At 45.1% G+C, this 125,746-nt stretch overlaps 1 protein-coding gene and 1 pseudogene across 3 annotated transcripts; both read left to right on the forward strand.

Annotated features, from left to right (window-relative positions):
• The first annotated feature begins 37,308 nt into the window (after positions 1-37,308).
• On the forward strand, positions 37,309-111,968 carry LOC148345713 (uncharacterized). Of its 3 annotated transcripts, none has more exons than XM_088325853.1 (7): positions 37,309-37,464; positions 93,324-93,484; positions 106,724-106,906; positions 108,097-108,244; positions 108,344-108,390; positions 108,549-108,670; positions 110,671-111,968. In XM_088325853.1, the coding sequence occupies exons 1-7, from the start codon at positions 37,341-37,343 to the stop codon at positions 110,783-110,785; spliced, it is 900 nt and encodes a 299-aa protein (XP_088181979.1). In that variant the 5' UTR covers positions 37,309-37,340; the 3' UTR covers positions 110,786-111,968. The 3 variants fall into 3 exon arrangements, with proteins under 3 accessions (XP_088181979.1, XP_088181978.1, XP_088181980.1); XM_088325852.1 differs by having other exon boundaries at positions 108,341-108,390; positions 110,671-111,963; XM_088325854.1 differs by lacking the exon at positions 110,671-111,968 and adding an exon at positions 108,774-109,403 and having other exon boundaries at positions 108,341-108,390.
• On the forward strand, positions 93,497-97,721 carry LOC148345714 (uncharacterized; annotated as a pseudogene).
• Positions 111,969-125,746: the final 13,778 nt, after the last annotated feature.

Consider the following 125,746-nt stretch of genomic DNA (forward strand, 5'->3'; position numbering starts at 1 on the left):
CGTAAAAACGCCACCGAGGGCACTCATTTAATCGGAGGCCATTCATTTCCAACGGCACGAAGTTTTTCAAATGGTGGTTGCATTGCCCCAAAAACGCCACCGGAGAGCACTAATTAAATCGACGGCCGTTCATTTCCAACGGCTCGATGTATTTCCAATAGTAGCTGCATTGCCGCAAAAACGCCACCGGAGCGCACTCATTAAATCGGCGGCCGTTCCTTTTGAATGGCTGGATGTATTTCCAATGGTAGCTGCATTGCCGCAAAATTGCCACCGGAGACACTCATTAAATCGGCTGCCGTTCGTTTCCAACGGCTGGATGTATTTCCAATGGTAGCTGCATTGCCGTAAAAACGCCACCGAGGGCACTCATTAAATTGGCGGCCATTCATTTGCAACTTCTCATTGTATTTCCAATGGTAGCTGCATTGCCACAAAAACGCCACCGGAGACATTCATTCAATCGGCTGCCGTTCATTTCCAACGGCTGGATGTATTTCCAATGGAAGCTGAATTGCAGCTACAACGCCACCGGAGGGCACTCATTTAATTGGAGGCCGTTCATTTCTAACGGCTCAATGTATTTTTAAAGGTAGCTGCATTGCCCCAAAAACGCAACCGGAGTGCACTCATTAAATCGGTGGGTGTTCATTTCGAACGGCTGGATGTATTTCCAATGGAAGCTGCATTGCCGCAAGAACACCACCGGAGGGCACTCATTAAATGGGCGGCCGTTCATTTCCAACAGCTAAATGTATTTTTAAAGGTAGCTGGATTGCCCCAAAAACGCAACCGGAGTGCACTCATTAAATCGGTGGGTGTTAATTTCGAACAGCTGCATGTATTTCCAATGGTACATGCATTGCCGCAAGAACGCCACCGGAGGGCACTCATTAAATTGGCGGCCGTTCATTTCCAATGGCTCCTCATTGTATTTCCAATAGTAGCTGCATTGCTGCAAAAACGCCACCAGAGACACTCATTTAATCGGCTGCCGTTCAATTCCAGCGGCTGGATGTATTTCCAATGGTAGCTGCATTGGGCACTCATCAAATCGGCGGCTGTTCATTTCGAACAGCTTGACGTATTTCCAATGGTAGCTTCATTGCCCCAAAAACGCTACCGGAGGGAACTCATTAAATCGGCGGTGGTTCATTTCGAACGGCTGGATGTATTTCCAATGGTAGCTGCATTTCCGCAAAAACGCCACCGGAGGGCATTTATTAAATCAGTGGCTGTTCATTTCCAACGGCACAAACTATTTCCAATGGTATTTGCATTGCCCCAAAAATGCCACCAGAGGGCACTTATTAAATCAGCAGCCGTTCATTTCCAACGGCTGGATGTATTTCCAATGGTAGCTGCATTGCCGCAAAAACGCCAGCGGACACACTCATTAAATTGGCTGCCGTTCATTTCCAACGGCTGGATGTATTTCCAATGGTAGCTGCATTGCCCTAAAAACGCCAGCGGAGGGCACTCATTAAATCGGCGGCCGTTCATTTCCAACGGCTTGATGTATTCCCAATGGTAGCTGCATTGCCGCAAAAAACCCACAGGAGGGTATTTATTAAATTGGTGGCTGTTCATTTCAAACGGCTCGATGTTTTTCCGATGGTAGCTGCATTGCCGCAAATATGCCACCCAGGGCTTTCATTTAATCGGCAGCCGTTCATTTCCAACGGCACGAAGTATTTCCAATGGTAGCTCAATTGCCGCAAAAACGCCACGGAGGGCACCCATTAAATCGGCGGCTGTTAATTTCAAACGGCGGGATATATTTCCAATGGTAGCTGCATTGCCGCAAAAACGCCACCGGTGACACTCATTTAATCGGCTGCCGTTCATTTCCAACGGCTCGATGTATTTCCAATGGTAGCTGCATTGCTCCAAAAACGCCACTGGAGGGAACTCATTAAATCTGCGGCCGCTCATTTCCAACGGCTTGATGTATTTCCAATGGTAGCTGCATTGCCGCAAAAACGCCACTGGAGGGCACTTATTATATCGATGGCTGTTCATTTCAAGCGGCTGGGTTTATTTCCAATGGTAGCTGCATTGCCGCAAATACGCCACCGTAGACACTCATTAAATCGGCTGCCATTCATTTCCAAACGGCTCATTTTATTTCCAATGGTAGCTGCATTGCTGCAAAAACGCCACCGGAGACACTCATTAAATCGGCAGCCGTTCATTTCTAACGGCTGGATGTATTTCCAATGGTAGCTGCATTGCCCCAAAAACGCCACCGGAGGGCACTCATTAAATTGGTGGCCATTCATTTCCAACGGCTCGATGTATTTCTAATGGTAGCTGCATTGCCGCACAAACGCCACCGGAGTGCACTCATTCAATCGGCAGCAGTTCATTTCGAACGGCTTGACATATTTCCAATGGTAGCTACATTGCCTCAAAAACGCGTCCGGAGAGCACTAATTAAAACGGCGGGCCTTCATTTTGAACGGCTGGATGTATAGCCAATGGTAGCTGTATTGCCGCAAAAATTGCCACGGGAGGGTAGTTATTAAATCGGCGGCCTTTCATTTCCAACGGCTCGATGTATTTCCAATGCTAGCTGCATTGGCCCAAAATTGCCACAGGAGGGCTCTCATTAAGTCGGCAGCCGTTTATTTCCAACGGCTGGATGTATTTCCAATGGTAACTGCATTGCTGCAAAAAACGCCACCGGAGGGCATTTATTAAATCAGCGACCGTTCATTTCGAATGGCTGGATATATTCCGAACAGTAGCTGCATTGCCGCAAAAATGCCACTGGAGGGCACACCTTTAGATCGGCGGCCGTTCATTTCCAACGGCTGGATGAATTTCCAATGGTAGTTGCATACCCACAAGAACGCCATCGGAGAGCACTCATTAAATCGGCGATTGTTCATTTCGAAGGGCGAGATGTATTTCCAATTGTAGCTGCATTGCCGTAAAAACGCCACCGGAGGACACTTATTAAATTGGCGGCCGTTCATTTAGAATGGTTGGATGTATTTCCAATGGTAGTTGCATTGCCGCAAAAACGCCACTGGAGCAAACACCTTTAAATCGGTCACCGTTCATTTCGAATGGCTGGATGAATTTCCAATGGTAGCAACATTGTTCTACATTACTCCCCAAGCCTGCCTGCAAATGAAATGAGTCACAACACCTGGTAATATTTCTTACCTGGCGTTAATGTTTTAACTCCGGGAAAACTAACATCAAATTCGACAAACAAAATGAAATTAGGTCCAAACAGGTTTCTCCCATTACATGTGGTCCGTTACTTCCCAAGCCTGCCTGAGAATGAAATGAGTCGCCACTCCTGGTAATCTTTCTTACCTGGCGTTAATGTCTTTTAACTCCGGCAATACTAACATCAAATTTGACAGAAACAAAATGAAAATAAGTCCAAACCAGTTTTTACCTTTACATGTATTACGTTACTCGCCAAGCCTGCCTGCAAATTAAATGAGTCACAACACCTGGTAAACTTTCTCACCTGGCGTTGATGTCTTTCAACTACGGCAAAACTAACATAAAATTTGACAGAAACAAAATGAAAATAAGTCCAAACAGGTATTTACCGTTACATCTATTACGTTACTCCCCAAACCTTCCTTGCAAATAAAATGAGTCACAACACCTGGTAATATTTCTCACCTTGCATTAATCAACTCCGGCAAAACTAACATAAAATTCGACAGAAACAAAATGAAAATAAGTCCAAACAGGTTTTTACCGTTACATGTAGTCCGTTACTCCCCAAGCCCTCCTGCAAATTAAATGAGTCACCACACCTGGTAATCTTTCTTTCCTGGCGTTAATGTCTTTTAACTCTGGCAAAACTAACATCAAATATGACAGAAACAAAATGAAAATGAGTCCAAACCGGGATTTGCCGTTACATGTATTACATTACTCCCCAAGCCTGCCTGGTAATAGAATGAGTCACAAGACCTTGTAATCTTTCTTACCTGGCGTTAATGTCTTTCAACTCCGGCAAAACTAACATAAAATTTGACAGAAACAAAATGAAAATGAGTCCAAACAGGTTTTTACCGTGACATGTATTACGTTACTCCCCAAGCCCTTCAGCAAATGGAATGAGTCACAACACCTGGTAATCTTTCTCATCTGGCGTTGATGTCTTTCAACTCCGGCAAAACTAACATAAAATTCAACAGAAACAAAATGAAAATAGGTCCAAACAGGTTTTTACCGTTACATGTATTACGTTACTCCCCAAGCCTGCCTGCAAATGAAATGAGTCACCACACCTGGTAATCTTTCTTACCTGGCGTTAACGTCTTTTAAATCCGGCAAAACTAACATCAAATTTGACAGGAACAAAATGAAAATAAGCCCAAACCAGTATTTTCTGTTACATGTATTACAGTACTCCCCAAGCCTGCCTGCGAATGAAATGAGTCACAACACATTGTAATCTTTCTTACCTGGCGTTAATGTCTTTCAACTCCGGCATAACTAACATAAAATTTGACAGAAACAAAATGAAAATGAGTCCAAACAGGTTTTTACCATGACATGTATTACGTTACTCCCCAAGCCCTTCAGCAAATGGAATGAGTCACAACACCTGGTAATCTTTCTCACCTGGCGTTGATGTCTTACAACTCCGGCAAAACTAACATAAAATTCAACAGAAACAAAATGAAAATAAGTCCAAACAGGTTTTTACCGTTACATGTATTACGTTACTCCCCAAGCCTGCCTGCAAATGAAATGAGCCACCACACCTGGTAATCTTTCTTACCTGGCGTTAACGTCTTTTGAATCCGGCAAAACTAACATCAAATTTGACAGGAACAAAATGAAAATAAGCCCAAACCAGTATTTTCCGTTACATGTATTACAGTACTCCCCAAGCCTGCCTGCGAATGAAATGAGTCACAACACCTTGTAATCTTTCTTACCTGGCGTTAATGTCTTTCAACTCCGGCAAAACTAACATAAAATTTGACAGAAACAAAATGAAAATGAGTCCAAACAGGTTTTTACTGTGACATGTATTACGTTACTCCCCAAGCCCTTCAGCAAATGGAATGAGTCACAACACCTGGTAATCTTTCTTACCTGGCATTAATGTCTTTTAACTCCGGCAAAACTAACATAAAATTTGACAGAAACAAAATGAAAATAAGTCCAAACCGGTATTTACCGTTACATGTATTTCGTTACTTCCCAAGCCTGCCTGCTAATGAAATGAGTCACAACACCTGGTAATCTTTCTCACCTGGCGTTGATGTCTTTCAACTCCGGCAAAACTAACATAAAATTTGACAGAAACAAAATGAAAATGAGTCCTAACAGGTTTTTACCGTTACATGTATTATGTTACTCCCCAAGCCTGCCTGCAAATGAAATGAGTCACAACACCTGGTAATCTTTCTCACCTGGCGTTGAGGTCTTTCAACTCCGGCAAAACTAACATAAAATTCGACAGAAACAAAATGAAAATAAGTCCAAACCAGTATTTTCCGTTACATGTATTACGTTACTCCCCAAGCCTGCCTGCAAATGAAATGAGTCACAACACCTGGTAATCTTTCTTACCTGGCGTTAATGTCTTTTAACTCCGGCAAAACTAACATCAAATTTGACAGAAACAAAATGAAAATAAGTCCAAACCGGTATTTACCGTTACATGTATTACGTTACACCCCAAGCCTGCCTGCAGATGAAATTAGTCACAACACCTGGTAATCTTTCTTACCTGGCATTAATGTCTTTTAACTCCAGCAAAACTAACATCACATTTTACAGAAACAAAATGAAAATATGTCCAAACCAGTATTTACCATTCCATGTATTACGTTACTCCCCAAGCCTGCCTGCAAATGAAATGAGTCACAACACCTGGTAATCTTTCTCACCTGGCGTTGAGGTCTTTCAACTCCGGAAAAACTAACATAAAATTCGACAGAAACAAAATGAAAATAAGTCCAAACAGGTATTTACCGTTACATGTATTACCTTACTTCCCAAGCCTTCCTTGCAAATGAAATGAGTCACAACACCTGGTAATATTTCTTACCTGGCGTTAATGTCTTTTGAATCTGGCAAAACTAACATCAAATTTTACAGGAACAAAATGAAAATAAGTCCAAACCAGTATTTTCCGTTACATGTATTACAGTACTCCCCAAGCCTGCCTGCGAATGAAATGAGTCACAACACCTTGTAATCTTTCTTACCTGGCGTTAATGTCTTTCAACTCCGGCAAAACTAACATAAAATTTGACAGAAACAAAATGAAAATGAGTCCTAACAGGGTTTTACCGTTACATGTATTATGTTACTCCCCAAGCCTGCCTGCAAATGAAATGAGTCATCACACCTGGTAATCTTTCTTACCTGGCGTTAATGTCTTTTAACTCCGGCAAAACTAACATCAAATTTGACAGAAACAAAATGAAAATAAGTCCAAACCGGTATTTACTGTTACATGTATTTCGTTACTTCCCAAGCCTGCCTGCTAATGAAATGAGTCACAACACCTGGTAATCTTTCTCACCTGGCGTTGATGTCTTTCAACTCTGGCAAAACTAACATAACATTTGACAGAAACAAAATTAAAATAATTTCAAACAGGTATTTATCGTTACATGTATTACGTTACTCCCCAAGCCTTCCTTGCAAATGAAATGAGTCACAACACCTGGTAATATTTCTCACATGGCGTTAATCAACTACTGCAAAACTAACATAAAATTTGACAGAAACAAAATGAAAATAAGTCCAAACAGGTATTTACCGTTACATGTAGTCCGTTACTCCCCAAGCCCTCCTGCAAATTAAATGAGTCACCACACCTGGTAATCTTTCTTTCCTCGCGTTAATGTCTTTTAACTCCGGCAAAACTAACATTAAATTTGACAGAAACAAAATGAAAATGAGTCCAAACCGGTATTTACCGTTACATGTATTACGTTACTCCCCAAGCCTGCCTGCAAACGAAATGAGTTACAACACCTTGTAATCTTTCTTACCTGGCGTTAATGTATTTCAACTCCGGCAAAACTATCATAAAATTTGACAGAAACAAAATGAAAATGAGTCTCAACAGGTTTTTACCGTTACATGTATTACGTTACTCCCCAAGCCTTCCTTGCAAATGAAATGAGTCACAACACCTGGTAATCTTTCTTACCTGGAGTTAATGTCTTTTAACTAACATCAAATTTGATAAAAACAAAATGAAAATAAGTCCAAACCGGTATTTACCGTTACAAGGAATTACGTTACTCCCCAAGCCTGCCTGCAAATGAAATGAGTCACAACACCTGGTAATCTTTCTCACATGGCGTTAATCAACTCCGGCAAAACTAACATAAAATTCGACAGAAACAAAATGAAAATAAGTCCAAACAGGTTTTTACCGTTACATGTAGTCCGGTACTCCCCAAGCCTGCCTGCAAATTAAATGAGTCACCACACCTGGTAATCTTTCTTACCTGGCGTTAATGTCTTTTAACTCTGGTAAAACTAACATCACATTTGACAGAAACAAAATGAAAATAAGTCCAAACCGGTATTTATCGTTACATGTATTACGTTACTCCCCAATCCTGCCTGCAAATGAAATGAGTCACAACACCTTGTAATCTTTCTTACCTGGCGTTAATGTCTTTTAACTCCGGCAAAACTAACATAAAATTTGACAGAAACAAAATGAAAATGAGTCCAAACCGGTTTTTACCGTTACATGTATTACGTTACTCCCCAAGCCTATCTGCAAATGAAATGAGTCACAACACCTGGTAATCTTTCTTACCTGGCGTTAATGTCTTTTAACTCCGGCAAAACTAACATAAAATTTGACAGAAATAAAATGAAAATAAGTCCCAACAGGTATTTACCGTTACATGTATTATGTTACTCCCCAAGCCTGTTTATATATATATATATATATATATATATATATATATATATATATATATATATATATATATATATATATATATATATATATATATATATATATAAATATACCGTAAATTCCTGACTATAGAGCGCACCTGATTATAAGTCGCACCCACCACATTTTAAGAGGAAAACCGATTTTGTACTTACACAAGCCGCACCTGTATACAAGCCGCATGCGAACCCAAACCCGACTTTAAGTCCCGCGATTGAGACTAAATGTCCTTCATTAAAGTACACAGTCCAAAAATCACAGCCAGCAAAATGAACGGAAAATGATACCCGTACTTAAGGTTTGATGCAGACCTGCAGAGTCCGGGTCCTGTCTAAAGTAATCCAAGGAAAAACATGTATATTTCCAAATTTAATTTAATCTTCCTCCTTAGAACTGAAGCCATCATGGGGCGGCAGTGGCTCAGGGGGTAGAGAGCTCACCTTGGGATCAAGAGATCGCAGTTCGAATCCCGGCTCCTCAGTGTTACATGTCGAAGTGTCCTTGGGTAAGACACTGAACCCCTAAAGCCCGCAATAAGCAGGTTAGCGCCTTATATGGCTGCACGGCCACTATTGGGAAAATGTGAAGCACACTGTAAAGTGCTTTTGACTTGAAAAGCGCTGTATAAATGCAGATCATTTCATCAAAGTCGTCTTCCTCGGTGTCGGAAAGAAACTTTGTCATTTAGACGTCGTCCCACGCTCCCTTATTCCAAAACACGCTAGCAACACGCTCGCAACACAGGAAACGGGTCTGGTAAAGTTTACGTGCAGTAGCTCTGTTTCCTTCTTTATCGGACTGCTCGATTGCTTTTAGCTTGAAAGCTGCGTCATGTGCCTTTCTTTTTGCATTTTGCATGATGAGGGTATGTTTACGCTAATTTAATTTGTGCAAAAGCCAAGAAGTTGCAGTCTTCCTCGGGGCATATATTATAACGGTCTAAATCTTACCTTTTGTACTCGAGCGTCGCTGGCAGCCGTTAGAAAAATTTCATAAATTGGCCGCATCACTGAATAAGCTGCAGGGTTGAAAGTTTGGGAAAAGAGTAGCAGCTTATATTCCGGAATTTACGGTATATATATATATATATATATATATATATATATATACATATATATATATATATATATATATATATATATATATATTTGGGGACTCCAGCAACTGTTGATATTAGGCTTCATTATTTAAAATAATTGAATAAATGTTATCAATACACAAAAGAGATGTAACACCAGAAGCATCTCTCAAAGAGAATAAAGCACCGCAGTGGATGCGCTTTATAACAGTCAACAGAGTTATGTGCATGACACAAGAACAGGAGCTTTACCAAGGGCGAAGGAGGTGCAAAGGCCGTGTCCCACCCACGGACTTGCTCTGACAACCCAAAAAAATATTTATGTAGTGGTGAGAGCAATTTGAAAAAAAGAAGAAAAAAAATCAATCAAAATAATAACAAAATTAAAAAGAAAGAAAAAGCTGGAAAAAAAACTAAGCAATAGAATAATTAAAAAAGAAGGCAAAAGAAAGGAGCTGAATAAAAACGTGAGAAGAATAGGAAAAAGCAAGAAAAGGTAAAATCTTGGGGAAAAAACATAAGACGGTCAGTTGGATGCTGACTCAATTAATTACTACGATGAGCACTTGAAAGCAGTGACCACCGACTATCCAGCGGAAGCTGTAAGCACTACATTTGGTCAGACCTGCCTTTACCTTGATTGGATTTTTTGATGTTGTCCTTTCTCCATTGGAGCACTTTATGTTCACCCCCCCATTAAAAAGAACTCAGGTTGTGTCAGCACCTGTGTCCTGTTGATGGCCACTCAGAGGTCGAGGGGCTACATAATACTCCTGGATATTTGAATGCATGGAGGGCGGGGTATGGTTGCAATGACTTTAAAGACACCCATCAATTCATGCTTCACAACAAGTTAGCTGGAGGGTCATTGTGTCGACCAGTCTGTTTACTCACCCTACAAGGGCATTGACTTTAATCCATGCAATTGTAAGTGCTACTTGTTGGGGTAATAGCACAGGCATGGAAGGTTATCAAGCTGAACAACATCAAACAGCACTACTCTCTTAATGCAACTGCATAACTTGGATAATGTTTTTAGCAAACTGTGATGTCCTCAAAAGTTGCACTGATGTTTTTTATTCTCATAAGTGCTTCATTTTGGGGTTGTCTCAGCTTTGCATGATCCTACGGGTGGGTTTTTTCGATTAAAGACAATCTTAAACCTTGTGTTGATGGCTTCTGCAGTTATTGCTATTGTTTATGTCATGTTGACGCACCAGTGCCTTGCCTAAGTGATGAAATCTCGGCTAAGCTTTCTTTTAATGAAGAATTACTCGCTATATGGAGCTGCATAACTTTTTTTTAGCAAACTTTGATGTTCTCAAAAGTTTCACTGATGTTTTGTAATCTCATAAGTGCTTCCTTTTGGGTTTCTCTCAGCTGCAAATGATCCAATGGGTGGGTTTCTCTGATTGACAACGATCAGAAAGAATCGTGTGGATGGCCACTCAATGTTTGAGGTGCTGCATAATACTCCTGGATATTTGTATGCATGGAGGGCGGGGCACGTTTCCCAGATTGATAATAATCTCACATGTTATTTTTGATGCCTTTTTATTTTTGAGGGACTTCAGATTACTCCTGGACATTTGTATACATGAAGGGCGGGGTAAGGTTGCAATGACTTTAAAGACAACCATCAGTTGCTACACAACAAGTTAGCTGGAGGGTCATTGTGTCGACCAGTCTGTTTACTCACCCTTCAAGGGCACTGACTTTAATCCATGCAAGTAACAAGTAAGTGCTACTTGTTGGGGTAATAGCACAGGCATGGAAGGTTATCGAGCCGAACAACATCAAACGGCACTACTGTCTAAATATAACTGCATCACTTGGATAATGTTTTTAGCAAACTGTGATGTCCTCAAAAGTTGCACTGATGTTTTTTTATTCTCATAAATGCTTCATTTTGGGGTTGTCTCAGCTTTGCATGATCCAACGGGTGGGTTTTTCCGATTAAAGACATTCTCAAACCTTGTGTTGATGGCCTCTGCAGTTATTTCTATTGTTTGTGTCATGTTGACGCACCAGTACCTTGCCTAAGTCATGAAATATCGGCTAAGCTGTATTTTAAGGAAGAATTACTCGCTAGATGGTGCTGCATAACTTGTTTTTAGCAAACTGATGTCCTCAAAAGTTGCACTGATGTTTGTAGTAACATAAGTGCAGTTGTCTCAGCTGTGCATGATCCAACGGGTGGTTTTTTTTTCAATTAATAACAATTTCAAAGCTTCGTGTTGATGGCCACTCAACGGTCGAGGGGCTGCATAATACTCCTGGATATTTGAATGCATGGAGGGCAACAGTGCCTTGTCTAAATCATTAAATCTCGGCTAAGCTTTCTTTTAACGACAAATTACTCGCTAGATGGAGCTGCATATCTTGTTTTTAGCAAATTCTGATGTTCTCAAAAGTTGCACTGATGTTTTGTATTCTCATAAGTGCTTTCTTTTGGGCATCAAACAGCAGTTGTAGAGGTTATTTAGCATGGAAATGCTTTAAATGTGTCCTTTTTGTTTTGTTTTATTTCAATTCCATTGGTTCATTTGTCACCAAAATTGCTCTGACAAAAGCACTTGTTTGTATTTTGAGAATAATAAGTGCTTCTTCTAGGGGTAGTTTTGTTGTCTTTGTACAAGGACTGGTCAGAAATGAAAATGTCTTCTTCTGTGACGGGTTTCAATTGACCACTAGTGAAGGTGTTCATCTCACAAGCTTTCCACACACTGCAGGGATTTCCTATGTGTAAGAGCTGATCTCATTTTTGATTACCACAACCCGACTGGAAACACTGACTTAAACTATTGCTGTGGTAATTGCTTTGGTTTAGGTCATATCTACGCACGAGTTCCTTCCGCCATTCATGAGAACTCGGGTAACCTGTCTTTTAAGGAAGAATTACTCGCTAGATGGAGCTGAATAACTTGTTTTTAGCAAACTCTGATGTTCTCAAAAACTGCATTGATGTTTTGTATTCTCATAAGTGCTTCCTTTTTGTTTTTTCTCAGCTGCAAATGATCCAAGGGGTGGGTTTCTCTGATTGACAACAATCACATTGCAATGACTTCAAAGACACCCATCAATTTATGCTACAAAACAAGTTAGCTGGAGGGTCATTGTGTCGACCAGTCTATTTACTCACCCTACAAGGGCACTGATTTTAATACATCAATTGTAAGTGCTACTTGTTGGGGTAATAACACAGGCTTGAGCTATGAACTGAACAACATCAAAAGGCAATACTTTCTAAATGCAACTGCATGACTTGGATAATGTTTTTAGCAAACTGTGATGTCATCAAAAGTTGCACTGATGTTTTGTTTTCTCAATAGTGCTTCTTTTTTAGGGTTATCTCAGCTGTGCATGATCCGACTGGCGGGTTTCTCAAATTGATAACAGTTTCACATTTTCGAGGGACTGCAGAATACTCTTGGACATTTTTGTGCATGGAAGGGGGGGGGGTAAGGTATCAATGCCTTTAAAGACACCCATCACTTCATGCTAAACAACGAGTAAGCTGGAGGAACATTGTGCAAACCAGTCTTTTTTTTCACCCAACATGAGCACTGAATTGAAATTATGCAATACTAAGTGCTACTTGTTGGGGCAATAGCACAGACATGAGCTATGAGCTGAACAGCATCAAACAGCACTTGTAGAGGTCATTTAGCATGGAAATGCCTTAAATGTGTGCTTTCGGTTTTGTTTTTTTTCAATACCATTGGTTTATTTGTAACCAAAATTGCTCTGACAAAAGCACTCGTTTGTATTTTGAGAATAATAAGTTCTTCTTGTTGGGGTAGTTTTGTTGTCTTTGTACAAGGACTGGTCGGAAATGAAAATGTCTTCTTCTGTGACAGGTTTCAATTGACCACAAGTGAAGGTGTTCATCTCACAAGCTTTCCACACACTGCAGGGATTTCCTATGTGTAAGAGCTGATCTCATTTTTGATTACCACAACCCGACTGGAAGCACTGACTTAAACTATTGCTGTGGTAAGTGCTTTGGTTTAAGTCACTTTTACACACGACTTCCTTCCCCCATTCATGAAAACTCTGCTTTACTGTCTTTTAAGGAAGAACTACTCGCTAGATGCAGTTGCATATTTTGGATGTTTTAAGCAAACTGTGATGTCCTCAAAATATGCACTGATGTTTTGTAGTCTCATAAGTGCTTCTTTTTGGGGCTGTCTCAGCTGTGCATGGTCCAATGGGTTGTTTTTTTTTCAATTAATAACAATCTCAAAGCTTTGTGTTGATGGCCACTCAATGGTCGAGGGGCTGCATAATACTCCTGGATATTTGATTGCATGGAGGGCGAGTAAGGTTGCAATGACTTTAAAGACACTCATCAATTCATGCTACACACTAAGTTAGCTGGAAGGTCATTGTGTCGACCAGTCTGTTTACTCACCCTACAAGGGCACTGACTTTAATCCGTGCAATTGTAAGTGCTACCTGTTGGGGTCATAGCACAGGCATGGAAGGTTATCGAGCCCAACAACATCAAACGGCACTACTCTCTAAATGCAACTGCATAACTTGGATAATGTTTTTAGCAAACTGTGATGTCCTGAAAAGTTGCACTGATGTTTTTTATTCTCATAAGTGCTTCATTTTGGGGTTGTCTCAGCTTTGAATGATCCAACGGGTGGCTGTTTCCGATTAAAGACAATCTCACACCTTGTGTTGATGGCCTCTGCAGTTATTGCTATTGTTTATGTCATGTTGACGCACCAGTGCCTTGTTTTGGGTTTGTCTCAGCTGCAAATGATCCAATGGGTGGGTTTCTCTGATTGACAACAATCAGAAAGAATCGTGTGGATGGCCACTCAATGTTTGAGGGGCTGCATAATACTCCTGGACATTTGTATGCATGGAGGGCGGGGCACGTTTCTCAGATTGATAATAATCTCACATGTTATTGTTGATGGCCTCTTTATTTTTGAGGGACTTCAGATTACTCCTGGACATTTGTATACATGGAGGGCGGGGTAAGGTTGCAATGACTTTAAAGACACCCATCAATTCATTATACACAAAAAGTTAGCTGGAGGGTCATTGTGTCGACCAGTCTGTTTACTCACCCTACAAGGGCACTGACTTTAATACATGCAATTGTAAGTGCTACTTGTTGGGGTAATAACACAGGCTTGAGCTATGAACTGAACAACATCAAACCGCACTACTTTCTAAATGCAACTGCACAACTTGCACAATGTTTTTAGCAAACTGTGATGTCCTCAAAAGTTGCACTGATGTTTTGTTTTCTCAATAGTGCTTCTTTTTAGGGTTGTCTCAGCTGTGCATGATCCGACTGGCAGTTTCTCAAATTGAAAACATTCTCACATGTTATTGTTGATGGCCTCTTTATTTTCGAGGGACTGCAGAATACTCCTGGACATTTGTATGCATGGAGGGCGGGGTAAGGTATCAATGCCTTTAAAGACACCCATCACTTTGTGCTAGTCAAGTCAAGTCAAATTTATTTAAATAGCCCTTAATGAAAAAAATGTCTCAAAGGACTGCACAGGATTACAGTTACAAAATTACACAATTACCTGATCTTAAACCAGCATGCGGGCAAGGAAAAACTCAAAAACCTCAGTGTGAGGAGAAAAGAGAAACCTTGAGAAAGGACCTCACATGTGGTAATCCCCCTTCCAGGATTGACCAGGGTGAATTACAATTAGTATTACTGTACACATAATAGTAAACATTAGGTAAGATGTTTAAAATGTCCGGAAAGTGCATGAAATCAACAACGCCCCCAGCCTGCAAACCAGTCCAGAAAGTCTATGACGGCCATGACGCTGCCTCCCGTCTCTGCCAGCTGGTAAATGCAGGGGTTGACATGCTGCATGTCAGACGCCGGTCCGCTGACCCATCCCCAATCATCCTTCTCCTTCGTATCAGCCAGGCAGGCGTCGGAAAAAGACAGGCCAATACAGAATATGAGGTGGGCATCAATCAAATGCTTTGGAATAGAAGTGTGTCTTAAGCCTCGATTTAAAAACTTCAGTTGAGGTTGCAGATCTTATCTCCAGAGGCAGGGCGTTCCATAACACCGGGGCCCGGATGGAGAACGCTCTCGAGCCCGCAGACTTCTTGGCTCTCGGAGTCACAATTAGACCGGCATTTTCCGAGCGCAGACTCCGTGCAGGAACATAGGGGGAAATCAAATCTGAGAGATAAGAGGGTGCAAGCCCATGCAAACATGTATATGTTAATAAGAGAACCTTAAAGTCACATCTTAAGTGGACTGGGAGCCAGTGAGAGTTGGCCAATACAGGAGTAATATGCTCAAACTTTTTGGTCTTAGTCAAAAGTCTACCTGCCGCATTCTGAACAACAAGTTAGGTGGAGGAACATTGTGCAAACCAGTCTGTTTATTCACCCAGCATAGTCACTGACATCTTTCCCAACACATTTCCAATGGTAGCTGCATTGCTGCAAAAACGCCACCGGAGACACTCAGTAAATCGGCTGCCGTTCATTTCCAACGGCTGGATGTATTTCCAATGGTAGCCGCATTGCCCCAAAAACGCCACCGGAGGGCACTCATTAAATCGGCGGCCGTTCATTTCCATCGGCTCGATGTATTTGCAATGGTAGCTGCATTGCCGCCAAAACGCCACCGGAGGGCACTCATTTAATTGGCGGCCGTTCATTTCTAACGGCTCAATGTATTTTTGAAGGTAGCTGCATTGCCCCAAAAACGCAACCGGAGTGCACTCATTAAATCGGTGGGCGTTCATTTCGAACGGCTGGATGTATTTCCAATGGTAGCTGCATTGCCCCAAAAACGCCACCGGAGAACACTCATTAAATTGGCGGCCGTTCATTTCCAACGGCTCGATGTATTTCCAATAGTAGCTGCATTGCCGCAAAAACGCCACCAGAGGGCACTCATTAAATCGGCGGACGTTTATTTCGAATGGCTGGATGTATTTCCAATGGTAGCTGCATTGCCGCGAAAAGCAACGGGAGGGCACTCAATAAATTGGTGGCATTTCATTTCCAACGGCTCGATGTATTTCCAATGGTAGCTGCATTGCCGCAAGAACGCCACCGAAGGGCACTCATTAAATTGGCAGCCGTTCATTTCCAACGGCTTATTGTATTTCCAATGGTAGCTGCATTGCTGCAAAAACGCCACCGGAGACACTCATTAAATCGGCTGCCATTCATTTCCAACGTCTCGATGTATTTCCAATGGTAGCTGCATTGCCGCAAAAAGCGACCGGAGGGCACTCATTAAATCGGCGGCTGTTAATTTCCAACGGCTCGATGTATTTCCAATCGTAGCTGCATTGCCGCAAAAACGCCACCGGAGGGCACTCATTAAATCGGCAGCCGTTCATTTCGAATGGTTGGATGTATGTCCAATGGTAGCTGCATTGCTGCAAAAACGCCACCGGAGACACTCATTAAATCGGCTCCCATTCATTTCCAACGTCTCGATGTATTTCCAATGGTAGCTGCATTGCCGCAAAAAGCGACCGGAGGGCACTCATTAAATCGGCGGCTGTTAATTTCCAACGGCTCGATGTATTTCCAATCGTAGCTGCATTGCCGCAAAAACGCCACCGGAGGGCACTCATTAAATCGGCGGCCGTTCATTTCGAATGGTTGGATGTATGTCCAATGGTAGCTGCATTGCCGCAAAAACGCCACCGAAGGGCACTCATTAAATTGGCGGCAGTTCATTTCTAACGGCTCAATGTATTTTTAAAGGTAGTTGAATTCCCCCAAAAATGCCACCGGTGTGCATCATTAAATTGGCAGGCGTTCATTTCGAACGGCTGGATGTATTTCCAATGGTAGCTGCATTGCCGTAAGAATGCCACCGGAGGGCACTCATCAAATCGGCTGCCGTTCATTTCCAACGGCTCATTGTATTTCCGATGGTAGCTGCATTGCCGCAAATACGCCACCCAGGGCACTCATTAAATCGGCTGCCGTTCATTTAAAACGGCTCGATGTATTTCCGATGCTAGCTGCATTTCCGCAAATACGCCACCCAGGGCACTCATTAAATCGGCTGCCGTTCATTTACAACGGCTCGATGTATTTCCAATGGTAGCTGCATTGCTGCAAAAACGCCATCGGAGGGCACTCATTAAATCAAATGCCGTTCATTTCCAACGGCTCGATGTATTTCCATTGGTAGCTGCATTGCCGCAATAATGCAACCGAAGTGCACTCATTAAATCGGTGGGCGTTAATTTCGAACGGCTGGATGTATTTCCAATGGAAGCTGCATTGCCGCAAGAACACCACTGGAGGGCACTCAGTAAATTGGCGGCCGTTCATTTCCAAAGGCTAAATGTATTTTTAAAGCTAGCTAGATTGCCCCAAAAACGCAACCGAAGTGCACTCATTAAATCGGTGGGCGTTAATTTCGAACGGCTGCATGTATTTCCAGTGGTAGATGCATTGCCGCAAGAACGCCACCGGAGGGCACTCATTAAATTGGCGGCCGTTCTTTTCCAACGGCTGGATGTATTTCCAATGGTAGCTGCATTGCCGCAAGAACGCCACCGGAGGGCACTCATTAAATCGGCGGCTGTTCTTTTCGAACAGCTTGACGAATTTCCAATGGTAGTTTCATTGCCCCAAAAACGCCACCGGAGGGCACTCATTAAATCGGCGGCGGTTAATTTCAAACGGCTCGATGTATTTCCAATGGTAGCTGCATTGCCGCAAGAACGCCACCGGAGGGCACTCATTAAATCGGCGGTCGTTCATTTCCAACGGCTCGATGTAATTCCAACAGTAGCTGCATTGCCGCAAAAACGCCACCGGAGGGCACTCATTAAGTCGGCGGCCGTTCATTTTGAATGGCTGGATGTATTTCAAATGGTAGCTGCATTGCCGCAAGAACGCCACCGGAGGGCACTCATTCAATTGGCGGCCATTCATTTCCAACGGCTTATTACATTTCCAATGGTAGCTGCATTGCTGCAAAAACGCCACCAGAGACACTCATTAAAATGGCTGCCATTCAATTTCAACGGCTCGATGTAGTTCCAATGGTAGCTGCATTGCCGCAAAAAGCGACCGGAGGGCAGTCATTAAATCGGCAGATGTTCATTTCCAACAGCTCGATGTATTTCCAATGGTAGCTGCATTGCCGCAAAAACGCCACCGGAGGGCACTCACTAAATCGGCGGGCGTTCATTTCGAATGGCTGGATGTATATCCAATTGTACCTGCATTGCCGCAAAAACGCCACCGGAGGGCACTCATTAAATCGGCGGCCGTTCATTTCCAACGGCTCGATGTATTTCCAATAGTAGCTGCATTGCCGCAAAAACGCCACCGGAGGGCACTCATTAAATCGGCGGCCGTTCATTTCCAACGGCTCGATGTAATTCCAATAGTAGCTGCATTGCCGCAAAAACGCCAGGGGAGGGCACTCATTAAATCGGCGGCCGTTAGTTTTGAATGGCTGGATGTATTTCAAATGGTAGCTGCATTGCCGCAAAAAACAACCGGAGGGAACTCATTAAATTGGCGGCCGTTCATTTCCAACGGCTCGATGTATTTCCAATGGTAGCTGCATTGCCGCAAGAACGCCACCGGAGGGCACTCATTAAATTGGCGGGCATATTTTTCGAACGGCTGGATGTATTTCCAATAGTCGCTGCATTGTCGCAAGAACGCCACCGAAGGGCACTCATTAAATTGGCAGCCATTCATTTCCAACGGCTTATTACATTTCCAATGGTAGCTGCATTGCTGCAAAAACGCCACGAGAGACATTCATTAAAACGGCTGCCATTCATTTCCAACGGCTCGATGTAGTTCCAATGGTAGCTGCATTGCCGCAAAAAGCCACCGGAGGGCAGTCATTAAATCGGCAGATGTTCATTTCCAACAGCTCGATGTATTTCCAATGGAAGCTGCATTGCCGCAAAAACGCCACCGGAGGGCACTCACTAAATCGGCGGGAGTTCATTTCGAATGGCTGGATGTATATCCAATTGTACCTGCATTGCCGCAAAAACGCCACCGGAGAGCACTCATTAAATCGGCGCCTGTCCATTTCGGATGACTGGATGTATTTCCAATGGTAGCTGCATAGCTGCAAAAACGCCACCGGAGGGCACTCATTAAATCGGCGGGCGTTCATTTCCAACTGCTCGATGTATTTCCAATGGTAGCTGCATTGCTAGAAAAACGCCACCGGAGGGCACTCATTTAATCGGCGGCTGTTCATTTCGAACGGCTGGATGTATTTCCAATGGTAGCTGCATTGCCGCAAAAACAAAACCGGAGGGCACTCATTAAATCGGCGGCCGTTCATTTCGAACGGCTGGATGTATTTCCAATGGTAGCTGCATTGCCGCAAAATACCACTATAGGGAACACATTGAATGGGCAGGTGTTCATTTCGAAAGGTTGGATGTATTTCCAATGGTAGCTGCATTGCCACAAAAACGCCACCGGAGGGCACTCATTAATTCGGCGGCCGTTCATTTCAAATGGCTAGATGTATTTCCAATGGTAGCTGCATATCCGCAAAAACGCCACCGCAGGGAGCTTATTAAATCGGCGGCCGTTCATTTCCAACGGCTCAATGTATTTTTAACGGTGGCTGCATTGCCCCAACAACGCCACCGGAAGGCAATCTTTTAGTCAGCAGCCATTCATTTCGAACGGCTGGATGTATTACCAATGGTAGCTGCATTGCCCCAAAAACGCCACCGGAGGGCACTCATTAAATCGGCAGACGTTCATTTCCAACAGCTCGATGTATTACCAATGGTAGTTGCATTGCCCCAAAAACGCCACCGGAGGGCACTCATTAAATCAGCAGCGATTCATTTCCAACTCCTCGATGTATTTCCAATGGTAGCTGCATTGCCGCAAAAACAAAACCGGAGGGCACTCATTAAATCGGCGGCCGTTCATTTCGAATGGCTGGATGTATTTCCAATGGTAGCTGCATTGCCGCAAAAACGCCACCGGAGGGAACTCACTAAATCGGTGGGCGTTGATTTCGAATGGCTGGATGTATTTCCAATGGTAGCTGCATTGCCGCAAAAACGCCACCGGATGGAACTCACTAAATCGGCGGGCGTTCATTTCCAACGTCTCAATGTATTTTCAATGGTAGCTGCATTGCAGGAAAAAGGCAACCGGGGGGCTCTCATTAAATTGGCGGCCGTTCATTTCCAACGGCTGGATGTATTTCCATTGGTAGCTGCATTGCCGCATAAACGCCACCCGAGGGCACTCATTTAATCGGCGGGCGTTCATTTCGAACGGCTGCATGTATTTCCAATGGTAGCTGCATTGCCGCAAAAACGCCACCGGATGGAACTCACTAAATCGGCGGGCGTTCATTTCCAACGTCTCAATGTATTTTCAATGGTAGCTGCATTGCAGGAAAAAGGCAACCGGGGGGCTCTCATTAAATTGGCGGCCGTTCATTTCCAACGGCTGGATGTATTTCCATTGGTAGCTGCATTGCCGCATAAACGCCACCCGAGGGCACTCATTTAATCGGCGGGCGTTCATTTCGAACGGCTGGATGTATTTCCGATGATAGCTGCATTGACGCAAAAACTCCACCGGGGGGCAGTCATTAAATCGGCGGCCGTTATTTTCCAACTGAGGGGACTCATTAAACTGATGGCTGTTCATTTTGAATTGCTGGATGTATTTCAAACGGTAGCTGCAATGACGCAAAAACGCCACCTGAGGGCACTCATTAAATCGGCTGGCATTCATTTCCAACGGCTGGATGTATATCCAATGGTAGCTGCATTGCCACAAAAACGCCACCGGAGGGCAGTCATTAAATTGGCGGCCATTAATTTCCAACGGCTGGATGAATTTCCAATAGTAGCTGCATTGCCGCAAGAACGCCACCGGGGGGCACTCATTAAATCGGCGGCCGTTCATTTTGAACGGCTTGATGTATTTCCATATGTAGCTGCAATGCCGCAAAAACGCCACCGGAAGGCACTCTTTAAATCGGCGGCTGTTCATTTCCGACGGCTGGATGTATTTCCAATGGTAGCTGTTTTTGGGCAAAAATGCCAACGGATGGCACTCATTAAATGGCGGCCGTTCATTTCCATCGGCTCAATGTATTTTTAATGGTAGTTGCATTGCCCCAACAAAGCCACCGGAGGGCACTCATTAAATCGGCGGCTGTTCATTTCCGACGGCTGGATGTTTTCCAGTGGTAGCTGATTTGGGGCAAAAATGCCAACGGAGGGCAAACATTAAATGGGCGGTTGTTCATTTCCAAAGGCTGGTTGTTATTCCAATGGTAGCTGCATTGCCGCAAAACGCCACCGGAGGACACTCATTGAATTGGCGGTTGTTCATTTCGAACGGCGGGATGTACTTCCAATGGTAACTGCATTGCTGCAAAAACGCCACCTGAGGGAACTCATTAAATGGGCAGGCGTTCATTTCGAAAGATTGGATGTATTTCCAATGGTAGCTGCATTTCCCTAACAATGCCACAGAGGGCACTCATTATATAGGCGGCCATTTATTTCGAATGGCTGGATGTATTTCCAATGGTAGCTGCATTGCCGCAAAAACACCACGAAAAGGTCACTCATTAAATCAGCGGCCGTTCATTTCGAATGGCTAAGTGTATTTCCAATGGTAGCTGCATTGCCGCAAAAACGCCACCGGAGGGAGCTCATTAAATCGGCGGCCGTTCATTTCCAACAGCTCAATGTATTTTCAATGGTAGCTGCATTGCCCCAACAACACCACCGGAAGGCACTCTTTTAGTCGGCAGCCATCCATTTCGAACGGCTGGATGTATTTCCAATGGTAGCTGCATTGCCACAAAAACGCCAACTGAGGGGACTCATTAAATCGGTGGCCGTTCATTTTGAATGGCTGGATGTATTTCCAATGGTAGCTGCATTGCTGCGAAAACGCCACCGGAGGGAGTTCATTAAATCGGCGGCCGTTCATTTCCAACGGCTCTATGTATTTTCAATGGTAGCTGCATTGCCCAAACAACGCCACCAGAGGGCACTCTTTAAGTCAGCTGCCATTCATTTCGAACGGCTGGATGTATTTGCAATGGTTGCTGCATTGCCGCAAAAACGCCACCGGAGGGCACTCATTAAATTGGCGGCCGTTCAATTCCAACGGCTGGATGTATTTCAAATGGTTGCTGCATTTCCGCAAAAACGCCACCGGAGGATCCTCATTAAATCGGCGGCCGTTCATTTCGAACGGCTGGATGTTATTTCAATGGTAGCTGCATTGCCGCAAAACGCCATCGGAGGACACTCATTGAATTGGTGGTTGTTCATTTCGAACGGCGGGATGTACTTCCAATGGTAACTGCATTGCCGCAAAAATGCCACCTGAGGGAACTCATTAAATTGGCAGGCATTCATTTCCAACGGCTGGATGTATTTCCAATGGTAGTTCTATTTGGGCAAAAATGCCAACGGATGGCACTCATTAAATCGGAGCCGTTCATTTCCAACGGCTCAATGTATTTCCAATGGTAGCTGCATTGCCACAACAACGCCAACTAAGGGGACCCATTAAATCGGTGGCCGTTCATTTTGAATGACTGGATGTATTTCCAATGGTAGCTGCATTGCCGCAAAAAAGCCACTGGAGGGAGCTCATTAAATGGCGGCCATTCATTTCCAACGGCTCAATGTATTTTTAATGGTAGCTCTATCGCCCCAACAACGCCACCGGAGGGCACTCATTAATTCGGCTGCTGTTCATTTCCGACGGCTGGATGTATTTCCAATGGTAGCTGCATTGCCCTAACAACGCCACAGAGGTCAATCATGATATAGGCGGCCATTCATTTCGAATGGCTGGATGTATTCCCAATGGTAGCCACATTGCCGCAGAAACGCAACCGGAGGGCACTTATTAAATAAGCAGCCGTTCATTTCCAACGGCTGGATGTATTTTCAATGGTAGCTGCATTGCCCCAAAATACCACTGGAGGGAACACATTAAAAGGGCAGGCGTTCATTTCGAAAGGCTGGATGTTTTTCCAATGGTAGCTGCATTGCCGCAAAAACGCCACCGGAGGGCACTCATTAATTCGGCGGCTGTTCATTTCGAATGGCTAGATGTATTTCTAATGTTAGCTGCATTGCCGCAAAAACGCCACCAGAGGGAGCTCATTAAATCGGTGGCCATTCATTTCCAACGGCTCAATGTATTTTTAATGGTGGCTGCATTGCCCCAACAACGCCACCAGAGGGCACTCTTTAAGTCAGCTGCCATTCATTTCGAACGGCACGATGTAATTGCAATGGTTGCTGCATTGCCGCAAAACGCCACCGGAGGACACTCATTGAATTGGCGGTTGTTCATTTCGAACGGCGGGATGTACTTCCAATGGTAACTGCATTGCTGCAAAAACGCCACCTGAGGGAACTCATTAAATGGGCAGGCGTTCATTTCGAAAGATTGGATGTATTTCCAATGGTAGCTGCATTTCCCTAACAATGCCACAGAGGGCACTCATTATATAGGCGGCCATTTATTTCGAATGGCTGGATGTATTTCCAATGGTAGCTGCATTGCCGCAAAAACACCACGAAAAGGTCACTCATTAAATCAGCGGCCGTTCATTTCGAATGGCTAAGTGTATTTCCAATGGTAGCTGCATTGCCGCAAAAACGCCACCGGAGGGAGCTCATTAAATCGGCGGCCGTTCATTTCCAACAGCTCAATGTATTTTCGATGGTAGCTGCATTGCCCCAACAACACCACCGGAAGGCACTCTTTTAGTCGGCAGCCATCCATTTCGAACGGCTGGATGTATTTCCAATGGTAGCTGCATTGCCACAAAAACGCCAACTGAGGGGACTCATTAAATCGGTGGCCGTTCATTTTGAATGGCTGGATGTATTTCCAATGGTAGCTGCATTGCTGCGAAAACGCCACCGGAGGGAGTTCATTAAATCGGCGGCCGTTCATTTCCAACGGCTCTATGTATTTTCAATGGTAGCTGCATTGCCCAAACAACGCCACCAGAGGGCACTCTTTAAGTCAGCTGCCATTCATTTCGAACGGCTGGATGTATTTGCAATGGTTGCTGCATTGCCGCAAAAACGCCACCGGAGGGCACTCATTAAATTGGCGGCCGTTCAATTCCAACGGCTGGATGTATTTCAAATGGTTGCTGCATTTCCGCAAAAACGCCACCGGAGGATCCTCATTAAATCGGCGGCCGTTCATTTCGAACGGCTGGATGTTATTTCAATGGTAGCTGCATTGCCGCAAAACGCCATCGGAGGACACTCATTGAATTGGTGGTTGTTCATTTCGAACGGCGGGATGTACTTCCAATGGTAACTGCATTGCCGCAAAAATGCCACCTGAGGGAACTCATTAAATTGGCAGGCATTCATTTCCAACGGCTGGATGTATTTCCAATGGTAGTTCTATTTGGGCAAAAATGCCAACGGATGGCACTCATTAAATCGGAGCCGTTCATTTCCAACGGCTCAATGTATTTCCAATGGTAGCTGCATTGCCACAACAACGCCAACTAAGGGGACCCATTAAATCGGTGGCCGTTCATCTTGAATGACTGGATGTATTTCCAATGGTAGCTGCATTGCCGCAAAAAAGCCACTGGAGGGAGCTCATTAAATGGCGGCCATTCATTTCCAACGGCTCAATGTATTTTTAATGGTAGCTGCATCGCCCCAACAACGCCACCGGAGGGCACTCATTAATTCGGCTGCTGTTCATTTCCGACGGCTGGATGTATTTCCAATGGTAGCTGCATTGCCCTAACAACGCCACAGAGGTCAATCATGATATAGGCGGCCATTCATTTCGAATGGCTGGATGTATTCCCAATGGTAGCCACATTGCCGCAGAAACGCAACCGGAGGGCACTTATTAAATAAGCAGCCGTTCATTTCCAACGGCTGGATGTATTTTCAGTGGTAGCTGCATTGCCCCAAAATACCACTGGAGGGAACACATTAAAAGGGCAGGCGTTCATTTCGAAAGGCTGGATGTTTTTCCAATGGTAGCTGCATTGCCGCAAAAACGCCACCGGAGGGCACTCATTAATTCGGCGGCTGTTCATTTCGAATGGCTAGATGTATTTCTAATGTTAGCTGCATTGCCGCAAAAACGCCACCGGAGGGAGCTCATTAAATCGGTGGCCATTCATTTCCAACGGCTCAATGTATTTTTAATGGTGGCTGCATTGCCCCAACAACGCCACCAGAGGGCACTCTTTAAGTCAGCTGCCATTCATTTCGAACGGCACGATGTAATTGCAATGGTTGCTGCATTGCCGCAAAAACGCCACCGGAGGGCACTCATTAAATTGGCGGCCGTTTAATTCCAACGGCTGGATGTATTTCAAATGGTTGCTGCATTTCCGCAAAAACGCCACCCGAGGGTACTCATTAAATTGGCGGCCGTTCATTTCGAACGGCTTGATATATTACCAATGGTAGCTGCATTGCCGAAAAACGCCACCGTAGGACACTCAAAAAATTGGCGGTGTTTCATTTCGAACGGCGGGATGTACTTCCAATGGACGCTGCATTGCTGCAAAAACGCCACCTGAGGGCGCTCATTAAATTGGCAGGCATTCATTTCCAACGGCTGGATGTATTTCCGATGATAGCTGCATTGCCGCAAAAACTCCACCGGAGGACAGTCATTAAATTGGCGGCCGTTAATTTCGAATGGCTAGATGTATTTCCAATGGTAGCTGCATTGCCGCAAAAACGCCACCGGAGGGAGCTCATTAAATCGGCGGCCGTTCATTTCCAATGGCTCATTGTATTTTCAATGGTAGCTGCATTGCCCCAACAACACCACCGGAAGGCACTCTTTTAGTCGGCAGCCATCCATTTCGAACGGCTGGATGTATTTCCAATGGTAGCTGCATTGCCACGAAAACGCCAACTGAGGGGACTCATTAAATCGGTGGCCGTTAATTTTGAATGGCTGGATATATTTCCAATGGTAGCTGCATTGCTGCGAAAACGCCACCGGAGGGAGCTCATTAAATCGACGGCCGTTCATTTCCAACGGCTCTATGTATTTTCAATGGTAGCTGCATTGCCCAAACAACACCTCCAGAGGGCACTCTAAGTCAGCTGCCATTCATTGTGAACGGCTGGATGTATTTGCAATGGTTGCTGCATTGCCGCAAAAACGCCACTGGAGGGCACTCATTGAATTGGCGGCCGTTCAATTCCAACGGCTGGATGTATTTCAAATGGTTGCTGCATTTCCACAGAAACGCCACCGGAGGGTACTCATTAAATTGGCGGCCGTTCATTTTGAACGGCTAAATGTATTACCAATGGTAACTGCATTGCCGCAAAACGCCACCGTAGGACACTCAAAAAATTGGCGGTTGTTCATTTCGAACGGCGGGATGTACTTCCAATGGACGCTGCATTGCCGCAAAAACACCACCTGAGGGCACTCATTAAATTGGCAGGCATTCATATCCAACGGTTGGATGTATTTCCGATGATAGCTGCATTGCCGCAAAAACTCCACCGGAGGACAGTCATTAAATCGGCGGCCGTTAATTTCCAAAGGCTGGATGAATTTCCATAGGTAGCTACATTGCCGCAAAAACGCCACCGGAGGGCACTCATTAAATCGTCGGCCGTTCATCTTGAACGGCTGGATGTTTTTCCAATGGTAGCTGCATTTCCTCAAACACGCCACCGAAGTGAACTCATTAAATCGGCAGCTGTTCATTTCCGACGGCTGGATGTATTTCCAATGGTACCTGTATTGGGGCAAATATGCCAACAGAGGGCACTCATTAAATCGATGGCCGTTAATTTCCAACGGCTCAATGTATTTCCAATGGTAGCTGCATTGCCACAAAAACGCCAACTGAGGGGACTCATTAAACTGGTGGCCGTTCATTTTGAATGGCTGGATGTATTTCCGATGGTAGCTGCATTGCTGCAAAAACGCCACCTGAGGGCACTCATTAAATTGGCGAGCATTCATTTCCAACGGCTGGATGTATATAATAATAATAATAATAATAATAATTTCCTTGTATTGTCAATCTGTGTAACAATGTACACAGAACGAAATGTCGATTGCACCTGACCCGTTGTAGCGAGCCGATGCAGCCGCAGCCAACAGAGGGCGCCGCCGACCACGTTATCCAATGGTAGCTGCATTGCCACAAAAACGCCACCGGAGGAGACTCTTTAAATCGGCGGCTGTTCATTTCCGACGGTTGGATGTATTTCCAATGGTAGCTGTATTGGGGCAAAAATGCCAACGGATGGCACTCAATAAATCGGAACCGTTGATTTTCAACGGCTCAATGTAATTCCAATTGTAGCTGCATTGCCACAAAAACGCCAACTGAGGGGACTCATTAAATCGGTGGCCGTTCAATTCGAATGGCTGGATGTATTTGCAATGGTTGCTGCATTGCCGCAAAAACGCCACCGGAGGGCACTCATAAAAATGGCGGCCGTTTAATTCCAACGGCGGGATTATTTCAAATGGTTGCTGCATTTCCGCAAAAACGCCACCGAAGGGTACTCATTAAATCGGCGGCCGTTCATTTCGAACGGTTTGATATATTACCAATTGTAGCTGCATTGCCGCAAAACGCCACCGTAGGACACTCAAAAAATTGGCGGTTGTTCATTTCGAACGGCGGGATGTACTTCCAATGGACGCTGCATTGCCGCAAAAACGCCACCTGAGGGCACTCATTAAATTCGCAGGCATTCATTTCCAACGGCTGGATGTATTTACGATGATAGCTGCATTGCCGCAAAAACTCCACCGGAGGACAGTCATTAAATCGGCGGCCGTTAATTTTCAAAGGCTGGATGAATTTCCAAAGGTAGCTACATTGCCGCAAAAACGCCACCAAAAGGTCACTAATTAAATCAGCGGCCGTTCATTTCGAATGGCTAGATGTATTTTCAATGGTAGCTGCATTGCCCCAACAACACCACCGGAAGCCACTCTTTTAGTCGGCAGCCATCCATTTCGAACGGCTGGATGTATTTCCAATGGTAGCTGTATTGGGGCAAAAATGCCAACGGATGGCACTCATTAAATCGGAACCGTTGATTTTCAACGGCTCAATGTAATTCCAATGGTAACTGCATTGCCGCAAAACGCCACCGTAGGACACTCAAAAAATTGGCGGTTGTTCATTTCGAACGGCGGGATGTACTTCCAATGGACGCTGCATTGCCGCAAAAACGCCACCTGAGGGCACTCATTAAATTGGCAGGCATTCATTTCCAACGGCTGGAAGTATTTCCGATGATAGCTGCATTGCCGCAAAAACTCCACCGGAGGACAGTCATTAATTTGGCGGCCGTTAATTTCCAAAGGCTGGATGAATTTCCAAAGGTAGCTACATTGCCGCAAAAACGCCACCGGAGGGCATTCATTAAATCGGCGGCCGTTCATTTTGAACGGCTGGATGTATTTCCAATTGTAGCTGCATTTCCGCAAACACGCCACCAAAGTGCACTCATTAAATCGGCAGCTGTTCATTTCCGACGGCTGGATGTAATTCCAATGGTACCTGTATTGGGGCAAAAATGCCAACAGAGGGCACTCATTAAATCGGTTGCCGTTAATTTCCAACGGCTCAATGTATTTCCAATGGTAGCTGCATTGCCACAAAAACGCAACCGAAGGGCACTCATTAAATCGGCGGCCGTTCATTTTGAACTAATTAAATAAGCAGCCGTTTATTTACAACGGCTGACTGTATTTCCAATGGTAGCTGCATTGCCCCAAAATACCACTGGAGGGAACACATTGAATGGGCAGGCGTTCATTTCCAACGGCTGGATGTATTTCCAATGGTAGCTGCATTGCTGCAAAAACTCCACCGGAGGGCACTCATTGAATTGGGCGCTGTTCATCTCCAAAGGATCGATTTATTTCCAATGCTAGCAGTGTGGCCGCAAAAACGCCACCAGAGGGCACTCATTAAATAGGCGGTTGTTCATTTCAAACGGCGGGATGTACTTCCAAGGGTAGCTGCACTGCCGCAAAAACGCCACCTGAGGGCACTCATTAAATTGGCGGGCGTTCATTTCCAACGGCTGGATGTATTTCCAATGGTAGCTGCATTGCCGCAAAAACGCCACCGGAGGGAGCTCATTAAATCGGCAGCCGTTCATTTCCAACGGTTCAATATATTTCCAATGGTAGCTGCATTGCCCCATCAACGCCAACAGAGGGAACTCTTTAAGTCAGCTGCCATTCATTTCGAAACGGCTGGATGTATTTGCAATGGTAGCTGCATTGCCACAAAAATGCCACCGGAGGGCACTCATTAAATTGGCGGTCGTTCAATTCCAACGGCTGGATGTTTTTCCAATGGTTGCTGCATTTCCGCAAAAACGCCATCAGAGGGCACACATTAAATGGGCGGGCGTTCATTTCGAAAGATTGGATGTATTTCCAATGGTAGCTGCATTGCCCCAACAACACCACAGAGGGCACTCATTATATGGGCGGCCATTCATTTCGAATGGCTGGATGTATTTCCAATGGTAGCTGCATTGCCCCAAAAACGTCACCGGAGGGCACTCATTAAATAAGCAGCCGTTCATTTCCAATGGATGGATGTATTTCCAATGGTAGCCTCATTGCCCCAAAATACCACTGGAGGGAACACATTAAATGGGTAGGCGTTCATTTCGAAAGGCTGGATGTATTTCCAATGGTAGCTGCATTGCCGCAAAAACGCCACCGAAAGGCACTCTTTTAGTCGGCAGCCATTCATTTCGAACGGCTGGATGTATTTCCAATGGTAGCTGCATTGCCACAAAAATGCCAACTGAGGGGACTCTTTAAATCGGCGGCTGTTCATTTCCGACGGTTGGATGTATTTCCAATGGTAGCTGTATTGGGGCAAAAATGCCAACGGATGGCACTCATTAAATCGGAACCGTTGATTTTCAACGGCTCAATGTAATTCCAAATGTAGCTGCATTGCCACAAAAACGCCAACTGAGGGGACTCATTAAATCGGTGGCCGTTCATTTCGAATGGCTGGATGTATTTGCAATGGTTGCTGCATTGCCGCAAAAACGCCACCGGAAGGCACTCATTAAAATGGCGGCCGATTAATTCCAACGGCTGGATGTATTTCAAATGGTTGCTGCATTTCCGCAAAAACGCCACCGGAGGGCACTCATTAAAATGGCGGCCGATTAATTCCAACGGCTGGATGTATTTCAAATGGTAGCTGCATTGCCGCAAAAACACCTCCGGAGGGCACACATTAAATGGGCGGGCGTTCATTTCCGAAGGCTGGATGTATTTCCAATGGTAGCTGCATTGCCGCAAAACGCCACCGTAGGACACTCAAAAAATTGGCGGTTGTTCATTTCGAACGGCGGGATGTACTTCCAATGGACGCTGCATTGCCGCAAAAATGCCACCTGAGGGCACTCATTAAATTCGCAGGCATTCATTTCCAACGGCTGGATGTATTTACGATGATAGCTGCATTGCCGCAAAAACTCCACCGGAGGACAGTCATTAAATCGGCGGCTGTTAATTTTCAAAGGCTGGATGAATTTCCAAAGGTAGCTACATTGCCGCAAAAACGCCACCAAAAGGTCACTCATTAAATCAGCGGCCGTTCATTTCGAATGGCTAGATGTATTTTCAATGGTAGCTGCATTGCCCCAACAACACCACCGGAAGGCACTCTTTTAGTCGGCAGCCATCCATTTCGAACGGCTGGATGTATTTCCAATGGTAGCTGTATTGGGGCAAAAATGCCAACGGATGGCACTCATTAAATCGGAACCGTTGATTTTCAACGGCTCAATGTAATTCCAATGGTAACTGCATTTCCGCAAAACGCCACCGTAGGACACTCAAAAAATTGGCGGTTGTTCATTTCGAACGGCGGGATGTACTTCCAATGGACGCTGCATTGCCGCAAAAACGCCACCTGAGGGCACTCATTAAATTGGCAGGCATTCATTTCCAACGGCTGGATGTATTTCCGATGATAGCTGCATTGCCGCAAAAACTCCACCGGAGGACAGTCATTAAATCGGCGGCCGTTAATTTCCAAAGGCTGGATGAATTTCCAAAGGTAGCTACATTGCCGCAAAAACGCCACCGGAGGGCATTCATTAAATCGGTGGCCGTTCATTTTGAACGGCTGGATGTATTTCCAATGGTAGCTGCATTTCCGCAAACACGCCGCCGAAGTGCACTCATTAAATCGGCAGCTGTTCATTTCCGACGGCTGGATATATTTCCAATGGTACCTGTATTGGGGCAAAAATGCCAACAGAGGGCACTCATTAAATCGGTTGCCGTTAATTTCAAACGGCTCAATGTATTTCCAATGGTAGCTGCATTGCCACAAAAACGCAACCGAAGGGCACTCATTAAATCGGCGGCCGTTCATTTTGAACGGCTTGATGTATTTCCAATGATAGCTGCATTGCCGCAAAAATGCCACTGGAGGAGACTCTTTAAATCGGCGGCTGTTCATTTCCGACGGCTGGATGTATTTCCAATGGTAGCTATATTGGGGCAAAAATGCCAACGGATGGCACTCATTAAATCGAAACCGTTGATTTTCAACGGCTCAATGTAATTCCAATTGTAGCTGCATTGCCACAAAAACGCCAACTGACTGGACTCATTAAATCGGTGGCCGTTCATTTCGAATGGCTGGATGTAATTCCAATGGTAGCTGCATTGCCGCAAACAGGCCACCGGAGGGAGCTCATTAAATGGCGGCCGTTCATTTCCATCGGCTCAATGTATTTTTAATGGTAGCTGCATTGCCCAAACAAAGCCACCGGAGGGCACTCATTTAATCGGCGGCTGTTCATTTCCGATGGCTGGATGTATTTCCAATGGTAGCTGTATTGGGGCAAAAATGCCAACGGAGGGCACTCATTAAATCGGTGGCCGTTACTTTCCAACGGCTCAATGTATTTCCAATGGTAGCTGCATTGCCACAAAAACGCCAACTGAGGGGATTCATTAAATCGGTGGCCGTTCATTTCGAATGGCTGGATGCATTTCCAATGGTAGCTGCATTGACCCAAAAACGCCACCGGGGGGGTATCATTCAATCGGCTGCCGTTCATTTCCAACGGCTGGATGTATTTCCAATGGTAGCTGCATTGCCCCAAAATACCACTGGAGGGAACACATTGAATGGGCAGGCGTTCATTTCCAACGGCTGGATGTATTTCCAATGGTAGCTGCATTGCCGCAAAAACTGCACCGGAGGGCACTCATTGAATTGGGCGCTGTTCATCTCCAAAGGCTCGATTTATTTCCAATGGTAGCAGTGTGGCCGCAAAAACGCCACCAGAGGGCACTCATTAAATAGGCGGTTGTTCATTTCAAACGGCGGGATGTACTTCCAAGGGTAGCTGCACTGCCGCAAAAACGCCACCTGAGGGCACTCATTAAATTGGCGGGCGTTCATTTCCAACGGCTGGATGTATTTCCAATGGTAGCTGCATTGCCGCAAAAACGCCACCGGAGGGAGCTCATTAAATCGGCGGCCGTTCATTTCGAATGGCTGGATGTATTTCCAATGGTAGCTGCATTGACCCAAAAACGCCACCTGAGAGCACTCATTAAATGGGCAGCTGTTCATTTCGAATGGCTGGATGTATTTCCAATGGTAGCTGCATTGCCGCAAAAACGCCACCGGGGGGGTATCATTCAATCGGCTGCCGTTCATTTCCAACGGCTGGATGTATTTCCAATGGTAGCTGCATTGCCCCAAAATACCACTGGAGGGAACACATTGAATGGGCAGGCGTTCATTTCCAACGGCTGGATGTATTTCCAATGGTAGCTGCATTGCCGCAAAAACTGCACCGGAGGGCACTCATTGAATTGGGCGCTGTTCATCTCCAAAGGCTCGATTTATTTCCAATGGTAGCAGTGTGGCCGCAAAAACGCCACCAGAGGGCACTCATTAAATAGGCGGTTGTTCATTTCAAACGGCGGGATGTACTTCCAAGGGTAGCTGCACTGCCGCAAAAACGCCACCTGAGGGCACTCATTAAATTGGCGGGCGTTCATTTCCAACGGCTGGATGTATTTCCAATGGTAGCTGCATTGCCGCAAAAACGCCACCGGAGGGAGCTCATTAAATCGGCGGCCGTTCATTTCCAACGGCTCAATATATTTCCAATGGTAGCTGCATTGCCCCATCAACGCCAACAGAGGGCACTCTTTAAGTCAGCTGCCATTCATTTCGAAACGGCTGGATGTATTTGCAATGGTAGCTGCATTGCCCCATCAACGCCAACAGAGGGCACTCTTTAAGTCAGCTGCCATTCATTTCGAAACGGCTGGATGTATTTGCAATGGTAGCTGCATTGCCGCAAAAACGCCACCGGAGGGCACTCATTAAATAAGCAGCCGTTCATTTCCAACGGATGGATGTATTTCCAATGGTAGCTGCATTGCCCCAAAATACCACTGGAGGGAACACATTAAATGGGCAGGCGTTCATTTCGAAAGGCTGGATGTATTTCCAATGGTAGCTGCATTGCCGCAAAAACGCCACCGAAAGGCACTCTTTTAGTCGGCAGCCATTCATTTCGAACGGCTGGATGTATTTCCAATGGTAGCTGCATTGCCACAAAAATGCCAACTGAGGGGACTCATTAAATCGGTGGCCGTTCATTTTGAATGGCTGGATGATTTACAATGGTAGCTGCATTGCTGCGAAAACGCCACCGAAGGGAGTTCATTAAATCGGCGGCCGTTCATTTCCACCGGCTCAATGTATTTTCAATGGTAGCTGCATTGCCCCAACAACGCCACCAGAGGGCACTCTTTAAGTAGCTGCCATTCATTTCGAACGGCTGGATGTATTTGCAATGGTTGCTGCATTGCCGCAAAAACGCCACCAGAGGGCACTCATTAAATTGGCAGCCATTCAATTCTAACGGCTGGATGTATTTAAAATGGTTTCTGCATTTCCGCGAAAACGCCACCGGTGGGTCCTCATTAAATCGGCGGCCGTTAATTTCGAACGGCTGGATGTATTACCAATGGTAGCTGCATTGCCGCAAAAACGCCTCCGGAGGACACACATTAAATGGGCGGGCGTGTATTTCCAATGGCTGGATGCATTTCCAATTGTAGCTGCATTGCCGCAAAATGCCACCGGAGGGCACTCATTAAATTGGGGGTTGTTCATTTCGAACGGCGGGATGTACTTCCAATGTTAGCTGCATTGCCGCAAAAACGCCACCTGAGGGCACTCATTAAATTGGCGCGCAATAATTTCCAACGGCTGGATGTATTTCCAATGGTAGCTGCATTGCTAAAAACGCCACCGGAGGGCAGTCATTAAATCGGCGGCCGTTAAATTCCAACGGCTGGATATATTTCCAATGGTAGCTACATTACCAGAAAATACGCCACCGGAGGGCACTCATTAAATCGGCGGCTGTTCATTTCCGACGGCTGGATGTATTTCCAATGAAGCTGTATTGGGGCAAAAATGCTAACGGAGGGCACTCATTAAATCGGTGGCTTATAATTTCCAACGGCTCAATGTATTTCCAATGGTAGCTGCATTGCCACAAAAACGCCAACTGAGGGCACTGATTAAATCGGTGGCCGTTCATTTCGAACGGCTGGATGTATGCTAATGGTAGCTGCATTGCCGCAAAAACGCCACCGGAGGGCACTCATTAAATCGGCGGCCGTTCATTTTGAATGGCTGGATGTCTTTCCAATGGTAGCTGCATTGCCGCAAAAACGCCACCGGAGGGAACTCATTGGTGGCCGTTGTTTGCCCAATTCCGACTCCCGTACAGAATCCCACCTCTCGCGTGAACGCACATTCTGCTCCGCTTCCAACAAAAGCGATCGTATTCTATATAAAACGCTTATTAAAACAATAAAGCGAGCTATTCATAACAATGGGGGTTGTCTAGATAACGCGTTTATTTAAACATTAAAGCGTGATCGTATTCTACAAAATGCGTTTGTTCATGCGGATGAAAAAGTCACCAACGTCAATGGACGCTTCCGACAAATGCAATCGTATTCTATATAATACGCTTTTTAAAAAAATAAAGCGAGCTAATTGTAATAATTGGGAGATCCTAGTCTATATAACGCGTGTATTCAAATAATAAAGTGCGATCGTATTCTACAAAATGCGATTGTTATCGTGGATGAAAAATTCACCAACGTCAATGTACGCTATGATTTCCGCAATCACAACTAATTGTACACAAATAGCATTTATTTGATGTACTATAATAGCCTTATGTAATGTCTTTTTTATTGTGAATGAAACCGTGGTTGCATTGGATCCCGCGGTGTAAACAAATGGTTGTTGTTTTTTTCATTTAAAATTGGACTTCCCTGCCTATTTGTTTGCAAAATAAGACACGCTTTAAACCTTATGTTTTGGGGTTTTGGGATCCAACTACAGAGGAATACCTCCACTTTGCGATGTGTTACTGAATAGGTGTTCGACAGATCTAGTTCGTTTTTATTACTACTATTAATAATAATAATAGTAGTATTATGAGAAACGTCTGAAAGTTTTCAAATTCACTGTGCTGACATATTGATGCCACAGAAGGTTACTCTACAAGTTACAAGTCTGTATCTCCAACAGAGTCTATTTTAGCAAGGTAGTCAGATTTTTGCCTGCCCAAATTCCCCCCGCTAACTCCTGAATAAAAACTCCAAATGACCACAAATTCACTGTGATGACTTATTGATGCCACAGGAGGTTGCTCTTGAAAGTACAAGTCTGTATCTCCAACAGAGTCTATTTTAGCAGGGGAGTCAGATTTTGGTGGGTATGATGCCTGCCCATCCCCCCCCCCTGCTAACTCCTGAATTAAAACTCCAAATGACCCCAAATTCACTGTGCTGACTTATTGATGCCACAGAAGGTTACTCTAGAAATTACAAGTCTGTATCTCCAACAGAGTCTATTTTAGCAGGGGAGTCAGATTTTGGTAGGTAAGATGCCTGCCCATCCCCCCCCCCTGCTAACTCCTGAATTAAAACTCAAAATGACCCCAAATTCACTGTGCTGACTTATTGATGCCACAGAAGGTTACTCTAGAACAGAGGTCGGGAACCTATGGCTGGCGAGCCATATATGGCTCTTTCTATGAGTATCTGTGGCTCAGAGACCAATTTGATTGCATGCAAAATTTCTCCATCTTGTTCAAAACCGGAGTTGTCTATCCTATTCAGGTACACGTAGACCAAATCAAAACTAAATCCGAAGGTAACACTTCACAGTATATATAGGGCACGTTTTTCACTACAATTTACAGTCAAAGTGTCACACAAAAAAAGGGGGGAAAAAAACTCGTTTTGGCTGTACAACGCTAAAGAATCCTTTATTTAAAAGTTCACAATACAATCTGTGTTCAGTGTTCAGATACTTTATGATGAATCCACAGAACTGTAAATACGCCAAAACACCGGAAGAGAACTTAGTCATTTGATTGGGTGAGTGGGAGGGATGGGTGGAGCTATGCAAAAGTACAAGCATTCCCTCCCATCTCTCGCCAAAGGTAAGCACATAAGGCTCCCTATTCTCAGAATGTTGTGACGTTTTTACAAAATAAATGCTTGCATCTGGTTTTGAAACCAATATGTATGAAAAAAAAAGGTCAAAAGGAGTTGAACCGATCTTGAGTAATTGCAAGAAAGAGACAAGTTTAAAGTGGTCTGTTTGTTGAATTTGGGACAGGGGCTCTGGCATTATTCTCTTTTCATAATTTTTATCAAATCATCAAAAATAAATGTGCTGAAGACTAAGCTTTTGTCTGGGGCGCCGGTTTAGCAATTTAGTAAATTTGTCTTATAATATATGGTGTGGCTCTTTCCCAAAATAAAATTAATATTTTTTGCTTTTATGGCTCTTTGAGTCAAAAAGGTTCCCGACCCCTGCTCTAGAAGTTACAAGTTTGTATCTCCAACAGAGTCTATTTTAGCAGGGGAGTCAGATTTTTTTGCCTGCCCAAATCCTACCACCAATGCTAACTCCTGACTAAAAACTCCAAATGACCCCAAATTCACTGTGCTTACTTATTTATGCCACAGAAGGTTACTCTTCAAGTCACAAGTCTGTATCTCAAACAGGATCTATTTTAGCAGGGGAGTCAGATTTTGGCAGGTAAAATGCCTGCCCAATTTCTCCCCCCCCATGCTAACTCCTGAATTAAACCTCGGAATGACCCCAAGTGTGGTGTCGTGTAATACACTTCCTTTCCTGCGGTGTCGCTGTATACTAATGTGCAGCCTTGTACTTGTGCTTGAGAACTACCGAGGAAGAAGTTAAGTAGACACTCTATGAATGTACCGTCCGTGCCTGTCCTGAATCTATTACTACAATCCTACTACATAAACAACATATCGGCGACGAAGATGACTTGGATCAGAATCTCACAACCACTTGCTTTGCTTGAAACCCCAGGTGAGCGTACAATGTTGTACATCACGTGGATTTAGATTTTCGAAAATTAGCTGCTAGCATTGACTGCAAACAACATACCGGACAAACGAAAACGTGAACTACTGCTGCACTGTTCAGGCACAGAAGGTCAGAGAATTTTTCTTTCCCTTCCCGACACTGGCACTTCTTACAAATCCGCCTGTGATGCGCCAGAAAACTTTCTTTGTACCGAAGATGAATGTCGTGGCTGAGAGTAGCAAGTTCCGTCAGCGTGCTCAGAGACCGGTGTTGTGCCCTTTTCCGACTCCTATGCAAATTCCTCCCCCCCTCCGATTTTAAATGAAATAAAACAACAACAATTTGTTTACACCACGGGATCCAATGCAACCAGGGTTTCATTCACAATAAAAAAGACAATACATACGGATATTATAGTAAATCAAATAAATATTATTTGTGTACAATTAGTTGTGATTGCAGAAATCATAGCGTACAGTGACGTTGGTGACTTTTCCATCCGCGTTAACAAACGCATTTTGTAAAATACGATCGCGCTTTATTGTTTAAATAAACGCGTTAGGATCTCCCAATTATTATAATTAGCTCTCTTTATTTTTTTAAAGCGTATTATATAGAATACGATCGCTTTTGTCGGAAGCGTACATTGACGTTGGTGACATTTTCATCCGCGTTAAAAAACGCAATTTGTAGAATAAGATCACGCTTTAATGTTTAAATAAACGCGTTATATAGACTAGGATCTCCCAATTATTATAATTAGCTCGCTTTATTGTTTTAATAAGCGTTTTATATAGAATACGATCAGGGGGGGAGGAATTTGCATAGGAGTCGGAAAAGGGCACAACACCGGGCGAGACGACTGGTCAGTTCATTGCTGCATTGAGGGAATTAATTACAAACTGTGACTTGGCACGTTTGCTGATGATATGATTAGGGATCAATTCATTGATCGAGGATCAGAGAACGCTTGCATTGCAGCAAAAACGCCACCGGAGGGCACTCATTAAATCGGCAGCCATTCATTTCCAACGGCTGGATCTATTTCCAATGGTAGCTGGCATGCCGCAAAAACGCCACCAGAAGGCACTCATCAAATTGGGCGCCGTTGATTTCCAGAGGCTCGATGTATTTCGAATGGTAGCTGCATTGCCGCAAAACGCCACCGAAGGGCACTCATTAAATCCGCGGTTGTTCATTTCGAACGGCGGGATGTACTTTCAATGGTAGCTGCATTGTAGCAAAAACGCCACCTGAGGGCACTCATTAAATCAGCGGTTGTTCATTTCCAGCGGCTGGATCTATTTCCAATGGTAGCTGGCATGCCGCAAAAACGCCACCAGAAGGCACTCATCAAATTGGGCGCCGTTGATTTCCAGAGGCTCGATGTATTTCGAATGGTAGCTGCATTGCCGCAAAACGCCACCGAAGGGCACTCATTAAATCCGCGGTTGTTCATTTCGAACGGCGGGATGTACTTTCAATGGTAGCTGCATTGTAGCAAAAACGCCACCTGAGGGCACTCATTAAATCAGCGGTTGTTCATTTCCAGCGGCTGGATGTAATTCCAATGGTAGCTGCATTGCCGCAAAAACGCCACCGGAGGGCACTCATTAAATCGGCGGTTGTTCATTTCGAACGGCGGGATGTACTTCCAATGGTAGCTGCATTGCCGCAAAAACGCCACCTGAGGGCACTCATTAAATTGGCGGGCATTTATTTCCAACGGCTGGATGTATTTCCAATGGTAGCTGCATTGCCGCAAAAACGCCACCGGAGGGCAGTCATTAAATCGGAGGCCGTTAATTTCCAACGGCTGGTTGAATTTCCAATTGTAGCTGCATTGCCGCAAAAACACCACCGGAGGGTACTCATTAAATTGGTGGCCATTCATTTCCAACGGCTGGATCTATTTCCAATGGTAGCTGCATAGCAGCATAAACGCCACCGGAGGGATCTCATTAAATCGGTGGCCATTCATTTCGAATGGCTGGATCTATTTCCAATGGCAGCTGCATTGCCGCAAAAACGTTACCGGAGGGCATTCATTAAATCGGCGGCCGTTCATTTCGAACGGCTGGATCTATTTCCAATGGTAGTTGCATTGCCGCAAAGACGCCACCGGAGGGCATACATTACATGGGCGGGCGTTCATTTCGAAAGATTGGATGTATTTCCAATGGTAGCTGCATTGCCCCAAAAATGCCACCGGAGGTACCTCATTATAGAGGCGGCCGTTCATTTCGAATCGCTGGATGTATTTCCAATGGTAGCTGTATTGCCAAAAAACGCCACCGGAGGGCACTCATTAAATAGGCGGCCGTTCATTTCGAAAGCCTGGATGTATTTCCAATGGTAGCTGCATTGCCTCAAAAACGTCACCGGAGGGCACTCATTAAATTGGTGGGTGTTCATTTCCAACAGCTCAATGTAGTTCCAAAGGTAGCTGCATTGCTGCAAAAACGCCACCGGGGGGTCTCATTCAATCGGTTGCTGTTAGTTTCCAACGGCTTGATGTATTTCCAATTGTAGCTGCATTGCAACAAAAACGCCACCGGAGGGAACTCATTAAAACGGCAGCTGTTCATTTCCAACGGCTGGATGTATTTCCAATGGTTGCACAGCATTGCCGCAAAAACTCCACCGGAGGGAACACATTAAATAGGCGGGCGTTCATTTCGAATCGCTGCATGCATTTCCAATGGTAGCTGCATTATCGCAAAAACGCCCCCGAAGGGCACTCATTAAATCGGCGGCCGTTCATTTCGAATGGCTGGATGTATTTCCAATGGTAGCTGCATTGCTGCAAAAATGCCACCGGAGGGCACTCATTAAATCGGCTGCCGTTCATTTCCAACGGATGGATGTATTTCCAATGGTAGCTGCATTGCCGCAAAAATGCCACCGGAGGAAACTGATTAAATTGACGGCCGTTCATTTCGAACGGCTGGATGTATTTCCAATGGTATCTGCATTGCTTCAAAAACGCCAACAGAGGGCACTCATAAAATCGACGGCTGTTTATTTCCAACGGCTGGATGTATTTCCAATGGTCGCTGTATTGCCACAAAACGCCACCGGAGGGCACTCATTAAATCGGCGGTTGTTCATTTCGAACGGCGGGATGTACTTCCAATGGTAGCTGCATTGCCGCAAAAACGCCACCTGAGGGCACTCATTAAATTGGCGGTTGTTCATTTCCAACGGCTGGATGTATTTCCAATGGTAGCTGCATTGCCGCAAAAACACCACCGGGGGCACTAATTAAATCGGCGGCAGTTCATTTTGAATGGCTGGATGTATTTCCAATGGTGGCTGAATTGACGCAAAAACGCCACCTGAGGGCACTCATTAAATCGACGGTTGTTCATTTCCAACGGCTCAATGTGTTTCCAATGGTAGCTGCATTGCCGCAAAAACGCCACCGGAGGGTTATCATTAAATCGGTGGGCATTCATTTCCAAATTCTGAATGTATTTCCAATGTTAACTGCATTGCCGCAAAAACGCCACTGAGGGCATTCATTAAATTGGCGGCCGTTCATTTCCAACGGCTCAATGTATTTCCAATGGTAGCTGCATTGGCGCAAAAATGCCACCGGAGGGGACTCATTAAATCGGCAGCCTTTCATTTCCAAAGGTTAGATATATTTTCAATGGTAGCCTCATTGCAACAAAAACGCCACCGGAGGCACTATTAAATCGGCAGCCGTTCATTTCGAACGGCTGGATGTATTTCCAATGGTAGCTGCATTGCCGCAACAACGCCACCGGGGGCACTCATTAAATCGGCGGCAGTTCATTTTGAATAGCTGGATGTATTTCCAATGGTGGCTAAATTGCCACGAAAACGTCACCGGAGGGCACTCGTTAAATCGGCAGCCGTTCATTTCGAACGGCTGAATGTATTTCCAATGGTAGCTGCATTGCCGCAAAAACACCACCAGAGAGCACTCATTAAATCGGTGGGCGTTCATTTCCAACGGCTCAATGAATTTCCAATGGTAACTGCATTGCCACAAAAATGCCACCAGGGGGCACTCATTCAATTGGCTGCCGTTCATTCCGAACGGCTGGAGGTATTTCAGTTGGTAGCTGCATTGCCGCATAATGCCACCGGAGGGCACTCATTAAATCGGCGGTTGTTCATTTCGAACGGCGGGATGTACTTCCAATAATAATAATAATAATAATAATTTCCTTGTATTGTCATTCTGTGTAACAATGTACACAGAACGAAATGTCGATTGCACCTGACCCGTTGTAGCGAGCCGATGCAGCCGCAGCCAACAGAGGGCGCCGCCGACCACTTTTTAAGTCTTAGGAATGACTTGGCCGGGGCGCGAACCACCGACCTCCCAGTCTCAAAGCGGGCGCCTTACCATCTAGGCTACTGAGCTGGTATAGCTGCATTGCCGCAAAAACGCCACGGGAGGGCACTCATTAAATCGGCGGGCGTTCATTTCAAGCGGCGGGATGTACTTCCAATGGTAGCTGCATTGCCGGAAAAACGCCACCGGAGGGCACTCAATAAATCGGTGGCCGTTAATTTCCAACGGCTCAATGTATTTCCAATGGTAGCTGCATTGCCGCAAAAACGCAAATTGAGGGCACTCATTAAATTGGTGGCCGTTCATTTCGAATGGCTGGATGTATTTCCATGGTAGCTGCATTGCCGCAAAGACACCACCGAGGGCACTCATTAAATAGGCAGGCGTTCATTTCCAACAATTCAATGTATTTCCAATGGTATCTGCATTGCCGCAAAAACGCCACCGGAGGGAACTCATTAAATCGGCGGCCGGTCATTTCCAACGACTCAATGTATTTCCAACGGTAGCTGCATTGCCGCAAAGACGCCACCTGAGGGCACTCATTAAATCGGTCGCCGTTCTTTTCGAACGGCTCAATGTGTTTCCAAACGTAGCTGCATTGCCGCAAAACGCCACCTAAGGGCACTCATTAAATCGGCGGTTGTTCATTTCCAACGGCAGGATGTATTTCCAATGGTAGCTGCATTGCCGCAAAAACGCCAATGGAGGGCAGTCATTAAATCGGCAGCCGTTCATTTCCAACGGCTCAATGTATTTCCAATGGTTGCTGCATTGCCCCAAAAACGCCAACTGAGGGAACTCATTAAATCGGCAGACGTTCATTTCGAATGGCTGGATGTATTTCAGATGGTAGCTACATTGCCGCAAAAACGCCACCTGAGGGAGCTCATAAGTCGGCAGATGTTCATTTTCTACGGCTCAATGTATTTTCAATGGTAGCTGCATTGCCTCAAAAACGCCATCGGAGGGCACTCATTAAATAGGCGGCTGTTCGGTTTCAAACGGCTGGATGTATTTCCAATGGTAGCTGCATTGCTGCAAAAATGCCACCGGAGAGCACTCATTAAATCAGTGGGCGTTCATTTCCAACAGTTCAATGTATTTCCAATGGTAGCTGCATTGCCACAAAAACTTCACCGGGGGGCACTCATTCAATTGGCTGCCGTTCATTTCGAACGGCTGGAGGTATATCAGTTGGTAGCTTCATTGCCGCAAAATGCCACCGGAGGGCACTCATTAAATCGGCGGTTGTTCATTTCGAACGGCGGGATGTACTTCCAATGGTAGCTGCATTGCCGCAAAAACGCCACCTGAGGGCACTCATTAAATTGTCGGTTGTTCATTTCCAGCGGCTGGATGTATTTCCAATGGTAGCTGCATTGCCGCAAAAACGCAACGGAGGGCATTTATTTAATTGGCTGTCATTGATTTCCAACGGCTCAATGTGTTTCCAATGATAGCTGCATTGCCGCAACAAGGCCACCGGGGGGCACTCATTAAATCGGCGGCCGTTCATTTCCAACGGCTCAATGTATTTCCAATGGTAGCTGCATTGCCACAAAAACGCCACCGGAGGGCACTTATTAAATCGGCCGCCCTTCATTTCCAAAGGCTCGATATATTTCCAATGGTAGCTGCATTGCAACAAAAACACCACCGGAGGCACTATTAAATCGGCAGCCGTTCATTTCAAACGGCTGGATGTATTTCCAATGGTAGCTGCATTGCCGCAAAAACGCCAATGGAGGGCAGTCATTAAATCGGCAGCCGTTCATTTCCAACGGCTCAATGTATTTCCAATGGTAGCTGCATTGCCCCAAAAACGCCAACTGAGGGAACTCATTAAATCGGCAGACGTTCATTTCGAATGGCTGGATGTATTTCAGATGGTAGCTACATTGCCGCAAAAACGCCACCTGAGGGAGCTCATAAGTCGGCAGACGTTCATTTCCTACGGGTCAATGTATTTTCAATGGTAGCTGCATTGCCTCAAAAACGCCATCGGAGGGCACTCATTAAATAGGCGGCTGTTCGGTTTCAAACGGCTAGATGTATTTCCAATGGTAGCTGCATTGCTGCAAAAATGCCACCGAGAGCACTCATTAAATCAGTGGGCGTTCATTTCCAACGGTTCAATGTATTTCCAACGGTAGCTGCATTGCCACAAAAACTTCACCGGGGGGCACTCATTCAATTGAGTGCCGTTCATTTCGAACGGCTGGAGGTATATCAGTTGGTAGCTGCATTGCCGCAAAATGCCCCCGGAGGGCATTTATTTAATTGGCTGTCATTGATTTCCAACGGCTCAATGTGTTTCCAATGATAGCTGCATTGCCGCAACAAGGCCACCGGGGGGCACTCATTAAATCGGCGGCCGTTCATTTCCAACGGCTCAATGTATTTCCAATGGTAGCTGCATTGCCACAAAAACGCCACCGGAGGGCACTTATTAAATCGGCCGCCTTTCATTTCCAAAGGCTCGATATATATCCAATGGTAGCTGCATTGCAACAAAAACACCACCGGAGGCACTATTAAATCGGCAGCCGTTCATTTCAAACGGCTGGATGTATTTCCAATGGTAGCTGCATTGCTGCAAAAACGCCACCGGGGGCTCTCATTAAATCGGCGGCAGTTCATTTTCAATGGCTGGATGTGTTTCCAATGGTAGCTGCATTGCCTCAAAAACGCCACCGGAGGGTTCTCATTAAATCGGTGGGCATTCATTTCCAAAAGCTGAATGTATTTCCGATGTTAGCTGCATTGCCGCAAAAACGCCACCGAGGGCATCTATTAAATTGGCGGCCGTTCATTTCCAACGGCTCAATGTATTTCCAATGGTAGCTGCATTGCCGCAAAAATGCCACCGGAGGGCACTGATTAAATCGGCCGCCTTTCATTTCCAAAGGTTAGATATATTTCCAATGGTAGCAGCATTGCCCCAACAACGCCACCGGAGGGCACTCTTTAGGTCAGCGGCTATTCATTTCGAGCGGCTGGATGTATTTCCAATGGTAGCTGCATTGCCGCAAAAACACCACCGGAGATTAATCATTAAATCGGCAGCCGTTCATTTCGAACGGCTGAATGTATTTCAAATGGTAGCTGCATTAGCGCAAAAACGCCACCAGAGAGCACTCATTAAATCGGTGGGCGTTCATTTCCAACGGCTCAATGTATTTCCAATGGTAGCTGCATTGCCACAAAAATGCCACCAGGGGGCTCTCATTCAATTGGCTGCCGTTCATTTCGAACGGCTGGAGGTATTTCAGTTGGTAGCTGCATTGCCGCTTAATGCCACCGGAGGGCACTCATTAAATCGGCGGTTGTTCATTTCGAACGGCGGGATGTACTTCCAATGGTAGCTGCATTGCCGCAAAAACGCCACCGGAGGGCACTCATTAAATCGGCGGGCGTTCATTTCAAGCGGCGGGATGTACTTCCAATGGTAGCTGCATTGCCGCAAAAACTTCACCGGAGGGCACTCATTAAATCGGTGGCCGTTAATTTCCAACGGCTCAATGTATTTCCAATGGTAGCTGCATTGCCGCAAAAACGCAAACTGAGGGCACTCATTAAATTGGCGGCCGTTCATTTCGAATGGCTGGATGTATTTCCAATGGTAGCTGCATTGCCGCAAAGACGCCACCTGAGGGCACTCATTAAATCGGTCGCCATTCTTTTCGAACGGCTCAATGTGTTTCCAATGGTAGCTGCATTGCCGCAACAACGCCACCGGGGGGCACTCATTAAATCGGCGGCCGTTTATTTTGAATGGCTGGATGTATTTCCAATGGTGGCTGAATTGCCGCAAAAACGCCACCAGGGGCACTCATTAAATAGGCAGGCGTTCATTTCCAACAATTCAATGTATTTCCAATGGTATCTGCATTGCCGCAAAAACGCCACCGGAGGGAACTCATTAAATCGGCGGCCGGTCATTTTGAATGGCTGGATGTATTTCAGATGGTAGCTACATTGCCGCAAAAACGCCACCTGAGGGAGCTAATAAGTCGGCAGACGTTCATTTCCTACGGCTCAATGTATTTTCAATGGTAGCTGCATCGCCGCAAAAACGCCATCGGAGGGCACTCATTAAATAGGCGGCTGTTCGGTTTCAAACGGCTGGATGTATTTCCAATGGTAGCTGCATTGCTGCAAAAATGCCACCGGAGAGCACTCATTAAATCAGTGGGCGTTCATTTCCAACGGTTCAATGTATTTCCAATGGTAGCTGCATTGCCACAAAAACTTCACCGGGGGGCACTCATTCAATTGGCTGCCGTTCATTTCGAACGGCTGGAGGTATATCAGTTGTTAGCTGCATTGCCGCAAAATGCCACCGGAGGGCACTCTTAAATCGGCGGTTGTTCATTTCGAACGGCGGGATGTACTTCCAATGGTAGCTGCATTGCCGCTAAAACGCCACCTGAGGGCACTCATTAAATTGGCGGTTGTTCATTTCCAACGGCTGGATGTATTTCCAATGGTAGCTGCATTGCCGCAAAAACGCCACCTGAGGGTACTCATTAAATCGACGGTTGTTCATTTCCGACGGCTGGATGTATTTCCAATGGTAGCTGAATTGCCGCAAAAACGCAACCGGAGGGCACTCATTAAATTGGCGGCCGTTCATTTCGAAAGGCTGGATGTATTTCCAATGGTAGCTGCATTGCAGCAAAAACGCAACGGAGGGCATTTATTTAATTGGCTGTCATTGATTTCCAACGGCTCAATGTGTTTCCAATGATAGCTGCATTGCCGCAACAAGGCCACCGGGGGGCACTCATTAAATCGGCGGCCGTTCATTTCCAACGGCTCAATGTATTTCCAATGGTAGCTGCATTGCCGCAAAAACGCCACCTGAGGGCACTCATTAAATTGGCGGTTGTTCATTTCCAACGGCTGGATGTATTTCCAATGGTAGCTGCATTGCCGCAAAAACGCCACCTGAGGGTACTCATTAAATCGACGGTTGTTCATTTCCGACGGCTGGATGTATTTCCAATGGTAGCTGAATTGCCGCAAAAACGCAACCGGAGGGCACTCATTAAATTGGCGGCCGTTCATTCCGAACGGCTGGAGGTATTTCAGTTGGTAGCTGCATTGCCGCATAATGCCACCGGAGGGCACTCATTAAATCGGCGGTTGTTCATTTCGAACGGCGGGATGTACTTCCAACAATAATAATAATAATAATAATTTCCTTGTATTGTCATTCTGTGTAACAATGTACACAGAACGAAATGTCGATTGCACCTGACCCGTTGTAGCGAGCCGATGCAGCCGCAGCCAACAGAGGGCGCCGCCGACCACTTTTTAAGTCTTAGGAATGACTCGGCCGGGGCGCGAACCACCGACCTCCCAGTCTCAAAGCGGGCGCCTTACCATCTAGGCTACTGAGCTGCTATAGCTGCATTGCCGCAAAAACGCCACGGGAGGGCACTCATTAAATCGGCGGGCGTTCATTTCAAGCGGCGGGATGTATTTCCAATGGTATCTGCATTGCCGCAAAAACGCCACCGGAGGGAACTCATTAAATCGGCGGCCGGTCATTTCCAACGACTCAATGTATTTCCAACGGTAGCTGCATTGCCGCAAAGACGCCACCTGAGGGCACTCATTAAATCGGTCGCCGTTCTTTTCGAACGGCTCAATGTGTTTCCAAACGTAGCTGCATTGCCGCAAAAACGCCACCTAAGGGCACTCATTAAATCGGCGGTTGTTCATTTCCAACGGCAGGATGTATTTCCAATGGTAGCTGCATTGCCGCAAAAACGCCAATGGAGGGCAGTCATTAAATCGGCAGCCGTTCATTTCCAACGGCTCAATGTATTTCCAATGGTTGCTGCATTGCCCCAAAAACGCCAACTGAGGGAACTCATTAAATCGGCAGACGTTCATTTCGAATGGCTGGATGTATTTCAGATGGTAGCTACATTGCCGCAAAAACGCCACCTGAGGGAGCTCATAAGTCGGCAGACGTTCATTTCCTACGGCTCAATGTATTTTCAATGGTAGCTGCATTGCCTCAAAAACGCCATCGGAGGGCACTCATTAAATAGGCGGCTGTTCGGTTTCAAACGGCTGGATGTATTTCCAATGGTAGCTGCATTGCTGCAAAAATGCCACCGGAGAGCACTCATTAAATCAGTGGGCGTTCATTTCCAACAGTTCAATGTATTTCCAATGGTAGCTGCATTGCCACAAAAACTTCACCGGGGGGCACTCATTCAATTGGCTGCCGTTCATTTCGAACGGCTGGAGGTATATCAGTTGGTAGCTTCATTGCCGCAAAATGCCACCGGAGGGCACTCATTAAATCGGCGGTTGTTCATTTCGAACGGCGGGATGTACTTCCAATGGTAGCTGCATTGCCGCAAAAACGCCACCTGAGGGCACTCATTAAATTGTCGGTTGTTCATTTCCAGCGGCTGGATGTATTTCCAATGGTAGCTGCATTGCCGCAAAAACGCAACGGAGGGCATTTATTTAATTGGCTGTCATTGATTTCCAACGGCTCAATGTGTTTCCAATGATAGCTGCATTGCCGCAACAAGGCCACCGGGGGGCACTCATTAAATCGGCGGTTGTTCATTTCGAACGGCGGGATGTACTTCCAACAATAATAATAATAATAATAATTTCCTTGTATTGTCATTCTGTGTAACAATGTACACAGAACGAAATGTCGATTGCACCTGACCCGTTGTAGCGAGCCGATGCAGCCGCAGCCAACAGAGGGCGCCGCCGACCACTTTTTAAGTCTTAGGAATGACTCGGCCGGGGCGCGAACCACCGACCTCCCAGTCTCAAAGCGGGCGCCTTACCATCTAGGCTACTGAGCTGGTATAGCTGCATTGCCGCAAAAACGCCACGGGAGGGCACTCATTAAATCGGCGGGCGTTCATTTCAAGCGGCGGGATGTACTTCCAATGGTAGCTGCATTGCAACAAAAACACCACCGGAGGCACTATTAAATCGGCAGCCGTTCATTTCAAACGGCTGGATGTATTTCCAATGGTAGCTGCATTGCCGCAAAAACGCCAATGGAGGGCAGTCATTAAATCGGCAGCCGTTCATTTCCAACGGCTCAATGTATTTCCAATGGTAGCTGCATTGCCCCAAAAACGCCAACTGAGGGAACTCATTAAATCGGCAGACGTTCATTTCGAATGGCTGGATGTATTTCAGATGGTAGCTACATTGCCGCAAAAACGCCACCTGAGGGAGCTCATAAGTCGGCAGACGTTCATTTCCTACGGGTCAATGTATTTTCAATGGTAGCTGCATTGCCTCAAAAACGCCATCGGAGGGCACTCATTAAATAGGCGGCTGTTCGGTTTCAAACGGCTAGATGTATTTCCAATGGTAGCTGCATTGCTGCAAAAATGCCACCGAGAGCACTCATTAAATCAGTGGGCGTTCATTTCCAACGGTTCAATGTATTTCCAACGGTAGCTGCATTGCCACAAAAACTTCACCGGGGGGCACTCATTCAATTGGCTGCCGTTCATTTCGAACGGCTGGAGGTATATCAGTTGGTAGCTGCATTGCCGCAAAATGCCACCGGAGGGCATTTATTTAATTGGCTGTCATTGATTTCCAACGGCTCAATGTGTTTCCAATGATAGCTGCATTGCCGCAACAAGGCCACCGGGGGGCACTCATTAAATCGGCGGCCGTTCATTTCCAACGGCTCAATGTATTTCCAATGGTAGCTGCATTGCCACAAAAACGCCACCGGAGGGCACTTATTAAATCGGCCGCCTTTCATTTCCAAAGGCTCGATATATATCCAATGGTAGCTGCATTGCAACAAAAACACCACCGGAGGCACTATTAAATCGGCAGCCGTTCATTTCAAACGGCTGGATGTATTTCCAATGGTAGCTGCATTGCTGCAAAAACGCCACCGGGGGCTCTCATTAAATCGGCGGCAGTTCATTTTCAATGGCTGGATGTGTTTCCAATGGTAGCTGCATTGCCTCAAAAACGCCACCGGAGGGTTCTCATTAAATCGGTGGGCATTCATTTCCAAAAGCTGAATGTATTTCCGATGTTAGCTGCATTGCCGCAAAAACGCCACCGAGGGCATCTGTTAAATTGGCGGCCGTTCATTTCCAACGGCTCAATGTATTTCCAATGGTAGCTGCATTGCCGCAAAAATGCCACCGGAGGGCACTGATTAAATCGGCCGCCTTTCATTTCCAAAGGTTAGATATATTTCCAATGGTAGCAGCATTGCCCCAACAACGCCACCGGAGGGCACTCTTTAGGTCAGCGGCTATTCATTTCGAGCGGCTGGATGTATTTCCAATGGTAGCTGCATTGCCGCAAAAACACCACCGGAGATTAATCATTAAATCGGCAGCCGTTCATTTCGAACGGCTGAATGTATTTCAAATGGTAGCTGCATTAGCGCAAAAACGCCACCAGAGAGCACTCATTAAATCGGTGGGCGTTCATTTCCAACGGCTCAATGTATTTCCAATGGTAGCTGCATTGCCACAAAAATGCCACCAGGGGGCTCTCATTCAATTGGCTGCCGTTCATTTCGAACGGCTGGAGGTATTTCAGTTGGTAGCTGCATTGCCGCTTAATGCCACCGGAGGGCACTCATTAAATCGGCGGTTGTTCATTTCGAACGGCGGGATGTACTTCCAATGGTAGCTGCATTGCCGCAAAAACGCCACCGGAGGGCACTCATTAAATCGGCGGGCGTTCATTTCAAGCGGCGGGATGTACTTCCAATGGTAGCTGCATTGCCGCAAAAACTTCACCGGAGGGCACTCATTAAATCGGTGGCCGTTAATTTCCAACGGCTCAATGTATTTCCAATGGTAGCTGCATTGCCGCAAAAACGCAAACTGAGGGCACTCATTAAATTGGCGGCCGTTCATTTCGAATGGCTGGATGTATTTCCAATGGTAGCTGCATTGCCGCAAAGACGCCACCTGAGGGCACTCATTAAATCGGTCGCCATTCTTTTCGAACGGCTCAATGTGTTTCCAATGGTAGCTGCATTGCCGCAACAACGCCACCGGGGGGCACTCATTAAATCGGCGGTTGTTCATTTCCAACGGCAGGATGTATTTCCAATGGTAGCTGCATTGCCGCAAAAACGCCAATGGAGGGCAGTCATTAAATCGGCAGCCGTTCATTTCCAACGGCTCAATGTATTTCCAATGGTTGCTGCATTGCCCCAAAAACGCCAACTGAGGGAACTCATTAAATCGGCAGACGTTCATTTCGAATGGCTGGATGTATTTCAGATGGTAGCTACATTGCCGCAAAAACGCCACCTGAGGGAGCTCATAAGTCGGCAGACGTTCATTTCCTACGGCTCAATGTATTTTCAATGGTAGCTGCATTGCCTCAAAAACGCCATCGGAGGGCACTCATTAAATAGGCGGCTGTTCGGTTTCAAACGGCTGGATGTATTTCCAATGGTAGCTGCATTGCTGCAAAAATGCCACCGGAGAGCACTCATTAAATCAGTGGGCGTTCATTTCCAACAGTTCAATGTATTTCCAATGGTAGCTGCATTGCCACAAAAACTTCACCGGGGGGCACTCATTCAATTGGCTGCCGTTCATTTCGAACGGCTGGAGGTATATCAGTTGGTAGCTTCATTGCCGCAAAATGCCACCGGAGGGCACTCATTAAATCGGCGGTTGTTCATTTCGAACGGCGGGATGTACTTCCAATGGTAGCTGCATTGCCGCAAAAACGCCACCTGAGGGCACTCATTAAATTGGCGGTTGTTCATTTCCAACGGCTGGATGTATTTCCAATGGTAGCTGCATTGCTGCAAAAACGCCACCTGAGGGTACTCATTAAATCGACGGTTGTTCATTTCCGACGGCTGGATGTATTTCCAATGGTAGCTGAATTGCCGCAAAAACGCAACCGGAGGGCACTCATTAAATTGGCGGCCGTTCATTCCGAACGGCTGGAGGTATTTCAGTTGGTAGCTGCATTGCCGCATAATGCCACCGGAGGGCACTCATTAAATCGGCGGTTGTTCATTTCGAACGGCGGGATGTACTTCCAACAATAATAATAATAATAATAATTTCCTTGTATTGTCATTCTGTGTAACAATGTACACAGAACGAAATGTCGATTGCACCTGACCCGTTGTAGCGAGCCGATGCAGCCGCAGCCAACAGAGGGCGCCGCCGACCACTTTTTAAGTCTTAGGAATGACTCGGCCGGGGCGCGAACCACCGACCTCCCAGTCTCAAAGCGGGCGCCTTACCATCTAGGCTACTGAGCTGCTATAGCTGCATTGCCGCAAAAACGCCACGGGAGGGCACTCATTAAATCGGCGGGCGTTCATTTCAAGCGGCGGGATGTACTTACAATGGTAGCTGCATTGCCGCAAAAACGCCACCGGAGGGCACTCATTAAATCGGTGGCCGTTAATTTCCAACGGCTCAATGTATTTCCAATGGTAGCTGCATTGCCGCAAAAACGCAAATTGAGGGCACTCATTAAATTGGTGGCCGTTCATTTCGAATGGCTGGATGTATTTCCATGGTAGCTGCATTGCCGCAAAGACACCACCGAGGGCACTCATTAAATAGGCAGGCGTTCATTTCCAACAATTCAATGTATTTCCAATGGTATCTGCATTGCCGCAAAAACGCCACCGGAGGGAACTCATTAAATCGGCGGCCGGTCATTTCCAACGACTCAATGTATTTCCAACGGTAGCTGCATTGCCGCAAAGACGCCACCTGAGGGCACTCATTAAATCGGTCGCCGTTCTTTTCGAACGGCTCAATGTGTTTCCAAACGTAGCTGCATTGCCGCAAAAACGCCACCTAAGGGCACTCATTAAATCGGCGGTTGTTCATTTCCAACGGCAGGATGTATTTCCAATGGTAGCTGCATTGCCGCAAAAACGCCAATGGAGGGCAGTCATTAAATCGGCAGCCGTTCATTTCCAACGGCTCAATGTATTTCCAATGGTTGCTGCATTGCCCCAAAAACGCCAACTGAGGGAACTCATTAAATCGGCAGACGTTCATTTCGAATGGCTGGATGTATTTCAGATGGTAGCTACATTGCCGCAAAAACGCCACCTGAGGGAGCTCATAAGTCGGCAGACGTTCATTTCCTACGGCTCAATGTATTTTCAATGGTAGCTGCATTGCCTCAAAAACGCCATCGGAGGGCACTCATTAAATAGGCGGCTGTTCGGTTTCAAACGGCTGGATGTATTTCCAATGGTAGCTGCATTGCTGCAAAAATGCCACCAGAGAGCACTCATTAAATCAGTGGGCGTTCATTTCCAACAGTTCAATGTATTTCCAATGGTAGCTGCATTGCCACAAAAACTTCACCGGGGGGCACTCATTCAATTGGCTGCCGTTCATTTCGAACGGCTGGAGGTATATCAGTTGGTAGCTTCATTGCCGCAAAATGCCACCGGAGGGCACTCATTAAATCGGCGGTTGTTCATTTCGAACGGCGGGATGTACTTCCAATGGTAGCTGCATTGCCGCAAAAACGCCACCTGAGGGCACTCATTAAATTGGCGGTTGTTCATTTCCAACGGCTGGATGTATTTCCAATGGTAGCTGCATTGCCGCAAAAACGCAACGGAGGGCATTTATTTAATTGGCTGTCATTGATTTCCAACGGCTCAATGTGTTTCCAATGATAGCTGCATTGCTGCAACAAGGCCACCGGGGGGCACTCATTAAATCGGCGGCCGTTCATTTCCAACGGCTCAATGTATTTCCAATGGTAGCTGCATTGCCACAAAAACGCCACCGGAGGGCACTTATTAAATCGGCCGCCCTTCATTTCCAAAGGCTCGATATATTTCCAATGGTAGCTGTATTGCAACAAAAACACCACCGGAGGCACTATTAAATCGGCAGCCGTTCATTTCAAACGGCTGGATGTATTTCCAATGGTAGCTGCATTGCCGCAAAAACGCCAATGGAGGGCAGTCATTAAATCGGCAGCCGTTCATTTCCAACGGCTCAATGTATTTCCAATGGTAGCTGCATTGCCCCAAAAACGCCAACTGAGGGAACTCATTAAATCGGCAGACGTTCATTTCGAATGGCTGGATGTATTTCAGATGGTAGCTACATTGCCGCAAAAACGCCACCTGAGGGAGCTCATAAGTCGGCAGACGTTCATTTCCTACGGGTCAATGTATTTTCAATGGTAGCTGCATTGCCTCAAAAACGCCATCGGAGGGCACTCATTAAATAGGCGGCTGTTCGGTTTCAAACGGCTAGATGTATTTCCAATGGTAGCTGCATTGCCACAAAAACTTCACCGGGGGGCACTCATTCAATTGGCTGCCGTTCATTTCGAACGGCTGGAGGTATATCAGTTGGTAGCTGCATTGCCGCAAAATGCCACCGGAGGGCATTTATTTAATTGGCTGTCATTGATTTCCAACGGCTCAATGTGTTTCCAATGATAGCTGCATTGCCGCAACACGGCCACCGGGGGGCACTCATTAATTCGGCGGCCGTTCATTTCCAACGGCTCAATGTATTTCCAATGGTAGCTGCATTGCCACAAAAACGCCACCGGAGGGCACTTATTAAATCGGCCGCCTTTCATTTCCAAAGGCTCGATATATATCCAATGGTAGCTGCATTGCAACAAAAACACCACCGGAGGCACTATTAAATCGGCAGCCGTACATTTCAAACGGCTGGATGTATTTCCAATGGTAGCTGCATTGCCGCAAAAACGCCACCGGGGGCTCTCATTAAATCGGCGGCAGTTCATTTTCAATGGCTGGATGTGTTTCCAATGGTAGCTGCATTGCCTCAAAAACGCCACCGGAGGGTTCTCATTAAATCGGTGGGCATTCATTTCCAAAAGCTGAATGTATTTCCGATGTTAGCTGCATTGCCGCAAAAACGCCACCGAGGGCATCTATTAAATTGGCGGCCGTTCATTTCCAACGGCTCAATGTATTTCCAATGGTAGCTGCATTGCCGCAAAAATGCCACCGGAGGGCACTGATTAAATCGGCCGCCTTTCATTTCCAAAGGTTAGATATATTTCCAATGGTAGCAGCATTGCCCCAACAACGCCACCGGAGGGCACTCTTTAGGTCAGCGGCTATTCATTTCGAGCGGCTGGATGTATTTCCAATGGTAGCTGCATTGCCGCAAAAACACCACCCGAGATTAATCATTAAATCGGCAGCCGTTCATTTCGAACGGCTGAATGTATTTCAAATGGTAGCTGCATTAGCGCAAAAACGCCACCAGAGAGCACTCATTAAATCGGTGGGCGTTCATTTCCAACGGCTCAATGTATTTCCAATGGTAGCTGCATTGCCACAAAAATGCCACCAGGGGGCTCTCATTCAATTGGCTGCCGTTCATTTCGAACGGCTGGAGGTATTTCAGTTGGTAGCTGCATTGCCGCTTAATGCCACCGGAGGGCATTCATTAAATCGGCGGTTGTTCATTTCGAACGGCGGGATGTACTTCCAATGGTAGCTGCATTGCCGCAAAAACGCCACCGGAGGGCACTCATTAAATCGGCGGGCGTTCATTTCAAGCGGCGGGATGTACTTCCAATGGTAGCTGCATTGCCGCAAAAACTTCACCGGAGGGCACTCATTAAATCGGTGGCCGTTAATTTCCAACGGCTCAATGTATTTCCAATGGTAGCTGCATTGCCGCAAAAACGCAAACTGAGGGCACTCATTAAATTGGCGGCCGTTCATTTCGAATGGCTGGATGTATTTCCAATGGTAGCTGCATTGCCGCAAAGACGCCACCTGAGGGCACTCATTAAATCGGTCGCCATTCTTTTCGAACGGCTCAATGTGTTTCCAATGGTAGCTGCATTGCCGCAACAACGCCACCGGGGGGCACTCATTAAATCGGCGGCCGTTTATTTTGAATGGCTGGATGTATTTCCAATGGTGGCTGAATTGCCGCAAAAACGCCACCAGGGGCACTCATTAAATAGGCAGGCGTTCATTTCCAACAATTCAATGTATTTCCAATGGTATCTGCATTGCCGCAAAAACGCCACCGGAGGGAACTCATTAAATCGGCGGCCGGTCATTTTGAATGGCTGGATGTATTTCAGATGGTAGCTACATTGCCGCAAAAACGCCACCTGAGGGAGCTAATAAGTCGGCAGACGTTCATTTCCTACGGCTCAATGTATTTTCAATGGTAGCTGCATCGCCGCAAAAACGCCATCGGAGGGCACTCATTAAATAGGCGGCTGTTCGGTTTCAAACGGCTGGATGTATTTCCAATGGTAGCTGCATTGCTGCAAAAATGCCACCGGAGAGAACTCATTAAATCAGTGGGCGTTCATTTCCAACGGTTCAATGTATTTCCAATGGTAGCTGCATTGCCACAAAAACTTCACCGGGGGGCACTCATTCAATTGGCTGCCGTTCATTTCGAACGGCTGGAGGTATATCAGTTGTTAGCTGCATTGCCGCAAAATGCCACCGGAGGGCACTCTTAAATCGGCGGTTGTTCATTTCGAACGGCGGGATGTACTTCCAATGGTAGCTGCATTGCCGCAAAAACGCCACCTGAGGGCACTCATTAAATTGGCGGTTGTTCATTTCCAACGGCTGGATGTATTTCCAATGGTAGCTGCATTGCCGCAAAAACGCCACCTGAGGGTACTCATTAAATCGACGGTTGTTCATTTCCGACGGCTGGATGTATTTCCAATGGTAGCTGAATTGCCGCAAAAACGCAACCGGAGGGCACTCATTAAATTGGCGGCCGTTCATTTCGAAAGGCTGGATGTATTTCCAATGGTAGCTGCATTGCAGCAAAAACGCAACGGAGGGCATTTATTTAATTGGCTGTCATTGATTTCCAACGGCTCAATGTGTTTCCAATGATAGCTGCATTGCCGCAACAAGGCCACCGGGGGGCACTCATTAAATCGGCGGCCGTTCATTTCCAACGGCTCAATGTATTTCCAATGGTAGCTGCATTGCCGCAAAAACGCCACCTGAGGGCACTCATTAAATTGGCGGTTGTTCATTTCCAACGGCTGGATGTATTTCCAATGGTAGCTGCATTGCCGCAAAAACGCCACCTGAGGGTACTCATTAAATCGACGGTTGTTCATTTCCGACGGCTGGATGTATTTCCAATGGTAGCTGAATTGCCGCAAAAACGCAACCGGAGGGCACTCATTAAATTGGCGGCCGTTCATTCCGAACGGCTGGAGGTATTTCAGTTGGTAGCTGCATTGCCGCATAATGCCACCGGAGGGCACTCATTAAATCGGCGGTTGTTCATTTCGAACGGCGGGATGTACTTCCAACAATAATAATAATAATAATAATTTCCTTGTATTGTCATTCTGTGTAACAATGTACACAGAACGAAATGTCGATTGCACCTGACCCGTTGTAGCGAGCCGATGCAGCCGCAGCCAACAGAGGGCGCCGCCGACCACTTTTTAAGTCTTAGGAATGACTCGGCCGGGGCGCGAACCACCGACCTCCCAGTCTCAAAGCGGGCGCCTTACCATCTAGGCTACTGAGCTGGTATAGCTGCATTGCCGCAAAAATGCCACGGGAGGGCACTCATTAAATCGGCGGGCGTTCATTTCAAGCGGCGGGATGTACTTCCAATGGTAGCTGCATTGCCGCAAAAACGCCACCGGAGGGCACTCATTAAATCGGTGGCCGTTAATTTCCAACGGCTCAATGTATTTCCAATGGTAGCTGCATTGCCGCAAAAACGCAAATTGAGGGCACTCATTAAATTGGTGGCCGTTCATTTCGAATGGCTGGATGTATTTCCATGGTAGCTGCATTGCCGCAAAGACACCACCGAGGGCACTCATTAAATAGGCAGGCGTTCATTTCCAACAATTCAATGTATTTCCAATGGTATCTGCATTGCCGCAAAAACGCCACCGGAGGGAACTCATTAAATCGGCGGCCGGTCATTTCCAACGACTCAATCTATTTCCAACGGTAGCTGCATTGCCGCAAAGACGCCACCTGAGGGCACTCATTAAATCGGTCGCCGTTCTTTTCGAACGGCTCATTGTGTTTCCAAACGTAGCTGCATTGCCGCAAAAACGCCACCTAAGGGCACTCATTAAATCGGCGGTTGTTCATTTCCAACGGCAGGATGTATTTCCAATGGTAGCTGCATTGCCGCAAAAACGCCAATGGAGGGCAGTCATTAAATCGGCAGCCGTTCATTTCCAACGGCTCAATGTATTTCCAATGGTTGCTGCATTGCCCCAAAAACGCCAACTGAGGGAACTCATTAAATCGGCAGACGTTCATTTCGAATGGCTGGATGTATTTCAGATGGTAGCTACATTGCCGCAAAAACGCCACCTGAGGGAGCTCATAAGTCGGCAGACGTTCATTTCCTACGGCTCAATGTATTTTCAATGGTAGCTGCATTGCCTCAAAAACGCCATCGGAGGGCACTCATTAAATAGGCGGCTGTTCGGTTTCAAACGGCTGGATGTATTTCCAATGGTAGCTGCATTGCTGCAAAAATGCCACCGGAGAGCACTCATTAAATCAGTGGGCGTTCATTTCCAACAGTTCAATGTATTTCCAATGGTAGCTGCATTGCCACAAAAACTTCACCGGGGGGCACTCATTCAATTGGCTGCCGTTCATTTCGAACGGCTGGAGGTATATCAGTTGGTAGCTTCATTGCCGCAAAATGCCACCGGAGGGCACTCATTAAATCGGCGGTTGTTCATTTCGAACGGCGGGATGTACTTCCAATGGTAGCTGCATTGCCGCAAAAACGCCACCTGAGGGCACTCATTAAATTGTCGGTTGTTCATTTCCAGCGGCTGGATGTATTTCCAATGGTAGCTGCATTGCCGCAAAAACGCAACGGAGGGCATTTATTTAATTGGCTGTCATTGATTTCCAACGGCTCAATGTGTTTCCAATGATAGCTGCATTGCCGCAACAAGGCCACCGGGGGGCACTCATTAAATCGGCGGCCGTTCATTTCCAACGGCTCAATGTATTTCCAATGGTAGCTGCATTGCCACAAAAACGCCACCGGAGGGCACTTATTAAATCGGCCGCCCTTCATTTCCAAAGGCTCGATATATTTCCAATGGTAGCTGCATTGCAACAAAAACACCACCGGAGGCACTATTAAATCGGCAGCCGTTCATTTCAAACGGCTGGATGTATTTCCAATGGTAGCTGCATTGCCGCAAAAACGCCAATGGAGGGCAGTCATTAAATCGGCAGCCGTTCATTTCCAACGGCTCAATGTATTTCCAATGGTAGCTGCATTGCCCCAAAAACGCCAACTGAGGGAACTCATTAAATCGGCAGACGTTCATTTCGAATGGCTGGATGTATTTCAGATGGTAGCTACATTGCCGCAAAAACGCCACCTGAGGGAGCTCATAAGTCGGCAGACGTTCATTTCCTACGGGTCAATGTATTTTCAATGGTAGCTGCATTGCCTCAAAAACGCCATCGGAGGGCACTCATTAAATAGGCGGCTGTTCGGTTTCAAACGGCTAGATGTATTTCCAATGGTAGCTGCATTGCTGCAAAAATGCCACCGAGAGCACTCATTAAATCAGTGGGCGTTCATTTCCAACGGTTCAATGTATTTCCAATGGTAGCTGCATTGCCACAAAAACTTCACCGGGGGGCACTCATTCAATTGGCTGCCGTTCATTTCGAACGGCTGGAGGTATATCAGTTGGTAGCTGCATTGCCGCAAAATGCCACCGGAGGGCATTTATTTAATTGGCTGTCATTGATTTCCAACGGCTCAATGTGTTTCCAATGATAGCTGCATTGCCGCAACAAGGCCACCGGGGGGCACTCATTAAATCGGCGGCCGTTCATTTCCAACGGCTCAATGTATTTCCAATGGTAGCTGCATTGCCACAAAAACGCCACCGGAGGGCACTTATTAAATCGGCCGCCTTTCATTTCCAAAGGCTCGATATATATCCAATGGTAGCTGCATTGCAACAAAAACACCACCGGAGGCACTATTAAATCGGCAGCCGTTCATTTCAAACGGCTGGATGTATTTCCAATGGTAGCTGCATTGCCGCAAAAACACCACCGGGGGCTCTCATTAAATCGGCGGCAGTTCATTTTCAATGGCTGGATGTGTTTCCAATGGTAGCTGCATTGCCTCAAAAATGCCACCGGAGGGCACTGATTAAATCGGCCGCCTTTCATTTCCAAAGGTTAGATATATTTCCAATGGTAGCAGCATTGCCCCAACAACGCCACCGGAGGGCACTCTTTAGGTCAGCGGCTATTCATTTCGAGCGGCTGGATGTATTTCCAATGGTAGCTGCATTGCCGCAAAAACACCACCCGAGATTAATCATTAAATCGGCAGCCGTTCATTTCGAACGGCTGAATGTATTTCAAATGGTAGCTGCATTAGCGCAAAAACGCCACCAGAGAGCACTCATTAAATCGGTGGGCGTTCATTTCCAACGGCTCAATGTATTTCCAATGGTAGCTGCATTGCCACAAAAATGCCACCAGGGGGCTCTCATTCAATTGGCTGCCGTTCATTTCGAACGGCTGGAGGTATTTCAGTTGGTAGCTGCATTGCCGCTTAATGCCACCGGAGGGCATTCATTAAATCGGCGGTTGTTCATTTCGAACGGCGGGATGTACTTCCAATGGTAGCTGCATTGCCGCAAAAACGCCACCGGAGGGCACTCATTAAATCGGCGGGCGTTCATTTCAAGCGGCGGGATGTACTTCCAATGGTAGCTGCATTGCCGCAAAAACTTCACCGGAGGGCACTCATTAAATCGGTGGCCGTTAATTTCCAACGGCTCAATGTATTTCCAATGGTAGCTGCATTGCCGCAAAAACGCAAACTGAGGGCACTCATTAAATTGGCGGCCGTTCATTTCGAATGGCTGGATGTATTTCCAATGGTAGCTGCATTGCCGCAAAGACGCCACCTGAGGGCACTCATTAAATCGGTCGCCATTCTTTTCGAACGGCTCAATGTGTTTCCAATGGTAGCTGCATTGCCGCAACAACGCCACCGGGGGGCACTCATTAAATCGGCGGCCGTTTATTTTGAATGGCTGGATGTATTTCCAATGGTGGCTGAATTGCCGCAAAAACGCCACCAGGGGCACTCATTAAATAGGCAGGCGTTCATTTCCAACAATTCAATGTATTTCCAATGGTATCTGCATTGCCGCAAAAACGCCACCGGAGGGAACTCATTAAATCGGCGGCCGGTCATTTTGAATGGCTGGATGTATTTCAGATGGTAGCTACATTGCCGCAAAAACGCCACCTGAGGGAGCTAATAAGTCGGCAGACGTTCATTTCCTACGGCTCAATGTATTTTCAATGGTAGCTGCATCGCCGCAAAAACGCCATCGGAGGGCACTCATTAAATAGGCGGCTGTTCGGTTTCAAACGGCTGGATGTATTTCCAATGGTAGCTGCATTGCTGCAAAAATGCCACCGGAGAGAACTCATTAAATCAGTGGGCGTTCATTTCCAACGGTTCAATGTATTTCCAATGGTAGCTGCATTGCCACAAAAACTTCACCGGGGGGCACTCATTCAATTGGCTGCCGTTCATTTCGAACGGCTGGAGGTATATCAGTTGTTAGCTGCATTGCCGCAAAATGCCACCGGAGGGCACTCTTAAATCGGCGGTTGTTCATTTCGAACGGCGGGATGTACTTCCAATGGTAGCTGCATTGCCGCAAAAACGCCACCTGAGGGCACTCATTAAATTGGCGGTTGTTCATTTCCAACGGCTGGATGTATTTCCAATGGTAGCTGCATTGCCGCAAAAACGCCACCTGAGGGTACTCATTAAATCGACGGTTGTTCATTTCCGACGGCTGGATGTATTTCCAATGGTAGCTGAATTGCCGCAAAAACGCAACCGGAGGGCACTCATTAAATTGGCGGCCGTTCATTTCGAAAGGCTGGATGTATTTCCAATGGTAGCTGCATTGCAGCAAAAACGCAACGGAGGGCATTTATTTAATTGGCTGTCATTGATTTCCAACGGCTCAATGTGTTTCCAATGATAGCTGCATTGCCGCAACAAGGCCACCGGGGGGCACTCATTAAATCGGCGGCCGTTCATTTCCAACGGCTCAATGTATTTCCAATGGTAGCTGCATTGCCGCAAAAACGCCACCTGAGGGCACTCATTAAATTGGCGGTTGTTCATTTCCAACGGCTGGATGTATTTCCAATGGTAGCTGCATTGCCGCAAAAACGCCACCTGAGGGTACTCATTAAATCGACGGTTGTTCATTTCCGACGGCTGGATGTATTTCCAATGGTAGCTGAATTGCCGCAAAAACGCAACCGGAGGGCACTCATTAAATTGGCGGCCGTTCATTCCGAACGGCTGGAGGTATTTCAGTTGGTAGCTGCATTGCCGCATAATGCCACCGGAGGGCACTCATTAAATCGGCGGTTGTTCATTTCGAACGGCGGGATGTACTTCCAACAATAATAATAATAATAATAATTTCCTTGTATTGTCATTCTGTGTAACAATGTACACAGAACGAAATGTCGATTGCACCTGACCCGTTGTAGCGAGCCGATGCAGCCGCAGCCAACAGAGGGCGCCGCCGACCACTTTTTAAGTCTTAGGAATGACTCGGCCGGGGCGCGAACCACCGACCTCCCAGTCTCAAAGCGGGCGCCTTACCATCTAGGCTACTGAGCTGGTATAGCTGCATTGCCGCAAAAATGCCACGGGAGGGCACTCATTAAATCGGCGGGCGTTCATTTCAAGCGGCGGGATGTACTTCCAATGGTAGCTGCATTGCCGCAAAAACGCCACCGGAGGGCACTCATTAAATCGGTGGCCGTTAATTTCCAACGGCTCAATGTATTTCCAATGGTAGCTGCATTGCCGCAAAAACGCAAATTGAGGGCACTCATTAAATTGGTGGCCGTTCATTTCGAATGGCTGGATGTATTTCCATGGTAGCTGCATTGCCGCAAAGACACCACCGAGGGCACTCATTAAATAGGCAGGCGTTCATTTTCAACAATTCAATGTATTTCCAATGGTATCTGCATTGCCGCAAAAACGCCACCGGAGGGAACTCATTAAATCGGCGGCCGGTCATTTCCAACGACTCAATCTATTTCCAACGGTAGCTGCATTGCCGCAAAGACGCCACCTGAGGGCACTCATTAAATCGGTCGCCGTTCTTTTCGAACGGCTCATTGTGTTTCCAAACGTAGCTGCATTGCCGCAAAAACGCCACCTAAGGGCACTCATTAAATCGGCGGTTGTTCATTTCCAACGGCAGGATGTATTTCCAATGGTAGCTGCATTGCCGCAAAAACGCCAATGGAGGGCAGTCATTAAATCGGCAGCCGTTCATTTCCAACGGCTCAATGTATTTCCAATGGTTGCTGCATTGCCCCAAAAACGCCAACTGAGGGAACTCATTAAATCGGCAGACGTTCATTTCGAATGGCTGGATGTATTTCAGATGGTAGCTACATTGCCGCAAAAACGCCACCTGAGGGAGCTCATAAGTCGGCAGACGTTCATTTCCTACGGCTCAATGTATTTTCAATGGTAGCTGCATTGCCTCAAAAACGCCATCGGAGGGCACTCATTAAATAGGCGGCTGTTCGGTTTCAAACGGCTGGATGTATTTCCAATGGTAGCTGCATTGCTGCAAAAATGCCACCGGAGAGCACTCATTAAATCAGTGGGCGTTCATTTCCAACAGTTCAATGTATTTCCAATGGTAGCTGCATTGCCACAAAAACTTCACCGGGGGGCACTCATTCAATTGGCTGCCGTTCATTTCGAACGGCTGGAGGTATATCAGTTGGTAGCTTCATTGCCGCAAAATGCCACCGGAGGGCACTCATTAAATCGGCGGTTGTTCATTTCGAACGGCGGGATGTACTTCCAATGGTAGCTGCATTGCCGCAAAAACGCCACCTGAGGGCACTCATTAAATTGTCGGTTGTTCATTTCCAGCGGCTGGATGTATTTCCAATGGTAGCTGCATTGCCGCAAAAACGCAACGGAGGGCATTTATTTAATTGGCTGTCATTGATTTCCAACGGCTCAATGTGTTTCCAATGATAGCTGCATTGCCGCAACAAGGCCACCGGGGGGCACTCATTAAATCGGCGGCCGTTCATTTCCAACGGCTCAATGTATTTCCAATGGTAGCTGCATTGCCACAAAAACGCCACCGGAGGGCACTTATTAAATCGGCCGCCCTTCATTTCCAAAGGCTCGATATATTTCCAATGGTAGCTGCATTGCAACAAAAACACCACCGGAGGCACTATTAAATCGGCAGCCGTTCATTTCAAACGGCTGGATGTATTTCCAATGGTAGCTGCATTGCCGCAAAAACGCCAATGGAGGGCAGTCATTAAATCGGCAGCCGTTCATTTCCAACGGCTCAATGTATTTCCAATGGTAGCTGCATTGCCCCAAAAACGCCAACTGAGGGAACTCATTAAATCGGCAGACGTTCATTTCGAATGGCTGGATGTATTTCAGATGGTAGCTACATTGCCGCAAAAACGCCACCTGAGGGAGCTCATAAGTCGGCAGACGTTCATTTCCTACGGGTCAATGTATTTTCAATGGTAGCTGCATTGCCTCAAAAACGCCATCGGAGGGCACTCATTAAATAGGCGGCTGTTCGGTTTCAAACGGCTAGATGTATTTCCAATGGTAGCTGCATTGCTGCAAAAATGCCACCGAGAGCACTCATTAAATCAGTGGGCGTTCATTTCCAACGGTTCAATGTATTTCCAATGGTAGCTGCATTGCCACAAAAACTTCACCGGGGGGCACTCATTCAATTGGCTGCCGTTCATTTCGAACGGCTGGAGGTATATCAGTTGGTAGCTGCATTGCCGCAAAATGCCACCGGAGGGCATTTATTTAATTGGCTGTCATTGATTTCCAACGGCTCAATGTGTTTCCAATGATAGCTGCATTGCCGCAACAAGGCCACCGGGGGGCACTCATTAAATCGGCGGCCGTTCATTTCCAACGGCTCAATGTATTTCCAATGGTAGCTGCATTGCCACAAAAACGCCACCGGAGGGCACTTATTAAATCGGCCGCCTTTCATTTCCAAAGGCTCGATATATATCCAATGGTAGCTGCATTGCAACAAAAACACCACCGGAGGCACTATTAAATCGGCAGCCGTTCATTTCAAACGGCTGGATGTATTTCCAATGGTAGCTGCATTGCCGCAAAAACACCACCGGGGGCTCTCATTAAATCGGCGGCAGTTCATTTTCAATGGCTGGATGTGTTTCCAATGGTAGCTGCATTGCCTCAAAAACGCCACCGGAGGGTTCTCATTAAATCGGTGGGCATTCATTTCCAAAAGCTGAATGTATTTCCGATGTTAGCTGCATTGCCGCAAAAACGCCACCGAGGGCATCTATTAAATTGGCGGCCGTTCATTTCCAACAGCTCAATGTATTTCCAATGGTAGCTGCATTGCCGCAAAAATGCCACCGGAGGGCACTGATTAAATCGGCCGCCTTTCATTTCCAAAGGTTAGATATATTTCCAATGGTAGCAGCATTGCCCCAACAACGCCACCGGAGGGCACTCTTTAGGTCAGCGGCTATTCATTTCGAGCGGCTGGATGTATTTCCAATGGTAGCTGCATTGCCGCAAAAACACCACCGGAGATTAATCATTGAATCGGCAGCCGTTCATTTCGAACGGCTGAATGTATTTCAAATGGTAGCTGCATTAGCGCAAAAACGCCACCAGAGAGCACTCATTAAATCGGTGGGCGTTCATTTCCAACGGCTCAATGTATTTCCAATGGTAGCTGCATTGCCACAAAAATGCCACCAGGGGGCTCTCATTCAATTGGCTGCCGTTCATTTCGAACGGCTGGAGGTATTTCAGTTGGTAGCTGCATTGCCGCTTAATGCCACCGGAGGGCACTCATTAAATCGGCGGTTGTTCATTTCGAACGGCGGGATGTACTTCCAATGGTAGCTGCATTGCCGCAAAAACGCCACCGGAGGGCACTCATTAAATCGGTGGCCGTTAATTTCCAACGGCTCATTGTATTTCCAATGGTAGCTGCATTGCCGCAAAAACGCAAACTGAGGGCACTCATTAAATTGGCGGCCGTTCATTTCGAATGGCTGGATGTATTTCCAATGGTAGCTGCATTGCCGCAAAGACGCCACCTGAGGGCACTCATTAAATCGGTCGCCATTCTTTTCGAACGGCTCAATGTGTTTCCAATGGTAGCTGCATTGCCGCAACAACGCCACCGGGGGGCACTCATTAAATCGGCGGCCGTTTATTTTGAATGGCTGGATGTATTTCCAATGGTGGCTGAATTGCCGCAAAAACGCCACCAGGGGCACTCATTAAATAGGCAGGCGTTCATTTCCAACAATTCAATGTATTTCCAATGGTATCTGCATTGCCGCAAAAACGCCACCGGAGGGAACTCATTAAATCGGCGGCCGGTCATTTTGAATGGCTGGATGTATTTCAGATGGTAGCTACATTGCCGCAAAAACGCCACCTGAGGGAGCTAATAAGTCGGCAGACGTTCATTTCCTACGGCTCAATGTATTTTCAATGGTAGCTGCATCGCCGCAAAAACGCCATCGGAGGGCACTCATTAAATAGGCGGCTGTTCGGTTTCAAACGGCTGGATGTATTTCCAATGGTAGCTGCATTGCTGCAAAAATGCCACCGGAGAGCACTCATTAAATCAGTGGGCGTTCATTTCCAACGGTTCAATGTATTTCCAATGGTAGCTGCATTGCCACAAAAACTTCACCGGGGGGCACTCATTCAATTGGCTGCCGTTCATTTCGAACGGCTGGAGGTATATCAGTTGTTAGCTGCATTGCCGCAAAATGCCACCGGAGGGCACTCTTAAATCGGCGGTTGTTCATTTCGAACGGCGGGATGTACTTCCAATGGTAGCTGCATTGCCGCAAAAACGCCACCTGAGGGCACTCATTAAATTGGCGGTTGTTCATTTCCAACGGCTGGATGTATTTCCAATGGTAGCTGCATTGCCGCAAAAACGCCACCTGAGGGTACTCATTAAATCGACGGTTGTTCATTTCCGACGGCTGGATGTATTTCCAATGGTAGCTGAATTGCCGCAAAAACGCAACCGGAGGGCACTCATTAAATTGGCGGCCGTTCATTTCGAAAGGCTGGATGTATTTCCAATGGTAGCTGCATTGCAGCAAAAACGCAACGGAGGGCATTTATTTAATTGGCTGTCATTGATTTCCAACGGCTCAATGTGTTTCCAATGATAGCTGCATTGCCGCAACAAGGCCACCGGGGGGCACTCATTAAATCGGCGGCCGTTCATTTCCAACGGCTCAATGTATTTCCAATGGTAGCTGCATTGCCGCAAAAACGCAAATTGAGGGCACTCATTAAATTGGTGGCCGTTCATTTCGAATGGCTGGATGTATTTCCATGGTAGCTGCATTGCCGCAAAGACACCACCGAGGGCACTCATTAAATAGGCAGGCGTTCATTTCCAACAATTCAATGTATTTCCAATGGTATCTGCATTGCCGCAAAAACGCCACCGGAGGGAACTCATTAAATCGGCGGCCGGTCATTTCCAACGACTCAATGTATTTCCAACGGTAGCTGCATTGCCGCAAAGACGCCACCTGAGGGCACTCATTAAATCGGTCGCCGTTCTTTTCGAACGGCTCAATGTGTTTCCAAACGTAGCTGCATTGCCGCAAAAACGCCACCTAAGGGCACTCATTAAATCGGCGGTTGTTCATTTCCAACGGCAGGATGTATTTCCAATGGTAGCTGCATTGCCGCAAAAACGCCAATGGAGGGCAGTCATTAAATCGGCAGCCGTTCATTTCCAACGGCTCAATGTATTTCCAATGGTTGCTGCATTGCCCCAAAAACGCCAACTGAGGGAACTCATTAAATCGGCAGACGTTCATTTCGAATGGCTGGATGTATTTCAGATGGTAGCTACATTGCCGCAAAAACGCCACCTGAGGGAGCTCATAAGTCGGCAGACGTTCATTTCCTACGGCTCAATGTATTTTCAATGGTAGCTGCATTGCCTCAAAAACGCCATCGGAGGGCACTCATTAAATAGGCGGCTGTTCGGTTTCAAACGGCTGGATGTATTTCCAATGGTAGCTGCATTGCTGCAAAAATGCCACCGGAGAGCACTCATTAAATCAGTGGGCGTTCATTTCCAACAGTTCAATGTATTTCCAATGGTAGCTGCATTGCCACAAAAACTTCACCGGGGGGCACTCATTCAATTGGCTGCCGTTCATTTCGAACGGCTGGAGGTATATCAGTTGGTAGCTTCATTGCCGCAAAATGCCACCGGAGGGCACTCATTAAATCGGCGGTTGTTCATTTCGAACGGCGGGATGTACTTCCAATGGTAGCTGCATTGCCGCAAAAACGCCACCTGAGGGCACTCATTAAATTGTCGGTTGTTCATTTCCAGCGGCTGGATGTATTTCCAATGGTAGCTGCATTGCCGCAAAAACGCAACGGAGGGCATTTATTTAATTGGCTGTCATTGATTTCCAACGGCTCAATGTGTTTCCAATGATAGCTGCATTGCTGCAACAAGGCCACCGGGGGGCACTCATTAAATCGGCGGCCGTTCATTTCCAACGGCTCAATGTATTTCCAATGGTAGCTGCATTGCCACAAAAACGCCACCGGAGGGCACTTATTAAATCGGCCGCCCTTCATTTCCAAAGGCTCGATATATTTCCAATGGTAGCTGCATTGCAACAAAAACACCACCGGAGGCACTATTAAATCGGCAGCCGTTCATTTCAAACGGCTGGATGTATTTCCAATGGTAGCTGCATTGCCGCAAAAACGCCAATGGAGGGCAGTCATTAAATCGGCAGCCGTTCATTTCCAACGGCTCAATGTATTTCCAATGGTAGCTGCATTGCCCCAAAAACGCCAACTGAGGGAACTCATTAAATCGGCAGACGTTCATTTCGAATGGCTGGATGTATTTCAGATGGTAGCTACATTGCCGCAAAAACGCCACCTGAGGGAGCTCATAAGTCGGCAGACGTTCATTTCCTACGGGTCAATGTATTTTCAATGGTAGCTGCATTGCCTCAAAAACGCCATCGGAGGGCACTCATTAAATAGGCGGCTGTTCGGTTTCAAACGGCTAGATGTATTTCCAATGGTAGCTGCATTGCCACAAAAACTTCACCGGGGGGCACTCATTCAATTGGCTGCCGTTCATTTCGAACGGCTGGAGGTATATCAGTTGGTAGCTGCATTGCCGCAAAATGCCACCGGAGGGCATTTATTTAATTGGCTGTCATTGATTTCCAACGGCTCAATGTGTTTCCAATGATAGCTGCATTGCCGCAACACGGCCACCGGGGGGCACTCATTAATTCGGCGGCCGTTCATTTCCAACGGCTCAATGTATTTCCAATGGTAGCTGCATTGCCACAAAAACGCCACCGGAGGGCACTTATTAAATCGGCCGCCTTTCATTTCCAAAGGCTCGATATATATCCAATGGTAGCTGCATTGCAACAAAAACACCACCGGAGGCACTATTAAATCGGCAGCCGTTCATTTCAAACGGCTGGATGTATTTCCAATGGTAGCTGCATTGCCGCAAAAACGCCACCGGGGGCTCTCATTAAATCGGCGGCAGTTCATTTTCAATGGCTGGATGTGTTTCCAATGGTAGCTGCATTGCCTCAAAAACGCCACCGGAGGGTTCTCATTAAATCGGTGGGCATTCATTTCCAAAAGCTGAATGTATTTCCGATGTTAGCTGCATTGCCGCAAAAACGCCACCGAGGGCATCTATTAAATTGGCGGCCGTTCATTTCCAACGGCTCAATGTATTTCCAATGGTAGCTGCATTGCCGCAAAAATGCCACCGGAGGGCACTGATTAAATCGGCCGCCTTTCATTTCCAAAGGTTAGATATATTTCCAATGGTAGCAGCATTGCCCCAACAACGCCACCGGAGGGCACTCTTTAGGTCAGCGGCTATTCATTTCGAGCGGCTGGATGTATTTCCAATGGTAGCTGCATTGCCGCAAAAACACCACCCGAGATTAATCATTAAATCGGCAGCCGTTCATTTCGAACGGCTGAATGTATTTCAAATGGTAGCTGCATTAGCGCAAAAACGCCACCAGAGAGCACTCATTAAATCGGTGGGCGTTCATTTCCAACGGCTCAATGTATTTCCAATGGTAGCTGCATTGCCACAAAAATGCCACCAGGGGGCTCTCATTCAATTGGCTGCCGTTCATTTCGAACGGCTGGAGGTATTTCAGTTGGTAGCTGCATTGCCGCTTAATGCCACCGAGGGCATTCATTAAATCGGCGGTTGTTCATTTCGAACGGCGGGATGTACTTCCAATGGTAGCTGCATTGCCGCAAAAACGCCACCGGAGGGCACTCATTAAATCGGCGGGCGTTCATTTCAAGCGGCGGGATGTACTTCCAATGGTAGCTGCATTGCCGCAAAAACTTCACCGGAGGGCACTCATTAAATCGGTGGCCGTTAATTTCCAACGGCTCAATGTATTTCCAATGGTAGCTGCATTGCCGCAAAAACGCAAACTGAGGGCACTCATTAAATTGGCGGCCGTTCATTTCGAATGGCTGGATGTATTTCCAATGGTAGCTGCATTGCCGCAAAGACGCCACCTGAGGGCACTCATTAAATCGGTCGCCATTCTTTTCGAACGGCTCAATGTGTTTCCAATGGTAGCTGCATTGCCGCAACAACGCCACCGGGGGGCACTCATTAAATCGGCGGCCGTTTATTTTGAATGGCTGGATGTATTTCCAATGGTGGCTGAATTGCCGCAAAAACGCCACCAGGGGCACTCATTAAATAGGCAGGCGTTCATTTCCAACAATTCAATGTATTTCCAATGGTATCTGCATTGCCGCAAAAACGCCACCGGAGGGAACTCATTAAATCGGCGGCCGGTCATTTTGAATGGCTGGATGTATTTCAGATGGTAGCTACATTGCCGCAAAAACGCCACCTGAGGGAGCTAATAAGTCGGCAGACGTTCATTTCCTACGGCTCAATGTATTTTCAATGGTAGCTGCATCGCCGCAAAAACGCCATCGGAGGGCACTCATTAAATAGGCGGCTGTTCGGTTTCAAACGGCTGGATGTATTTCCAATGGTAGCTGCATTGCTGCAAAAATGCCACCGGAGAGAACTCATTAAATCAGTGGGCGTTCATTTCCAACGGTTCAATGTATTTCCAATGGTAGCTGCATTGCCACAAAAACTTCACCGGGGGGCACTCATTCAATTGGCTGCCGTTCATTTCGAACGGCTGGAGGTATATCAGTTGTTAGCTGCATTGCCGCAAAATGCCACCGGAGGGCACTCTTAAATCGGCGGTTGTTCATTTCGAACGGCGGGATGTACTTCCAATGGTAGCTGCATTGCCGCAAAAACGCCACCTGAGGGCACTCATTAAATTGGCGGTTGTTCATTTCCAACGGCTGGATGTATTTCCAATGGTAGCTGCATTGCCGCAAAAACGCCACCTGAGGGTACTCATTAAATCGACGGTTGTTCATTTCCGACGGCTGGATGTATTTCCAATGGTAGCTGAATTGCCGCAAAAACGCAACCGGAGGGCACTCATTAAATTGGCGGCCGTTCATTTCGAAAGGCTGGATGTATTTCCAATGGTAGCTGCATTGCAGCAAAAACGCAACGGAGGGCATTTATTTAATTGGCTGTCATTGATTTCCAACGGCTCAATGTGTTTCCAATGATAGCTGCATTGCCGCAACAAGGCCACCGGGGGGCACTCATTAAATCGGCGGCCGTTCATTTCCAACGGCTCAATGTATTTCCAATGGTAGCTGCATTGCCGCAAAAACGCCACCTGAGGGCACTCATTAAATTGGCGGTTGTTCATTTCCAACGGCTGGATGTATTTCCAATGGTAGCTGCATTGCCGCAAAAACGCCACCTGAGGGTACTCATTAAATCGACGGTTGTTCATTTCCGACGGCTGGATGTATTTCCAATGGTAGCTGAATTGCCGCAAAAACGCAACCGGAGGGCACTCATTAAATTGGCGGCCGTTCATTCCGAACGGCTGGAGGTATTTCAGTTGGTAGCTGCATTGCCGCATAATGCCACCGGAGGGCACTCATTAAATCGGCGGTTGTTCATTTCGAACGGCGGGATGTACTTCCAACAATAATAATAACAATAATAATTTCCTTGTATTGTCATTCTGTGTAACAATGTACACAGAACGAAATGTCGATTGCACCTGACCCGTTGTAGCGAGCCGATGCAGCCGCAGCCAACAGAGGGCGCCGCCGACCACTTTTTAAGTCTTAGGAATGACTCGGCCGGGGCGCGAACCACCGACCTCCCAGTCTCAAAGCGGGCGCCTTACCATCTAGGCTACTGAGCTGGTATAGCTGCATTGCCGCAAAAATGCCACGGGAGGGCACTCATTAAATCGGCGGGCGTTCATTTCAAGCGGCGGGATGTACTTCCAATGGTAGCTGCATTGCCGCAAAAACGCCACCGGAGGGCACTCATTAAATCGGTGGCCGTTAATTTCCAACGGCTCAATGTATTTCCAATGGTAGCTGCATTGCCGCAAAAACGCAAATTGAGGGCACTCATTAAATTGGTGGCCGTTCATTTCGAATGGCTGGATGTATTTCCATGGTAGCTGCATTGCCGCAAAGACACCACCGAGGGCACTCATTAAATAGGCAGGCGTTCATTTCCAACAATTCAATGTATTTCCAATGGTATCTGCATTGCCGCAAAAACGCCACCGGAGGGAACTCATTAAATCGGCGGCCGGTCATTTCCAACGACTCAATGTATTTCCAACGGTAGCTGCATTGCCGCAAAGACGCCACCTGAGGGCACTCATTAAATCGGTCGCCGTTCTTTTCGAACGGCTCAATGTGTTTCCAAACGTAGCTGCATTGCCGCAAAAACGCCACCTAAGGGCACTCATTAAATCGGCGGTTGTTCATTTCCAACGGCAGGATGTATTTCCAATGGTAGCTGCATTGCCGCAAAAACGCCAATGGAGGGCAGTCATTAAATCGGCAGCCGTTCATTTCCAACGGCTCAATGTATTTCCAATGGTTGCTGCATTGCCCCAAAAACGCCAACTGAGGGAACTCATTAAATCGGCAGACGTTCATTTCGAATGGCTGGATGTATTTCAGATGGTAGCTACATTGCCGCAAAAACGCCACCTGAGGGAGCTCATAAGTCGGCAGACGTTCATTTCCTACGGCTCAATGTATTTTCAATGGTAGCTGCATTGCCTCAAAAACGCCATCGGAGGGCACTCATTAAATAGGCGGCTGTTCGGTTTCAAACGGCTGGATGTATTTCCAATGGTAGCTGCATTGCTGCAAAAATGCCACCGGAGAGCACTCATTAAATCAGTGGGCGTTCATTTCCAACAGTTCAATGTATTTCCAATGGTAGCTGCATTGCCACAAAAACTTCACCGGGGGGCACTCATTCAATTGGCTGCCGTTCATTTCGAACGGCTGGAGGTATATCAGTTGGTAGCTTCATTGCCGCAAAATGCCACCGGAGGGCACTCATTAAATCGGCGGTTGTTCATTTCGAACGGCGGGATGTACTTCCAATGGTAGCTGCATTGCCGCAAAAACGCCACCTGAGGGCACTCATTAAATTGTCGGTTGTTCATTTCCAGCGGCTGGATGTATTTCCAATGGTAGCTGCATTGCCGCAAAAACGCAACGGAGGGCATTTATTTAATTGGCTGTCATTGATTTCCAACGGCTCAATGTGTTTCCAATGATAGCTGCATTGCCGCAACAAGGCCACCGGGGGGCACTCATTAAATCGGCGGCCGTTCATTTCCAACGGCTCAATGTATTTCCAATGGTAGCTGCATTGCCACAAAAACGCCACCGGAGGGCACTTATTAAATCGGCCGCCCTTCATTTCCAAAGGCTCGATATATTTCCAATGGTAGCTGCATTGCAACAAAAACACCACCGGAGGCACTATTAAATCGGCAGCCGTTCATTTCAAACGGCTGGATGTATTTCCAATGGTAGCTGCATTGCCGCAAAAACGCCAATGGAGGGCAGTCATTAAATCGGCAGCCGTTCATTTCCAACGGCTCAATGTATTTCCAATGGTAGCTGCATTGCCCCAAAAACGCCAACTGAGGGAACTCATTAAATCGGCAGACGTTCATTTCGAATGGCTGGATGTATTTCAGATGGTAGCTACATTGCCGCAAAAACGCCACCTGAGGGAGCTCATAAGTCGGCAGACGTTCATTTCCTACGGGTCAATGTATTTTCAATGGTAGCTGCATTGCCTCAAAAACGCCATCGGAGGGCACTCATTAAATAGGCGGCTGTTCGGTTTCAAACGGCTAGATGTATTTCCAATGGTAGCTGCATTGCTGCAAAAATGCCACCGAGAGCACTCATTAAATCAGTGGGCGTTCATTTCCAACGGTTCAATGTATTTCCAATGGTAGCTGCATTGCCACAAAAACTTCACCGGGGGGCACTCATTCAATTGGCTGCCGTTCATTTCGAACGGCTGGAGGTATATCAGTTGGTAGCTGCATTGCCGCAAAATGCCACCGGAGGGCATTTATTTAATTGGCTGTCATTGATTTCCAACGGCTCAATGTGTTTCCAATGATAGCTGCATTGCCGCAACAAGGCCACCGGGGGGCACTCATTAAATCGGCGGCCGTTCATTTCCAACGGCTCAATGTATTTCCAATGGTAGCTGCATTGCCACAAAAACGCCACCGGAGGGCACTTATTAAATCGGCCGCCTTTCATTTCCAAAGGCTCGATATATATCCAATGGTAGCTGCATTGCAACAAAAACACCACCGGAGGCACTATTAAATCGGCAGCCGTTCATTTCAAACGGCTGGATGTATTTCCAATGGTAGCTGCATTGCCGCAAAAACGCCACCGGGGGCTCTCATTAAATCGGCGGCAGTTCATTTTCAATGGCTGGATGTGTTTCCAATGGTAGCTGCATTGCCTCAAAAACGCCACCGGAGGGTTCTCATTAAATCGGTGGGCATTCATTTCCAAAAGCTGAATGTATTTCCGATGTTAGCTGCATTGCCGCAAAAACGCCACCGAGGGCATCTATTAAATTGGCGGCCGTTCATTTCCAACAGCTCAATGTATTTCCAATGGTAGCTGCATTGCCGCAAAAATGCCACCGGAGGGCACTGATTAAATCGGCCGCCTTTCATTTCCAAAGGTTAGATATATTTCCAATGGTAGCAGCATTGCCCCAACAACGCCACCGGAGGGCACTCTTTAGGTCAGCGGCTATTCATTTCGAGCGGCTGGATGTATTTCCAATGGTAGCTGCATTGCCGCAAAAACACCACCGGAGATTAATCATTGAATCGGCAGCCGTTCATTTCGAACGGCTGAATGTATTTCAAATGGTAGCTGCATTAGCGCAAAAACGCCACCAGAGAGCACTCATTAAATCGGTGGGCGTTCATTTCCAACGGCTCAATGTATTTCCAATGGTAGCTGCATTGCCACAAAAATGCCACCAGGGGGCTCTCATTCAATTGGCTGCCGTTCATTTCGAACGGCTGGAGGTATTTCAGTTGGTAGCTGCATTGCCGCTTAATGCCACCGGAGGGCACTCATTAAATCGGCGGTTGTTCATTTCGAACGGCGGGATGTACTTCCAATGGTAGCTGCATTGCCGCAAAAACGCCACCGGAGGGCACTCATTAAATCGGTGGCCGTTAATTTCCAACGGCTCATTGTATTTCCAATGGTAGCTGCATTGCCGCAAAAACGCAAACTGAGGGCACTCATTAAATTGGCGGCCGTTCATTTCGAATGGCTGGATGTATTTCCAATGGTAGCTGCATTGCCGCAAGGACGCCACCTGAGGGCACTCATTAAATCGGTCGCCATTCTTTTCGAACGGCTCAATGTGTTTCCAATGGTAGCTGCATTGCCGCAACAACGCCACCGGGGGGCACTCATTAAATCGGCGGCCGTTTATTTTGAATGGCTGGATGTATTTCCAATGGTGGCTGAATTGCCGCAAAAACGCCACCAGGGGCACTCATTAAATAGGCAGGCGTTCATTTCCAACAATTCAATGTATTTCCAATGGGATCTGCATTGCCGCAAAAACGCCACCGGAGGGAACTCATTAAATCGGCGGCCGGTCATTTTGAATGGCTGGATGTATTTCAGATGGTAGCTACATTGCCGCAAAAACGCCACCTGAGGGAGCTAATAAGTCGGCAGACGTTCATTTCCTACGGCTCAATGTATTTTCAATGGTAGCTGCATCGCCGCAAAAACGCCATCGGAGGGCACTCATTAAATAGGCGGCTGTTCGGTTTCAAACGGCTGGATGTATTTCCAATGGTAGCTGCATTGCTGCAAAAATGCCACCGGAGAGCACTCATTAAATCAGTGGGCGTTCATTTCCAACGGTTCAATGTATTTCCAATGGTAGCTGCATTGCCACAAAAACTTCACCAGGGGGCACTCATTCAATTGGCTGCCGTTCATTTCGAACGGCTGGAGGTATATCAGTTGTTAGCTGCATTGCCGCAAAATGCCACCGGAGGGCACTCTTAAATCGGCGGTTGTTCATTTCGAACGGCGGGATGTACTTCCAATGGTAGCTGCATTGCCGCAAAAACGCCACCTGAGGGCACTCATTAAATTGGCGGTTGTTCATTTCCAACGGCTGGATGTATTTCCAATGGTAGCTGCATTGCCGCAAAAACGCCACCTGAGGGTACTCATTAAATCGACGGTTGTTCATTTCCGACGGCTGGATGTATTTCCAATGGTAGCTGAATTGCCGCAAAAACGCAACCGGAGGGCACTCATTAAATTGGCGGCCGTTCATTTCGAAAGGCTGGATGTATTTCCAATGGTAGCTGCATTGCAGCAAAAACGCAACGGAGGGCATTTATTTAATTGGCTGTCATTGATTTCCAACGGCTCAATGTGTTTCCAATGATAGCTGCATTGCCGCAACAAGGCCACCGGGGGGCACTCATTAAATCGGCGGCCGTTCATTTCCAACGGCTCAATGTATTTCCAATGGTAGCTGCATTGCCGCAAAAACGCCACCTGAGGGCACTCATTAAATCGGCCGCCTTTCATTTCCAAAGGCTCGATATATTTTCAATGGTAGCTGCATTGCAACAAAAACACCACCGGAGGCACTATTAAATCGGCAGTCGTTCATTTTAAACGGCTGGATGTATTTCCAATGGTAGCTGCATTGCCGCAAAAACGCCACCGGGGGCACTCATTAAATCGGCGGCAGTTCATTTTGAATGGCTGGATGTGTTTCCAATGGTAGCTGCATTGCCTCAAAAACGCCACCGGAGGGTTCTCATTAAATCGGTGGGCATTCATTTCCAAAAGCTGAATGTATTTCCAATGTTAGCTGCATTGCCGCAAAAACGCCAACGAGGGCATCTATTAAATTGGCGGCCGTTCATTTCCAACGGCTCAATGTATTTCCAATGGTAGCTGCATTGCCGCAAAAATGCCACCGGAGGGCACTGATTAAATCGGCCGCCTTTCATTTCCAAAGGTTAGATATATTTCCAATGGTAGCAGCATTGCCCCAACAACGCCACCGGAGGGCACTCTTTAGGTCAGCGGCTATTCATTTCGAGCGGCTGGATGTATTTCCAATGGTAGCTGCATTGCCGCAAAAACACCACCGGAGATTAATCATTAAATCGGCAGCCGTTCCTTTCGAACGGCTGAATGTATTTCCAATAGTAGCTGCATTAGCGCAAAAACGCCACCAGAGAGCACTCATTAAATCGGTGGGCGTTCATTTCCAACGGCTCAATGTATTTCCAATGGTAGCTGCATTGCCACAAAAATGCCACCAGGGGGCTCTCATTCAATTGGCTGCCGTTCATTTCGAACGGCTGGAGGTATTTCAGTTGGTAGCTGCATTGCCGCTTAATGCCACCGGAGGGCACTCATTAAATCGGCGGTTGTTCATTTCGAACGGCGGGAATTACTTCCAATGGTAGCTGCATTGCCGCAAAAACGCCACCAGAGAGCACTCATTAAATCGGTGGGCGTTCATTTCCAACGGCTCAATGTATTTCCAATGGTAGCTGCATTGCCCCAAAAACGCCAACTAAGGGGACCCATTAAATCGGTAGACGTTCATTTCGAATGGCTGGATGTATTTCAGATGGTAGCTACATTGCCGCAAAAACGCTACCTGAGGGAGCTCATAAGTCGGCAGACGTTCATTTCCTACGGCTCAATGTATTTTCAATGGCAGCTGCATTGCCGCAAAAACGCCATCGGAGGGCACTCATTAAATAGGCGGCTGTTCGGTTTCAAACGGCTGGATGTATTTCCAATGGTAGCTGCATTGCTGCAAAAATGCCACCGGAGAGCACTCATTAAATGAGTGGGCGTTCATTTCCAACGGTTCAATGTATTTCCAATGGTAGCTGCATTGCCACAAAAACTTCACTGGGGGCACTCATTCAATTGGCTGCCGTTCATTTCGAACGGCTGGAGGTATATCAGTTGGTAGCTGCATTGCCGCAAAATGCCACCGGAGGGCACTCATTAAATCGGCGGTTGTTCATTTCGAACGGCGGGATGTACTTCCAATGGTAGCTGCATTGCCGCAAAAACGCCACCTGAGGGCACTCATTAAATCGGCGGTTGTTCATTTCCAACGGCTGGATGTATTTCCAATGGTAGCTGCATTGCCGCAAAAACGCCACCTGAGGGTACTCATTAAATCGACGGTTGTTCATTTCCGACGGCTGGATGTATTTCCAATGGTAGCTGAATTGCCGCAAAAACGCAACGGAGGGCATTTATTTAATTGGCTGTCATTGATTTCCAACGGCTCAATGTGTTTCCAATGATAGCTGCATTGCCGCAACAAGGCCACCGGGGGGCACTCATTAAATCGGCGGCCGTTCATTTCCAACGGCTCAATGTATTTCCAATGGTAGCTGCATTGCCGCAAAAACGCCACCGGAGCGCACTCATTAAATCGGCCGCCTTTCATTTCCAAAGGCTCGATATATTTCCAATGGTAGCTGCATTGCAACAAAAACACCACCGGAGGCACTATTAAATCGGCAGCCGTTCATTTCAAACGGCTGGATGTATTTCCAATGGTAGCTGCATTGCCGCAAAAACGCCACCGGGGGCACTCATTAAATCGGCGGCAGTTCATTTTGAATGGCTGGATGTGTTTCCAATGGTAGCTGCATTGCCGCAAAAACGCCACCGGAGGGTTCTCATTAAATCGGTGGGCATTCATTTCCAAAAGCTGAATGTATTTCCAATGTTAGCTGCATTGCCGCAAAAACGTCACCGAGGGCATCTATTAAATTGGCGGCCGTTCATTTCCAACGGCTCAATGTATTTCCAATGTTAGCTGCATTGCCGCAAAAACGCCACCGAGGGCATCTATTAAATTCTCGGCCGTTCATTTCCAACGGCTCAATGTATTTCCAATGGTAGCAGCATTGCCCCAACAACGCCACCGGAGGGCACTCTTTAGGTCAGCGGCTATATTCATTTCGAGCGGCTGGATGTATTTCCAATGGTAGCTGCATTAGCGCAAAAACGCCACCAGAGAGCACTCATTAAATCGGTGGGCGTTCATTTCCAACGGCTCAATGTATTTCCAATGGTAGCTGCTTTGCCACAAAAATGCCACCAGGGGGCTCTCATTCAATTGGCTGCCGTTCGTTTCGAACGGCTCGAGGTATTTCAGTTGGTAGCTGCATTGCCGCTTAATGCCACCGGAGGGCACTCATTAAATCGGCGGTTGTTCATTTCGAACGGCGTGATGTACTTCCAGTGCTAGCTGCATTGCCGCAAAAACGCCACCGGAGGGCACTCATTAAATCGGCGGGCGTTCATTTCAAGCGGCGGGATGTATTTCCAATGGTAGCTGCATTGCCGCAAAAACTTCACCGGAGGGCACTCATTAAATCGGTCGCCTTTCTTTTCGAACGGCTCAATGTGTTTCCAATGGTAGCTGCATTGCCACAAAAAAGCCACCAGGGGGCTCTCATTCAATTGGCTGCCGTTCATTTAAACGGCTGGAGGTATTTCAGTTGGTAGCTGCATTGCCGCTTAATGCCACCGGAGGGCACTCATTAAATCGGCGGTTGTTCATTTCGAACGGCGGGATGTACTTCCAATGGTAGCTGCATTGCCGCAAAAACGCCACCGGAGGGCACTCATTAAATCGGCGGGCGTTCATTTCAAGCGGCGGGATGTACTTCCAATGGTAGCTGCATTGCCGCAAAAACGTCACCGGAGGGCACTCATTAAATCGGTGGCCGGTAATTTCCAACAGCTCAATGTATTTCCAATGGTAGCTGCATTGCTGCAAAAAACGCAAACTGAGGGCACTCATTAAATTGGCGGCCGTTCATTTCGAATGGCTGGATGTATTTCCAATGGTAGCTGCATTGCCGCAAAGACGCCACCGGGGGACACTCATTAAATCGGCGGCCGTTTATTTTGAATGGCTGGATGTATTTCCAATGGTGGCTGAATTGCCGCAAAAACGCCACTGAGGGCACTCATTAAATAGGCAGGCGTTCATTTCCAACAATTCAATGTATTTCCAATGGTATCTGCATTGCCGCAAAAACGCCACCGGAGGGAACTCATTAAATCGGCGGCCGGTCATTTCCAACGACTCAATGTATTTCCAATGGTAGCTGCATTGCCACAAAAACGCCACCGGGGGGCACTCATTCAATTGGCTGCCGTTCATTTCGAACGGCTGGATGTATTTCAGTTGGTAGCTGCATTGCCGCAAAATGCCACCGGAGGGCACTCATTAAATTGGAGGTTGTTCATTTCCAATGGCTGGATGTATTTCCAATGGTAGCTGCATTGCCGCAAAAACGCCACCACAGAGCAGTCATTAAATCGGTGGGCGTTCATTTCCAACGGCTCAATGTATTTCCAATGGTAACTGCATTGCCACAAAAATGCCACCAGGGGGCACTCATTCAATTGGCTGCCGTTCATTCCGAACGGCTGGAGGTATTTCAGTTGGTAGCTGCATTGCCGCATAATGCCACCGGAGGGCACTCATTAAATCGGCGGTTGTTCATTTCGAACGGCTGGATGTACTTCCAATCGTAGCTGCATTGCCGCAAAAACGCCACCGGAGGGCACTCATTAAATCGGCGGGCGTTCATTTCAAGCGGCGGGATGTACTTCCAATGGTAGCTGCATTGCCGCAAAAACGCCACCGGAGGGCACTCATTAAATCGGTGGCCGTTGATTTCCGATGGCTCAATGTATTTCCAAGGGTAGCTGCATTGCCGCAAAAACGCAAACTGAGGGCACTCATTAAATTGGTGGCCGTTCATTTCGAATGGCTGGATGTATTTCCATGGTAGCTGCATTGCCGCAAAGACGCCACCTGAGGGCACTCATTAAATCGGTCGCCTTTCTTTTCGAACGGCTCAATGTGTTTCCAATGGTAGCTGCATTGCCACAAAAATGCCACCAGGGGGCTCTCATTCAATTGGCTGCCGTTCATTTAAACGGCTGGAGGTATTTCAGTTGGTAGCTGCATTGCCGCTTAATGCCACCGGAGGGCACTCATTAAATCGGCGGTTGTTCATTTCGAACGGCGGGATGTACTTCCTATGGTAGCTGCATTGCCGCAAAAACGCCACCGGAGGGCACTCATTAAATCGGCGGGCGTTCATTTCAAGCAGCGGGATGTACTTCCAATGGTAGCTGCATTGCCGCAAAAACTTCACCGGAGGGCACTCATTAAATCGGTGGCCGGTAATTTCCAACGGCTCAATGTATTTCCAATGGTAGCTGCATTGCTGCAAAAACGCAAACTGAGGGCACTCATTAAATTGGCGGCCGTTCATTTCGAATGGCTGGATGTATTTCCAATGGTAGCTGCATTGCCGCAAAGACGCCACCGGGGGACACTCATTAAATCGGCGGCCGTTTATTTTGAATGGCTGGATGTATTTCCAATGGTGGCTGAATTGCCGCAAAAACGCCACTGAGGGCACTCATTAAATAGGCAGGCGTTCATTTCCAACAATTCAATGTATTTCCAATGGTATCTGCATTGCCGCAAAAACGCCACCGGAGGGAACTCATTAAATCGGCGGCCGGTCATTTCCAACGACTCAATGTATTTCCAATGGTAGCTGCATTGCCACAAAAACGCCACCGGGGGGCACTCATTCAATTGGCTGCCGTTCATTTCGAACGGCTGGATGTATTTCAGTTGGTAGCTGCATTGCCGCAAAATGCCACCGGAGGGCACTCATTAAATTGGAGGTTGTTCATTTCCAATGGCTGGATGTATTTCCAATGGTAGCTGCATTGCCGCAAAAACGCCACCAGAGAGCAGTCATTAAATCGGTGGGCGTTCATTTCCAACGGCTCAATGTATTTCCAATGGTAACTGCATTGCCACAAAAATGCCACCAGGGGGCACTCATTCAATTGGCTGCCGTTCATTCCGAACGGCTGGAGGTATTTCAGTTGGTAGCTGCATTGCCGCATAATGCCACCGGAGGGCACTCATTAAATCGGCGGTTGTTCATTTCGAACGGCGGGATGTACTTCCAATGGTAGCTGCATTGCCGCAAAAACGCCACCGGAGGGCACTCATTAAATCGGCGGGCGTTCATTTCAAGCGGCGGGATGTACTTCCAATGGTAGCTGCATTGCCGCAAAAACGCCACCGGAGGGCACTCATTAAATCGGTGGCCGTTGATTTCCAACGGCTCAATGTATTTCCAAGGGTAGCTGCATTGCCGCAAAAACGCAAACTGAGGGCACTCATTAAATTGGTGGCCGTTGATTTCGAATGGCTGGATGTATTTCCATGGTAGCTGCATTGCCGCAAAGACGCCACCTGAGGGCACTCATTAAATCGGTCGCCTTTCTTTTCGAACGGCTCAATGTGTTTCCAATGGTAGCTGCATTGCCACAAAAATGCCACCAGGGGGCTCTCATTCAATTGGCTGCCGTTCATTTAAACGGCTGGAGGTATTTCAGTTGGTAGCTGCATTGCCGCTTAATGCCACCGGAGGGCACTCATTAAATCGGCGGTTGTTCATTTCGAACGGCGGGATGTACTTCCAATGGTAGCTGCATTGCCGCCAAAACGCCACCGGAGGGAGCTCATTAAATCGGCGGGCGTTCATTTCAAGCGGCGGGATGTACTTCCAATGGTAGCTGCATTGCCGCAAAAACTTCACCGGAGGGCACTCATTAAATCGGTGGCCGGTAATTTCCAACGGCTCAATGTATTTCCAATGGTAGCTGCATTGCTGCAAAAACGCAAACTGAGGGCACTCATTAAATTGGCGGCCGTTCATTTCGAATGGCTGGATGTATTTCCAATGGTAGCTGCATTGCCGCAAAGACGCCACCTCAGGGCACTCATTAAATCGGTCGCCGTTCTTTTCGAACGGCTCAATGTGTTTCCAATGGTAGCTGCATTGCAGCAACAACGCCACCGGGGGGCACTCATTAAATCGGCGGCCGTTTATTTTGAATGGCTGGATGTATTTCCAATGGTGGCATAATTGCCGCAAAAACGCCACCGGGGGGCACTCATTCAATTGGCTGCCGTTCATTTCGAACGGCTGGATGTATTTCAGTTGGTAGCTGCATTGCCGCAAAATGCCACCGGAGGGCACTCATTAAATTTGAGGTTGTTCATTTCCAATGGCTGGATGCAATTCCAATGGTAGCTGCAATGCCGCAAAACGCCACCGGATTGCACTCATTAAATCGGCGGTTGTTCATTTCGAACGGCGGGATGTACTTCCAGTCGTAGCTGCATTGCCGCAAAAACACCACCTAAGGGCACTCATTAAATCAGCGGTTGTTCACTTCCAACGGCAGGATGTATTTCCAATTCAGATTCAGATTCAGATTCAGATCTACTTTATTGTCATTCTAGTACACGTGTATACAGAACGAAATGTCGATGCATCTGACCCCCACAGTTTCCTTGAATGTACAGATATAAATAATGTTGTATTGTATTTTGGCTACGTGTAGTATTTTACCATAGTGCCGATAGTGCAAGAAGAGTAGCTAACCCGATGTGCAAAATGGGCAGTCAGGTTAACAAGTCAGGTACACAGTAACATTAACACTGTAACAATAACGCTGTAATTACAATAGTGCAGAGAGCAATGTGCAAGGAGTGGCAAGCTATAAAAAAAACTGCCAGTAGTGCAAAAGTCAGATTAGCCGCCGTTTAGATTTAAGTTAACTATATGTTAGATTGACCATTTAACAGTCTAATGGCCAGGGGGACTAGACTATTGCGGAGCCTGGTGGTCCTGCACCGCACACTGCAGTACCTCTTCCCAGAGGCTAGCAGAGTGAACAGTCCATGATGGGGGTGAGAGGGGTCCCCGGTAATGTTTTTTGCATGGGATAGGCAGTGCTTCTGGCCAATGTCCTGAATGGAGGGAAGTGTAGTCCCGATTATTTTCTCTGCTGTCCTCGTTACCCTCCTCACACTACCCCAGTCGGTAGCGCTGCAGCCTCCACACCACACAGAGATACAGTTGGTCAGGATACTCTCTATGGTGCCCCTGTAGAATGTAATGAGGGAGGGTGGGGGCAGGTGGGCTCTCCTCATCCTCCGCAGGAAGTACAGGCGCTGCTGTGCCCTCTTAACCAGTGATGCAGTGTTTACGGACCAGGTGAGTTTGTTTGTAATGTGCACCCCTAGGAACTTGATACTGCTGACAACCTCCACAGCCTTGTTGTTGATGCAAAGTGGGGCATGGTTGGGCTGGTTTTTCCTAAAGTCGACAATGATCTCTTTAGTTTTGTCGACATTCAGGACCAGGCTGTTGTCCCTGCACCAGCCCACCAACTGCTCCACCTCCTCTCTGTAGGCCAGATCGTTGTCATCCCTGATGAGGCCCACCACTGTTGTGTCGTCAGCATACTTCACGATGTGGTTTGTGGCGGACCTAGGGACGCAGTCGTGTGTCATCAAGGTGAACAGCAAGGGGCTTAGGACGCAGCCTTGGGGGGAGCCCGTGCTGAGGTAGATGACATCTGAACTGTTCTGACCTATCCGCACTGATTGGGGTCTGTCACAGAAGTCCAGCAGCCAGTTCCGCAGGGGGGTGTTGAAACCCAGGAGTCTCATTTTGTCAACCAGATGTTGTGGGATGATGGTGTTGAATGCTGAACTGAAGTCCAGGAACAGCATCCGCACATGGGTGTTCTTCTCCTCTAGATGTGTCAGGCTCAGGTGAAGCGCAGAGGAGATGGCATCCCTGGTGGAGCGGTTTGTCCTGTAGGCAAACTGAAAGGGGTCGAATGAGGAGGGGAGACTGGAGGTGATGTGCTCTTTAACCAGTCTCTCAAAGCACTTCATTATGATAGGAGTCAGTGCAACGGGCCGGTAATCGTTGAGTGATAAGATCTGGGGTTTCTTTGGCACTGGGATGATGTTGGCAAATTTGAAGCATGATGGTACTTTGGCTTGGTCTAGCGAGGTGTTGAAAATGTCTGTTAGTACACAAGCCAGCTGATCGGCGCACTCCCTAAGTACCCGCCCCGGAATGTTGTCCGGGCCTGGAGCCTTCCTTGTGTTGACCCTTCTCAGGGTCTTCCTCACGTCAGATGAGTCCAGGTGGAGTGCTCTTTCGTCCTGATTTGGAACCGCTTTCGCTGCAGGGGTGCCGTTTTGTGCCTCGAACCTTCCAAAGAATTTGTTGAGGTCATTCAGAAAGTCCATGCTAGTGTTCTGCACTGGGGCGGTGGTTGACTTGTAACTGGTGATGGCCTGAATGCCTTTCCACATATCCCTGGTGTTGGTTGTGCTGAGGAAACGTTCCTGGATTGCCGCAAAACGCCACCGGAGGGCACTCATTAAATCGGCGGGCGATCATTTTGAGCGGCGGGATGTACTTCCAATGGTAGCTGCATTGCCGCAAAAACGCCACCGGAGGGAACTCATTAAATCGGTGGCCGTTAATTTCCAACGGCTGAATGTATTTCCAATGGTAGCTGCATTGCCGCAAAAACGCCAACTGAGGGAACTCATTAAATCGGTGGCCCTTCATTTCGAATGGCTGGATGTTTTTCCAATGGTAGCTGCATTGCCGCTAAAACGCCACCTGAGGGAGCTCATAAGTCGGCGGCCGTTCATTTCCAACGGCTCAATGTATTTTTTAATGGTAGCTTCATTGCCGCAAAAACGCCACCGGAGGGCACTCATTAAATCGTCGGCCGTTAATTTCCAACAGCTGGATGTATTTCCAATGGTAGCTGTATTGCCGCAAAAACGCCATTGGAGGGCACTCATTAAATAGGCGGCTGTTCGGTTTCAAACGGCTGGATGTATTTCCAATGGTAGCTGCATTGCTGCAAAAATGCCACCGGAGGGCATTCATTAAATCGGTGGCCGTTAATTTCCAACGGCTCAATGTATTTCCAATGGCAGTTGCAGTGCCGAAAATCCCCAACTGAGTGCACTCATTAAATCGGCGGCTGTTCATTACCAACGGCTCAATGTATTTTCAATGGTAGCTGCATTGCCCCAACAATGCCACCGGAGGGCACTCTTTAAGTCAGATGCCATTCATTTCGAACGGCTGGATGTATTTTCAATGGTAGCTGCATTGCCGCAAAAACGCCACCGGAGGGTTCTCATTAAATCGGCGGCCGTTCATTTCGAACGGCTGGATGGATTTCCAATGCTAGCTGCATTGCCGCAAAAACGCCACCGGAGGGCACTCATAAATCGGTGGCCGTTCATTTCCAACGGCTGAATGTATTTCCAATGTTAGCTGCATTGCCGCAAAAACGCCACCAAGGGCATTTCTAAATTGGCAGCCGTTCATTTCCAACGGCTCAATGTGTTTCCAACGGTAGCTGCATTGCTGCAAAAAACGCCACCGAGGGGCACTCATTAAATTGGCGGCCGTTCATTTTGAATGGCTGGATATATTTCCTATGGTGGCTGAATTGCTGCAAAAACGCCACCGAGGGCACTCATTGAATTGGCAGGCGTTCATTTCCAACAATTCAATGTATTCCCAATCGTAGCAGCATTGCCGCAAAAACGCCACCGGAGGGAACTCATTAAATTGGCGGCCGTTCATTTCCAACGGCTCAATGTATTTTCAATGGTAGCTGCATTTCCCCAACAACGCCACTGGAGGGCACTCTTTAAGTCAGCGGCCATTCATTTCGAACGGCTGGATGTATTTCCAATGGTAGCTGCATTGCCCCAACAACGCCACCGGAGGGCACTCTTTAAGTCAGCGGCCATTCATTTCGAACAGCTGCATGTATTTCCAATGGTAGATGCATTGCGGCAAAAACGCCACCGAAGGGCATTCATTAAATCGGCAGCCGTTCATTTCGATTGGCTGGATGTATTTTCAATGGTAGCTGCATTGCCGCAAAAACGCCACCGGAGGGTTCTCATTAAATCGGTGGGCCTTCATTTCCAACGGCTGAATGTATTTCCAATGTTAGCTGCATTCCCGCAAAAACGCCACCGAGGGCATTCATTAAATTGGCGGCCGTTCATTTCCAACGGCTCAATGTTTTTCCAATGGTAGCTGCATTGCCGCAAAAACGCCACCAGAGGGCACTCTTTAAATCGGCCGCCTTTCATTTCCAAAGGTTCGATGTATTTCCAATGGTAGCTGCATTGCCGCTAAAACGCCACCGGGGGGCAGTCATTAAATCGGTGGCCCTTCATTTTGAATGGCTCGATGTATTTCCAATGCTGGCTGAATTGCCGCAAAAACGCCACCGGAGGGCACTCATTGAATTGGCAGGCGTTCATTTCCAACAATTCAATGTATTTCCGATGGGTAGCTGCATTGCCGCAAAAACGCCACCGGAGGGAACTCATTAAATCGGTGGCCGTTCATTTCCAACGGCTCAATGTATTTTCAATGGTAGCTGCATTGCCCCAACAACGCCACTGGAGGGCACTCTTTAAGTCAGCGGCCATTCATTTCGAACGGCTGGATGTATTTCCAATGGTAGCTGCATTGCCGCAAAAACGCCACCGGAGGGCATTCGTTAAATCGGCAGCCGTTCATTTCGAACGGCTGGATGTATTACCAATGCTAGCTTCATTGCCGCTGTAGGAGAAAATGTAGGTTCGATAATCTTTTAAGTCTTCTTTCGTGATTGAATTAAGTACATCGGAAACCAGCCATGAGGGGGAGCCTTTTATTTCGTCATCCCAAAAGAACTCAGAGAACTCCAGACATAACAATGCTTTTATAGCTTCAGTTTGAGTACAACCCATAAGCGGCCCTAGTCCTCAGTAATCAACAAGGAAGATGCTGTCGTACCCTTATTAGGACATGTTGTTCGCCTCAGTTTGCTCAGAGAGTCCTTGAAGAAGGGCCTTGCAGGTCTCATGCCCTTTTAGGGAAACTCAACTGTCTTGCCAAGGATCTTCTCGAATGATGTCAACATTCCCTCACTACTGTAAGCAATGTAAGCAAGTCTTTCTACATTTCTAAATGTAAGCAACTCTATTCTACAAATGCAAGTCTATTTTCCACAACACCGCAAAAATGCCACCGGAGGGCACTCATTAAATCGGCGGCTGTTCATTTCCAACGGCTGGATGTATTTCCAATGGTAGCTGCATTGCCGCAAAAATGCCACCGGAGGGCACTCATTAAATCGGTGGCCGTTAATTTCCAACGGCTCAATGTCTTTCCAATGGTAGATGCATTGCCACAAAAACGCCAACTGAGGGGACACATTAAATCGGTTGCCGTTCATTTCCAACGGCTGGATGTATTTCCAATGGTAGTTGCATTGCCGCAAAAACGCCACCTGGGCGCTGTTCATTTCGAACGGCTTGATGTATTTCCAATGGTAGCTGCATTGCTGCAAAAACGCCACCGGAGGGTACTCATTAAATCGGCGGCTGTTCATTTCCAATGGGCGGATGTATTTCCAATGGTAGCTGCCTTGCTGCAAAAACGCCATCGAGGGCATTCATTAAATAGGCGGCCGTTCATTTCCAACTTCTCATTGTATTTCCAATGGTAGCTGCATTGCTGCAAACACGCAACCGGAGACACTCATTAAATCGGCTGCCGTTCATTTCCAACGGCTCGATGTAGTTCCAATGGGTGCTGCATTGCCCCAAAAACGCCACTGGAGGGAACTCGTTAAATTGGCGACCGTTCATTTCCAATGACTCATTGTATTTCCAATGGTAGCTGCATTGCTGCAAAAACGCAACCGGAGACACTCATTAAATCGGCTGCTGTTCATTTCCAACAGCTTGATGTATTTGTTAGCCCATTTGTAGCAATGACAATAAAGGTATGTTCTATTCTATTCTATTCTATTTCCAATGGTAGTTGCATTGCCGCAAAAAGCGACCGGAGGGATCTCATTAAATCGGCGGCCGTTCATTTCCAACGGCTCGATGTATTTCCAATGCTAAGTGCATTGCTGCAAGAATGCCACCGGAGGGCACTCATTAAATCGGCGGCTGTTCATTTCGAACAGCTGGATGTATTTTAGCTGCATTGCCGCAAAAACGCCACCGGAGGGCACTCATTAAATCAGCGGCCGTTCATTTCGAATGGCTGGATGTATTTCCAACGGTAGCTGCATTGCCGCAAAAATGCCACTGGAGGGCACACCTTTTAATCGGCGGCCGTTCATTTCCAACGGCTGGATGTAGTTCCAATGGTAGTTGCATTGCCGCAAATACGCCAACTGGGCGCTCATTAAATCTGCGGCTGTTCATTTCGAACGGCTTGATGTATTTCCAATGGTAGCTGCATTGCTGCAAAAACGCCACCGGAGGGTACTCATTAAATCGGCGGCTGTTCATTTCCAATGGGCGGATGTATTTCCAATGGTAGCTGCCTTGCTGCAAAAACGCCATCGAGGGCATTCATTAAATAGGCGGCCGTTCATTTCCAACTGCTCATTGTATTTCCAATGGTAGCTGCATTGCTGCAAAAACGCAACCGGAGACACTCATTAAATCGGCTGCCGTTCATTTCCAACGGCTCGATGTAGTTCCAATGGGTGCTGCATTGCCCCAAAAACGCTACTGGAGGGAACTCATTAAATTGGTGACCGTTCATTTCCAATGATTCATTGTATTTCCAATGGTAGCTGCATTGCTGCAAAAACGCAAGCGGAGACATTCATTAAATCGGCTGCCGTTCATTTCCAACAGCTTGATGTATTTCCAATGGTTGTTGCATTGCCGCAAAAAGCGACCGGAGGGATCTCATTAAATCGGCGGCTATTCATTTCCAACGGCTCGATGTATTTCCAATGCTAAGTGCATTGCTGCAAGAATGCCACCGGAGGGCACTCATTAAATCGGCGGCTGTTCATTTCGAACAGCTTGACGTATTTCCAATGGTGGCTTCATTGCCCCAAAAACGCCACCGGAGGGATTTCATTAAATCGGCGGACGTTCATTTCCAACAGCTCATTGTATTTCCATTGGTAGCTGCATTTCCTCAAAAACGCCACCGAGGGCACACATTTATTCGGCGGCCGTTCATTTCCAACGGCACGAAGTATTTCCAATGGTAGTTGCATTGCCCCAAAGACGCCACCGGAGGGCATTCATTAAATCGGTGGCTGTTCATATCCAACGGCTCATTGTATTTCCAATGGTAGCTGCATTGCCGCAAAAACGCCACCGGAGACAGTCATTAAATCGGCTTCCGTTCATTTTCAACGGCTGGATGTATTTCCAATGGTAGCTGCATTGCCGCAAAAACGCCACCGGAGGGAACTCATTAAATCGGCAGCTGTTCATTTCGAACAGCTTGACGTATTTCCAATGGTGACTTAATTGCCGCAAAAACGCCACCGGTGGGCACTCATTAAATCGGCGGCCGTTCATTTCCAACGGCTCGATGTATTTCCAATGGTAAGTGCATTGCCGCATGAACGCCACCGGAGGGCACTCATTAAATCGGGGGCTGTTCATTTCGAACAGCTCGATGTATTTCCAATGGTAGCTAAATTGCCGCAAGAACGCCACCGGAGGGCACTCATTAAATCGGCGGCTGTTCATTTCGAACAGCTTGACATATTTCCAATGGTGGCTTCATTGCCCCCAAAACGCCACCGGAGAGCACTCATTAAATCGGCGGCGGTTCATTTCCAACGGCACGAAGTATTTCCAATGGTAGTTGCATTCTCCCAAAAACGCCACCGGAGGGCACTCATTAAATCGGTGGCTGTTCATATCCAACGGCTCATTGTATTTCCAATGGTAGCTGCATTGCCGCAAAAACGCCACTGGAGACAGTCATTAAATCGGCTTCCGTTCATTTTCAACGGCTGGATGTATTTCCAATGGTAGCTGCATTGCCGAAAAAACGCCACCGGAGGGCACTCATTAAGTAGGCGGCAGTTGTTGTGCCCAAATCCGACTCCTGTGCAAATTCCTCCCCCCCTTCGCGTGAACGCGCATTCTGCTGCGCTTCCAACAAAAGCGATCGTATTCTATATAAAACGCTTATTAAAACAATAAAGCGAGCTAATTATAACAATTGGGAGATCCTTGTCAATATAACGCGTTTATTTAAACAATAAAGCGCTATTGTATTCTACAAATTGCGTCCGTCAACGCGGATGCAAAAGTTACAATTGTAAATGTACACTTCCGACAAAAGCGATCGTATTCTATATAATACGCTATTTTAAAAAATAAAGTGAGCTAATCATAACAATTGGGAGATCCTAGTCTATATAACGTGTTTATTCAAACAATAAAGTGCGATCGTATTCTACAAAATGCGTTTGTTAACGCAGATGAAAAATTCACCAACGTCAATGTACGCCAGACCTGGGCACTCCGGTCCTGGAGGGCCATATGTTCTGCATGATTTTTGAGGTTTCTCTGATCCAATACAGGGGATTCCAATCACCAGTATCGTTAACGAGCACTTGCTAGCTTGCTAACGAGGTTATAATTTGTATCACCTGAGTTAAAGAAGAGCAAACTTCAAAATCTGGCAGGACGTATGCCCCTCCAGGACCGGAGTGCCCAGGTCTGATATACGCTCACATTTAGGCCAATCCCCTAAAATAGTTTAAAAAAACTGTAGGAGCTAAGAATCACACTATCACAGCAAAGACACTCCGCAATCATTTTGTCTCGGGCTTAAAATGACACAAAGATTTCCCTTTCCATTTCTGAGTTCCGTCCAAAATGTTCCCTTTTTTTTTTGTCCAAGCAATTTGTACTGAAAAAATATTTGACCAAAAAGACCAACATTTAGCACTTTTGAGGTAAAATATTTTATTTAAGTTTATAAGTGCTCCATATGTGTATGTAGATAGATGGATAGACTGGCTGGCTGGCTGGCTGGCTGGCTGGCTGCTAGACAGACAGATAGAAAGACAGACAGATAGAAAGACAGATGGACAGACGGACAGACGGACGGACGGATGGACAGGCACATAGATTGACAGACATATACAAAGATTGACGGACAGACAGACACAAAATAGCCCTTCTAGAGGGACGTGTCCCTGAGCTAGAGCAGTTTAAAAGGAAAATGTTAGGTGCCGCGGACACCACTGCTAGCGTGGGTTGTAGCGAACCTGCTAGTCCGGTTAGCATTAGCCCTAAACGGCATGCTAATCGAGGGTAGCCAATCCAGTCACATAATAAGTTCAGCCCCCTAGCTAGTCCCACTCCACCCCGGTCTACTGGAGCCCGCACCCTAGTTATAGGTGACTCCATCACCCGTAACATAAAGATTAGCACCCCAGCCACAATTATGTGTATATCTGGGGCCAGAGCACCCGACATTGAGGCTAATTTGAGGGAGCTGACATGCAAATCTAGACACCAGGACAGGGCTAGCTACACCGATATAGTCATTCACGTCGGCTCTAATGATACTAAAATGAGGCAATCTGAGATTACAAAGGAAAATATTGCTAGGACCTGTAATCTCGCCAGAAAGATGACTCTGCATCTGTAATTGTCTCTGGCCCCTTGCCTGCGAGAGGCAATGATGAGAGGTTTAGCAGACTAGTCTCACTAAACCGGTGGCTGGCAAGTTTCTGTAGTCAGCAGGGATTTAGGTATGTGGATAACTGGCCTGCTTTCTGGGGCCGACCTGACCTGCTTAGGAGAAACGGCCTTCACCCTAACTGGGAAGGTGCTCTCACTCTTTCTAAAAATATATTACTGTTTAAGCCTTCCATGACAGGGTACACTAGTGCAGGCCAGGTCACAGGTGATGAACCTGAGTGAACCTGTGATCACGGGTGTGGAGTCTGTATTGCTAGGGCTAACTAGCGCTATGCTAGATTCACATAGTTTTTGTAGTTTAGAGCGTTCCATTGCCTGCACCACACACCCTGAACTGTACTGTGTTCAATAGCATCTTCTTCTGTGCTTCTTACCTCTGATTTTCCCTTGTTAGGTGAGGAGGGAGAAGAAATAACATTATTTTCTACCACTAGTCATCCTGCTACTCCACCTGTCAACAATATTCCTGTGGTATGGAATTCGGGCCGCATCTGCCGCCATGCAAAGCACAAGACGCAGGACTGGCAGTATAATCCTGTGGAGGTTACCACCAAGGTAACCATAAGGTTCAAAACTCGGGAAAGTGCTCAGCTCAGTCCACAGTGCTGAAGCTTGGCCTTCTGAATATTAGATCACTAGCCTCCAAAGCTTTACTTGTCAACGACCTTATTAATGAAAACAATCATAAACTTGTTGGCCCTTGTGAGACCTGGTTAAAACCAAATGAGTTTGTAGTGTTAAATGAGGCTTCTCCCTCTAACTTTGTCGGAAAGTAAGTTGAAATTTACTCCTGGTACCCCTACTGTTATTAAAACGTTTTAAGCACTTGTTATGAGGTCTTTTATGTCAACACCAATTTATGTAGTTGTTGTGTATCGCCCACCCTGACCATACTTAAATTTTTTGGATGAATTTTCGGAACTGTTAGTAACTTATGCGGACAATGTTGTAATTATTGGTGATTTTAATGTTCACATAAAATCAAATTCACTTGCAAATTCTTTTAAGTCACTGATTGATACATTTGGTTTCAATCAAATAGTTGATGTGCCCACTCATAAAGATGGGAACACTCTAGATCTTGTTCTGACCCGGGGCGTAGTAGCCTCAAATGTTACAGTGTTACCTTATCCTAATGCCATCTCTGATCACGATCTTGTTAAGTGAGAGGTGCTGTTCAATGTTTACAGTAATAAGGAAAATTTAGGTTTTAGCAGTCGCAATATCCGCCCTGCAATGGGATTAACTTTAAAAGAACTATTACCTACGGTAACTGCAGCCTTCCCTTCGTACACTGGGTCTGTTGACTCACTCACAAACAACTTTAATACTGCTTTGGTTAATGTTCTTGTTTCTGTGGCGCCCCTAAGGCATACATTTCGACCTAAGAAGCATACACCTTGGTTTACTGAAGAAACCAGGTCACTCAAACAAGGTTGCAGGAAACTTAAACGAAATTGACGCACTACAAAGCTGGAGGTCTTCCGACTGGCCTGGTGTGACAGCTTGCTGAAATATAAAGTAGCTCTTGCCTCAGCTAAAGCATCGTTTTTCTCTAAGATTATCGTTATACATAAGAGTAATCTGAAATTTTTGTTTGTCACAATTGCGAAACCTTCCAGACAACAACTTAACCCAAATAGCTCTACTTATTCTGCTGATGACTTTATGGAATGTTTTAATAGAAATATTCAACTCATTAGGAATGAAATTTTAAATGTACGCTCTACAACCTCATCCTACCTCAAAAATGTGGAGGTGTTAAGAAAGGAATGTGTCGGCGGTTGTTTAGAAACATTCTCCAGTTTCAAAGATTTGTCCTTTGATAGTCTAACACAGATGGTTAGTAGGGCCAAACAAACTACTTGCCTGCTTGATCCGTTTCCAGTTTCATTGGTGAAGGATCTGTTTGGGATCTTAGGACCATCAGTTTAAAATATTATTAATATATCGCTATCCTTGGGTATTATTCCTTTAGCTTTCAAGTCTGCCGTCATTAAACCCTTGCTTAAGCAACCTAACCTTGATCCAGAAAGCCTAGGTAATTATAGGCCAGTGTCAAATCTGCCATTTTTACTTGAAAAGGTCGTTGCACAGCAGCTAAATGACTTTGTGTCAGAAAATACCCTCTTTTGAACTGGCCAGTCAGCATTTAGGGCAAATCACTCTTCTGAGACAGCCCTGGCTAAAGTAACCAATGATCTCCTTTTAGCAATATATTCCGGTGCCTCATCAATGTTACTGCTACTGGATCTCAGTGCTGCTTTTGATACTGTCGACCACAACATATTGCTTGTTCGTCTGGAATGCATTGGTATCTCAGGAACTGTACTCTGGTGTTTTAGGTCCGACCTGTCAGACAGGATGCAACGTGTTAACTAAGGCAATCTGACCTCTAAACACTCTGATGTCCCCTGTGGAACACCACTTGGTGACATTATCTGCAAGTATAATCTTAGTTTCCATTTCTATGCAGATGGCACTCAACTGTATGTGCCACTGGAGACAATTGGACAGTTAAATTTTCAAAATCTGGAGGCTTGCCTTACTGAGATTCAAAGATGGATGTCACTTATTTTTTTGCGCCTTAACCGAGAAAAAAACTGAAATGTCGATTATTGGTCCAGCTCACTGTTGTGAGTTTTTTTTTCAAACACTGCCCTGAACCTAGACAAATGTAATATCACCCATAGTGACTCGGGTCAAAAATCTAGGTGTTATATTTGATCCTAATCCGTCGTTTCAGTCACACGTGAAAAATATTACTAGAATAGTTTTCTACCACCTCCGTAATATTGCGAAGATTCGTTTGATGCTGTCCAAATCAGATGCAGAGGTTTTAATTCATGCTTTTATTACTTCTCGGCTTGATGACTGTAATGCAGGGGTCGGGAACCTTTTTGACTCAAAGAGCCATAAAAGCAAAAAATATTAATTTTATTTTGGGAAAGAGCCACGCCATATATTATGAGACAAATGTACTAAATTGCTAAACCCGCACCCCAGACAAAAGCTTAGTCTTCAGCACATTTATTTTTGATGATTTGATAAAAATTATGAAAAGAGAATAATGCCAGAGCCCCTGTCCCAAAATCAACAAACATACCACTTGTCTCTTTCTTGCAATTACTCAAGATCGGTTAAACTCCTTTTGACCCTTTTTTTCATATATATTGGTTTCAAAACCAGATGCAAGCAGTTATTGTGTAAAAACGTCACAACATTCTGCAAATAGGGAGCCTGATGAGCTCACTTTTGGCGCAGACAGCGTAGGGCGAGAGATGGGAGGGAGTGCTTGCACTTTTTGCATAGCTCCACCCATCCCTCCCACTCACCCAATCAAATGACTAAGTTCTCTTCCGGTGTTTTAGCGTATTTACAGTTCTGTGGATTCATCATAAGGTATCTGAACACTGAACACAGATTATATAGTGAACTTTTATATGAAGGATTCTTTAGCGTTGTAAAACCAAAACGAGTTTTTTTTCCCCCTTTTTTTGTGTGTTACTTGACTGTAAATTGTAGTGAAAAACGTGCCCTATATATACTGCAAAGTAATATCCTGTTATTTAGCTTTGGTTTGGCTTTGCGTGTATCAGAATAGGATAGACAACTCAAGTTTTAAGCAAGATGGAGAAATTTTGCATGCAATCAAATTTGTCTCTGAGCCACAGATACTCATAGAAAGAGCCATATATGGCTCGTGAGCCATAGGTTCCCGACCCCTGCTGTAATGTATTGCTTTCTGGTCTCCCCATGTCTAGGTTCAGAATGCGGCAGCTAGACTTTTGACTAAGACGAAAAAGTTTGAGCATATTACTCCTGTATTGGCCAACTTACACTGGCTCCCAGTCCACTTAAGATGTGACTTTAAGGTCCTCTTATTAACATACAAATGTTTGCATGGACTTGCACCCTCTTATCTGATTTGATTTCCCCCTATGTTCCTGCACGGAGTCTCCTCTCGGAAAATGCCGGTTTACTTGTGACTCCGAGAGCCAAGAAGTCTGCAGGCTTGAGAGCGTTCTCCATCCGGGCCTCGGTGCTATTGAATGCCCTGCCTCCGGAGATAAGATCTGCAACCTCAATGGAAGTTTTTAAATCAAGGCTTAAGACACACTTCTTTTCCAAAGCTTATGATTGATGCCCACCTCATATTCTGTACTGTCCTGTCTTTTTCCGACTGCCTGGCTGGTGGTGATACGAAGGAGAAGGACGATTTGAGATGAGTCAGTGGACCAGCGTTTGACCTGAAGCATGTCAACGCCTGCATTGACCAGCTGGCAGAGATGGGAAGCTGCGTCGTGGCCGTCATAGACTTTCTGGACTAATTTACAGGCTGGGGGCGTCGTTGCTGTCATGCACTTTCCGGACAAATTTTCAACATGTTACCTAGTGTTCACTATGTTTGTGTACTGTAATGCTAAATCTAATTCACCCTGGTCATCCTGAAAGGGGGATTACCACTTGTGAGGTCCCATCTCAAGGTTTCTCTTTTTCCTCACGCTGAGGTTTTGAGTTGTTCCTTGCCCGCATGTTGGTTTAAGATCAGGTAATTAGTTTTGATTGCTTCAGCAAGGCACGATTACATTGCCAAGTGCTGTAAGCACAGGGCAATGTAGTTGTGCTTGCAACTATTATAATCCTCCGAGATATTATTATTATATCTATCTTCTTCCGCCGACTTTTAACGGGGAACTCCTCCCAGAGCTTTTAGAATACCCCATCGATTCATATATCAAAAATTTCGGCCCGACCGGGACTCTTGTTGTGTGTCTATTCACAGCGATAGGAGTCCCCATCCGGAATAATGGGTTTTGAAATTCTCCCATCCGTAATACATGGGCCCATTCATTTCTATGGGTAGTCATGGAAACGAGGGCTTTTCCAGACGGTAGTCATAGTAAGCAGGGACTGTCCAGGGTGGCCCGACCCAAATTTCCTTTAACCATGGGTAAATGGTGAATTCCAAAGAGTGGATGCTAGCGAGAGGATGCTAACTATGTGCGCCGCTAGCAAAGTGTTGGGCTGGCATAGCCAGCCACAACATTAGCGCAAGCTAGCTGTAAACACTGTTGGTGATCAGTTGCCAGCCCAAGTATTAGCGATGAGAGGTTGATGCTATGCTTACTAATGCTAGCAGTAAAAACTGTTGGTGACAAGTTGGGCTGGCTAAGCCAGCCCAAGTATTCGCTCAAGCTAGCTGTAAACACTGCCAGCAATGGGTTAGGCTGGCACAGCCAGCCCAAGTATTAGCGCAAGCTAGCTGTAAACACTGTCGGCAATGCTAACTTCTTCATAGTAAAATTTTTTGGTAATTTTGGCTACATTTTAACGACTTCATATTTACAACTTATGCTAATGGCCTCATGTTAATGAGTTATGCTAACAGGTACATTTTAAAAAGTGATGCTAACGGCTAAATGCTAACTTTTTCATGCTAAAATTTTTTGGTAAAGGCAATATTTTAATGACTTCATATTTACAAATTATGCCAATGGTCTCATGTTCACTGCAAAAATTGAAAGTATGGACTAGTGTAATTTACTTGAATTCAGTGTATTTATCTGATCACAATTTTTTGGGACTTATTTACTTATTCAGGCTGAAGATAGTTAAGATACTATCACTTGTTTCAAGAAAATTAATATTGTGCCAACTAACTTATATTATTCAAGTAATTGTAAGCAAATGTATCTTAAATTGTCGAAGAGATAGCCTAGAGGCATATTAACAACTCAGCTTAAGGATATTTTTTACTTGTTTCAAGACTCACATCAACTTGTTTTAAGAATGGAACCCAACTCATTGAGATAATGTAAGAATTGATTTTATGAATCATCATATGTATTCATTTACTCAGGTACAATTCAGTGTCGCAGTGTGAATGGTTGTTTGTTTGTGTTAGCCATGTGATGAGGTGGCGACTCAACCAGGGTGTACCCTGCCTTACGCCCGAGGTAAATGGGATAGGCTCCAGCCCTCCCACCCGTGACCCCGAAAGGGACAAAGCGGTAGAAGATGGGTGGATGGATGGACAATTTAGTGTTCAATATTAAACCTTTTACTCTTGGTACGATGTTTTAAGAATAGACATTAGCCAGTTAAGGTAGCAGGTGTAGCCTTAACTATAAAGCAATGTGGGAAACAATGTCTAGTCTGTAAATGTCACTAAACTTAAACATGATTTTATCAATTTAGTCGACCATTAACAATAACAAAGCATGAACTTTTCTCAAAACACTGTGGGGAATACCTCAACTACTTTAAGTTATAGCTATGGTTACATGTTTGGTAGACGCCTTCATCCAACATGACATACCCATCAAAACACCAATATAATGTTAAAAAAAAAATAATCAGGAGATTTGTGTAAGAGGTCCTTAAGTTTGATTGGCTTGTAGGCACAACAGCACTCATGCAGTTTCCATCTTAATCCCCAGCTCTGCATTTCACCACATGGTTTTTTCACATATTTACATTGTATCCGCTTGGCAGGGGCTAAACACACACAAATATCTTGCCAATCACATGCACAAAGTGGCAACATAGAACGAACATGTTAAAATTGCATAGAATCACATTTAATTCTGCGTCCAAAGTCCGGAGCCAGCTAGGCCTTGCTCATACAGATAGCCCCCACAAACCTCAGTCCAAATATCAAATATATTTAGTGTTTGTCAAAATGTAAAGTCATGCATAAATGAGCACAATTTCTGCCGTTCATAATGTGTCATTTTAAACACTCGAATTCAAGAGCACACCAGTTAAGTCATATTTTCTAAAAACGTATATCTTTTCATTAAATGGTGCAAAGTGGTATGCAGTGTAATCAGCTAATTTCTCCAAATCTATGAACTCTGTTGCCAGGGCAGCATTTGGTACAGCGATTTCATAAGACAATAAATCTCGAATGAAATCCAATGTATCATATATTTGATATTCGCAACAAAATAAAGATGAATCTACAACAAAAATATTATTTATCAAACCTAAAAGTAAGAAGCGTGTCTTTTGAATCCGTGATGATGAAAGTATTATTATTTAGTTATTGCGGTTAATGGGGACCAAAACCACCCCCAAAAATTGAAAATCCGCGAAGTAGCGACGCCCCTTCCAAAATGCTTGAAAAAATAAAAATAAAATAATATATATATTTTTTTATTATTTTATTTTATTATTATTTTTTAGACCTGCAAAGCTCTGAACCTGCGAACGTGGAACCACGAAGTAGCGACGCCCCTTCAGAAATGCTTTAAAAAAAAAATATATATATATATACATATATATATATATATATATATATATATATATATATATATATAGATATATATATATAGATAGATATATAGATATATAGATATATATATATAGATATACACGGGGGGACAGACATCTCACTCGCTCATTCACACCTAGGGACAATTTGGACTGGCCAATTCACCTGAAATGCATGTTTTTGGAATGTGGGAGGAAACCGGAGTGCCCGGAGGAAACCCACGCAAGCAGTGGGAGAATATACAAACTCCGCACAGGAAGTCTGGAGCTGGATTTGAACCCACGCAGGAGGTTCCCATGACTTGCCGCGCATATATATATATATATATATATATATATATATGTATACCTTATTTTCCGCACTATAAGGCACGATGTGTTAAGAATAGACATTTAAGCCTTTATTTTTTTTTAAAGCTGACCATGCGCCTTATAATACAGTGCGCCTTATTTATTGATCAATATTAGTTCGCAAAGTCTTGCAACTAACTTGCAGCCGCCAACTAGTTTTCCCCCGAACATCAAGTAGTCCGCGGTGTATGCTGAGATTTATTTACCGGCGTTTCATTGGCTAACCAATGTGTCAATCGTCATTTGAATCGATCACTATTGGCCAAAGTTATTCGGAGGTCTAGGGGCGGATCCTTTTTATCATTTACAGGCTAGCATTGGCTTAAACGGAAAAACAAAGCCTGCAATTGGCCAAAAAAGATGCGTCAATCATCAGTTGAATCGATCACTATTGGCTAAAGTTATTCGGAGGTCAAGAGGCGGATCCTTTTTATCATTTACAGGCTGGCATTGGCTTTCACGGCTGAACAAAGCCTGCATTTGGCCGAAAAAGATGAATTTGTATAGCACGTGGCTGACGGCATACAGAAAGCATTTTTTACTATACTGTATTTGTAAATATTTTATTCTGGATTTACTACATTCACGGATATAAGAGGACCACGGCTGCACATTATCATGAACACAACGACTTCGGTGAGCTACTCCGGCTATATATCTTGTTTCAGACTGAACTAGATTTTTCTGTGATAAGCGGTGCAGATAATGGATGGAATAGAGTGTCTATTTTTAAATTAAACTCAATTCCAAGTGTTTATTGTCATATGCACAGTAAAGTTGCGAGTGAAAAAGAAAATATAAACTAGGGAATGGTTGGCATTTCTTGAATCCCAAGACTTTAACCTTCTGAATGATGGAACGATGCATTTGAGTGACATCGTACGGACACAGCATCCGCACGTGTTCTCGACACGTATTTGCGTCTTTGCAAGCTTTGGGAATATTAAGGGGGTAATAAGTTGGACTGAACTATCTGACTGTTTTGTCCACGTTCCCATTGTAGCGCCTTATAATCGGGTGCGTCTTATGTATCTCAAAAATAGGACCAAAAACTATTTTTTCGGGGTGCACCCTATAACCCGGTGCGCCTTATAGTGCGGAAAATACGGTATATATAAATACAGTGCATCCGGAAAGTATGCACAACGCTTCACTTTTTCCACATTTTGTTATGTTACAGCCTCATTCCAAATTGTATTAATTTAATCTCTTATCTAAAAATTCTACACAAAACTTTTTTTTAAAACTTTTTTTGAATTTTTTAAAAATAGAAATCTCAGAAATCACATTTACATAAGTATTCACAGCCTTTGCCATGAAGCTCAAAATTGAGCTCAGGTGCATCTTTTTTCGACTGATCATCCTTGAGATCTTTCTACAGCTTAATTGGAGTCCACCTGCAGTAAATTCAGTTGATTGGACATGATTTGGAAAGGCACACACCTGTCTATATAAGGTCCCACAGTTGAGTGTGCATGTCAGAGCACAAACACCAAGCATGAAGTCAAAAGAACTGTCTGTAGACCTGCGAGACAGGATTGTCCTGAGGCACAAATCTGGGGAGGGATACAAAAAAAATTCTGATGCTTTGAAGGTCCCAATGAGCACAGTGGCCTCCATTTTTTGTAAATGAAAGACATTTGGAACCACCAGGACTCTTCCTAGAGCTGGCCGGCCTTTCTAAACTGAGCGATCGGGGAAGAAGGGCCTTAGTCAGGGAGGTGACCAAGAACCCGATGGTCACTCTGTCAGAGCTCCAGCGTTCCTCTGTGGAGAGAGGAGAGCCTTCCAGATGGACAACCATCTCTGCAGCAATCCACCAATCAGGCCTGTATGGTAGAGTTGCCAGACGAAAGCCACTCTTTAGTAAAAGAAACATGGAAGCCCGTCTGGAATTTGCCAAAAAGCACCTGAATGACTCTCGGACCATGGGAAACAAAATTGTCTGGTCTGATGAGACAAAGATTGAACTCTTTGGTGTGAATGCCAGGCGCCATGTTTGGAGGAAACCAGGCACCGCTCATCACCAGGCCAATACCATCCCTACAGTGAAGCATGGTGGTGGCAGCATCATGCTGTGGGGATGTTTTTCAGCAGCAGGAACTGGCAGACTAGTCAGGGTAGAAGGAAAAATGAATGCATATAGAGATATTCTGGATGAAAACCTGCTCCAGAGCGCTCTTGACCTCAGGCTGGGGCGAAGGTTCATTTTTCAGCAGGACAACGACCCAAAGCACACAGCCAAGATCTCAAAAGATTGGCTTCAGAACCACTCCGTGAATGTCCTGGAGTGGCCCAGCCAGAGTCCAGACTTGAATCCGATCGAACATCTCTGGAGAGATCTGATAATGGCTGTGCACAAACGTCTCCCATCCAACCTGACTGAGCTTGAGACTGTATTTGCTGCCAAAGGTGGATCAACAAAGTATTAAGCAAAGGCTGTGAATGCTTATGTAAATATGATTTCTTAGTTTTTCTATTTTTAATAAATTCAAAAAAAAACTTTTTCACATTGTCATAATGGAGTATTTTGTGTAGAATTTTGAGATAAGAGATTAAATTAATACAATTTGGAATGAGGCTGTAACATAACAAAATGTGGAAAAAGTGAAGCACTGTGAATACTTTCCGGATGCACTGTACATATATGCTTTATATATATAAAGCACGGTGGGGCAGTGGTTAGCGCATGTGCGGCACAGTTCAAGTCATGGGAACCTCCTGCGTGGGTTCAAATCCAGCTCCAGACTTCCTGTGCGGAGTTTGTATGTTCTCCCCCTGCTTGCGTGGGTTTCCTCTGCGGACTCCGTTTTCCTCCCACATTCCAAAAACATGCATTTCATGTGAATTGGTCCAAATTGTCCCTAGGTGTGAAAAGAGCGAGTGAGATGTCTGTCCCCGTGTGCCCTGCGATTGGCTGGCAACCAGTTCAGGGTGACCCCTGCCCACTGCCCGGAGATGGCTGGGATGGGCTCCAGCCCCCCCGCGACCCTAATGAGGATAAGCGGTACGGCTAATGAGATGAGATGAGATATATATATATATATATATATATATATATATATATATATATATATATATATATATATATACAAATATAATTTGTATTATTTTTTTAGACCCGCGAAGCTCTGAACCCGCGAACGTCAAACCGCGAGTAGTAGTAAGTAAGTAGCGAGGTCCCACTGTACTCTAATCAAATCGAGTTTGGTTGTGTTGATGGTGTCGTCGTCGTTAAGTCACTCAAGGCGCATAAGGTAATCCATAGTAGCGCCAGACTCGCTCGAGGGAGGCTCCGTAGTTCTCCGAAGGAGAGGGGGCTGCAACTGTCCTGTGCCGCCAGGCCTGACGGGGTGCGACCCAAGCAAACCAAGCAGACGAAGCCTCTAAAGTCCTTAGTACGTTCGGACAGGGCGGTGCATGATTTATGGAAGCCCCTTGGGCAGATAGCACAGGTGATTGGGGTGTGGTCGGAGTGAATGGTTCGAAAGCACCACTGGCATTTGGACTGGAGGCCAGGATTGCTCTCGAAGTCGCCCGCCCTAAGAAGAACAGAGAGAGGAGAGTAGAAGAGAGAGAAAGAGAGGGACAGATAGAAAGAGAGAAAGACAGACAGAGTAAAACGCAAAAAGGGGGAAAAGAGAGTGAGAGAGGTGGGGAGAGAGTAGGAAAGAGAGGGATAGAGAAAATGAGAGACAAGAGTGTAAAGGGGGAAGAGAGAAAAGGAGAGACAAAGAAGGAGAGAGGACCAAGAAAGAAAGAAAGAGCGAGTCTGAGTGGACTGAGTTGGATTCGTAAGGCTCCCCCTGGAGAGAGCCCTTCGCAGGACACCACGGGAAGGTTCCTAGTCTTTGTCCTCTGTTGATGGTGTTGCACACGTTAGGTGCTAGTTTCCGCCTTTTTCGCGCTGGAGAATTTTATATCAAAACAATAGGGATGCCATTTTCAATGCAAGTGACTGACCCGTACAGTGTTCTAACTAAAACTGGATAGTCTTTACTTCGAAACACAAATGTAATATTTATAAATGAGAACACTATATTTTTCCCCTGAGATAGTTCATAGATTTTGTTTAATAATTGTATATTGCGTTCCTTTATATGGTTCCGCCCATTTATTCAGACCTACTTGGACTCGCTTATACAACCCCAACGTTCGACGAACTCCATTCGGTATTTTGACTTCGAGAGAAGTGAAAACACTTTTACAATTAAAAGGTTTGTATTGTCTTAACATTTAACAAGAAACAATGTGATTAAAAATAAAATATTATACTTAACGGTATTTATGCAAAGTTAACGGTTTAAATCAATGATCGTTTTGTAAGGGGTTAGCTCGAGTTTTAAGCTAACCCCTTAAAAAACGGTCGTTGATTTAAACCGTTAACTAAGGAATTGAGCTAACCCCTTACAAAATGGTCATTGATTTAAACTGTTAACTATAATATATAACGTTAAAACTAGTCCACATTACGACAAGAGCCTGTACTAATCTAAGCGACCAGGATTACATGTTACACAGTTTCTCTCTTTGTTCAGCATGAATATAAATTCATATACAGTATCCAGACATGCATATTCTGATTTTGCAAAACATCAGGACTCCATGCAAAACGCAGGGGGCTACACCAGCAAGGGGAAAAAAAGAGACGCCTTGAGTTTGGCATCACAGAGAAAGAAGATGAGGGGGATTTTGACTCCAGCACTTTCACTGTCATTGTCTCCCCAATCTGAAGTAGCACCATCAGCAGCCCAGAAAGTGAAGGGGACCCCCAAGTCATAACCAGCACTCCAGCAAAACAAGCTGATGCTTAGTTTCCGCCTTTTTCGCGCTGGATAATTCCATATCAAAAAAATAGGGATGCCATTTACAATGCAAGTGGCTGACCCGTACAGTGTCCTAACTAAAACTGGATAGTCTTTACTTCGAAACACAAATTTAATATTTATAAATGAGAACACTATATTTTTTCCCTGAGATAGTTCATAGATTTTGTTTAATAATTGTATATTGCGTTCCTTTATATGGTTCCGCCCATTTATTCGGAAATACTTGGACTCGCTCACACTACCTCAACGTTCGACGAACTCCATTCGGTATTTTGACTTGGAGAGAAGTGAAAATACTTTTACAATTAAAAGGTTTGTATTGTCTTAACATTTAACAAGAAACAATGTGATTAAAAGTAAAATATGATTCTTAACGGTATTTATGCGTAGTTAACGGTTTAAATCAATGACCATTTTGTAAGGGGTGAGCTCAAGTTTTAAGCTAACCCCTTAATAAACGGTCGTTGATTTAAACCGTTAACTATGGAATTGAGCTAACCCCTTACAAAATGGTCGTTGATTTAAACTGTTAACTATAATATATAACGTTAAAACTAGTCAACATTACGACAAGAGCCCTGTACTAATCTAAGCGACCAGGATTACATGTTACACAGTTTCTCTCTTTGTTCAGCATGAACATAAATTCATATACAGTATCCACACATGCATATCCTGCTTTTGCAAAACATCAGGACTCCACGCAAAACGCAGGGGGCTACACCGGCAAGGGGAAAAAAAGAGACGCCTTGAGTTTGGCGCCACAGAGAAAAGATGAGGGGGATTTTGACTCCAGCATTTTCACTTTCATTGTCTCCCCAAGCTGCAGTAGCACCATCAGCAGCCCAGAAAGTGAAGGGGACCCCCAAGTCATAACCAGCACTCCAGCAAAACAAGCTGATGCTCTCTGTAATTTTATAAAACAAAATGTAGCATTCACAATGGAGTAGACCCATTCATTGAAATTACACAAAATACAAGATAAATCAGCACTGCACATAGTTCTACTTCTTTTAGGAGGGCACAGACAACATCTCCAGCTTTTATTGAAATTTTCAACTGGTGGGCTGAACAGAAACAAGAAAAAGCAGAAAAGGACAAGGCCAGGCACCACAAAACTCTCATAAATACTATTGTTTTACAGGGGGGTGAAAATGTTGACCTTGTAATGTTTGCCTTTTCCTGTTTCTAATCAAGTAATATTAATGAATGTCTTCATTAGCTGTAGTGGACATTTTGTCTTTGTTCCAGTAGAAACAATAGCATGAATAACATTAGCAAGAAGCAAATAATTTTGACCTCAACTGTGTTGTGATATTTTCTTTTACCTTTTTAGAATGTAGGCAGGACAGCCGCATGGCCATATCGCAATACCAAACAGAACAGAGCTGATGTGGCACAACTTCTTGACCTTGAGTTTGAGGGGAAGAGGGCCTTCATTGATTCGGACACAATAAGGAAACAAGACAGACCGGCAAAAATATTGAAGGCATATCCATGCTTTCGAGATATTGATCATGTAAGTATGATCACAATTCACACTTTGATTCAGTTGAACAGTGAAATTGTTCTTTTGAACATTGGGTGCATACTGCTTTGATACATTAAATAGCTGTTTCAGACCCCATTTCCATGCAGGAAAACCTTTCATGTATTTTCTCTGAAAAATGAAAATGAGCAATCTGGTTTTCAAAGCGGCGCTGCCGCGAGCGGCTGCCTTTTCCAGCAGCTGCCCAATTGTTTTATTGTCTGCTCCTATCTTCGGCGTTTTTTCTTCCCGTTTTGACAACTACACTATGGATTACTTCTATCCTATGGACATGGGTTTTAGCGCACAATAGATGTGTGTACTCAAGAAGTTTCAGCTCCTTGCCCTAAAGAATTCTCGTGCCGGCGTGATGAAGGGGCCCATGGTGAAAGGACAGCCGGAGCTAGCGAAGCGGCTAGCGGCGTTATAAGTCTTCGGTACCATCCGCAATTATGGTAAATGCGAACTCACGACCAAATAAGATCATCAAGTGCGGGTGGAAAACATCGAAGCGCACAGGGAACGCAGTTGCTGTGTTTTGCGGAAACGTGGCTCACGTTTAGCATTCCGGACGCTAACGTGTAGCCACCCGGAGCTACCTGGAGAAATCCGGCTTCAACGTCGCTAAACAGAGACACGAAAGCCGGGGGGAATCGGAGAGGAGGCGGACTTGCTAACACGAGGTCGTGTATCCCTGGATTTTCACAAAGAAAAGATTTCCATCTGCCGCAGGAATGTCGAACTTTTGGACTGGCGTGACGTCATCCGCTCCGCTACAAGCACCCTAGGGCATCATGTTAATCTGTTAATAAACAACGGGGTAGACTGCTGGAAGTGTGAATTTCCCTACGGGGATGAATAAAGTATCTATCTATCTATCTATCTATCTATCTTATTTCTGCATGGAGACAGGGAAAACAGCATTTATGCATTGTGGTGTGATTTTTCCTTCTTTAGAATATCTGATAGTCCATCTGTTTCGCATGTTATTTGCAACACACCTGTCTATTAGCGTTTTATCATCAGTGTGAATAGAATTATTTTCACAAATGGAGGAGGGGAAGGGGAACATAGTTTTTCAGAATACCTCTCTACATATAATTGTTGTTTTCAAGTGATGCTTTAACTACTATGTGTTGGATATTTCCATACAACACTTCTTTGTGTCTTCCCCACCAAAGGTTCTTGATGAACTAAGACGAATAATAGACAACAACAACTCCAACTACGTGCAAGAGCTGAGGGAGCGGTGGCTCGAATTCAAATCTAGATTATGCCTCTATGGGGTTTACAAGAGGGCAATGAAACCTCCAATGTCACTTTCAGCTGGTAAGAACAGCCAACATAATACCAATAGAATCTGTATCCTTGTTTGTTTCTGTATACTGAGAGACAAATATTTGATTTGATTTTTTTTTTTTTTAGAAGAGCAAGCAATAAACCTCTTGACCATGCTGCTCATTCATGTTCTTCTGGTAAGTCACAAACTTTTACATAAGTGCATACTAAACTTTCTCAAATATGGCTGCTCCTTTTGTTGGTCCTCTATTCTGTTCATACTAAATTGTCATGTTTAGTCGGGGAATGGAGGGATGTGATTGCTGTCCTACTGATGTTGTGTTTTTCTGTTAAGCCCACAGAGGACCCCGAGACGTTCCTGAACAGAAGGCCACTCACCACACCACTCCTTTTGGTGGATGAAAATCTCGACTCCTTTCTCTGCCTTGGAACCGAAGCAATCCCATCACCCAAAAGGTACCTAGGGGATGCAGTATTCTACATAATTGCATACTATTATGTATTAAATATGACCTACCCTAAATGTGTGGCCTCTGTTCTTTCCCTTCTACAAACTGAGGTCCTGGGGGACTCAATCCATGACAAAGATGCCACACCAGCTTTCAAACGAGCAAGAAGTGATTGGATGGCCTTTTTTGCATAACTTTGTATAATGCTGCCTCCCCTCGGGAACACACCCACACACCCATCCATGGACGTACTTTGAGAACTTTTTCTGTTATAAACATTTGTGACCCCTTACGCTTTGGCCTCTCAGTCTCCCTGTAAGTGTGTGTTTTAATTGCCTTGTTTTGAGTTTAAGCATTGATTTAAAAAAAACAACCCAACTGATGTTCTTAAAATTAGACAAAAAAGAATGTTTGCAGTTCTCTTTTAGAAATTGGTAACTTGCACTCTATATTCTGTAGGCAAAAAAATGTGTTGTCTGTTTGACAGTTCACTGATACATGTGTAAGTGATAACTTTGATTTAGATTCAGATTCAGATCTACTTTATTGTCATTCTAGTACACGTGTATACAGAACGAAATGTCGATGCATCTGACCCCCACAGATTTACAGTTCGCCAACAAACGTTTCAAGATCTTGTCAAGAAAATGAGTATTTTTGTTACTGGTATGTCAATTGTGTTTTGTGATAATGACAAAGGTTTGTGGTTTGCCAATAAAATGGTAATTTTCACATTAAAACTATTTTTGTATTTGTATAGTATATCGAAACGTAGAGAATTTCTTGAAACAAGACTTCCTCGCCTAAGATTTTTATTACTTATTACAAGCAAATGTATCTTGTTTTTGACCCATTTTCTAATTTATTTTCAACTTAATACAAGAATATTGATCTTGTTGTAACCTTCATGCTAACTACTTTTGAGCAATCCTGGCTTAAACCCAGTTTGTTTCTAAACAATAATTCTCCAAAACAAGCACAAATATCTTAAAATGAGACAAAAAAAAAACTTGACAAGTACACTTAATAGTATTACTGCATATAATAACATTTTTAGGTATCTTATTTTCTTTTTTTTTTTTTCTTGTTTCAAGAAAACTTTATGAGTCGGATTTTCTTGCTGCACTGGCAGATAATTTTGCTTGAAACAAGTAAATTTCCTGCAATAGTGGCTAGATTTTCTTGTTTTTTTAGAGGCAGTTTTTGCAGTGTTGACGAGTTATGTTAATGGGTAACTGCTAAAGAGTGATTCTAACGGCTAAATGCTAACTTCATGCAAAAAGATTTTGGTAATGGCAATATTGTAACGAATTAATATTTAAAAATTATGCTAATGGCCTCATTTGATGAGTTATGTTAACGGATACATGCTAAAAAGTGATGCTAAAGGCTAAATGCTAACTTCTTCATGCTGCAAAATTATTCTAATGCTAACATGCTAACGACTCAGCAAATTGAATGGGCTCAATGCATTCCGGATGGGCCAATTAAAATCGAACGGCCCATTCTATTTGAACATGTATATTTCAAAAGTTTTTAAAGTGTAATAACAGTGTTATTACTATGGTTTTTACCATGAATGTGTTTTTTAGACCTCCACAAGGCATATCCTTGTTGCTAACGGTTGTGGGCCCATCTCAAATGAACTTGCCAGTACCGGTGTGGGGGGGCAGAGTCCCCCCACATAACCAAGTAAAAAATAACAGAAACATCTCTCTGAGCTAAAAACTTTATGCTAACTCATAATGCTAACAACCGGGGTTATATATACATACCGGGATCATCTTCCAGATCAATCACAACTCTTACAATTGCCGCGGGAATTGTCTAGTTGTGTAATTGTAATCCTGTGCAGTCCTTGTCATGATTGCCGAAGTGAAGACACCTGTGGCAATCGTTTGGCACGCCGGAGCGCGCTCTCTAATTTGCCGACGTTCACTTCTTAACCAGTCAGCGTCCAGACAAGGACGTCCGATTGTACTCCTGTGTTCCTGTGTGTTTCGCCAGATTAGCAAGTACCAAAGACTACTCTCCTGTTTTGATTCCTGCCTTCGGTTCCGACCTGTTTCTGCCCCATGTTTACGAGCTACTCTCCTGCCCTGGCCATCGACCTCCCCGCTAAGACGTATTGATTCTGCCTACCTGTCACGGGACTGCCGTCCGTCCAATCGCTGCGAGCCTTCAGCTCCCGCTAAGAGAAGTGCGACTTCCGCATCACGAAGCGACCTGTTCCCCACAATCAACGATCACTGGATCGTGGGTGCCAGCTTACATCTCTTTTCAAATAAAACTTAGAAACTAACGCAATTGGGTTCCCGTCTCCGTTCCTGGTTCCTGACAGTCCTTTGAGACATTTTTGTGATTAAGGGCTTTATAAATGAATCTGACTTGACTCGACAAGGCTTAAAACACACTTATATTATAAATTATAAGAATGACCTATATACCATTTTGACAGTATCTGTGTACTGTTTGTTAATGCTACATCCATTGCAACCCGGTCAACCTTTTTATTTTAAATTTTTATTCTTCATTATATATTGTACTTTTCTTTTTTTAAATAAAAAAAAATTAACGTGACAATTTGTTAATGCAACATCCATTACAGCCTCGTCATTCTGGAAGGGGGATTACCTCATTTGCGGTACCTTCTCAAGGTTTCTTCATTTTCCTCATGCTGAGATATTTGAGTTTTTCCTTGCCCTAATGGATGTTTAAATCAGATGGTGCAATGATAGTCTGTATTTTGCAATAGTCTGATCTCTGCAGCCCTTTGAGACTACTTATGATTAAGGGATATACAAAAAACATTACTTGGCCAGCCATCTCCGGGCAGTGGGCAGGAGACACCCTGAACTGGTTGCCAGCCAATCACAGGGCACACAGGGACAGACAACTCATTCGCTCATTCACACCTAGGGACAATTTGGACCGGCCAATTCACCTGAAATGCATGTTTGGGTGTAAATTACTGTTCGATTACATTCCCAACAAATACAAAGACTGAATGGTTTAAGTTGTATTACATTCCCAAAAAATGAAGACGAAGTGGTTTTGGTAAATCGAAATGACGGTTAAACCCGGAGCAGTCGAGGCGACGTAGGTACACCCCCATTTCATGTTTTCCCTTTATTTTTTAGATTTGTTGGGTTGGTGATCGTTTATATGTGATTTATTGATCGAATCATATGACAGATGTATCGCAAAATAGTCAGTAGAACAACGCAGACACATCTGGGTCATGCTCAGACCTGAGTCTCATAGGAGCAGTGTCATTTGGGTGCCCTAAGCACAAATGCTTTATGGTGCCCCCCATCACCACCACACAAAAAAATTTAAATTGAAGTTCTCAGTGCAATTTTTTTATTCACAAAACACCGCAACAAACACGAGAATTAAATGAGAAATGTTCCTTGTGTTTCTTTTGGATTAATAGGGTGAGGACGTTTTCATTTGTTATTTTTAAAATATTGTTTTAACATGCTTTGTATGTGATTTGTGTTAGTAATTTAGTGCTGTTAAAATAACGCCCAACTATCTGAGTTTGAGAGCTTTGTTTAGAAAAATGTGATTACCAAACTGTTTAATCTTTTTTTAAATTTCTGTTTTGTTTTTACAATTCGGTTGTATTCTTGCTTTAAAAAAAAAATCTAATACGCAGAATAGTTTTCATATTATAGGGCGGTCGCGTGAGACCCGCATCTAAGAGGCCAGTGCGCCGGAGCGGTCACATCTAATAGGCCATATGAGCCAGTGTTATGCCGAGAAATGCATCCCTGCCGAGATTTGCATCCTCTCGCTACCATATCCATTTTTACCTCGTTTTATCTCACTTTTATATCACTTTTCGGGAATGTAGTGGCGAATATATAACCAAAACCTCTTTGTCTTGCATTTGTTGGGAATGTAATACAACTTAAAGCATTCTGTCTTTGTGTTTGTTGTGAATGTAATCGAACGGTAATGCACACCGTATACAATACACTTTTGAGCAGGTAACATGTTTATTTTGCCTTTTTCTATTCAAATCGCTTGTATTTAAACTGTTATGCCCTCTATTATGAAGCTTATTTCAGCATAATAAGCTTTACTGTAGAGTGCATAACAGTTCTCAAAAGTGACTCAAAAGTACCAGGGTTGCTGGGGTGCTCGAACCCCCCCCAACTATCTTTTAGTAGTGGGCAGAGAAAACTATGAACTGATGGCTAGCCAAATTGCATGTCACAGAATCAAGAAACTCACTCACTCATTTACATCTAGGGACAATTTGGACCGGCGAACTAACTATGCATGCATGTCTTTGGAATATGGGAAACCAGAGTGCCTAGGGAGAATATGCAAACCCCGCGGCACCTGGACTTGAACCCTAAATCTCCGCACTGTGGGTTGTACGCTAACCGCCCACTTGCTGTGCCGCCTCTAAAAAAAAAAAACTGCGCTGATTAAACATTCCACTTGTCATGGTCGCCTTGGCGACCGGTCTGCCCCGCCCCCTGGGCCCAGCTGAAGCAGTTCAACTAATCGAGTGTCTGCTATTTAAGGCTGGATTGTGGGCTTTGCGGGTGCGGGCTCATTACATATACACACTCCCGGTCTGTTATGCCTTGTCCTGTTTTAGTTTAAAACATTGTCCGTTCTGTTATGCCTTGTCCTGTTTAGTTGGGTTGGAAGAATCAACTGTTTTTTTCGTCATGTCCCAGAGTTTTGGACAACTTTTATTTTGTTAAATAAAACTTTTGGATCGTTACGCAATTGAGTTCTCCCTTCCTGCCTCCTGCCTCCGTTCTGGTCCGATCATTCCTTCCACTCCACTCCGTCTCGTGACAGAATGAGCCCGCCAACATTTGAACTCAGCGAACGATCCCTGCGCGATTTGGGGAGAGCTGGAGGACGCCGTTTGGCAAGCAGAGGTAACCTTCCCTGCCCGTTCGAACCACGGCCCGCCCGTCGTGGCCATTGCTGTGCCTCGAATGGGGTCCCGGGAAGAATTGACGCCTGCCTGTTCGACTCTCATGCCTGCCTGCCCGACTCCCGTGCCGATTGCCTGCTATTCCGTCTCCCCTGCGTGCCAGTACGACTCCGACTCCGCGGCCTGCCAGTCCGACTCCGACTCCGTGGCCTGCCAGTCCGACTCCGACTCCGCGGCCTGCCAGTCCAACTCCGACTCCGCGGCCTGCCAGTCCGACTCCGACTCCGCGGCCTGCCAGTCCGACTCCGACGCCTGCCAGTCCGACTCCGACTCTGCCGCCTGCCAGTCCGACTCCGACTCTGCCGCCTGCCAGTCCGACTCCGACTCTGCCGCCTGCCAGTCCGACTCCGACTCTGCTGCCTGCCAGTCCGACTCCGACTCTGCTGCCTGCCAGTCCGACTCCGTCTCTGCTGCCTGCCAGTCCGACTCCGACTCCGCGGCCTGCCTGCCTGTTCGACTCTCCGGTCTGCCTGCCTGTTCGACTCTCCGGCCTGCCTGCCTGTTCGACTCCCTTGTTTGTCTGTCTGTTTTCGCCTGTCCAGTTTGCCCGCCGGACCCCCCCTGCCGAGCGCCGATTCCGATCCGCCCGACGCAGATGGCGCCTGCCTCTCCCCGTTCCTGCGTGTTCGGAGGAGGGAGCGGGGTTGCCCCAATCGTGAGCGTCGAACCATTCCGGGGCGCGAGGTAGTAATTTTTTTTTTCTTTTTGGGACCTCGGGAGCTGTCCCTTAAAGGGGGGGCTCTGTCATGGTCGCCTTGGCGACCGGTCTGCCCCGCCCCCTGGGCCCAGCTGAAGCAGTTCAACTAATCGAGTGTCTGCTATTTAAGGCTTGATTGTGGGCTTTGCGGGTGCGGGCTCATTACATATACACACTCCCGGTCTGTTATGCCTTGTCCTGTTTTAGTTTAAAACATTGTCCGTTCTGTTATGCCTTGTCCTGTTTAGTTGAGTTGGAAGAATCAACTGTTTTTTTCGTCATGTCCCAGAGTTTTGCACAACTTTTATTTTGTTAAATAAAACTTTTGGATCGTTACGCAATTGAGTTCTCCCTTCCTGCCTCCTGCCTCCGTTCTGGTCCGATCATTCCTTCCACTCCACTCCGTCTCGTGACACCACTGGTCCTGTCCCCTAGATGTTGCTGTCATGTGTAGTGCAGACAGAAATGAGTCCCAGGAAGACTACAAACTACGTAGAAGGAATGGGAGCAAAAAAACACCTATTTTCTTTCAGCATTTCTCAAGGAAAGTCAAAAAGTAGGGAATATATATATTAGACATATTTTTTGTACCACTCGTTTGGTGAGTGAGTCCCTTAAGCACACCATTGCATCATTTCCTGAGATTCGGCCTGCAACCTCAGTGGAACTGTTTAAATCTAGTTTTAAACACACAATTCTATTCTCTAGTTTATGAATGACCTTTTTATCCTGTTGACAACTTCAGTGTATTATTTGTTATTGCAACATCCATTGCGGCCTGGTCATCCTGGAAGGGGGATTACCTCATGTGCAGTATCTTCTCAAGGTTTCTTTATTTTTGAGTTTTTCCTTGCCCTCATGTAGGTTTTAGATCAGGGGATGGTGTCGTAATAGTCTGGTTTGCAATAATCGGTGGTCTGTGCAGCTCTTTGAGACTCCTTATCATCATAGATCAAGGGTTATACAAACAAACATGACTTGAGTTGACTATGTTCTGTCTTGGGTAAGTGCAGCCTGAGCGCGCCCGTCCATCTCTCTCCAGACCAACAGGTGTTTCCACCAAGCAGTAAATATTACACACTGTCCCTTTAAAATATTTCAAAAAGGTAATCACCTTTTGGCTGACAAAGCATTGACTTTTCTGTACTTTCGGGTTGAGTGCCATCTTGTGGGATTTTTCCCGTACTGCAGGTCTGATTGTAAATACATTGAGCCTTTGAAATGGATGGGCGTCTTAACGAGTGCCCTCCGGTGGCGTTTTTGCGGTACTGCCGCTCACAGAAACACTTTAAGACAATGGAGTTGAATGTGTCTCAAGTTTTTTCACACTGTCCCTTTAAGTTCTGACTAAACGTGACTGTTTTCAACGGTTCCGAGGGCTGCAATTAAAAATGCTTAGAGTCAATTTACGTAAAATTACATCTTTTTATTTACAGATTGTCCCTTTATGTCCGAGGCAAGCAGGGGCATTTCTGAGGCACTGCAACCTGAAATTTAAAAAAAAACGCTTTGAGCCAAAGTCATTAAATGGGTTTCACGTTTTTCCACTCACTGTGCCTTTAATTTTTGACAAAACTTGGCTGTTTCAACTGTTCTGCAGGCAGTAATAAAAACAAAACCCTATGAGTCAATTTAAATAAAAATACTTTTTTCAATTTAAACATTGTCTCTTTATGGCTGACAAAGCATTGACTTTTCTGATACAAATTCTCCCATACAAATGAATTGGCACCTATTTAACAGTGTTGCACTTTTGGGTTGAGTGCCATCTTGTGGGATTTTTGCCGTACTGCAGCTCCCGTTGTAAATACATTGAGCCGTTGGAAAAGAATGGGCGCCTATTTAACGAGGGCCTTCCGGTGGCGATATTGCGGTGCTGCAGCTCACATTAGAAAAATGCTTTGAGACAATGGAGTTGAATGTGTCTCAAGTTTTTTCACACACTGTCCCTTTAAATTCTGACAAAACTTGGCTGCTTTTAAGGGTTCTGTGGGCACAAATTAAATACAATTTGAGTCAATATAATTTCATGGGACTCAGGTTTGTTCACACGGTGTCCCTTTATGGATAACACCCTTGTGCCCGCCAATAGTGGATGTTCCCGGCTTGTGTTTGGGAACTTGTCGGCCGAACTCCGGAGCTTGTGTTTGCGGACTTGTGCCCGCCACTAGTGAATGTAGACCTGGCTTGTGTTTGGGGACGAGTGGGCCGAGCACCGGGTCTTGAGTTTGGGGACTGGTGCCCGCCACCAGTGGATGTTTTCCCGGCTTGTGTTTGGGGACTAGTGGGCCGAACCCCGGGCTGGTGTTTGAGGACTTGTGCCTGCCACCAGTGGATGTTTTATTATGCAATTCTCAGCCTGAAACGCTCACAGAAACAATCATTTAATAATGACAATAACTTTGTAACCATACATACTAGAATCATAAATCTTGCTTTCCCGGGTTAGAAAACTTGTGAATTGTATATTTTTAGTGCAGGAATGGTGGAAAATTTCTACTCTTTTAGTTATGCAAACTTTTAAAAAAGTGTGTCTGGCATCCTAAATACCGCTTTATTATGCGTTTCTCAGCTTGAAACTTCGAAAATAACATCATTTAATAATGACAACAACTTTGTAACCATACATGCCACAATCATAAAACTTGCTTTCCTGGGTAGGAAAACCTGAAAATGGTATATATTTAGTGCAGGAATGGTGGAAAATTTTAACTTTTTTAGTTATGCAAACTTTTAAAAAAGTGTTACTGGCATCCGAAATACCTCTTTATAATGCGTTTTTCAGCTTGAAACTCCAAAAATAACATCATTTAACAATGACGATAACTTTGTAACCGTACAAGCTAGAATCATTGAACTTGCTTTCCCGGGTTGGAAAACTTGTGAATTTTATATATTCTGTGCAGGAATGGTGTAAAAAGTTCAACTTTTTAATTATGCAAATTTAAAAAAATGTGACTGGCAAACTAAATACTGCTTTATTATGCGTTTCTCAGCCTAAAATGTTTTAAAATATCATCATTTAATAATGACGATAACTTTGTAAACGTTGTGACTTTTTTTCAAAATCCCCCGATAGAAATGAATTGGCACGCTAACGGTGTTGTACTTTCGGGTTGAGTGCCATCTTGTGGGATTTTTCCCGTACTGCAGGTCCTATTGAAAACACATTGTGCCTTTGGAAATGAATGGGTGTCTATTTAACGAGTTTCCTCCGGTGGCGTTTTTGCGGTACTGCAGCTCACAGAAACACTTTAAGAAAATTGAGTTGAATGTTTCTCAAGTTTTTTCGGACTGTCCCTTTAAGTTCCGACTAAACTTGACTGTTTTCAACGGATCTGAGGGCTGCAATTAAAAATGCTCAGAGTCAATTTACGTAAAATTACTTCTTTTTATATACACATTGTCCCTTTATGTCGAGGCAAGCAGGGGCATTTCTGAGGCACTGCAACCTGAAATTTGAAAAAACGCTTTGAGCCAAAGTCATTAAATGGGTTTCACGTTTTTTCACTCACTGTGCCTTTAATTTTTGACAAAACGTGGCTGTTTCAACTGTTCTTCATGCAATAGTAAAAACAAAACCTTATGATTCAATGTAAATAAAAAGCCTTTTTTTCAATTTAAACACTGTCTCTTTATGGCTGACAAAGCATTGACTTTTCTGATACAAATGCTCCCATACATATGAATTGGCACCTATTTGACGGTGTTGCACTTTTGAGTTGAGTGCCATCTTGTGGGATTTTTGCCGTACTGCAGCTCCCGTTGTAAATACATTGAGCCATTGGAAATGAATGGGCGCCTATTTAACGAGGGCCCTCCGGGTGCGATATTGTGGTACTGCAGCTCACATTAGAAAAATGCTTTGAGACAATGGAGTTGAATGTGTCTCAAGTTTTTTCACACACTGTCCCTTTACATTCTGTCAAAACTTGGCTGCTTTTAAGGGTTCTGTGGGCACAAATTAAATACAATTTGAGTCATTATAATTAATATAACTTTTTGAGTTATGCAAGTTTTCATACAAGTGTGACTTGCAAGCTGAAAAGCTCTCTTTTAAGCTTATCTGCGCCTGAAACGTCCGAAAAAGCAATCATTTAATAATGACAATAACTTTTGAACCATGCATGCTAGAATCATAATTCTTGCTTTCCTGGGTTGGAAATCTTCTGAATTTTCTATATTTAGTGCAGAGTTGGTGAAAAAGCTCAACTTTTTGAGTTATGCAAGTTTTCATACAAGTGTGACTTGCAGGCTGAAAAGCTTTCTTTTAAGCTTATCTGCGCCTGAAACGTCCGAAAAAGCAATCATTTAATAATGACAATAACTTTTGAACCATGCATGCTAGAATCATAATTCTTGCTTTCCTGGGTTGGAAATCTTCTGAATTTTCTATATTTAGTGCAGATTTGGTGAAAAAAAGCTCAACTTTTTGAGTTATGCAAGTTTTCATACAAGTGTGACTTGCAGGCTGAAAAGCTCTCTTTTAAGCTTATCTGCGTCTGAAACGTCCGAAAAAGCAATCATTTAATAATGACAATAACTTTTGAACCATGCATGCTAGAAGCATAATTCTTGCTTTCCTGGGTTGGAAATCTTCTGAATTTTCTATATTTAGTGCAGATTCGGTGATAAAAGCTCAACTTTTTTAGTTATGCAAGTTTTCATACAAGTGTGACTTGCAGGCTGAAAAGCTCTCTTTTAAGATTATCTGCGCCTGAAACGTCCGAAAAAGCAATCATTTAATAATGACAATAACTTTTGAACCATGCATGCTAGAATCATGATTCTTGCTTTCCTGGGTTGGAAATCTTCTGAATTTTCTATATTTAGTGCAGATTTGGTGAAAAAAGCTCAACTCTTTGAGTTATGCAAGTTTTCATACAAGTGTGACTTGCAGGCTGAAAAGCTCTCTTTTAAGCTTATCAGCGCCTGAAACGTCCGATAAAGCAATCATTTAATAACGACAATACCTTTTGAACCATGCATGCTAAAATCATAATTCTTGCTTTCCTGGGTTGGAAATCTTCTGAATTTTCTATATTTAGTGCAGATTTGGTGAAAAAAGCTCAACTTTTTGAGTTATGCAAGTTTTCATACAAGTGTGACTTGCAGGCTGAAAAGTTCTCTTTTACGCCTATCTGCACCTGTAACGTCCAAAAAAGCAATCATTTAATAATGACAATAACTTTTGAACCATGCATGCTAGAATCATAATTCTTGCTTTCCTGGGTTGGAAATCTTCTGAATTTTCTATATTTAGTGCAGATTTGGTGAAAAAAGCTCAACTTTTTGAGTTATGTAAGTTTTCATACAAGTGTGACTTGCAGGCTGAAAAGCTCTTTTTTACGCGTATCTGCGCCTGAAACGTCCGAAAAAGCAATCATTTAATAATGACAATAACTTTTGAACCATGCATGCTAGAATCATAATTCTTGCTTTCCTGGGTTGGAAATCTTCTAAATTTTCTATATTTAGTGCAGATTTGGTGAAAAAGCTCAACTTTTTGAGTTATGCAAGTTTTCATACAAGTGTGACTTGCAGGCTGAAAAGCTCTCTTTTAAGCTTATCTGCGCCTGAAACGTCCGAAAAAGCAATCATTTAATAATGACAATAACTTTTGAACCATGCATGCTAGAATCATAATTCCTGCTTTCCAGGGTTGGAAATCTTCTGAATTTTCTATATTTAGTGCAGATTTGGTAAAAAAAGCTCAACTTTTTGAGTTATGCAAGTTTTCATACAAGTGTGACTTGCAGGCTGAAAAGCTCTCTTTTAAGCTTATCTGCGTCTGAAACGTCCGAAAAAGCAATCATTTAATAATGACAATAACTTTTGAACCATGCATGCTAGAAGCATAATTCTTGCTTTCCTGGGTTGGAAATCTTCTGAATTTTCTATATTTAGTGCAGATTCGGTGATAAAAGCTCAACTTTTTTAGTTATGCAAGTTTTTATACAAGTGTGACTTGCAGGCTGAAAAGCTCTCTTTTAAGCTTATCTGCGCCTGAAACATCCGAAAAAGCAATCATTTAATAATGACAATAACTTTTGAACCATGCATGCTAGAATCATAATTCTTGCTTTCCTGGGTTGGAAATCTTCTGAATTTTCTATATTTAGTGCAGATTTGGTGAAAAAAGCTCAACTTTTTGAGTTATGCAAGTTTTCATACATGTGTGACTTGCAGGCTGAAAAGCTCTCTTTTAAGCTTATCTGCGCCTGAAACGTCCAAAAAAGCAATCATTTAATAATGACAATAACTTTTGAACCATGCATGCTAGAATCATGATTCTTGCTTTCCTGGGTTGGAAATCTTCTGAATTTTCTATATTTAGTGCAGATTTGGTGAAAAAAGCTCAACTTTTTGAGTTATGCAAGTTTTCATACAAGTGTGACTTGCAGGCTGAAAAGCTCTCTTTTAAGCTTATCAGCGCCTGAAACGTCCGATAAAGCAATCATTTAATAACGACAATACCTTTTGAACCATGCATGCTAAAATCATAATTCTTGCTTTCCTGGGTTGGAAATCTTCTGAATTTTCTATATTTAGTGCAGATTTGGTGAAAAAAGCTCAACTTTTTGAGTTATGCAAGTTTTCATACAAGTGTGACTTGCAGGCTGAAAAGTTCTCTTTTACGCCTATCTGCACCTGTAACGTCCAAAAAAGCAATCATTTAATAATGACAATAACTTTTGAACCATGCATGCTAGAATCATAATTCTTGCTTTCCTGGGTTGGAAATCTTCTGAATTTTCTATATTTAGTGCAGATTTGGTGAAAAAAGCTCAACTTTTTGAGTTATGTAAGTTTTCATACAAGTGTGACTTGCAGGCTGAAAAGCTCTTTTTTACGCGTATCTGCGCCTGAAACGTCCGAAAAAGCAATCATTTAATAATGACAATAACTTTTGAACCATGCATGCTAGAATCATAATTCTTGCTTCTTTGGGTTGGAAATCTTCAGAATTTTCTATATTTTTGCAGATTTGGTGAAAAAGCTCAACTTTTTGAGTTATGCAAGTTTTCATACAAGTGTGACTTGCAGGCTGAAAAGCTCTCTTTTAAGCTTATCTGCGCCTGAAACGTCCGAAAAAGCAATCATTTAATAATGACAATAACTTTTGAACCATGCATGCTAGAATCATAATTCCTGCTTTCCAGGGTTGGAAATCTTCTGAATTTTCTATATTTAGTGCAGATTTGGTGAAAAAAGCTCAACTCTTTGAGTTATGCAAGTTTTCATACAAGTGTGACTTGCAGGCTGAAAAGCTCTCTTTTAAGCTTATCAGCGCCTGAAACGTCCAAAAAAGCAATCATTTAATAATGACAATAACTTTTGAACCATGCATGCTAGAATCATGATTCTTGCTTTCCTGGGTTGGAAATCTTCTGAATTTTCTATATTTAGTGCAGATTTGGTGAAAAAATCTCAACTTTTTGAGTTATGCAAGTTTTCATACAAGTGTGACTTGCAGGCTGAAAAGCTCTCTTTTAAGCTTATCTGCGTCTGAAACGTCCGAAAAAGCAATCATTTAATAATGACAATAACTTTTGAACCATGCATGCTAGAAGCATAATTCTTGCTTTCCTGGGTTGGAAATCTTCTGAATTTTCTATATTTAGTGCAGATTCGGTGATAAAAGCTCAACTTTTTTAGTTATGCAAGTTTTTATACAAGTGTGACTTGCAGGCTGAAAAGCTCTCTTTTAAGCTTATCTGCGCCTGAAACGTCCGAAAAAGCAATCATTTAATAATGACAATAACTTTTGAACCATGCATGCTAGAATCATAATTCTTGCTTTCCTGGGTTGGAAATCTTCTGAATTTTCTATATTTAGTGCAGATTTGGTGAAAAAAGCTCAACTTTTTGAGTTATGCAAGTTTTCATACATGTGTGACTTGCAGGCTGAAAAGCTCTCTTTTAAGCTTATCCGCGCCTGAAACGTCCAAAAAAGCAATCATTTAATAATGACAATAACTTTTGAACCATGCATGCTAGAATCATGATTCTTGCTTTCCTGGGTTGGAAATCTTCTGAATTTTCTATATTTAGTGCAGATTTGGTGAAAAAATCTCAACTTTTTGAGTTATGCAAGTTTTCATACAAGTGTGACTTGCAGGCTCAAAAACTCTCTTTTACGCGTATCTGCGCCTGAAACGTCCGAAAAAGAAATCATTTAATAATGAAAATAACTTTTGAACCATGCATGCTAGAATCATGATTCTTGCTTTCCTGGGTTGGAAATCTTCTGAATTTTCTATATTTAGTGCAGATTTGGTGAAAAAAGCTCAACTTTTTGAGTTATGCAAATTTTCATACAAGTGTGACTTGCAGGCTGAAAAGCTGTCTTTTAAGATTATCTGCGCCTGAAACGTCCGAAAAAGCAATCATTTAATAATGACAATAACTTTTGAACCATGCATGCTAGAATCATGATTCTTGCTTTCCTGGGTTGGAAATCTTCTGAATTTTCTATATTTAGTGCAGATTTGGTGAAAAAAGCTCAACTTTTTGAGTTATGCAAGTTTTCATACAAGTGTGACTTGCAGGCTCAAAAGCTCTCTTTTACGCGTATCTGCGCCTGAAACGTCCGAAAAAGCAATCATTTAATAATGACAATAACTTTTGAACCATGCATGCTAGAATCATGATTCTTGCTTTCCTGGGTTGTAAATCTTCTGAATTTTCCATATTTAGTGCAGATTTTGTGAAAAAAGCTCAACTTTTTGAGTTATGCAAGTTTTCATACAAGTGTGACTTGCAGGCTGAAAAGCTCTCTTTTAAGCTTATCTGCGCCTGAAACGTCCGATAAAGCAATCATTTAATAACGACAATAACTTTTGAACCATGCATGCTAAAATCATAATTCCTGCTTTCCTGGGTTGGAAATCTTCTGAATTTTCTATATTTAGTGCAGATTTGGTGAAAAAAGCTCAACTTTTTGAGTTATGCAAGTTTTCATACAAGTGTGACTCGCAGGCTGAAAAGTTCTCTTTTACGCGTATCTGCACCTGAAACGTCCAAAAAAAGCAATCATTTAATAATGACAATTACTTTTGAACCATGCATGCTAGAATCATAATTCTTGCTTTCCTGGGTTGGAAATCATCTGAATTTTCTATATTTAGTGCAGATTTGGTGAAAAAAGCTCAACTTTTTGAGTTATGTAAGTTTTCATACAAGTGTGACTTGCAGGCTGAAAAGCTCTCTTTTACGCGTATCTGCGCCTGAAACGTCCGAAAAAGCAATCATTTAATAATGACAATAACTTTTGAACCATGCATGCTAGAATCATAATTCTTGCTTTCCTGGGTTGGAAATCTTCTGAATTTTCTATATTTAGTGCAGATTTGGTGAAAAAAGCTCAACTTTTTGAGTTATGCAAGTTTTCATACAAGTGTGACTTGCAGGCTCAAAAGCTCTCTTTTACGCGTATCTGCGCCTGAAACGTCCGAAAAAGCAATCATTTAATAATGACAATAACTTTTGAACCATGCATGCTAGAATCATGATTCTTGCTTTCCTGGGTTGGAAATCTTCTGAATTTTCTATATTTAGTGCAGATTTGGTGAAAAAAGCTCAACTTTTTGAGTTATGCAAGTTTTCATACAAGTGTGACTTGCAGGGTCAAAAGCTCTCTTTTAAGATTATCTGCGCCTGAAACGTCCGAAAAAGCAATCATTTAATAATGACAATAACTTTTGAACCATGCATGCTAGAATCATGATTCTTGCTTTCCTGGGTTGGAAATCTTCTGAATTTTCTATATTTAGTGCAGATTTGGTGAAAAAAGCTCAACTCTTTGAGTTATGCAAGTTTTCATACAAGTGTGACTTGCAGGCTGAAAAGCTCTCTTTTAAGCTTATCAGCGCCTGAAACGTCCGATAAAGCAATCCTTTAATAACGACAATACCTTTTGAACCATGCATGCTAAAATCATAATTCTTGCTTTCCTGGGTTGGAAATCTTCTGAATTTTCTATATTTAGTGCAGATTTGGTGAAAAAAGCTCAACTTTTTGAGTTATGCAAGTTTTCATACAAGTGTGACTTGCAGGCTGAAAAGTTCTCTTTTACGCCTATCTGCACCTGTAACGTCCAAAAAAGCAATCGTTTAATAATGACAATAACTTTTGAACCATGCATGCTAGAATCATAATTTTTGCTTTCCTGGGTTGGAAAGCTTCTGAATTTTCTATATTTAGTGCAGATTTGGTGAAAAAAGCTCAACTTTTTGAGTTATGTAAGTTTTCATACAAGTGTGACTTGCAGGCTGAAAAGCTCTTTTTTACGCGTATCTGCGCCTGAAACGTCCGAAAAAGCAATCATTTAATAATGACAATAACTTTTGAACCATGCATGCTAGAATCATAATTCTTGCTTTCCTGGGTTGGAAATCTTCTGAATTTTCTATATTTAGTGCAGATTTGGTGAAAAAGCTCAACTTTTTGAGTTATGCAAGTTTTCATACAAGTGTGACTTGCAGGCTGAAAAGCTCTCTTTTAAGCTTATCTGCGCCTGAAACGTCCGAAAAAGCAATCATTTAATAATGACAATAACTTTTGAACCATGCATGCTAGAATCATAATTCCTGCTTTCCAGGGTTGGAAATCTTCTGAATTTTCTATATTTAGTGCAGATTTGGTGAAAAAAGCTCAACTTTTTGAGTTATGCAAGTTTTCATACAAGTGTGACTTGCAGGCTGAAAAGCTCTCTTTTAAGCTTATCTGCGTCTGAAACGTCCGAAAAGCAATCATTTAATAATGACAATAACTTTTGAACCATGCATGCTAGAAGCATAATTCTTGCTTTCCTGGGTTGGAAATCTTCTGAATTTTCTATATTTAGTGCAGATTCGGTGATAAAAGCTCAACTTTTTTAGTTATGCAAGTTTTTATACAAGTGTGACTTGCAGGCTGAAAAGCTCTCTTTTAAGCTTATCTGCGCCTGAAACATCCGAAAAAGCAATCATTTAATAATGACAATAACTTTTGAACCATGCATGCTAGAATCATAATTCTTGCTTTCCTGGGTTGGAAATCTTCTGAATTTTCTATAGTTTAGTGCAGATTTGGTGAAAAAAGCTCAACTTTTTGAGTTATGCAAGTTTTCATACATGTGTGACTTGCAGGCTGAAAAGCTCTCTTTTAAGCTTATCTGCGCCTGAAACGTCCAAAAAAGCAATCATTTAATAATGACAATAACTTTTGAACCATGCATGCTAGAATCATGATTCTTGCTTTCCTGGGTTGGAAATCTTCTGAATTTTCTATATTAGTGCAGATTTGGTGAAAAAAGCTCAACTTTTTGAGTTATGCAAGTTTCATACAAGTGTGACTTGCAGGCTGAAAAGCTCTCTTTTAAGCTTATCAGCGCCTGAAACGTCCGATAAAGCAATCATTTAATAACGACAATA

This window comes from Urocampus carinirostris, unplaced genomic scaffold (assembly GCF_059441175.1).
Source record: "Urocampus carinirostris isolate Australia breed hairy pipefish unplaced genomic scaffold, RoL_Ucar_1.0 HiC_scaffold_32, whole genome shotgun sequence".
NCBI lineage: Eukaryota > Metazoa > Chordata > Actinopteri > Syngnathiformes > Syngnathidae > Urocampus > Urocampus carinirostris.

Coding starts and splice junctions, on each gene's coding strand:
- LOC148345713 (XM_088325852.1), top strand. CDS start 37,341: ATGAATGTACCGTCCGTGCCTGTCCTGAATCTATTACTACAATCCTAC. Junction 93,485..106,723: donor CTGTGGAGGTTACCACCAAG/GTAACCATAAGG, acceptor TTACCTTTTTAG/AATGTAGGCAGGACAGCCGC. Junction 108,245..108,340: donor TCCAATGTCACTTTCAGCTG/GTAAGAACAGCC, acceptor TTTTTTTTTTAG/AAGAGCAAGCAATAAACCTC.